Source organism: Diabrotica undecimpunctata, chromosome 7 (genome assembly GCF_040954645.1).
Source record: "Diabrotica undecimpunctata isolate CICGRU chromosome 7, icDiaUnde3, whole genome shotgun sequence".
In the NCBI taxonomy this organism is placed as follows: domain Eukaryota; kingdom Metazoa; phylum Arthropoda; class Insecta; order Coleoptera; family Chrysomelidae; genus Diabrotica; species Diabrotica undecimpunctata.
The window spans coordinates 41,783,142-41,886,583 of record NC_092809.1 but is presented as its reverse complement, the minus strand read 5'-3'; the positions used below and the strand labels follow the sequence as shown (position 1 = coordinate 41,886,583).

Below are 103,442 nucleotides of genomic sequence, written 5' to 3'. Positions count from 1 at the left end.
AAAATTCCATTTTTGCCCAAATATCGGCAAAAGATTCATTTTACAGGAATCTATATTCACACAAAATATGAAATAATTATGTTTGTCAATGCACCCAGAGATGGCACAACTAGTTTACCTAGTTAACGAAATGCTAATAGCATTGAAAGGCAGAGTGGTACATGTCCGTAGACACGTGACTTATACCACTGTGGCATTTAACAGATTTTAGTAGCACGTTTTAAATTAGTTTATTTTGAGATCTGAAACATGAGTTCCAGTGAATCTGAAATAGAATATTTTCCTGGTAGTGAATATGAACCGGACAGATTGGATAATTCGATATCATCATTATCTTCAGGTACAAATAGTTATTGTTTAAATTTAACAAAATAAATAACCTCTAAATTATTTTAGATGAGAATGAAAATGTTTTATCTAATGAGGCATCAGGTTCTCAAAGTAAGCATGAAAGGGGCAATCAAAGGAAACGAGTTGGAAAAAAACGCTTTAGAGAACCCGAAAAACATAACAAGGTAATACGTAAGAGAAATAGGAATACAGGAAATGAACATTACAGTACATCTGGCAAAAAGGTACCACAAAAAGCATTTTCTAATACTAATTGTAATTGTAGAAAAAAATGTTTTAACCGAATTGATGAACAGGAGAGAAAAATAGTGTTTGAAAACTTTTGGAAAATGGGCGATTTTTCTGCACAAAATGCATTTCTTTCTGGTTTAGTTAAACAAAGTGCCATTAAACGTCGACGTCCTCGTGATCAAAGTAGAACTAATATTAGAAGTAACACAAATATGTATTTTGTTAATACTTTAAATATTTCACAAAATGTTTGTAAACAGTACTTTTTGCAAACTTTTCAAATTTCGAATGGCCGACTTGAAAGAGCAGTTCAACGTTCACGTGTTTCATCGCCTGGAGAAGATTTGCGAGGTAGGCATAAACCAACAAATAAAATTCCTGAAGAACGTGTAGAATATGTACGTGAACACATTGGCAGTTTCCCCATGTACCAGTCCCATTACACCCGAAGTCATAATCCGAATAGAAAATACCTCGATACCAGTCTGAACATAAGAATTATGTACAATCTTTATAAAGAAAAATGCTCAACAGAGAATATAAGTCCAGTATCGGAAGCAATGTACCGAAATGTATTCCATCGTGATTTTAATCTACACTTTCATAGTCCATCTAAAGACACGTGTGTGAAGTGTGATACATTTAAGGCAAAACTAGCGTGTATCACCAATGAGCAGGAAAAGACTGATCTAAAAACACAGCATGCGTTGCATTTGTTGAAGGCTGAAAAGGCAAGAACAAGTCAAGCTAATGACAAGGAATTGTCTATTGTAAATACAGGAAAAATGTACTGTTTTACGTTCGACCTAGAAAAGGCTTTGCCTTTTCCGACATTAACCTGTTCCATTGCGTATTATAAAAGAAACATGTACGTATACAATTTAGGGATACACGAGTTGGCCGAAAAAGAAAAGTCTTTTATGTATGTTTGGGATGAAATCACTGCTTCCAGGGGATCACAAGAAATCGGATCATGCATACGAAAGCATATTATGACAAGTGCAAATGCAGCAAAGCATATTATTGCTTACAGCGACGCTTGCGGCGGCCAGAACCGCAACTTCAAACAGTGTTTGTTCTGGTTAAAATTAATGGCAGATACAGATATTGAAGTAATAGATCATAAGTTTATGGTGTCGGGCCATTCATTTTTACCAAATGATCGAGATTTCGGTCAGATTGAACAGTATGCCAAAAATCGTTTAAAATATACGCCTGAAGACTGGTATACAACAATAAGAAAATGTAGGACAAAAAATCCTTTTTCGGTGTACGAAATGAAAAAGGAAGACATTCTCTCCATAGCAGCAGTGGAAAACTCCGTAACTCGCCGCAAGAAAAATGAAAATGATTGTACAGTATCTTGGTTGAACATCCAGTGGCTGCATTTTGAGAAAGATCAACCATACAAAATATTTTATAAGACCACTTTGAATGAAGACTTCAGTTTTGAAACAATTAACATTTTTCCACAAAACAACAAAAAAGGTGCCCCTACACTAATGAAAAATATGAAACTTACACCACTGTACTCCGCTCCAATTAGAATTAGCGCCAATAAAAAAAAGGATATGGTGGATCTACTCCAGTTCATACCACCCTATCAACAGGAATATTTTAAGAATATTTTGGAAGACCCGTCCATTGAAGATATTGGACCCTTGGGAGAGGAAGAACTTACATGATTTTATGATTTTTTGCTAATAGAATATTAGTTTACCCTGTAATTATTTTTATTACTTTTATTAGTGTTGAGAAGCAAAGGGGTCTATCACAAATTATTAAAAAACCAAAAGTAAAATTAATATTATCATTCTAATTTTACACCAAAATTTAAGTTAACATGTTTGTAAACTATATTGAATAAAAAAATTATAATAACACGTCTCAGGATTTTTCAGTAGCATCTAAACTTTAAGGCTTTGTATCTCACAATATTCTTGGAGTGACTTGTACCACTCTGGCTTTCAACGGCTCATATATAGGTAGAACCAAACAAGCTGGCACATTTCAGAGAGTTTATGCGCAACTCTTCGTACACATTTTTATCAATGCAGCGGTAAAAGTTCAGCAAGTCTCCTTCGTTGAATTTGTTGCGTAAATCTTGGTCGTTTTGAATGTCGATAATTTCTAACTGCAAATCACACAACCAATCAGGTTTTAAGTTCCGGGACATCCCTTTGCTTTTCCGCCAGAAATATTCCAATTTCTTCTATTAAATTTAGAAATCGTTCCAGTGTCAATCCACGACTTAGCCACCTTACTTCTGTATAATACAGTAAATCTCCGTATTCGCTTTTGATGTCATCAAGGAATTGTTTGAATTGTGATTGAGTCCTCGTGATTTTATGAAATTTACAATCGAAACTACCACTTTCATGACATTTTGAAATTCAATTTTTTTAGAACAGAGGGCTTCTTGGTGTATAATGCAGTGAAACTGCATAAGATCTTCAGCGTTTATGTTTTTTTCTTGCAGATGCTTTTTCAGCAAAGTAACTAGCCCGGAATTGACACCAATTGTCGAAGGAGCACCGTCAGTCGCAACTCCCGATAATTTTGATAAGTCCAAATCAGTTTTTGAACACTCATCCAAAAGAACATTGAGTATATCAACTCCTTTGGTTTGACCTTTCAATGAACACATTCCTAATAACTCTTCTAAGACTTCAAAATCTTAAGTAACACCTCGTATGAATATGAGAAGTTGAACTGTGGAACTAATATCAGTGGATTCGTCGAGTGCTAATGAAAAAAATTCAATAATCATAGTTTTTTCAATTAATTGTTCCGCAATATTACCTCACAAAGATATTATTCGTCTTTGGATGGTCATACGATTCAGTAGAATTTTCTCAAACTTTTTTGATGCTTCTGGACACATTTTCTTAGCGGCAATTTCTACGCATTCTTTTACAAAATCGCCATCATTGAAGGGGCGACTTCGCTTTGCTATCATTCGAGAAATTTCATAACTAACTTCTGTAGCTGTTTCTGAATCTTGAATGGGTTTTGTAAACATAGCTTGCTGACCAATAAGCTCCCGTTTTAAAGACAACATTTTTTGCTTTCTTAATTCGCCTGTAAACTTTTTCGCCATTTTACATTATATTCCTTTGCAATCGAAACAGAATTCTTGCAAATTAAACAAACAACTTTATGTGACCATACAAAAAAGTATTTCTCAGCCCAAATTTCTTGAAACTGCCAATTTTCATCTTTAACCTTACGTTTTTTACTAGGTCCTGGCTTCTCCATGTTGCGTTCTAATCCTAGGCTAGGATTAACACAGCACCTGAAAACAATTAGAGGACCTACTTAAATTACCCATCCTTTTTTAAATTATCAAAAATAATTGATTCAATATTATTCCTAAGAAATTTTAAGATGTTTATACAGATTTTATATCTGAAATAATGACGTAATTATTACAATTAGAGAAATTCTGATAAAAATAGTAATTTATTTGTTTTATTTTAATATTTGGCCAACATTAGAGCTAAATTTGATTAAATAGGTAGGGAAACACTTATTAATAACAGAGTTTTACTTACGATTTCACAACACACTTATACACGGCACTTGACGGATTAACACTGCAATGCAATAGTAAATCGACGTGTAACTGTACTCTGTGCATACGACTGTGGAAGCTTCGTATTCCTACGCGAGCAATCGGGAATTCGGGTGGATTCGGGAAAGATCGGATGCTGGAAAACCTAAACAAATTAATATCGTGACTGCTAAATGTTTAAGGAATTTGGTTTACGAGAAATATAAAAAAATACAATACCAACAATTGATATTATATAAAGGTTATTCCACGAATATACGACTGTTTTGGATTACTTCGACAACGAATATTTTACTGTGCAAGTAGAAATATGAAGGTAAATTGGTCTAATCATTATTCCATTAAAAAGGATCTACTATTCTTTGCTATGACATCTAAACTAAAATTATTTCAGTTAATAGATGTTCAGATAGACGCAAAATTTATTGTGAAATTTAATCCGAAAGTAACAAAAATTTTTACACAAACGCTACTATAAATAAACATAATGACAGACATTTGGGTAAGCTTTCCGTGAAATGTAAACACCAAAGAAACGTGCCGGGTTTCTTTGACATTACACTATTTTATTACTTTATTAGGTACTACAACTGCAATAAAATATACTATTTTTAATATAAATGAAAAGAAATTGGCAGATCGATAGTTCAGAAACCAGAAAAAGAATCTAATATTTCACTTTGTCAGTTTTAAATATTTGTTTGCTTTGAGTGGGTGTACTCTTAACAGTTCCGAAAGTAACGGGTATAACCGGTATAACATACCGGCTATTGATATTTAAAGTAACAAGTTGTTACAGATATTAAAAAGTAACGAAAATTTATATACAGTTTCATATTATATCGCCGACTGATTATGGCTGTGAATCTGATCTTTAATGATAGTTTTAGGAGATTAGGAGAATAATAAGAGAATAAGTAAGTTTTTTGTTTTTTTTTTAATACTAATTGAATATTTGACTAAATAAATTACACTATTTGATCACTTAAGTATTGTTACACTTCGTTTAAATAACTTAATTCAAAAACCAACTTGTTTACAATACTAAATTCAATGATAGTAATTATATACTTCAAAATCTGAATTACTGTTCTATAAACTATTAACTCTATATTTATATCATACCTTCATATTTAAATCTAAGGTTTATATCTGTCATGGAAAGAAATGGGGAGAATTTACTATTGTACAATTCAGCACATTGGACCATTTAAATCGATACCTTAAAGCGAATTTAAAACAGTCGTATATTCGTGGAATGGAGTATACACCAAGCTTGTTGCGATGGGAAGAGTCTGCCCTAAAACCACTTTACGTAGACGGCTGAAAAAACTTGGGTTCAGATACAATATCGTTGATAAACGGGTGGTTATTATGGAAAGTAAGAGGATAGTACACTGGCGTTTAGATTATTTAAAAAAAATTCAAGAATATAGAGACCAACAGCGGACTATATATTATTTAGACGAGACATGGTATGACACGCATGATACCGCTAGCAAGGGTTGGACTGATGGTTCACTTAGGTGCCAGTTGAGAGGAGTACCTCCGAATAAAGGTTCTCGGATGATTATTGTGCACTGTGGATCTGCAAATGGTTGGGTGCCAAATGGGTGAATGTTTTGCGAAAAAAAAAAAATAGAAAAATGTACTGTAGATTATTATCAGAATATGAATTCTACTATATGCGAAGAGTGGTTTAAAAATACACTACTTCTCAATATAACACGGGGCAGTGTGATAGTGATGGATAATCCTCTCAAGGCTTCTCAAAAAAATTCCTAACAGTTCGTCTTCAAAACAGGAACTAAAAGATTTCCTCTCAGATAATGATTTGTATTTTGAAAACAACTATAATAAAAAACAGTTACTTGAAGTACTTGTACAGTCAAGTTACTTGAAGTGCTTCGTACTAAAACTTATAAGAAACAATATATACTGGACACTATTACAATACAACATGATCATTCTGTTTTCAGGTTACCACCCTATTTTTGCATATTCAATACTCTGGAACTTATTTGGGGACAAGTAAAAAAACAGATTCGGAGGAAAAATAGTTTTCCAAAATTTGACGCGAAAGTGGTCGATTTAATTCGATATGAACTATCAGAGATTAAAAATGCCGACTGGCAAAAAGCAGTAAACCATGTAACGAAAGTAGAAAATGAGAACAGAAGACTAGTCTAATTATTTTCAAACAGTGGACAACTTATTATTAATCTGGTGGATAGTGACGATGATGAGAGCTCGTCTGCAGGAGTAATATTTTAGACAAGGTACGCTAATATGATGATTACTTCAGTTAAAACAACTTAGTTTTTTAATTATAAATTGCTAACTTTGTATAAAACAATATTTTCTTAAGTACGTCATCGATAAACGCTAATAGGGGTTTCAACGCTTCTCATATATTTCAGGCACTTGTCATATGTCGTATAATTTTAATATATCTACGTCATACGTTATTGGTATATAGTATATACCAATAACTATACATACCAAAGACGTATGACGTAGATATATTAAAATTGTATGACATATAACAAGTGCCTGAAACAAATGAGAAGCGTTGAAAAGCCTTATAGAAGATGCCGTTGTATCACCTAGTATTTTTTCCGACAGGATGGTAGCGTGATAATTTTGACGTGACAACGTCTTAAATTAGGTTGTGGCTCGGAGTCACTCATGAAAAAGTGTAACGCCCGCTCACGTCTGTTACGATGAGTCACCGAACGAGAGAGAGGCCCGCATGATCGGTCCGCTGCGCGCGCAGCACTAGAGAATTAGGCGCGTTGAATCGGTGCGTGCTTGTGTCTCTGTCTTTCTCGAGCGTTCTTGGCGTTGGAAAACCGAGAAAGCGTCATAATACAAGTTCACACGTGTGGTTAAAGTATCGTCAGCTGTGTCTGTAGTGAAAATGTGGAGTGCTTAGATTCGTCATTTACAACAACTACAACAATAAAGGTAAATAATTGTACACTAATATTTCATTATCGTAAACTATGATTGATTGATTAATTGTTAGATTGACACAAAAGTTGAGAAACTGAGTTTATAGGTTATGTCATACTATTGACAAATGTTGATAGTGTTAAGTAAATTATTAGTTTAAATCACTCTGCAATCAATCGTAATTCAGTCGATTGAGAAGAAACAGCGCGTTTCAACTGCAAACAACTATTGTGCAATTTAATAATATTCATATCAATAAATATTTTACCGAGAAAAAGACGTTGTCACGTAAAATCTTCGCCCGTAAAACCGACTTTACAGGCAACCGATTTTTTTTTACATTTCACTTTTAACCATTTAAAAAACAAAGAAATATAACCTTATTATTTGTTTTTCCAAAATCAGCTTTTCTGCTCTTTGACTATAATATGCACATTACACATTGTTATTTTATGATTTAATACTTGTATCAAGAAATTTGTGTTGGTGAAACAACCAATATCGCGATACGTCTTTGGACATCAGTTACTCGTATTTCATAACATACAAATATTATCTGTTTGAATTTGCCGACGGACGAAATATCGATGGACCCGACTAGTTTTTATCCATACCTGTATATTGATATATTTAGATTAATTACTCACCATTTATCTTAATGAGTCTAAAAACAAGTAAACCCTGATTGCATAAAACTTTTAGATGGGCATTTCGTTGTTTTGATAAAAATTATTTAAAAGTGACCCATAGTTCAATCGTCAGAGACGAATACGCCATTGAAACTCTAAAAATCATACGAATAATTTGAATTTAGCTGACAATGTTAATTGCATCAAAAAGATGCAAAAAAGTTTGCCATCTTAATCCCGGACTTCGTCCCTAAAACCACTCGCAGAGACAAAAAACGGAAAACAGCGATTTACCAAGAATCTGTACATCGTAGAAAAAAATACTTCAAACAAGAAATACAGCTAAAATAATTTTAAACAAAAATGTTTATTAGCATTTTTTATTTAAAATGACCCGTTTTCTCTCGTCCAGTTAAATCTATGTCTCAGCTAATATGGTTTGTATGTAAAAACATAATATTTTTATTTACTCTAACCATCTTCTTTTCTTTGGAACACTATAAATGTGCTAACAGGTTAGCCGACCGAACAGATGAGTCTGATTGTTTTTTGTTATTTGTTTATATATGTATTTTGATTTTGAGTTTTCCTTGACTCTCACAGAAATGACAAGGTCCCTATTTTTCTTTTTATTTGGTTTAATTTTTGCCCATTTTCTTTCAGTTATTAGGATTCATTTTCTATATTCTTTCTGTCTTCTTTGAAATTCTAAAAGCCAAAAGGAATTCATGGAGAGAGTTTTGCGAGGAGATTACTGATATCCCGGCATGTTCTCGAATCCATAAAGTCCTGGCAAAGGATGGTGCTACAACCAAAGACGTAGGTTTCCTAAAGAAAGCTAATGACAAATTTACAGACACCAAAGAGGAAAGTTTTAGAGAACTGATGAACACGTACTTTCCGGGCTCAAAAATTCTGGATGATGCAGATAAGCAAACCAACATAGACCAAAGGCTCATTAGACCAAGGTCTACAGATTGGGAAATAGCTACAGCTATTACAAGACCAAACAGAATTAGATGGGCTATAAATAAGTTTCGGCCATATAAGTCTCCAGGAACAGATGGCATATATCCAATACTGTTGCATATGGGATTAGAGGTATTGATACCACACCTATGCAAGCTCCTCAAAGCCAGTTTAGCATGGGGGGTCGTACCGGAAATATGACAAAAGGTCAAAGTCATATACTTGCTTAAGGTAGGTAAAGGATCAGACCTAACATCAAAGTCATATAGACCGATAAGCCTATCTTCTTTTCTATTAAAAACGCTGGAAAGGCTTCTTGATAGGTACATCAGAGACGGAGTGTTAAAAGACAATCCTCTAAGCAATCGTCAATATGCGTACCAACCTGGTAAATCTACGGACTCTGCGTTGGATGATCTAAATAGCATTGATTTATCTCAAAGTCAATAGAAGACAAAGGGATAGCAATAGCCGCTTTTTTAAAAATAGAAGGGGCATTTAATAATTTTACCACCAGCTCTTTGAGAATAGGACAGTAATGTGCACTCTGGGTAAAGCAACCATCAAAGCAAAAGGAGGTCCACAAGGAGGAGTTCTGTCCCCTCTACTTTGGGCAACCTTGGTAGATGATCTCCTCAGAAGTCTGTCCACAGAAGGCTTTTATTGTCTAGGATATGCTGACGATATAGCAATCGTTGTCAGGGGCCTACTACATCGTTGGAAGTCCTGTTGAATCTACCACCACTTCATATCTTTATACAGGGCGAAGCCAGATCAGTGATGCATAGATTAATCCATAGTCAGCGACATATAAGCCAGATGCATGGTACTGAAAACAGAAAGCTAATCGAGGAGCTAAAGGCCGATATTATGATGGGGAACCCTATCGATGCAACAGTTACGAGATATAGCTTTAACAATAAGTTCACAATTAAGATAGCAGGCAGGGAAGACTGGAATAAAGGTATACCCATACAAGCTGCTGCTACCTGGCGCACGGATGGCTCAAAAACATCGGAGGGTGTGGGAGCCGGCATAGTAGGGATAAATCAAGGGATACATTTCCCGATAAGTCTATCTAAGGATATGACAGTTTTCCAGGCGGAAATAACTGCAATCCATCACTGCGTGGAAGAAATAGAAAGGCAGGAAAGAAAGTTTTGTTCAGTTGCCATCTTCACAGATAGTCAGGCAGCGCTTAAGGCACTCAATTCTGTAGAGGTCAATTCTAAGCTAGTATGGGATTGCGTGTGTGCCCTAAATAAACTAGGAGACCGTAGCAAGGTTACGGTAGCCTGGATACCGGGGTACGAGGGTCATAAGGGCAATGAAAAAGCAGATAAAATTGCCAAACAAGGCTCATCCTTGCCATTCATTGGACCCGAACCCTTCTGCGGAGTTGCAAAATCAGTAACAAGAACGGCTACAAGGAAGTGGGTAGCTCACAAATCTCTGGAATGGTGGAGGAATTCACCAGGACAAAGACAGGCGAAACAGTTCATTAGAGAACATTTGACAAAATTTACGGCAGACCTAATAAGCAAAGACAGGAAAATAGTTAAGGCCATAGTAGGTCTTCTAACAGGGCACTGTAAGCTGAATAGGCACTTGAAGCTGATGGGATTATCAGATGATGACCTGTGCAGATTCTGTCACCTCGAAGAAGAAACAGCAGAGCACATTTTATGTCAGTGTGACAGTCTGGCAAATGTGCGGTTCTTTGCATTAGGAGAAGAATCCACCGGTAAATAGCTGCATGGAAGGTACAGTCTCGAAGCTACTGGACTTTATAAAAAGGGTCAGGCTACAGAATGGTGTCTAGGACTAGAGGACCACAATAGATCTGAAAAGGTCGCAGTGGAATAGGCCGAAAGGCCACCTCTCTTAATCTAATCTAAATCTAATCTAGCTGACCGAACAGATAAGATGAGTTTGATTGTTTCTTGTTATTTATTTATATATGTATTTTGATTTTGAATTTTCCTTGGCTCTCAAAGAAATGACAAGGTCCCTTTTTTCCTTTTTATTTGGTTCAATTTTTGCCCATTTTCTTTCAGTTATTAGGATTCATTTTCTATATTCTTTCTGTCTTCAGTATACCTCATTTCTAATAAGCGATCTATAGACACACATCTCAAATCTCCTCGTTGTGTCCTTCAAACCAAAAAACACCCAAGTACCGGTTTGCGAAATGAAAGTATTTAGACCTGGAATTCTTTGCTTAACTTAAATTCAAAGACTAAACTTCCCCTTGTGTTAATTTCTATGTAACACATCATAATACCCAACTTCTGGGATTCCCCTCTTCCCTACCAGGCCATTGTAAACGTTACATTTTCCCTAAAGTTTCACTTCTGGATTAATTTTACACAACAGAAATGGAGCAAATATAAAATAGATACTTGAAATAACAATTTATTGTCAAATTTTTTATATTGTATAAATAAAAACTACACAGTAGGTAGGCATATGGTAAACCTTTCAGCTGGTAAGGTAAGGTAAGTGTGGCAAATGCGCTTTCTCAAGCCCACTGCTGTCGTCAAGGCCGCAGACGTTTTAACTTTTAAGACTCTATTGGGTGTGCATCAAGGGAGTTATTTCTGCTATGTAAATCTACATAAATAATTTAGAGTTATTGCAATGCAGTTAAAAACCTTTGAGAAATTTTAAATTAAAAAGCTTCAAATGTCCCACCTTCTTTTGTAAGACATAACCTAGTCTATTATAAAATGCTTGTTACGTTTACAACCTGTTGTCTTGTAATTGTACCACATGTATTTCTTATTTTATTTTCTAAATCAACTAGATTATTTACTCTCTCGAGATTATCCACCATCGAAAAAGAAATCCATGAAAGCCAAATCGGGAGATTTCACAAGCCATTTAATTTGGCTTGTTTCGCTTTTAATGCGATCTTGAAAAATTGTGTTTAAATAATTTCTCACGATACGTACATTCAGAACAGCCATCCTGTTGATACCAGACATTTTCTAAATGTACATCTGGAAGATTTTGAATAGCTGGAATAATGGTATCTTATAAAAGAGCAAGTTATTTAGCTGAATTCAGAACTGTCTTAATGAAAAATGGACCAATTGCATGGTCACCAAAATGTTTAATGAAAACACCTATTTATTGTAAATAATTATAATGGAACTGGATAAAATTCGTAACAAAATGGCGCAAACTGCATGTTGATAGTTTTTGTCGAACGAGATATGAATAAAAACGCATAAACATAAGTAAGTATAGTATTGACTCGCCCTTTATTATAACTTAAAATTAAATATGTGAAAGATCATACAAATATCTCGATCATTAAAACTTAATGTCCAATTAAATATTCAAATTGTTTTCCATCGTTGTCCACACAAATATGTAATCTTTCGCGCGTAGACATAACAGCTGCTTCAATCTCAACTGTTGATATACTATTTATTGCATTTATAATGCGCTGTTTCATGTCGTCTTGCGTGGTTGGTCGAGTTTGGTACACTAAGTCCTTCAATCTAGCTGGCCATGAAAATATACTTCCCATTTATTTGGATAACTTGCATACAAATAATCTCGAACTCGTCTGGAAAAGTGAACAGGACACCCGTCATGTTGTAATATCATATCTCTTCTTGTTTGTAAGGAAATATCTTCCACTAAAACAGGCAACTGATTTTACAGAAAATCCAAATATGTTTTGCCATTTAAAGTTCTATCAAAGAAATATGGACCTACGATCTTTCCATCAACTATACCACACCAAATATTAAGACTCCATCTACCTTGAACCTGCACCTCATATATCCAGTGCGGATTTTTTTCAGCCCAATAATGCATATTATGCAGACTAACACCACACGCACTATTAAACGTAGCCTCATCTGTCCACAAAATCTTTGACATGATATGGGGTTGTTCTTCTAGCAGACGTAACATCCAATTGCAGTAATCCAGCCTTGCATTAAAATCTCTCTCATGTAAAGTTTGGTGGAGAATTACATGATAAGGATGCAGTCTAAAAAACATAACAACAAATATTGGTGAAAAAGAAAACACTATATTTACTAAAACTCAAAAATCTTTAAAAAATCCACAAAAAGGATAAGAGCGCCGTGTTGCCGTTTTTATCGGAATATTAAAATAACAGTTGAATCTAAAGTTTAAAGAGAATTCCAAGTTTCTGACCTAAATGTTCACTTTATAATATGAAAAACCAACTTGTGATGTTTTAAAATCCTTAGAACAGTAGTTTTAGGTATGTTTAATTCTATAGAGATTTGCCGACTACTTATATGTGGATTCTGTTGAATTAAAGCAAGAACATTAATTGAATTATCTTCGGTCATACCTCTACTACGTCGTTTAAAACAAGGACGATGAAAAGTACCAGTTTTTCTTAATCTTCTTGCCTTTCTTTTAAATACTTCTTTGCCATAATGTCTCTTCTCTGGATATCTTACAAAATATATGCGTGAGGCAATAGCGACATTTTGGTAACATTCGAAATAAACTCCGATCATATCATACAATTCTGCATTTGATATACTCATCACGAATTATTAGTACTTATAATTAATTGCTAATATTACCAAAATTAATATCTATTGAAAAAAGTGCAATCTTCAATTCGAATTATAATATAACACTTCTTAACAATGTTTTGACTGCTGCCAATAAATAAACAATATGAACTCCCCGTCAAATTCATTGTCGTAGCCTACTTAGGTTCGAAAAAACTATTTTTAATCATATGAAATAACACTGGTCAAAATAGGTATCAACATTAAGATTCTTCTGCTATAAAAAAATTTGAAAGTACCTATTGGCTTATTTTTTAATTTAATTTATAATACAGGGTGAGTCAATACTATACTTACTTATGTTTATGCGTTTTTATTCATATCTCGAGTTTGACAAAAGCTATGCGTTTTCTTCATTTTGTTACGAATTTAATTCAGTTCCATCATAATTTACAATAAATAGGTGTTTCCATTAAACATTTTGAAGAAAAACAAATTTCAATTTTTTCTATTCGAAAGTACCCTCTACCTATGACAATTAAAACTAAATGCAATTATTTTATAGTAGATTTAAATTACTTCATCCACACTCTTTCTAATGACACTAATTTCGTTAAAATCGGTTGTTCCAAACCAAAGTTATAGGTATTTATCCACAAATACTTTCCTACTCTCCCCCACCCTTTATTTGAAAAAATAAAAGAAAAAGTACTTAAACAGCTTGGTGCAGAATTTAGGCCTCTTTCTAGTTTACTTATTTAACACTTGGTATAATTGGGCATATTTCCCAAAAAACGGGTTTTCAAAGTTTTCTTCACAGGTTACGCCCCCTAGCGGTTAACCTAGAAACTTGAAAGCTATTTCCAGCGATTTCTCTTAGCCACTTTTACTAAGGAATTTTTTCTCTTAAAGTTATAACATAAATAGTTTCTGATCTATAGCCGAGAGATCGGCTTATTGGACCACCCGGTACAATACTTGGGAACGATGTTCATCCGTTCTGGAAGGATTGTGATGACCCCGTACTGACAATGACGATTCATCGATAAAAAGGATATTTTTTTATAAAATTGTCATTTTCGCGAGATGCATTCAGTGCAGCTTCACAAAACTCCATTCTACGAAATTGATCTCCAGGAAAAAAAATTTTGAGTTTTCGAATATTTAAAATTCTTAAAGCCATCTTTTTTTTATTTCTATTAACTGTGGTATGCGAGACCTCCAACTCCTGGGCGACACTTCTAGTGGTTCTGGAGTTATCCACCTTAATGGTAGCACAAATACTTTCATCTTTCGATTTCGTGCTGTCTTTCCAGGGACATCTCTTTTCTTTTGTGACATTTTGTACAATTTTGTAAACAATAATGTGTTTTAAAACTATTTACAATACTTATTTGCAATTGTTTGTCTACAAGGTATGGGTTTATTTTTCAAAGTATTAGCAAATAAATCTACAACATTCTGATAACAAATTGTCTTGATAATACCATTTAATTATTTCGCTCAGTGTCGTTGTATGTTGACATAGACTCGAGAAAGCGCAGTTGCCACACTTACCTCAATGTATATGACCTATGTCCAGCTGAAAGATTTAGGTACTTTATATATTATATATATATATATATATATATATATATATATATATATATATATATATATAATCAAAAATAAGTTATAAACATATTTGAAGATTTTTTTTATTTAATACACGCTTTCTCGCAGTCATCTTTTGAATCATATTTGTTTTTGTTGCCTCCACATCCGCTATAAACGAAAGGTTGACAAGTGCCTTGCATTGGATCATAAAACCAAGATTGTTGGAAGTTGGTACACGTTCCCATTTCAGGTGGGGCTAAACACTTGTCTGGAAGAAAGAGAGATACATATTTGGATCATTATTTTAACAGAAACGTTATCAAAGTAGCATGCGTCACATCATTAACAATAACCAAAAACACATATTGTATAACATCCTCCCATAAAATCTTGCTTTTATTTTTGTAGTTGTACTTGTTAAAAAAAAGGTATTTTTTCGTGATAGAGGTTAGCGAAAATTTTTTCTTCGGCTTGTTGTTAAGTGGTAAGTTTTGATTTGTATACATTGGTATCTACTTGAAATGTATAGGTAAGATTATCTTGCATTTATCGTCCTTTGTCTTTTGTAGCTCTCGTAATGGATATTTTTAGTAATAGAGGAAGAAATCCTCCTTTAGCAGTAGACAAACTAACAAAAACACACACACGAGGGTGAACGGGGGATCGTGGCAGTGAAAAGACGAGACTTATACAGACCTTCTACCGTCAACACATGTAATTTTAAGCGTGTCATTTTGTAGTATTAAAATCAAATCGAGTTTACAGTTTTTCTGTGAATATAATTGCTAAATTAATAGGGCTTAAGTGACAATATATACACAGGCGATGGATCGAAAAAAATTTGATCAGATGAGAAACATGAATTCATCTCAACAAATCTAAAAAAATAAGGAAAGAAGAGTCTCGCAACCGACTAATCCAGCTAACGAGCAGAAAAACCAAAGGAAATAATGAAAACACTTTTCTACATTGCCGGCAAAGACAAGTGAAGTATTAATGGATATAGGTGAGCCAGCTACATCACAGGAAAACAAAACAAACAAGGAGAGAATAACGAATAAATCCAAACCAGAAAACGACTACTTAATTGCAATAGGAGAGGCACTCGTGCAGTTAAAAAGTACAAAAAATTAAATCTTCTTAAAAGTGGGGGGAACCTAATACAGACAAAAATTCAACCAACTGGTTGCATAAATAGCTCAAGAAGCAATGAATAAGTAAATAGGCCAACTAAATAAGTAAACCAAGAAAATATTTGAGGATAGGCTCTTAGAATTTAGGATTAGACTGGAAGTAGATATCGTAGCTTTCCAAGGTATCATGCCCTCACAGAATATAAGAGTAAAATTTCCTGGATACAAGACAATTGTTAACAAATATTTCGAAATTTTGTACTCTATATTCTTATGTCTAGAAATAAAATACCCACACAATTGTGTATCTTAGGTTTAATTTTAAGCAAACTGTATACATTACTAATACATTACAACACATATTATTTAGTATAAAATTTACAAAAACAGTTTAAGTCTTTGGTGAGAAATAGGTTAACATCACATTTAAGGCATCCAATACGTGTTCTGCTTTTACAACCCGACCTTCTGCAAAATCTTGCTGTAGTCAAGTAGTCAATATTTGGCGAATGTTCGTACCCATCTAACCTTTTATTTTTAGCTGGCTGTAGAGCTCGATAATTTTGTGGCCTGATTTTTGGTTCGTCTTGTGTTTCTTCTTTCTGTTCAACCTACTCTTTGACTTCTTGATTTGATCTGTTTCTTTTAGGTAACGCTAATAAACTTTCGCCGACTTTCATTCGAAATATCGAAGAAGATATCGTATTTTCGATTTCGGAATATTATTTTTCCTGCAATCTTTGCGGTATTCCATTCAAGCATTTACTACGGCTAAATCTAAAAAATGAAGAATGACTTTTAATGTCCACTTTCTGGGTTTTTTTATCCAGGTTCTATAATACTCAAGTTGCTGGTTGCATATATTTACTCCATATTACATATTAATATTGTAAGTTTTCACTAATTCGGGGCATTTGACGTATACGTATCGTTTTTCTGTCCTACACCACCTTCTGAAACTTTGTTCTGGTTTAATCTCTGATGCAATTGACAACATAGTAACCGATTTGGTATCCCGCCATTTAGCGGCAACCATGTTTTGTTTACTACAACAAAACTGCTCACTGTCTCCTTTTCTAAATTTCTTGTGTAGTGAGAAATTTAATTTGGAAATTCGGTTGTTTATGGCAGTATCAGTTTCATTGAACTTTTAATTTATTTAGACGAGAAATTAGATTGAGGTTTGTAAAATATCTATTAAAATGCAAAAAACTTCCCTGAGACAAAAATGAATACAGTCTTAAAACAACTGCTGATCCGAGTTCTTTACATATGGCAAAGGAGTCAATCACCCTTGATATATTTTAAAATCTAAGACTATTCCAGTATATGAAGCAAAAACAAAATTTTTCAAGCCTGTGGGACTTGGTTTTCCTTTTCCATATTGACGTTAATCACAACGGCTGGTAAAGGGAATCATTTGCTCATTAATACTGTAGTTATTAACTGATTTCCAATTTTAAGACTTTCTCACACATTCGATATTGAGTTGAACTTTCTATAACTTATTTTTAGCCTGATCATATGGGGGCTTCTCTGTCTCAATAAAGTGAAGACACATTCTAAGTAAAGTAAAACGATCTCTGGATAAAACATCAGCAACACTTTGTAATCTTAATCCCATTTTCCAGTACCAGTGCAAACGGTGATAAGGTATACAACCAAAAACAAGATGGCCGCCACAGAGTTTCTTTACTTCAGATGGTGTTCGAAAATACTTCTCAAAATAGTTCATTGGACTCCAAATAATTACATCTGTTTGATTACCCAAAAAATAAGAGCTTTAAAATTGAAAAACATATATTCAAAAATTATGTTAACGCATGTAAATACCTTTTAAATGTACTAAATCACTCAATACAACAGTTGTTAAAACAACTATGTTATTATATTACCACAGAAAGCATCGAATCGATCGTATTCCGGCATTTTAAATATCATTAATAGGCCCGATCGGAACTGGCCGACCTAGCTCACACAAGATCCTCGTACAAAAAGCGTTTGAAGTTAAGCTGCTTACCGGACAACGATTTATATTGTCGTGTTTATGTTTGGTGTTTAGGCACCAGACGATCGGGCCTACGCCGACCATCGTTGTCACTGGTAACGTAATTATCGCATTGTAATATTAATTTTCTTTTCAATTATGATAAGGAAATATGTAACATAATCTATAATTGTAACATATTTTTAAATAAACAACACAATTGCAAACAAGTGCACGGTTGCCCAAATAAATTTTAAAAAATTCGTAAAATTCGAAAAAAACACATTTTTTTTTGGCTACAGAAACTTTTTTGAGGAGGTCATATCTTGAGGGTGATTTTCTCTGATGCAAGGTCACTTTTAGTCTTACCTTCAATACGATAAGTGGGTTTTCAAATATTTTTAAGGGGGGAGGGGTCATGACTCCATGACCCCGTGATCCCACCCTCTGGATCCGCCACTGATTACACATAGCTATATGTAATTTGCTGGCTTGGCCTACCCAAAATTTTACCACACCAGCCGCCACTGGTTGATAGTAATGTATTTGGATATTTTAAGATTATTAATATTATTTTTTTTAAATAATATGTATGTATAGATGCTTTCTATAAACATGTGATAGTCAGCGCCGGTTTAACCAGATACTGTAGCACCGGGCGGTAGAAGGTTCCAGGGCTGTACGCGCGAAGCGCCTGCTTTTCCGAAATTATAAGGTTACGGTAACATAAAATTTGCATACATATCCACGTGATATAATAATAATAATAAAATTTTTCGTGTTTTATCATTAACTTTCAAACTTAACAATTTATAAATAAATTATTATTATTAACGTCGACGTATATGGTTTATGCACGGTGTTCAGTTTATGTTATCTAAATGTCAGATAATGCACAAACATGCCACCGTAAAATTTTATCATTTTACAGCGTTTAAGAAGAATGTGCGAACACCGCAATGTCATCAAGTGCCACCAATCACGCACTTCGATGTTCATCGCCCTTCCTTCTGGAACTTATAATTAAATTTAATTGGTTGAGAAATGAAAAAGTTTCATATAAAAGTTAATTTATCTTTAAATATGGGACATTTTCGGATCTCAAGTCAGTTGTGATAGTTGTGATAGTAGTGTCTAACTCATGGTTTTACCCGTGTAGGGTAGCTCCCTAGAGCACTTTGCTCGAAGGGCTCTGTTTCTTTCTAAGACTCTGAAGCTGAGTTTTTTTCTTCTTAGAAAGAATGTGTTTTATTTCAACCACCTAATAAAACCATAATGGCATTATCTCTTCAAGATAATGCCACAATAAGAGCGTACCGGCCAACTACGCAATATAACACCATATTGCGCAATAGTTGGACAGATTAATAAACATGGAAACTTGCACCAAGTTGCAATCAGTTTTTCATACGTTTATTAATTACACCGGAGACGACATGGCGCCCAACCTTCAACGAACTCTACCACGACTCCGAGATGTCAGAGTTCTCATGCTCCGCGATCGAAAATCGCAAACAGTTCCAACACGATGCCTGCATCAAAACCACTCAAGAAAACAGCGGGGAGAAGCATCGGATGTTAGTACACCAAACTAACATGCCGATATCCACCTTCTGCAGCCCTGAAACCGTCGATGTGCCGCATCTCCGACGAGCCAGCCTACTTGATGCTAAGTACCTGATGCAATGGATGTCTCCGCAGTAGCCAGTCACTGCCTGCCCTACCATTATGTGGTCCAGAGCACCACGGAGGCCCAGGCAAACTCGCCTACGACACACCGGCGACATGCAGATGGGAAACGTACAGCTAGAGAGGACGAAGCCGCCGTAGAACGAGAGCACGTCGTCGAGGATGGACCTGCAGATGCTGTCAACAACACCGATCATCGCCTGTGAGTGTTTTTGTGCAGTGTAAGTGCGCACTACGCGAGTGTACGCGAGTGTAGTGTGTGTTAGAGGACTTGTAAGTAATTTGACAATATAGACATATTCATTTTGATATATTTCATGTTATATTTGATATATTTTATGCATTTTTTTTTCTTTTCTCTATGTGATTTGTAAAAAAAATTGTTTTCTTAAGTTTTTTAATAAAATCATCTTTTTTTATCAGCCTCAGAGTCTCCAAAGCAGGGGGGATGTCATCAAGTGCCACCAATCACGCACTTCGATGTTCATCGCCCTTCCTTCTGGAACTTATAATTAAATTTAATTGGTTGAGAAATGAAAAAGTTTCATATAAAAGTTAATTTATCTTTAAATATGGGACATTTTCGGATCTCAAGTCAGTTGTGATAGTTGTGATAGTAGTGTCTAACTCATGGTTTTACCCGTGTAGGGTAGCTCCCTAGAGCACTTTGCTCGAAGGGCTCTGTATCTTTCTAAGACTAACCACCTAATAAAACCATAATGGCATTATCTCTTCAAGATAATGTCACAATAAGAGCGTACCGGCCAACTACGCAATATAACACCATATTGCGCAATAGTTGGACAGATTAATAAACATGGAAACTTGCACCAAGTTGCAATCAGTTTTTCATACGTTTATTAATTACACCGGAGACGACAGCAAAATAGCCCAAGTTTGGATTGGCGGGCGGCGGATTGAATTGCAGAAATATAAAAGTTTGTATATTTTATACATCCTGCCTGACGGGCGGGATGCATCAAAAGCGGCAAGAGTAAGTGGTTGTCTCCGAGAAACCATAAGGAGAAACAAATATCTGACCACGGAAAACAAAATGAAAGTATACAAGACAAGACAACAGTAAGACCTATCCTAACACATGCAGCGGAGACAAGGACCGATACAAGAAAGACGAAACAACAAATCAACAATATTGAAATGAAAGTATTAAGATCAATAGCGGGCATATCATTAAGAAACAAACAAACCAACAGAAGTATACGCGAACAATGCAAAATTCAAAATATTAACAGGTGGATAAAAACAAAAAAAACTGGAACGAACATGTATGGGAATGGGACCAGATAGATTAGCGAACATCTGTAAAAACAACAAGCCGTATAGCAGAAGACCCGTTGTAAAGCTGCCAAAAGGGTGGAGAGATAATGTACAGTCAACAACGACTGAAACAGAATAAAAGGCAGACAAACAGGAGTAATCCTAGTTGCAGAAAGAGGAAGAAGAAGAAGCTTATTAAAATAAGGAAGAGTTGATGTAGAACTCGAAAAGGAAATTAGCATTGCAAAAGAATATTGGGTTAAAGTACAAGAAAGAATCATAAGTGTAATAAAGTTCCTGTCTACCAGGGAATTGGCATTTAGAGGTACTCATGAAATAATTGGCGAAAAACGGAAAGGAAACTACTTTGGTTTACTGGAACTATTGTCAAAATATTATCCATTTTTAAAAGATCATTTCAATAAACGAGCAAATTTAGGTAAGGGCAAAACGCCGTATCTATTAAAAGATATATGTAACGAATTATTGAACATTTTGTCCAATCGAGTCATTAATGAAATAGTTAGGCAAATTAAGGCAAACAATAACTACTCTATAAGTGTAGATTCAACACCTGATAACACACCATGACCAACTTACAGTGATTTTGAGATATTGTAACAATAAAGGGAATCCTGTGGAAAGATTTGTGGGATTTTATAAAAATACTGGGCATAGCTCACAAGAACTTGAGGAAACAGTTATAGGGATGTTAGAGTCTTTGAAATTAGAGATTAAGAACTGTAGAGGCCAGTCTTACGACAATGCCAGTAATATGAGTGGCAAGTACTCTGGTTTGCAAGCACGTATTAAAGTTTACAATGATTTAGCTCTCTTTGTGCCGTCTGCTGTTCACTCTTTAAATTGGGTTGTCCAAAATGCAGCAGATTTTTGTTTGGAAGCAACATCTGTTTTATGTTAGTACAAGCTATCTACAATTTTTTCTCTGTGTCTACACATATCTGGGAGTTATTGTGTCGTGTAATAAAGGATTCGCCTGAGTCGGGGTAGACACTGTTACCTAAAAGAGTGAATACAACCCGTTGGTATTCTCGTTTTGATGCCGTAAAAGCGTTAAAAAGCAATTACGATTTAATTCAAATCTTTTTGATTAAGATGTCAACGGATATAAATGAGAAAAATGTAGTACGAGTTGAAGCTGCTTCTCTATCGGAAAAACTTGATTTGTTGGAAAACGGAATAATTTTATCGTTGTGGCTTGACGTTTTACAAAGAGTTAATGAGGTCATTAAAGCAGTACAAAAGGAAAATATGGATTTAAGCACAACCACTCATCTGTTATCATCTTTAACAGATTACTTACGTGATCGTGTTGACCACTACGAGGCCTTAGGAATGCTTTTAACAGGGAACGAAAATTATGCTGAGAAGAGGATTATAAATATGTTATGTTATGTTATGTTATGTTTTTATAATAGACGGAGATTATTCGCCGATCTGATAGTTATAAATATTGTTGAAGAGCATTTAAATTTTTGTTTAAACTAAAAACTACAGAAGATGAAGATATTTTCAGATCGGCAACCGAATTACAACAAAAATACAATGAGGATTTGGATGAGTATATTGCCCAAGAATGTGTTCATTGTTAACGTCTCTTCTAACGTCCCAATTAAAAATAGACACTCCTGTAGAATTGGTATAGGTTTTATACGAAAACAAATTAATATTTTCATTTCCAAACGTTAATTTATGCCTGCGTATTGTTTTCTCCATAATGGTCGCAAATGCGAGTGGCGAACGCTCTCTTTAGACATTAAAAAGGGTAAAGACCTACTTAAGAAATTCAATTTCCCAAGAAAATCTGAACTCCTTAGCAGTTTTATCCATTAACGAAGACCTACTAAATGAATTAAATATAAATGATATCAACGACAACTTTGCTTCAGTAAAAGCAAGAAAACAAGCTTTTCAATAGTAAAGGTATTTGATTACCTACCTCATGTTACCTGTTTGAATGTTATTATTAGGTACATTTTTATTTTACTTTTTGAAGTTCGCCCTTAATTTTTTTCTTGTATTTTGTTAGTATTTATTTAAGTTTAAAACCCAAAAAAGTTGTAATTTGTAATTGTTTTCCTTGTTTTATTAAAATTGTATTCAAAATATGTTTTATTGAATTAAAATAAAGTTAAGAAATATTTTTGAGCCCGGGCGCGGCATCCGTATTAGCACTGGGCGGCAGACTATGTTAAACCCGCCTTGGTGATAGTAAGCTACATGCATTTAAATTTTATTATTGACATTTTTAATAATAAAAATCTACTTACATTTCTTACGGAATTGACGACCCGCTATTTTTGCAAGACAAGCTGTGACTGTCGAAACTCGAAACAAAATAAATTTAATAATCGCGTCACCACAATCCTACACCACCATCGTTGTTCGTACTGAATGCTAGATATTACGATTTAACAGTTTTACATAAAGTCAAAACAAACACACACAATTGTGTGGGTATGTGATGAAAGGGATATGTAGAAACGACTATAGAACACGTTTGAGAGGAACAGTGATCTTAGTGCAAGGTAACTGAAGAAACGAGTTAAACACAATGCAACCAACAACAATTTTATCAGTCTAGATGAGGCTTATCAGATATAAGACATATGAGGATGATCAGGCTTAAGTAATACATATATCAAAGCTATAGCTAACATGTACATAAATACAAATAGTGTCGTTAAAATAGAGAATAAAAAGGTCTTGTGGCAATGATGTTGTTTATCTCCAACTCTATTCGAAATTTATATTCAGCAAGCACTGAAACAACTGGAGGGGAGAATGCACAGGGATGGAACTAGAACTTGAAAACAAGTACATAACAAATATTTTTTTGCAGACAATCAAGTGATTTTGGCAAACGATGAGGAAGACATGGATTATATGATTCAAAAGTTAACCGAGTAATACGAATTGGGTACTCACCATCAACATGAATAAAACGGAATGTCCAATAACAAAAGACGACATACAACTCTCGATTAAAGATATAAAAGAATGTGAAAAATTTAAACACCTAGGAACACTGATATCGAAGAAAGGAACATCGAACGGGACAATCAGCAGAAATACAATAGTGCCGAAATGCGGTACAAACACTATACTCATTAGTTTGGTTTCCTAAAATTAGTTTACGAACAAAAATGACAATCTACAAGTCGACTGTAAAACCAATTTTGACGTACGAATATGAATGTTGGAAAATATCGATGAAATATAAGAAACAACGCTAAAGTGGTAGAAATGGACTATCTAAGAAAAACGTGTCGGATATCCAGATTTGATCACTTTCCAAACGAAGAAACAAGAAGAAGAACAGGAAGAATTTACAACACAGTAGGTACAATAGAATTCAAACAACTTTTATGGTATTGGTGAATCCCGGCCTGCACCGCAGATCACAGAAGCGGTTGAGAGGACGGAGGGTTTTAGTGGGTAGGTTCTTGCCCCGGTGGGGATTGCGGTTGACCCTGTCACATATGGTAGGCTCTGCAGCCATCTCAACGGCAGTAAGGGAATCCCATATACCAGTCATAGACCTGGTATCTTACGAAGATTTCCCACCCACTTTTTAAAATATGAAGAAAAAAACATTTTTGGTAAAGGTATTTAATGCGAATGGAAGACGAACGATGCAAAACAGGCCTTAAACTATGTTGAATGGAATAGAAGAAGGAGAGGAAGACCAGCATTAGAAAGAAGAGAATGAACCAGAAGAATACAGAAATGGAATACCTAATACCTAATAAATACTAAGGCCACGAGTTTGGAATAGATTAAAATAACGAAACTTGTAAAATAAAAAGGCGAATAAAATTAACTGGTGGCCTTCGAGAAACTGAGATGGACAGTATTTAAAACCAATGAAATGTTTTGGAATAATGCTTGCCCACGATATTTGCTTAATGTGCATAAACTTTAACATTTTCAATTTATTCGATTTATTCAACAATCACTGGAGAAATCAGAGATTGATCAGCGAGATATAAAGCGGTCGATGTTGGGATTAACCTTAAGTATATTATATTATCTACATGTGTCAAAACGTAAAAATATTTTATAATACATGCACCAAAATATCTTACCTTCATGTTTAGAACGAATACATAAATTTGCACATAATTCTTTAGTCTTAAATCGATTATCGTTTCCTCCACATCCTGTGTACCAAAAAGTTTTACATAATCCACTGCTTACATCAAAATAATAATTTCCTTCGTATTTTTGGCAAAGTTTAGTACCTTTATCGTAGGGTATGAAACAGGCATCTAAAAAGAAATATTCATTGAGGAGTATACTGTAATGAAAAAGCTTATTTTCGACGTATCGACGGTTAAACTGCAAAACCTCGTAAGTCGATTTTTGGTTAATTATGACTTTTATACTTTTTTGGTTTATATTTTTTTAAACTACGAAATCTTGTAAGTCTATATTTAAATTTAATGGTACTAGTGACATCTACAAGAACCTCGTAAAACTAACCGTTAGCAGAAAACTCTTAAGTTCGACTTGCGTTGTTTTGGAGTTTAATTTTGTGGGACTTCCAGAAACTTTTTCATTACTTGAGTGATGGTTGTCAATTTTGTTGTTGTGTTAATGAGATTTTGAGAAAATAATAACTATTGGTATTACATAATTTGGATAATGAATTCGAGAGGAAAATATATCTTAAGCTTAATAAAAACAAACAGTGCAGATTGCCAAGAGGGTTAAGTTTACTGTTGTATAATTATTTTTAATGTAATATTAAGGTAATTTGTTCGTAATCAATAAAGCGAGGTTATCTTTTTAGTATACAAGATGGTCAGGCATCACTTAATGATAATAATTACGCAGATAAAAGCGATGAAGAAACGGAACCATTTGAAGACAGTGGATCTGAATATGTAGTGTCTACCGATGACACTGATGAAAGTGACCAATTTACCAATGAAGCTGAAACTGACAATAAAAATCAAACCAAAAAGAAAAGGGCAAAAAATGGAATGTACACAAAGAAAAATGGGGTCGCTCTAACGACAGAATAAAAAGAATGCGAGGTGAGAAATATGATTCCAAAATGTATGAAAAAACTACTAAAAAGTACGTAACCGTTAAAAGAAATCAAAGACAAGTGGGTCCAGCTTGTGAATGCAAATTGTCTTTAAAATCATCAAAACTCTTTTGCAAAACATTTAGTCAAGAAGATAGGTTACAGTTATTCAATAACTGTTGGCAGTTAAGCAGTAAGCTTGTTGATACAGCACCAATTAAACTACGCCAAGCAGGTAACTAATCTTACATACTAAAAGGCTAAGCCCTTTTCTTGTGCGCAATACTCCTCCTAAACGGTGATAGATGAGAGAATAATTTTTTCGAATAATTAAACAGATTGTTGAGTATATTCCCCCTAAGGTTTAAAATTTAAAAAATTCGAACCGGTTTAAAAATGGCGGCCATAAAATGAATTTTTCCTATAGTAAAGTATAGGAATTTTACATAAATATATTAAAATCCATTTCTCATTCAATATTATACACAATGCAACAACGCGTCAATTTTCGAATGCTGGAATGCACCAATAAGTGTTTCCACTTAAGGAATAACGATAATGATCACTCAAAATTCGGGATCCTCGTGTCTCCGATTTTAATTTATGGGGTCTGTTTTACACTATCTGATGAGTTGATATTTTTTTTATTTTTATGTTTAGTTAGAAAGTATTCTGTTTCCAACAAGTGCAGCGTGTGTTAGGTGTTGTGATTGATATTTAGAGATTTAGACTACGTTTTGAGTTTAATACTTGAAGAATTAAATAATGAGGTAAGCATTACTTTGTTTTTAATTTATTAGTTAGAAATAATTTATTAATTTCGTTGAGAATAAGCCACAATTTTACTTTAAATTAGGTTTATTTTAAATAAATAAATAAAAAATAAACTTATTTTAAAGTAAAATTGTGGCGTATTCTCAAAAAAGTGGAACAGTAGGCGGTAGTGTAGACTATTTATATTTAAATAATATTTAAATATAAATTTAGTTAGTTAGTTAGTTAGAGTTCTCAAACCGACTTCTTTTTCTTAAACGTGGCATTTTACAATCTAAAATATGCAAAAAAAAGTTACTTCCGGTTTTACTTCCGTTTTTTATTTAAGAGGGGCGGAGTCTAACAATCATATTGTTTCCGTTTTCTAATGTAAATCTTCCTGAAAATCCTAAAAAACTACTGTATTGATTTTCAATTTAAAAAAATTGGCGTCGATACAGTTTATTTTTAGGATTTTTGGAACATTTACACCAGGCGACGGAAACGATGGATCGTTAGACTCCGCCCCTCTTAAATATCAGCAAAACTTACATCAAAACTCGATGTCGAGTTGGTCCGCTAGTAATATTTTTAAACTGTATAATAGGTTTACTAAAATAAATTTGATTTTAGAAGCCATTGAGAAACAGCGGAAAGGCACCCTATGTTTTCATTTAAAAGAGAATGGTTTACGACTTCGGGTATGTAAAAAAATGTTTTTACAGACACTATGTGTAGGAGAGTGGAGTGTAGCAAGTTGGGTAAACGTAACCCAAACCCAAAATATTGAGCAATTGAATACTAATTTTAAATCCGAGCCAACGGAAAAGAAAAAGTTACTAATTAACTTTTTCCAAAAGTTGCCTAAACTTGAAAGTCACTATTGCCGTAAAGAAACATCTAAATTGTATTTAGAACCAATGTGGCAAAATATAAACGAATTATATAGATGTTACACTGATGAATGTCGATCAACCAACGAACATGCCCCAGTAAGTCACACGTATTTTAGAAGACAATTTTAGGATCAAAATTTGTCTCTGTTTAGGCCAAAGTAAGAGTTTACTTATTGTTATTTTTTTGCCTCCAATAAATCAATTTTTTTTAGGAAGGACCAGTGTGACATCTGCACTAGTAACACTGTTGGGACTGTAAGTAATGAAGATTATCAGTTACATATTATTAGAAAAAATGCTGCTCGCCAAGAAAAGGAAAAATTAAAACAGTCCACTAAAAACGATTCAACTAAATTGTTGTTCACTATGAATTTACAAACGGTTTTATGTGCGCCAAAATTGCAAGTATCTGTTTCGTACTATAAAAAGAAACTTAATGTCCACAACTTGTGCTTTTTTAATCTAGCATCAAATAAGGGTGACTGTTACATCTGGCATGAGGGAGCCGGAAATATAAAAGCTTCTGACTTCACATCAATTGTCATTCACCAGATTGAAAAGTATGTAACAAAAGAAACAAAAAAAGTTATTTTTTTTTCTGATGGCTGCAATTACCCAAACAGGAATTCAACTTTGAGTAGTGCTTTATCCAATTTTGCAGCAGCAAAGAATATTCAAATTTACCAAAACTATTTGGAAAAAGGACATACTCAAATGGAGTGCGACTCGATGCACGCCTGCATCGAGCGTCAACTAAAAAATAGGGACATTTATGTACCTGGCTGTTATGTTCAAATTTGTAAAAATGCAAAATTACAGCTATTAAGAAGAAAGGTGATCCTACAGTCACAAATTTAAGGTGTCTAGCATATCGTCCGAATGGTCTTATAGAGTACAAATTGTATTACGAAGATGACTGGAAACTACTACTGCAACGACCCAACAAAGAAAAAGCAAATAATGCTCCACCATTATCATATCCTACTGCACCAAAAATAACACTTTCTAAATTGAATGATTTATTCCTAAAGATTTTCGGCATTTTTATAAGTCTCTTCCTTATGAGTAAATAGAGGATATTAGCCAGTTATAAAGTATCACAATTTTTATTTTTTATTTTTTATTCTTTCTTATGGACAGAATTTACTTTAATAGTGAATATTAGCAAGTTTTATAAACTACGGCAATTTTGGTTTTGATTTTTTTACTTTTTAAGTATAAAGATTGGTTGTCACTACTCGTTTTTAAGAATATTTTATAAGTTTTATATCATAGGTGATGTAATGTAATAATTTAATTAAAAATAATTTAATTTATTGCTTTTTTTCAACCTCGAAAGTGGTTTTTTTATGAGTAAAAACCTGGCAAGTTTACTGATTTACGTTTACTTAGTTTAAGATTTTAAGTTGCAAAACCTCGTAAATGGCTTTTTGACAAAAAAAACAATGTTACTGAACTTTACTCAAGAGTAATATAATCGTTACCTAAAAATAACCCTACACACAAAAAACGAGAAAACTGAATGTTAAATCAAGAAGCCAAAACGTTTTTCGTCTCTCCTGTAAAGTTACATAAAACTGACTTAGGAGGTTTTGCAGTTTAACCGTTGGTATCCCGAATACATCTAGACAGCGAGGTGCCAAACACGTATATGGAATGTTACTTTGGTGCTAAATTCATATGCGGAATGTTAAATATTCGCAGACCATAAAAGAAGACATTTTATTAAAATAAATTAAGAGGAGACTGATTTTAAAATATTTGTAATGTATGATTAAAGACAACGAAAACAATGCAATAGGAAATAAAACAAAATATATTTAAATAAATTATAAAAATTTTGAAATGATTAAAATGTAATATTTATGCGAAATTCAATGTCCTTCAATCCAGCCAACAGTAAGTAATGGGAATTAATTAGTTTTTTATATTGTTAATTTTATACGTTGTAGGAATTTGAGTTGTTTTTTCGCAGAAAAAAAAAACAGTAAACTACAAATCCGTCAATTGCTGGCTGTACAATAGAGATAAATTCCCAACAGTACAGGATGATTCCTGTACTGTTGGGAAATAACAAATTCATGCTAGATGAAAGATTGTGACGCCTTTTTAACCTTTTTTAGAAGGTTTATCTTTAGGTAGTCGTCCAAATGGTAATCTGTTTTTAAGTAAATCAGAACTTTCTTCGGCTGATTGAAGTTGGTAGCACTTTTATATTGGCCTTGCGTCCAAATCACCTTGCCGAGGAACTTCCTGCATTGTTTAAAAAACTTTCCCCAGCCGTTTTTCTTTTAATATGGGATAATCTTTCGTGCAATATTTTTAACATTGATGAATCAGTTCCAAATGTAACATTTTTTCTTGTAGCATATTAATAAAATCTGCAACAGGAAATTCTTGTTGTTCAGCTGTTTTATTTTTGTTTAAAATAGTATATTCCCTAACATTATTTTCATCACTGTTATCAATGCTGTTATTAATATAATATTCTGTACTTTTACTGGATCCTGCAAGCTCGCTATAAAATAAGAAAAGTTTAACTTTTTTGCCAAAAGCTAATTTCGTCACGACGTATCCATCTTCAGGATTAGTAGCTGGAACGTTGCAAAAAGGTATATTAAAAAAGTGTGCAATCGAAGTGTGCAATGCTTGCAAAAAGCACACAATCTTTCAATTTCGCAGCTGCAAAATTCTGTTACTCTATCGACTTCGTAAAGCACACTATTATTTTGCTCACTAGGAACTTTGTATAAATTTTAGATAATTTAGTTATATCTTCCTGCTGTAAATATTTATTTTTTTCTAATTGCCTTTTAAAGAGTAATCTTGGAGCTGCATCTCTACTATTTGCAAAATTTCGAAGCCGTCTTCTATAATATTCTTCTAAGGAAGTATAGCTAAAGTCTATTAAAGCTTTGTTTTCTATGTAGAACTATGTCTTTAAAAAGACTTACTGGTATTTTACTGAAATTTTTGGTTTGGTGGCCATATGTTTATGCGTCCCTATAAGCGAGGCACCAATCTTCCTTTCTTTTCCAATATTCAGTAATATTTCTTCCACTGCGGAAATCGTTGGTTTTCAAGAATAATCTTAAATGACTCTGTGACATTCTCTTTAGTCGATGCTAATAATATAGCTTAAAATGTCTTGAATAAAAGTTGTCGTTCGTCTTGGGGTATTCCATTCCTTTTTTCACACAGCCAACGTCAAATTGATTGGCATATATGAAAACGGTATAAAAGTTTTTGTTGGCCAAACACGTTTTGAGCCTTTTCTTTCCACGACATTATTATCTATAATAAATATTTTAGGATAACTCATTCCACCAAAGGCAATTGGTATCGACCCTTTGAGCAATTGGTATGCTGTAGCATAATCTTGAATTATTTGACATTTGGTAATAATAAGTGCCAAACGCAGTGGTCCTATTCCACAAGGGATTAACATAAACGAAATCGAATGGTTTAATACATCGCAAGAAGCTGTAGTATCTCTAAAAACAATATCTTTTGCAAATGGAAGATTGTGTGCATGTTGCATAATAGGTGTTACAACAATGAAGGCAAACGGGTTTTTATTATATTTTACTAAAACTCCTTTTGCTTCATAAACCTCAACTTTTTGTTTCATTTAAAAAAAAATCCGAAAAGCTCAGTAATTTTACCCAAATGTTTAATTCTCCATATATTATGCCAATGCTACACTGTACGATATCTTGGATTAATTTCTGGATTTGCTATAAGTTTACTGTCATAATACCTGGCAAACCGTCCTTAAATAAATGCGATCTGAATATTTCCCATTACGTATGAAATATAGTATATATCTCGGTAAATAACGACTGTATACAAAAAAATTTATATATAAATGTTATTTAACAATTGTTTTTACTACAAAATACAAATTAGTAACGAAAAACAATTGAATGTTTTTAAATAGCAATGTATGCTTTTATTAGGTACTAAACATGGCAAAGGACATTGAATATCGCCTAATATTAAATTTTAAACATTTAGAAAATTTGATAATTTACTTAAATATATTTTGTTTTATTTTCTATTGCATTGTTTTAGTTTTCTTTAATCATATATTACAAATATTTTAAAATCAGTCCCTTTTTAACTGATTTTAATAAAAAGTCGTCTTTTTTGCTCTACGAATATTTAACATTCGGAATATGAATTTCGCACCAAAGTAACATTCCATATACGTGTTTGGCACATCTCCGCTTATTTTATGAAATTTTCAGGGCTTTTTCTCGGATTGAGTAATGTTCGGAGAAGGAGGCTTTGAGTTTCTATTAACTCTTAGAAACTCAACTCTTGTGCAGACTGCCCCCGATCCTATATAGGCTAAACAAATCGCAGAATCCAAAATAGGATTTATGAACATTCCATTTCTGTTCGCACTTTCAACTCAATTTTAGCTCATATGTCTACACCATCTTCATACAGGTCACAAAATTGATTTTGCGACTTGTTTTTTTTTGCGATTTTTGTGATTTTGAAAACTCCAGAACCATAGCCCCCATCCGCTTCTATAAACCAAGAATTATCCGAGAAGCCATAGAGATCGAAAAAAGGCCAAATTTTCTCAATAAAAGAGATCACGGCATACGGTTACCTTCGACTTGGAGACTTCTTATAAAGAAAACATCGTCCTCGCCAATACCCGCGTTAATCCCCACGCTAACCCCCACGCGAACCTCCACCCAAACCACGTTACCATCGACGGTATAAATGAACCGTCCTCTATTACCAGTACCAGTAATGCATTGGTTAGTGATCAGTGTAGTAGTGTCTGGGGGCTTGGGCGACTGAGACCTCGGAAGCCTTGAAAAAGACATCGAAGAGGATGTCGAAAGCTCGGCGCAATAATATTCGTCGCGGTTTAACCAGGAGGACTGTTATGTTTAATATTAATCCCTTTAATAGTATTAAACTTAGCTCTAGGTTTAATATATATATATATATATATATATATATATATATATATATATATATATATATATATATATATATATCAATTATGGTCTGGTTCATTTTGGTTCCGTTTTCAACATTTTGTTGTTTAGCGTAATAGGTGGTTATATAATAAGATATGAGATATAGTAGGATTCTAAAAAGTTTTTGTATTAGTCAACTTACCTTTTAACATTTTTATATACATGCCCACGTTGCACAATTTTAAACAATCTTCCTTAGTTTGAAACCTATTGTTATTGCCATAACAACCACCATACATGTGTTTTACACATGTTTGTTTGGTTTTATCGTAAAACCATTGAAGTATCATCTGATTACATCTACCTAAAGATATTGGAAGTTTGCATCGTTCTAGAATAAAAAAAATACAGAGGTAACTTTTATGACAGAGCATAGTGTAGCAATTTATGCAATAAGCACATAAAAACACGTTTTGTTCCACAAAATATGTTGATAGCACGAGACGTTAGGGATGCACAATTCCATGACAAAAAAGGCTGTATATGTTGCATACAATACTTTTTTACAGTGCTATCAAAATAATAAAAATTGTAATAGATATTTTTAATATTTTTGTTAAATAACAACCTTGAATTAAATTTTGGATCTTTCAGGTTCACCAAACTCCTTAATTATCTTACCTTATTACTTCTCGGATATTATTACCTCTAGGTTTACCTCTACTAGTATTTATTTTATATATTTCTTTTAATGCCTGGTTTTTGATCTTTACTTCTAGATGTCCGATCCAATCTTGATAAATCCAATGAGGTATTGGACTCTTTAGAAGTTTTCCTTATTTTTCGGTTTACCAATTTTATAAATTTACCATTACCTTAGTTTATTAGACCTATTCTTCAAATAATTTTTCTCTCTGTGATACCTAATTATATTGTTTCAGCACCTCAGGTGACAATTGTGGTCTAATTAATTCTCTATAAATATTCAGTTTTGTTGTTTTTGAAAGCAAGGGGAAGTGTCATTTACCTATTGTAATAAAACTCTAAAAAATACCCAACCGATTATAATGAATTAATTGAGACCTTTAGAAATAAAACCCACCTCTGCCAGCAAATTCTACTCTCACGTATATGAAGACACAATGTCTCAGGTAACCACTGGGTTTATGACATACAATGGGTATACGTTATGCAGCATACGAGAGAGGGTGGAACGCAAATTTTTGTAGCCATAAAATTGAAACACATCGGCTAAGAAAATAAACAGCGATTCCAAACCCTTGGCGGTTGGAAGCCAGAATGGATAAGCAATTCAGCCTCTACACTACATCTATAAACTATTAACTTTTGTCTTTTGTGAAATGTACAAGGAATAACAAATAAATATTGTGAAATAGAAGAGAAAATACCAAAATAGATGGTATATATTATAAAGTTATCAGAAACAAAATGAAGGGTCAACAAAATAAAATAGACTGTCATTACGACAATTTCGAAAGTTTGTTCCGACGTGGCCAAAGTTTTTGGTGATATTACATCTTTAGAAGACAAAGTTTCTGGTGATATCACATTGTTGAAAAGCAAAGGTTCTTGTGATATGTCCAAAGTCTCTACGAATATTGTTTCTTTAAAAAATAAAGTTTCTAACGAACTTTCTTCTCTGCAAAGTACAGTTTCTGCTAACATCTCTTTTGGAAACCTTCAATCAAAGTTGCTGCCGATATTTCGTATTATTAAGAAAAGATAAAAAAATTAAAACTACTTCCTTTTTTGAACAGAAACCAAAAGACAATGAAGAGAAGATAAAGGAAACATGGACAGCAGATAGAGAAATTCGATGAAATACAGTAGAGACAAAAGACGAGTCCAAACTTTCGACAAAAAATCGTTATGAATAACTACATAAAACAGTTCGAATCAGCTGCTAAAGCAAATGGATGATCCAAAAAACAAAAGTATGTTTGAGAAGATGTTTTGGATGTGATTTAGATCATAGCCGTAAAGAAGACAGACGATTTCGAGCAACTTAAGAAGAGACTAGACATGTGATATGGTTATGAACACTTGAAGCATGTCTACCAGTTACAGTTGAAAAATGGAAGACAAAAGCGAGTCGCGGCTTTTCAAGAATATAAGGTAGATATTGCTTGGTTAGTGCGATCTTCTTATCCAACAGATGTTGGAACACGATGATGGAAAAATTGGCTATTCATATATTTATTGTTGGTCTTTGTAATCATGAAATGCAGATAACACTGCGATTACTCGTCATAAGACGCTGGCCGATGTCTTTTTCGTCGCCGTCAAATATATAGATAGGACACGAATGCAGTTAGATAGCTAGATGGATTAAACGACTCAGTTAGCCACAGGAAAGCTGAGTCTCTCTTTAGAAGCCCGTACCCAGCAGAGCGAAATGTTCCCATTGCAATAAAACAGAATTCAAGAAAACAGCAAGAGCAACGGTTGTCAACGAGGGGTGGACGCCTACTAAGATCGGACAAGAACAAGAGAAAAATCCAGTTTTATATCAAATTCGCACATGGAAAGAGGAAATTGGTCGACCGTCATGGCAAGAAGTATCAAACTTATGCTCTGTAGTTAAAACGTGTTGAGTCCAGTGGGACTTTTTTATCATAAAAGATGGTTTTACTTTGTCAGTTAGACGACAGCCCATTAGGAGAGCATTTTGGTGTAAAGAAAACCCTTTAGTAAATTCGGGAACGGTTTTATTGAATGAATAGTTGCGACAATTTAAACGCTTGGTGTAGAAATGTGCTACATGTGCAAGGAGTAACCGACCCCTTACAAAAAAAAAGTTATAACCGATAGCCGTTTGATGACTCTTAGCTCATTAAAAATTAAAGTATTTGTCCTTTAGTCGGTCCACAGACTTATGGTTGCACTCTTCTCCAACAGAACATTTCAGTGGCGTCTATCTTTCTTCTTTCAGCTCTTTGTAGGGTTTAAGATTCACATCCGTATGTCAACATTTGGAATATTAAGTATTTGGTTAAACTCATCTTTAGAGTTCGTAAAATTTAAGAGTTCTTTCATATGATGGCCATCTTTCCTAGGGCGTCTTTTGCTAGATCACATCTACGTTTCATTTCTTCATGTAGTGACCTGTCTTTATGATCAATGATACCAGATAAAAATATAACCTCACAACCTCAAACCGGTCATTCATGGTTATTTGTAGATGATTGTTATGTAGTCTATCCATTATCATGATTTTTCTCTTTGATCCAAATATGTATGAGATCAAATAACTCTTTTTGACTATTTTCGAAAAGGGCTTTGTCGTTTGCAACACGTAGGTTGTTTATTTTTCGGCCATTTATTGAGATACCCTTTTCCCATTCTTTAAGCGTTCTTCTTATAATATACTCTTAACATCTTGTTCTGGATAGAATTCGTTTGAGAGTGTTTCAACTACTTTAACGGTTCCAGTAGTGTGTTCGTATAGTATATTCAGTTGTAAGCGAAATGAAGTGTTATGGTAGGCCTTCTTCTTTTAGTATCTACCGTAAGTGTTGCCATTCGACACTTTCGAACGCTTTGCTATAATCGATCAAACATTGAGATATTGAATTACTTAGATTTTTTTTATTATTTGCCTTATGTTGAGAAGATGTTTGCAGTCTCTCAATGATTGATTATGTGTAGCATTATTTTGTTGGCATGTGAGATAAGAGAGATGATAATATAGTTGTCGCATTTATGGAACCTGAATTGTTTATGTATTGTCGGTATTATAGATTTTGTGCAGTCGTTAGACCATTGCATTGCTTAGAATGCCATATTTTGTTACAGAGCAAGTGAAGCAATTTAATTCCGGTTTTTTTCTCTAGTTTTAAACATTTCTGCTGTTATCACATCTGGACCTGGTGCTTTGTTATACATGAGTTTACTGATCGCCAGTCTTATTTTATTCTCGAGTATACTATAATATATATACTATACTATACTAGTTTCTACAACTGCCTATTTACATATTTCTTACCTCCAGCTTTTGGATTCACGCAAGTTTCTTCGCATGATTGTTTACTTGCAAATCTGTTATCATTTCCACCACATCCGCTATATTTAAACGATCTGCACTGATGTCTACTAGTGCTATAATAATATTTAACGTCAAAGTGGCCACACTTTCCACTATCTTGGGGTAAAGGGCAATTTTCTAAAAAATAAGACTGTTTATATTAAAAAGTGTGTGTTTAAATATTAAAGCAAAACAAAAAAATACTTAAAAAACATATTATGTATAAAAAAGATGAATAAATTTAATGCTTGCTGTTAATAAACAATATTTTTGGTTTTTTTTACTGTACGTAAATATACAAATATGACTGTTTTCTTACGCGCGAACATGCAACGTATAATTGTCTATGTGCGAAACATCAAGTTGATTCAGCAAGCTTCCAAGGATTAACTTGCAATTTGTTTATTATTGTTTCAAAAGCCAAACGCACGTTGGTCGCTTAAAATCAAGTGGTAAGTATGTTGGAATCATCGGTATTCAAGGGATCAAGACTTCCTCTTCTTTCTATTTTTCCTTGATGATCGTTGCATAAATGACATTATTCACCAACTTTTTCAAGCCAATTATGGTTAGTAAACTGTTGCGCTATACTCGGACAACACGCTGAATTAGACTTTATGAAGTAAAAGAAATTTGTGTCCAGATGGTAATAAGTACTTTATCATTTTCAATGTCTTACAACTGGTTCGAAAACACATTGTATTTTAATCTTGTTACAAAAACACTAGCATGTTGGATCATGTTGGGCACGCGTTTGGTTCGTCCCTAGAAGTTAATCGGGGAACAATTGGAAGAGTCTAACAATAATCACCTGACAATAAAATCATGGCTTTACCAAAAATGTTTGGGTTGTTACTACTATCTTTTAAAATTCTGTCAAAATGTGCACTTCTTCCACTTTCTAATAAAGTTGCATATATTCAAATGCTAGAGTTACTTGATTTTCCAATCTGATTCTCACCCATAACAAGGAAATCAGGTTTGTTTTTCCGTCCCTCCTGGAGCATCGAGAAAGTATATTTTACCAGATCTAATGTTCACAGCTTCTATCAAAGTATCTTACGCAATCCTTTGCAGTTGATAGAATTATTGTGAAACATTTGTACGAACTACGACCAATACTTCAATGTCGAACAGTACCCTTTATCACTTGTGATTAAAGGCATTAAGCATACATTGATTAGGCGACATTATGCCCAAACATGACAATACTTTATTTACCAACAATAACACATGTCTTCTATCGTGATCAATGTGTAATTGTAAATTTCTACAGTCATTTGCACTGTAGCATTCAAAGTTTGATATTTCACAGGATGCAAAACATCCTCAGACATACATTTAACGTTGTTTGGGTCACCATCGGCATTAATAGCATCGTGGAGATTAATGTATCATTTAGATAAAAGTTGCCGTTGCATTGGTTCAAACGAATATTTGCCAATCATTCAGTCTTAATTTTGACATATACGTCAACTACAATCTATCGAAAAAAGCGCCAACACATTAGAATGAGATTTACTTTACCTTCACGGATCATGAGTCTATACGAATAAAAATTTATAGAACTAATCATGCACCAACGCCAATTTGGTTACTTAAGCTGAGTACCGATCATGCTCGAGACCCTGGTCAGGATCGATACTCAGGTTAAGTAACTCAGCTTAAGTAACCAAATTTACCAAGTAAATCAGGTCAGTCCTTTTGTCTTCTTTTTTCAGCAGGTGCCATGGTGTTGAGGTCAACCCAAACCTCTCTTATGTGCCCAAAACTTTACTGTACGATCTGTTTAGTCCACCTGGTATCATCTTGTGCGGCATATAGCCTACTCCAAATCACTACATTGAAGCAGCGCGTTGTATTACGTCTTTTACTTTTTTACTTTTACGATACTTCTGCAAAAAGATCTGCAAAAGAGAGCTTTTTAAGTTATTTCCACCATAAAATGTTCCACTGCACACTATGTTGCTCTGCTCAACTTTATTAGATGACCCAAATAAACATATTCTACCACCCATTCCTCCCCCGCGGTAATTGACACTTTCTCCAAAAGCTAGATACTCGTCTTTGCTAAATTCATTTTCAAGCCTATTCTTTCTAAAACATTTCTTAATTTTAAAAGATGTAGCTGGTTGAGTTCGCTACTAATTATGACATCTAACATTTTTGCTTCTAGTTAAGCTGTTTGAAAACAAACTCTAAAGCCGGTATACATAACTTTAGAGAAATCGGATCGCTTTGTCCCCCTTTTTGTATTTCTCTTTTTTTCGACAGCAATTCCTTGAAGTCCTTTATTTATATTTCGTCAGATACCAAACGTAATCTAAAGTTGTTTTTAGTAGTTATTTTAACAATCTGTATAGCTCTGCATGCTGCTGAAACCTTTGTGCCTCGAAGATGGTTGCCTAAGTGTTCCTACTTTTTTATCAGGTCTTTTTTTTTCTGATTACTTCTCGTTTTACCTTTCTATTAAACTTGTTATATTGTATTTTTGTTTGACCGCCTTCATTTTGCAATACTTTTTAAACTGTTTCTTTTTTTTTATCTTCTCTTCGATTTCCTGGTTTTACCAATTCATTTGTTCTTGGATCTTGTTTTTTCTGAAGGTTTTTACACAGCCTCGTTTACAGCCTTTTTATATGTTCATATTCAACCATCGTATATTCTGTTATTTCTTTAATTTTTGTGTTAGCCTCCAGGAATAGAGTACACGTATGTTAGTAGTACATATGGAAAACAATAACATTAATCGACCGCCTTCGTTGTTTTTATTTTATTGCATATTTTTTTGAAATAGTCAATACTCGATTACTGTATACTCTATAATAATATAAGCAGAAAAAAAGTAGAATGATACACCTCATGGTGAAAAATATTACCAGCTTTAGGAATAGGGTCACATCCATCAAAATTAGGTCCAAACGCAAACGTTACACCATCATGGCAGCAACCATATGTGGATTTCTGACAGGTAAGCTTTTGAGTAGTAGTTGAGGTGGTTACTGTAGTAGTAGTAGTAGGTTTTGTAGTAGTAGTAGATTTTGTAGTAGTAGTAGTACGTTTTGTAGTGGTAGTAGTAGGTTTTGTAGTGGTCGTAGTAGGTTTTGTAGTAGTAGTAGTAGTAGGTTTTGTAGTAGTCGTAGTAGGTTTTGTAGTAGTAGTAGGTTTTGTAGTAGTAGTAGTAGGTTTTGTAGTAGTCGTAGTAGGTTTTGTAGTAGTAGTAGGTTTTGTAGTAGTCGTAGTAGGTTTTGTAGTAGTAGTACGTTTTGTAGTAGTAGTAGTAGGTTTTGTAGTAGTCGTAGTAGGTTTTGTAGTAGTAGTAGGTTTTGTAGTAGTAGTAGGTTTTGTAGTAGTCGTAGTAGGTTTCGTAGTAGTAGTAGTAGGTTTTGTAGTAGTAGTAGTAGTAGTAGGTTTTGTAGTAGTCGTAGTAGGTTTTGTAGTAATAGTAGGTTTTGTAGTAGTCGTAGTAGGTTTTGTAGTAGTCGTGGTAGGTTTTGTACTAGTAGTAGGTTTTGTAGTAGTCGTAGTAGGTTTTGTAGTAGTAGTAGTAGGTTTCGTAGTAGTAGTAGTAGGTTTTGTAGTAGTAGTAGTAGTAGGTTTTGTAGTAGTCGTAGTAGGTTTTGTAGTAGTCGTCGTAGGTTTTGTAGTAGTCGTAGTAGGTTTTGTACTAGTAGTAGGTTTTGTAGTAGTCGTAGTAGGTTTTGTAGTAGTAGTAGTAGGTTTCGTAGTAGTAGTAGTAGGTTTTGTAGTAGTAGTAGTAGTAGGTTTTGTAGTAGTCGTAGTAGGTTTCGTAGTAGTAGTAGTAGGTTTTGTAGTAGTAGTAGTAGTAGGTTTTGTAGTAGTAGTAGTAGGTTTTGTAGTAGTCGTAGTACGTTTTGTAGTAGTCGTAGTAGGTTTTGTAGTAGTAGTAGTTGTTGTTGTTGTAGTAGTGGTAGTAGTAGTTGTAGGATTTGTTGAGCTAAATTGTGCAATGTAATCTGTAAATGAAAAATAAATTTTATATAAATAAATACAAACACAAACTATACAGAAATACATAAACTTATGCATTGCATCATTTTTAGCTTAAATCTTAAAGGGCTCTTAGTACCCATTGAATACATTGAAATGCTTTTTACTACTTTTTCTATTACCTGTACTAGTTTATACATTTAAAGCGGGATCAGATATGTGCCAGACGCAAACCTTGTGCTAAATTTTCTAGAATGCCAAGATCAGTTGCTTACATTTTTCGTTTTAAATACAATTGCTTAAATAAAGAAAATAAAAGACACGGACTTCTAGAGGTACAAGAACTTATGATTGCTTTAGAAACGTTGGTTAGACTGGGCCAAAATGATTAAAAATGAAATAGCTATTATAAGGATCAATAAAGTTGAAAACATAAGTAATTCATTAGTAGGTCTTGCTCTCTTCTTGGACACAAACAATATTCTTCGAGTTGGCGGCACGTTAAGACACTCTTAATTTAACAAAAAAATCCCATATTGCTACATTCAAGGCATCATTTTACTAAAATACTGTTTTCTTTAGAGCAGGAACGTCTCTTTCACGCAAGCTCTCAACCACTTTTGAATGCTATAAGGGAAGAGTAGTGGCTCGTAGCAGGCAGAAATCTTTAGCGAATAACTGTAAAAAATTGCCTCAAATGTTTTAAGTTAAACGCTAAGACTATTGAGCCCCTTATGTCTGATTAACCCTCAAAACGTGTAAATCCTTCGGACGCATTTACCATAGTGGGAGTGGATTATGCCGGCCCTGTTCAAATTAAAGATAGAAAAGGAAGGGGATGTCATATATCAAAATGTTATATCGGTTTGTTCATCTGTTTAGCCACGAAGGTGGTGCATTAGAGTTAATCTCTATCCTGTCTTCGGAATCCTTTATTCAAACTCTGCGTCGTTTCGTCTCGAGGCGAGGGAGACCTTTAAAAATATTTTCAGACAACGAATCAAATTTTATAGGCGCGCATCGCGAATTGAAACAATTCTTTGATCAGAATAGAGAGGCAATTATAAATGAAACTCGTTCACAATATATAGAGTTGAGTTTTATACCTCCCTATTTAGAATTATCGTCTTCTCTGCCCTCTACGTGTCGGTCTTAATGACCATTAACCCCTGCTAACTTTTTTATTGAAAGACCTATAGTATCTATTCCTGATCAAGATGTGACCGGCATTAATCTGAATATACTGAATAGATACCAGCTTCTACAACAAATGACCCAACATTTTTCTAACCGCTGGAAGATGGACTATATTACTGAGTTACAGCGTAGCACCAAGTGGAGGGCCAACAAGGGAGAACTATTGGACAATTCGCTAGTATTAATCAAAGACCACCGTACTTCACCGACACTATGGCCACTAGGTAGAATTCTGAAACTACACAAGGACACAGACGGAATATCCAGAGTGGCAACCATCAAAACTGCCACGGAAATTATTAAGAGGAGTTTCCAGAGTATCCTCTTCCTACGAGTGTTTGAAAGGTACCACTTTCAACGGGAGGAGGATGTTTACGTCACAACTCATACTTAACTTAATACGTGTGTGCTGTTTGTATGTTATGTGTTTGTAAAGCTATCAAAATGGCACGAGTACCACAGAGTGATATTTTCCGGTTCCGGCTAATGCGCAACCACAGGGACAAGACTTGTCGTATATACATAAAAAAGCATGTGCACATAATATACCATTTGTAAGGTTATTTTTACTTTTTATAATTAAATGCTATACAGTTTGAGTTTATAAGTTAGTTTACTATCCAACAATAAACACCGATCCTAACGAATTTTATTAAACGTTTCAGTTGTATTAAAAAGTTTTTTCTGGGCAAAATATTAAGGTTGTACGTTTTTTTTAATGAGTCGAAAAAATTTAAAGGGAAAACTCTATTTTTTAGTACTTTTTCCCAATTATTGCCATTTTTTAAACAATGAACAATCAAATTTCAATTTATAGCTAGTCAAATATTATGTAAAATTGAAAAACAAAAATATGGGCGCAAAAAGGAAAAATTTTTTTGAGTAAAATAGATTAGATAGACAGATTTTTGTTAAATAAAAAATTAAACGCACAGTTTGTGACTGGAGCATATCGCGATTATTGATACAAAGTACAGTCCACCAAATATAGCTGAAAGTGTAAAAACGCGTGACGATCATGATGCGCATTCGTCAAACGACGGACTTCGCACTCGCACTGACGGTCCAGACCGTTTGTATGTGCGTTCTCACTTCATGGTTAGCGCAGGCAATGGAAATTTCACACTTTCAGCTATATTTGGTGAACTGTACATCCTGAAGTGATTCCAGCAAAACAATAAACTCCTATGAAAATGTTCATTATGCTCTTCTTTTCGACAGATCCCGCGTGTACTACTATTCGTTGTAAACAAGTGACTTAACCATTTAGCCAGTAGATTATTGCTAGATCTAGCAATAACTGAACATGCCATCTTTAACTAAAAATTACAAATACATGTCCGCTACAAGTTGATGTCAGTTTTCCGACTTCAATCGTATATTTAATCTGAGAGGTGATTTACTAAGTATAAAAATATTTTTATTTTTAATGACTTATTTGGAGAATTAAACTATGAACAATTTGATACTGCAGTTGGTTTAGGCAAAATATGCGTAATGCCTAAAAAAGAGTTTTAAAATTAGTGATCCGATATGGCTATATTAATTTTTTGCGTTAGTAAATGATTTGATGTAACTGCCTATGTAAAAAATTTTTGATGAGCTTCTAAAATTGTTTGCTTTTGGCATATCTAAGTTTATTATTATGTTTATATACGGTTAAGCCACAATTATTGATTGTAATTAAAATTACATTTTTAAATAATGTTTGACGTTTCGATTCCTTTTCCGGAAATCACCTTCAAGAAAGATATTTGTAAATGTATTTTTCATCACAAACAATTATTGCTTAACTCCATATAAACATAATATTTAAAAAAAAAATGGGTGTGGCAGTCCAGTGGGACTGCCGGTAGAAGTTATACTTCTATACACGCGTTCGCCGTTAAAAATTTATATAGGAGTCAATCTGCACAATTATTACATATATAATGCTATAGGTAAGAGAGAGCAGAAAGAGAAAAAGAATTAGTTATATAGGTATATGGTGCATCGTTTGCTGTATATAAACATTTGACCTGTAATAGGAGTATAGTAAATGAAGGATTGTATCAATATTTTAATGAAAATATATATTTTTATTTTTATATATGTATAAAAGGAGTTGAACGCAAAAAAAATTTTACACATACTCTGCAGTAAAATTCATTGTTTATTTTGTTAATATAAAAATTATAATACAATAAATACACTGCAACATAATTCAATATAATAATACAATATAAATTAAAATGTAATATTCATAAGTATTTAAAACTGCCGATATACATAACTTACTTTGAATAGTGATATAGCGATTTGGCGTCAGTAAGATAATTTGGACAGACTTCGATACTTTTAACCATGATCACTGTGTCATTTTCATGTTGTTCGAGATTTATATTTGAAATCCTCAATGTCGTTCCAAAGCATTGTTATACATTATGTCTATGCTAAACAAAGTTGGAGACAACACACAAATAAAAATTTCATTGGTCTCATTGTTATCTACCAGAACAAAGACTTTTGTTTATAATATACTTAAATAATATTATACAACCCTGAAAACTTTTATCATGTACTTTTTGATCATAGATCGTGTTGTATCATATCATACCTTTTCAGAATCTACAAAGCAGCTTTAAAATGGTTTTTGTACTTAATGATTTTTAAAACAATATTATTATTGGAAATAAACCAATATTTCTGCTCATTTTTTTTTATAAAAAATAAATTACCAATGTAGTGTTAAATAGTAGTTTAAAACGAATTAGGTACCAGTGAACAAAATAACCTAATGCAGTATTACAAAAAAAAATGAACCCAAGGTTATTGCCCATTAAAATGTCAAGTAAGTATCAATCATATCTAATTTATATTCTTAGCGACTAAATGATTACTGTACCTGTTGAAATACATACTTTGGATGTTGCTGCACATTGGTAATTCACTAGGCATTGTGGGAAATATCCCATGGTAGGCATCCACAATTTTCACGGTTTGACCAGACATATCTGGTTTAACCACAACCAAAGAAGTAAAATCGGTTACTAAGGAATGATTCATAGCTATTTCCATGCCAATTTTGGCAAGAGTAGTATCTCCTGTTGTGCGATATTGATCGGCTAATTGTTTTACTGTTAAATAAGCCCAAACGCGTTCCAATTTCGCCAAAGGAACACCTGTCTTTGCTTCATAGTCTATGGGTCCTTTTTTGCTTTTTGCTGAAATTTTTACTGGCGCAGTACTGATACCAGAACCTAGAAAACATAAACTATGTGAAATAGTAAGTACTGTTAATTTATACTTAAGCTATTATAGATGTTAACTTTATGAACTTAGGATCTACTAAAAATGTAAATAAAACATAACACTGGTTAAACTACGATAGGTTTTATTTTAAACATTACCTTTAGACCAGAGAAATTAGCAAATAAAAAGCCTTTTGGTGACACTCTTTGATACAGGTAGCTAAGAACTACTTTTAATAAATTTTTATGATATCTCGTATGTCGCTATACGTTCATTAATAATGAATTTACTGTGTGCCCTTTTGGTAGCCGCCTTGTTTGTTTTTTTATCTTAATATATTTGTTATATACTCCCCTTTCATTTGCTATGTGGCATGTTAGGATTCGATCTGTTGTTTATTTTGTATTCAGCCAGAGGTCTTCTTTAAGTAAATAAATCAAAATTTGTCTTATAGTAAATCTATTTGTATTCATACTGCCCTATGACATCTCGTATAAACTATACGTTCAATAATATTGACACTGTGTAATGCCCTTTTTGTGGTCGCCCTGTTTATTTTTTCTATCTTAATATTTTCGATATATCCTTCCCTTTTATTTAACACATCACACGCTCCAATCGTACCAATAACAAAGGAGATATGATGTAATGGTCTTCTGGCAATGCCGCAATGTGTGTTTTGCTCTCTCAATATATTCACTACTCTCCTTCAATTATATACCTATTCATATTTATATAGTTTTGATTTTCAAATAAAAAATTAATTTTTTGTAAAAGGACCCCGCAACTATCCTTACGAAATACCGGTCTAGGTTAAATTAAACAAAAGTTCAGTCAATAATAGGTCTTAATGCGTAGATTAAAAAGTCAATGGGACCTAGGTCTGAAAAACTATTATTCTGAAGCTACAGCCTTCTGAAGTTATTGGATTCAGGTGCTCAGTGTACGTCAAGCACACTTATTCACAATCAAGTGAACGAAAATTTTGATCTATGAAAGAACAGAGACATATTTTCTTGATGCATATTTGGACGCTGAATATAAATCAGTGCTCAAAAATAGATGCACTGTATTTTTGTCTTCAGAAAACCGCCAAAAACTCTTTGATAACCTAAAGAACAACGATAGAAAATGTGCTGCTAGAGAGTGATAAAAATGATCATATTTTCAAAAATGCTGCACACTTATCCAATACCAGCATAGCTACATTTTCACCTTATCTTCAGAAAACTACTAAAGCGCTTTCAGAGAAGTGAGGAACAATTACACCGACAAGTTCTGAGGGAGCGGCACAATACATCTCACGTTTTCACGCAGAATAAATAAGTGACCTTAACAGGGCAATAGCACCATTTAATAAAACAAAAAATGCTGAATCATGATTAAATAAGTATCACCCACCAATCCACTTAAAATGTGCTACAGCTAAAGCTGCTCAACAATTATTAAAAATATTATTAAATTCTTATGTGGTACAAGCTAGTGTTGAGACTGACAATCTAATTAGAAGAAATGGTCAATGGAGAAGGCTTCATAATAATGATTTTGCCTACTTTCTTATTTTTGATTTAGAATACCTAAAAGACCTTACGATTGGGATATATCAGATTAAACGTGCACCGTCTTACATGCTAGATAAAATAATTGAATAGAATAAGAGACAATGACGAATAGGGTAAGCAAACAAACCGAAACATTGCGAACGGCCACTATTGTTTTGGTTGGGGAGCTGGGTCGTAAGTAAGTGAATAAAGGAGGGAATGGGAAGGATAACTACAAAGAAAGAAATCAAGAAATGCTTACATAGATTTCCTGGACAACAAAACACAAGAAGGTCCCTAAACTATTTAAATTTGGACGGCGTTTAAGAAATCCTCTTGCTGAAAAACTTACGATAGAGCTATTTGTAACGATTTACAAAAAGCTCGAGACGTTGGGGACACCTATAGGAATTTAAAGTAGAAACCCTCAATTCAGAAGAGTGATATCATAGTTTAAACGCGGAATATCCTCAAATTTAAATGTACACAGCGGCCCTCGAAAACTGCCTGTTTTCTCGATTGCAATTTGCGTTTCCTCATAAGAAATTACAGAATATATAAAGTAGTATATTTATTTGTGCTTCTCTATAGTAGACTTGACCAGAAGTTGTCGTACAGTGTAGCCAATTCTTGTTCACAAGTAGTAATTATGGTCATACAAAACCTGTATTCTTCCACGCAGCGATTATTACCGTCATAAAAATACCAAAAAACATGATTTTTTCAATAGTAAAAATTAAGCACAAAATTGTAATAAAATAAATTTTATTTATATGTTCCGTTTCGTTACGTATTTAAATTTATAAAATAAAAATCGATATTTTAAAACATTATTTTTCAATCGATTGGCAATGTTGGAATTAGCGAGGGAACTCGGTTTTACAATTCGGATCCAGACATGCAGTAAAACTAGTTTTTATTATTTTTTCCCGAAGAAATGAACGAAGAAAACATTGGTGTTTCTATGGGTAAATAGTGCATGTGTTTTTGTGAGTATATTTTATGTGATAAGTTTGTAAACTTATTGTTGTCAATACTGTTTTATCAATACTGTATTGTAGTATTGATAAAACGTGTTATTGATAATAAGAGTGTTATAGTTTGTCGTTTTATAGTAAATATTTAGTTATATTCTTTGAAATTATCGTATATATAGTATGTATCCAGATTATTGAAATACAATGGACGAAAAACCGAGTTGTTCCAAGAGAAGACAGCAAAATTCTGATGTTGATTCCAAGAATGAAAAGCCGCAAAAGAGACGGAAAATGTTAACGTCCGAAGAGAAGGTAATGATACGAAACGTTTATGAAGGAATTGTCGGCAGAAAAACGGCATTAAACGTTAGCCAAGCGGTCGACATTTGTAGCAGTTTAACAAAAGTATCCGTTAGCTGTATTTATCGTGTACTTAAAAATACATCGGAAAATAAAAAGCAAGAAAAAGGTAAAACTAGAGGTAGGAAAAGCATTGTTTTGGATGACGAGACAAGGAATATTATACGTCGAAAAATTCATTCATTTTATTTTCGGAGTGAAATTCCAACACTGAAAAAAATTTCTCAAGAGCTCGAAAATGATGACTCTTTACCCAAGATATCTCGTAGGGTCTTAATCAGGACCATGCACGAAATGAACTTTCGATACGTAAAACGTCAATAAATGTATTTTAACCTTTAATTGTGGCTTATTCCCATTTAAATATTAATTAATTTAAAATGCCACAAGAAAAATAGCTTCAGAACAATATTAAGAAAAAGTATGCTATTAGAAAAAAATGAAATTATTCTGTGGAGAAGAAAATATTTAGAAGAAATACGAAAAATTCGCAGCACTGGATGCAAAATATATTATTTGGATGAAACCTGGATTAACCAAGGTTGGAAAAGGTCATACAGTTGGAAAAAATTGGCAAGATTTAAATGTCAAAAGTAAACGCGAAGCATTTATAGAAGGCTGATATACAGGATTAAAAGCTCCATCAGGAAAGGGACGGCGTTTAATCGTCACCCATATAGGAAGTAATACAGGGTTTCTTGATGATGGTTTTCTTCAATTTGAGTCGAAAAAAACAGGTGATTATTAAAGAAATTGAAAGGGAGGATTCAACAATGGCTTACAGAAAAGGGGATTGCATACGAAGAATCAATGCTCAAAATTTAGCTCCTTGACATTGCACGGTTAAGGAAAATTGAATATCTTAAATATGCTGTAGATGAAACTGCAAAAGATTATGGTGTCAAAGTTCTGCGTCTACCACCTTATCATTGCGAACTTAATCCCATTGAACTTATCTGGGAGCAAATGAAAGGAGAAGTAGCACGCAATAACAAAACTTTCAAATTAAACAAAATTAAGAAACTTTTGATTCAAGCAATCCTCCATGTAACTCCAGAGAAACGGGCTAAATGTATAGGCCACATAATTAAAGAAGAACATCGTATGTGGGAACTTGAAACTTTTATAAAAGTTTTACTAGAGCCAATTATAATTACACCAGGTGGTGAAGATAATGACAGCGATAGCAGCACTGCATCTTCAGGTTTAGACAGCGAATAATATTTTCTAATAGTTTAATAAGAACATCAGCATAAAAAAAACCAAAAACAAAAAAAAACGAGAAGAACATAGTAAATGTGTATAGTGTTTGCGTTTAAACACATCAAACATTATTTTTATTTTGTTTTTATAGAATTTTATTTTGTTTTATAGGATTTTATTTTGTTTTGTTTTATACTGTTTAAGTATAAAAAACGAGAAGAACATAGTAAATGTGTATAGTGTTTGTGTTTAAACACATCAAACATTATTTTTATTTTGTTTTTATAGAATTTTATTTTGTTTTATAGGATTTTATTTTGTTTTGTTTTATACTGTTTAAGTGTTTTGTTCATTTTATTTAATAAGACAATATGGCTCTTGGCGAACACCCATTTAAAAAAAGTATCGCGCCACAAGACATACCTCTGGGGTGGTGTGGAAACTGTCTTAAAATTTGTTTTAAAAAAATTTCATTGGGTAACTCTTTAAGGACGGGTCACGTCAAAAGACGTTTTAGCGTAACTTCCGCGACAGCCAGTTGGTATCAGTAAACTTTCTGCAAAATTAGTTCTTTTTAATAGCTTTTTGTTTGTGGCATTCTGTATTTTTAGGGGAATGTAGGGAATGAGCCACAAAATATTTATTCATATGTTTATTTATTGACGTTTCGATCTCTATATCCAGAGACCGTTTTCAATTATACAAATGATAGTACTATTTATTTTCTATGGCTTTTCGCTTGTCGTTCTGTATTTTTAGGGAGAAGGTTGGACATAAGCCACAATATATCTATTTACATGTTTAATACATTGACGTTTCGATCTCTATTCCGTTTTTAAAGATAGAAAAAAAAATAAACAATATAAGATTATAAAAATATATAATAACAATATACAAATAAAATAAATATAACTATCATTTACATCTTTGAAAGCGGTCTTTGGATATAGAGATCGAAACGTCAGTAAAAACTTGTAAATAAATATATTGTGGCCTATTTCGAACATTAATATTTGAAAAATAAAATATAATTAACGTTAAAATAAAAGTAAGTGTACGTCACTGGATTTCCAAACAGCTTTCCGCATTTCTGAGCCTTTAAACGATGACTCACTCTCTCAAATAGTGAAATTATACCATAAATTATTATTACAAATGAAAATTATCTAAATTTTTCAACGGAGCTTACATTGAGGTTAAATTTTAAACAAAACAATTCAAAATTAAGGTGGTTATGTACCAAATGTCATAAAATAATAAAAGAATAATACTGACTGTAATATGTCGAAATAAAATATTAAACTTGTTTTGAAATATTAATTAATTATTGTTAATTTTATTTAACAGACGACTGATATCACAATTGATAGACTTGTAAAACTAGTATGGGAAGAGATTCCCACAGGCAAAAGACCACTCGGACGTCCCAGAATGCGATGGAGAGATAACATCCAAGATGATGTCTATTTTTACTTGGAAAAATTTTAACAAAATACCCTATATCACTCTTGCTGGTATTTCCTTTAAGAAGTTTTTGGGATTGGAATTGGATCAAAAACACTGTCTCACACAAACCGTAAACAGTCTGGATGACCATGACAAAAAAGGACAAATCTTGGGAAGTCAGGACACTAATTCGGGCTTCGGATTATCCTGGATCACAACAAACTGCACTTTTCAAAACTCGGTCTCTCAAACGCTCATGCTTAAAACCAGGACCTTTCAAATTATTGTAACGCTGCTTTACAAAATTCCGTCATAGGATACAGCACAACAAATCGGTGATAAACTCAACAAAGACTGCCATTTAGCATTTTGTGCTCAAATTAACCTCTCCACAAAAAAAAATGCCGGCTTTAAAGAACTACACGTCGCAAGCTATTTCTTCCGAATCAAAATCTTAACCGTTACTTAAACTTCACACTGTAACTACTATATACTTTACATTACTGAATTCTCGATAACAAAAAACGAATAAAGAAAAACAATAACGAATATGTAAATCACTTTACACTATATTTCCATGACAAAAACGAATAATAAACAAACAATAACGAATTTGAACAAAAATCCGGACTCAAACAATAACTAACTGCTTCCGCGGCCCATCGTCGAGTAATTTCTTTCTCCCAAAACCGGTCTCTTGCCCGCATCAGCGAAAAGATTGCTGTTTATTTGATGCGCAATATCCAATAGGCGAGATCAACATCAAAAGAAATACCCATCTGTGATATATAAACAAATTTAAAATGTTTATATTTAAGTAACGCAAAAAGATTGAAAACATTTTTTGATGATTTAATACATACAAAAGGAAATATAAATGGTACAAAATTAATTACGTTTTTACATCTTAAATTACGAATACTGACTACGATCTACTCATACAATCATCCAAAAATATAAAGGCGACAGGTTTTGATACTATATTTCTATGTGAAATATACAAGCTTACAAATTATAGTAATGTTTTAGAGACTATAACTTGTGTACTCTTTCAATATGTTCGGCTTCAATATTCAGGTCGATATGTTGAATGTTCTTTTTACTGATCACCATAAATTTAGTTTTCTTTCTATTTATCTTCAGTCCAAATTGGTTGCCAGTTGTATTTACTCTATTTAGCATCATATGCAAATTTTCGATGTTATCGACCAGTATAACAGTATCATCTGCATATCGAAAATTACTTATTGGTACGCCATTAATCTTGATGCCCTCGTTGTACTCTTCCAGTGCCTCTAGAAATATTTGTTCCATGTACAGGTTGAAAAGCAGTGGCGAAAGAATACAGCCCTGTCTAACCCCTCTCGAAATGGTTACGTTTTCACTCACCATATGTTCATTCTTCATGTGGGCTGTTTGATTCCAATATAAATTTTTTATAATCTGGCTGTCCTTAGTTTCAAGTCCTGTAAGATGTAATAGTTCTATGAGTTTGTCATGTTTTATAGTATCGAATGCTTTCTCATAGTCGATAAAACAGGGGTAAACATCTTTCCGTTGATCCAGACATTTTTGAATCAAGACTTGTATTGCAAAGAGCGGCTCTCGAGTTCCAAAACCGCATCTAAAACCGAACTGTGTTTTACTTATGCTGTGTTCTAATTTTGCTCGTATTCTGGAATGGATAATACGCAAGAATACTTTAAGGGTGTGACTCATTAAACTTATAAGGCGATATTCACTACAGGTCTTAGAATTCGATATCTTGGGAAGGGGCACAAATGTATATTTCAAGCAGTCCTATGGAATTTGACCAGTATCGTATATCTTTGGATATGGTTTGGAATCTATGGATATGGTATGGTATCTTTGGTTTGGAATCACAAGCTCTTAATATTAATAGAAAAGTACGGCATGGATTCCTCTTATCGTTCCTGCTTTTCAACGTTTACCCCAAAAGAATTTTCAGAAATGCACTTTCTGAAAAACAAGAAGCAATATTAATTTGTGAACAGTGAAATCTTCAATAATTTGCGATATACGGACGACACAATATTCGTAGCATCTACTCAAGATGATCTGCAAACATTACTTGACAGTATCATTGAGAACTGTAAGGAAGCAGATCGGAAATAGACGTAGTATCCAGACAGACGGAAAACCAAAATAAACGTATTTAGAACAACAAAATCTAAAACCGTCTATTTATGTAGATAGTACCAAACTTGAGCAAGTTGATCTAATGGTTTACTTTGGATATCGGTTAAACTGTAACGCAGAGAGTCAAGGTGAAATTAGATCTAGAATTGAGTACATCACAGCTACTTTTAGAAGAATGTTTAAGGTATTATGTAACAGAGACCTAAAATTGACGTTGTGGATCCACCTCTCTCGCTTCTACGTGTTCTCGGTCTTACTTTATGGTATCGAGTCTTGGACTGTGAATAAAAGTGATCTAAATCGCCTTGAGACTTTCCAAATGGAGTGCTATAGAAGATTTTTTAAAGTTTCTTGCGCTGAGAAGATTCAAAATTCCAGAATACTAGAACGTCTCCACAATACTGTTGAGATTATAAAAATCATCAAAAAGAGAAAGCTCGAGTAGTTCGGACATGTATTGAGAGGTTCCAAATACAGATTGCTACAAAATGTTAAACAAGGGAAAATAGTAGTTAAACGCCGCACAGAGTGGTATTTTACATAAAAAGCTGGTCAAAACCAAAATTTTAAAAACTAACATTTCGAACTGATTCTTGTTCCTAAATCAGGGAGTTATATGTGACGTCATCTGGCAATATCCCCTCCCTTAATAACCTAACTAAACAAATTTAACAGTAGTTGTCACTTCCTAACACGTTTTAGCTGCGTTTAGTTTTGAGATTTTATTTTACTTTTTTGTACTATTTGTGATTTCTTTATTTTTATAATTAAAGTGATTTTGTAATAGCGGCAGTTATGAATATGCCAGAAAAAAATAAATACTCAATATTGAACCATTTTTTAAAACATTACCCTTTTTGAACTTCAATCAATAATCAAATTTTTTGTATAATTTTCAATATAAACGAATGCACTCTCTACTCCTGATACTGCATAAGATTTATTCCATATTAAAAATTAAACTGTCTACTTTCATAAACAGTTTTCAATTATATTATATTATATTATATTATATATTATATAATATAATTATGATTATGATTTGCCTTTGCAGACGATATCGATCTAATAGAAAACACACGATTAAAAATGGAGACTTTCGTAAGGTTCGAGAAGGAAGCAGAGAAGATGGGGCTCAAAATCAACAATAACAAGACGAAATATATGTATATGAGCCGCAATAACCAAAGCAGAGACAGAATCGGTCAGAACATCACCATCGATGACTTAAACTTTGAGCGCGTTAGAGAATTCAAGTATCTTGGAACAACAATAACTGAAGATAATAACGGATCACAAGAAATAAACAACAGGATCCAGGCCGGCAACAGATGTCTTTTTGCCCTCCAAAGCCTTATAAAATCAAAACAACTAACAAGACGTACGAAGATATAGGTCTATAAAACAATCATACGACCCGTTGTGATGTATGGAAGTGAAACGTGGACGATAACAAAGGCAAACGAAGAGAGACTATATGTTTGGGAAAGAAAAGTCCTAAGGAAGATCTTTAGCCCTGCGCTGGATGAAGCATCAGGACAATATAGGATAAGAACTAACAAAGAGCTCGAAGAACTTTACCCAGACGCCAACATCATAAAAGAAATAAAGTCCAGAAGACTTCAATGTGCTGAACACCTCAGAAGACATTCTGACGAACGAACAGTAAGACTGGTGTGGGAGGAAGTCCCAACTGGAAGGGGACCACGCGAACCTCCTCGTCTCCGGTGGCGAGATAATATAGCAGGAGACCTAAGCACTATGGGCGTGGAGAATTGGACGGAGGTTGCTCAAGACAGAAAACAGTGGAGGCATGTTGTCGAGTCGGCTAAAACCCACGAAGGGTTGTAACGCCACGGGTAAGTAAGTAAGTATGATATACAACTTAATTTAAGCAATACATGAACATTACATTACGAAAACATTCTTTTCATATTCAAATTTCATCTTAACAGTAAATTCAAACATATCATTTACTATATCACTCCTCAACAATACCTACATTTTATAGAACCATCTTCCTACATATGTCTTTTTCACTATTTCCTAGGTCCCAAATGTTTTATAACATACAGGACCTGTTGCTATAATCTTTACTTAAGAACAATCAAATATAGACACATGTATAGTTGGTTGCCTATTGATAGCCTACAAAATTTCATGTATCCCATTTTATCTAAATTAATTTATAAAACAAATTTTTCAATGTTTTTCAACATAAATATAGGACAAATTCACATTACAGACTACAACATTGATGGTTGATACTGTTATATTATTATAATTATAATTTATTCAATTTTAAATAATGCTGGCTTCTGTTATTTTAGACAACTACCGTAAGTTGCACTGACATGTCAATATTGTCATGTTTATTAGTTGTTATCAACAGGTCCTCGAAGACACTTTGTCTCAGGACCAAGTAACCAATGTAGAGCCATACGTTGCCATGTTACCAATTCCAACGATAACTTAGACATCTTAATTTTTAATACTACATAATGTAACATATTTGTAAATTTATATCATTTAAAGGGTTTTTACCCATATATTTTAGTGGCTCACAGCATGTGCAGCTTGTAAGTATTAACCACATTTTGCATAACCTTAGTCAACATTTTAAACCTTACGTTCCTTTTAATTAAAGTGGTTAATTACTTTTAGGTTACACTAATGATGGAATTTACATTCTGAAAACGTTCTGTATTTGTGTTATATCCCGTTTGGGTGTTTTATTTATACCTTTTACTAAAAAAAAAAATTTTGAAATAAAATTTTTTTTGTGATACATGGTATACAGCCAGCTACAGGAACTTAGTTTCCTAGTGGATTAAAATTTTATTCTTATTAGAGAGTACCTAATACAGAACTTCAAAAACAGAAAACTTTGGAAAATACTTATTTTTTCATTAGGCTAAACAATCTGAAATTTTAACATACTATCTCGTCATTACACATCATTCTCTATTTATAGAATTGCTGTATGCTGTAAACGTTATATTTGTGTTTTTTAATTTAATTTGAAAGTTTCCTTGTGTTTATTTGTTTATATAAATATAAAAATATATTATGAAGTTCATATAAATTAAAATGAAGTAAGCTAAACTATTATCATGTGAATGCGTGTATATAGTAGTGCATTTGTTTATTTCATTAAATTCTCGAAATATGAAATGAAGATGGCACTAACTACTAAAGAGTTAATAGCTTTGTTAGAAGAAGACTCAAATTGTGAAAATGCTGACTCACTTAATGTGGTTTATTTGCCGCCGAGATTAGATTAGAAAGTTTCTGATGTAAAAGACATTAACGGTAATATTATTTGTGAAGAATCAATAAAATCGGATATTGCAGGTACATATGAAATACAAGTGATTGGGAATTCTGACGATTCTGATTATGATATTCCTCTGAATAACAGATAAAACGTCCAAAGAAAAAACCAGGCAAAAATAGTAAATCCAAATTAGCCTCGAGTTGTAACAACAGATACTTCTTCGTGCTCAGTAATAATTCAAGATCAGTCTGATTGATATTTAGACAATATAAAAGCCAACCATGGAAGCTAGTCATATATTGAAGTTTTCTCACTCTTTTTTGATAAAAAAGTAATTTAAAGCATTCTATATTTTACAAATATTTATGCATCGTAGAATAACCGTCACGATTTTGAAATGAATAACAGATTTAAAAAAAAATTATTAGCATATGTATATTATTCGGTTCGCACTCTGTTTCAAGTTGATATGCATTGGTCAAAGGATGGGGATAAAGAAGTGCACATTATAAGAGAAAGCATGAGCCGACATAGATTTATATTTATAATTATTATAATAGTGAAGAAATCGCTACATCAGTGTCAAACTTAGTACATGGACGTCAATCTTAATTTGCTTTACCAGATGAAACCAGATTCGACAATATTGGCCACATTACAAAAAGAGACGATAGTCCAAGAATGTACGATGTGCAACAGTAATACTATTTTGTAAATGGTGTAGAATGCATCTACACCCCGAATGTTTCAAAAATGTTCACCTTAAAATTTAATTTACATTTAAGATACAATATATTCCTTTATTAAAAATTGTACTGTTTTCCTTGATAATGAGAAGAAAAATCTTTTTGGTTGTAAATTAGTCCAAGTTGTAAATCCAATCTAATTAATAAATTGTCAAATTTCTCTTTGTATATTGAGCGGCCGTTAATGGGTTAATACTATATAAAGAATAACGTTGCCTCAAATTTACTTTACTTGCCTCAAAACTATTTTATAGTTAATAATAAAGTCTATTTAATAAATATATTCCCAAGAAATAGAACACACTTTACGCCTATGCACATATAAAATTTGGAACGAATCAACTAAAATATCATATTTCTCTCATTCACATTCTTTCTAAGAACGTATATAATATATATATATATATATATATATATATATATATATATATATATATATAGACCAGCAAACTATTAATACATTTACCGATCTTTCAAACTATTCAATGAACTTGTCTCACTATACACTAGTGAATCGCACCAGTTTATATTGTTACGGGGGCAAATTTTATGAAACTTATCTTACTTTTTCACTTATTTACATGGGCGAAGCATACACAATAAAAATGACCCCGGTAAGAATTTACTGCTGACATTTTACATGGTTCTACCGTTTAGTTCAATTTGCAGATTAGTCGCCTTTAATTGAAAATTGTTCGACTATAGAAGGTTTAAGGTATTTCAGATTCCAAGTGCACGCCAAAAAACATGTGCTATTTTTTTCAAATATTTTTGTATAGTTGGATTCATAAATCAGCTTGTACTAATGAGAGTATTTTCGTTTGTATTTAATTTTGTGAAAACTTTGAAAATTGCTTATGAAAGTTCATAGTCTAATCTTTACTACGAAATAACTCGTATGCAGTATCGTTGAGTAGAGACTAACTAAAAACATTGGTTTATATTGAAAATTATTCAAAAAATTGGATTAATTTTGATTGAAGTTCTAGAAGAGTAATCTTTTAAAAAATGGTTCAATTTTAACTACTTACTTTCCTCTGGCATATTCATAATTGCCGTATTTACAAAAATCACTTGAATTATAAAAACAAAAAAATCACAAATCGTACAGAAAAGTGTAATAAAATCACAAAACGTGTTAGGAAGTGACAGCTGTCAAATTTGTTTGGTTGGGTTATTGGGGGAGGGGATATTGCCATATGACGGCACATATAACTACCTGCTTTGGGGACAGAAAAAACTTCATAGTTGAAGAACTTGCGAAATTGGTATAGTATTAATACAAGCATTCTATTAAGGGTGGCAGTGAATCAAATTAAGATAGCTATGACGGCAACCAATGTTCTAAAAGGACATGGTACATGAAGAAGACTACGTATAATTTACGATTATTACGAAGTGACTCCGATTGCTTTCTCTTTACCTTACTTTACCTTTTTATAACATAATTCTATTACAAATCGACTCATTACTAGGCAAAGTATATTTATAAAAGTGCTGAATCTACAAGGTTAAACTTGTGTAGCGAAAGTATTTTGAAACAACACACGCATGTTATCCGATACCTGTGCTCTAGTGTTCTATTGAAATACTATTTATTTTTTGCAATAGAATATGTTTAATACTTATAATATTTTTGGATCACTGTATTTATCTCAATATTTTTAAGATATGTCTTTTATACTACTTTAATACTACACCTACCTTTTCCAACAATCATCAATTCTGATCCTTTAAAATATATTGGGAAATTAACTTGTGTAACTTGAGTTGATGGTGGTAAATTATTGACAGTGACGCTGCTTAACAAAATAACTGAAATAGTTTTGTAGAAATTTTGAATATATGTCGATGAATCCAAATCGATAGAAATTTTGTGTTCTTCACCATTGTTAAGTCCACTTAATTTTTGTAGAAACGTTCGGTCTATTTCTGGTTCTTCTCCAAAAGACAGCGAATATATTGGAGTATTGTAATTAGCTTTATTTACGTTTGTAATCTGTAAAATATATAGAAAATATAATTTTATAACGTGAGTAGTGAATTTCCAAACGCACCAAAAAAGCAACAGGAAAGTGTAAAATGTTCAATCATTTTCCCATAATCACTAAGTATTTATAAAATATTAAAATCTGTACCGTAAACAAGTGGTGACACCATTTTTCATTGCCAAATCAGTAAAATAATAAAATTACTATAACGATTGTACATATTTATAAGAGTGTAATAATGTTATCGAAGTTACAGTGTCACTTCATCTTTTGTGTTATCGGCAAACACTACTTTTGGTGATTCATCTCCCAATATTTGGACAGTTTCATTCCTTCTAAAGCCTTTCAGAATATTTCCAGAAATTTGTGTTATCACTCTCATTACCTGTTTCCAATTGCTTTTGTGATGTGTTTCTGTCAGCCTTAGTTTCTTCTGCAAATATCATCATTTCTCTTATACTGGCTTTATACAGGGTGTTTTACAGTCAACTATGGTACACACTCAACTACTGGGATTTTTCTTTTAATTTTCAATAAAAACATGTTTTCACTGACTTAATTTTTCCTCATAATTATTTCGATTGTGTTATGATTATTTTTTATTGTATGTTAAATCGAAACTAAATAAACATATTAAAATAATATGGTTTCTCTCATTTTATCTTTTATATATTGGTCCCAGAAAAAATGCCGATGCTGTATCCCTTTAACTTTGCGGAAATAATTACAGTTAAGTAATAATTTACAAAGCATAATACATAATAAGCATTAGAGGTATATCAATAAGCCAACGATGGCATCGCTTTTAAGCAAAAAAAAACCTTTAACAATTGCGACCTCCTCTGTCACGAAGTTTACTATTAAATGAGGAACGTGTCAATGTGTGTAAACAGTAGACAAAAGGCTCACACATTTTGCACTACACTTTTATTTCTTAAACTATGTTATGATTTTATAAACTTACTAGTAACTTTGCTCGTCAATCCAATCCAATCGAATCCAATCAATTGTCATCTACAGTCAGTCATTCAATTTTTAAAATAATAAACTTTTTGTATAATCCAAGTAAATGTAAAATTTAATCTCGTGCACTTCTGACCCGAGATCATCATTTTTTACCATACCCTGTATATATATATATATATATATATATATATATATATATATATATTATTATGATTGTTTATTTTGACTTTAATCTTAGTTTATTGAGCCAATAAAAAATATAACTTATTTGTTATCAAAAATAAAATAAACTCCTTATATTACCTGTGTTCGATGGATTCAAAGATTTTCTAGTTGTCTTTTATCGGGATAGAGAAGAAAGATAAGAATAAAAAAATATTATATTACAAAAATTTACGTTTCTTTATTTTATATGAACGAATAAAACAATTATCAAATTCTGTCGTTATCTTATCAATCAGCATACAAGAAAATAAATCAAATTTTTATAATAATAAGATTTTAAATCTACATACATTTATATTAAGTGAAAACCAATTTTACTTAAATTTTTCTTTACTTGAAACAAGAAACAACAAAACTTTAAACTTTTGATTAGCCTAACAAAACCTCAGTTCTTAAATTTGAATGCTAATGACCATGATGTCAAACCGATACTTCACATATATAAAATTCAATTGTACAAAACACTTACAGCTTATTTTCTTATTGAGTTGTATGTTGGAACATACCCAGAAAAATCCAGTCTCCTCAACGATGTAATCTCTCCTTTTTGGCACCTAGGCTCCTTCCTAACGTCTCTGCAAACCTGCTGCACTAACCAAAAACACCTGATGCACTTCTCCAAAAACTCAACTACTTATTAATGACACAAGGACCTCCTTTTGTCAACTTGATGCCGTAAAACTACTTTCACAAATCTTCACAAAATGCCAACGGTAGATACAAGGACCTCTTTCAATCTTCTTGCTATCTCCTCTGCGAAACTATTCAATTCTTTCACAATGCCGGTATCCAACTCACGAACCACACCCTATCTTGAGACAAACGACTGTTTCCTTCGATGACCAAATTATAACTGACGTCTCCGGTTCTCATGATCGGCTCACAAATTCCCATTTAAAAACGACCGTCCAATCAAAAGCTCAAATTGTGTTTACCATGATTTTGGAAAAGCCTAATTTCGGTTTCAGAGAAAAACTAAATAGCTTACTTTAAAATTGGTTTTGTCAATACACAATTTATACATATTTCAAAAGATTAGAATATGGTCATTTAATACTCGATTATACAAACAATGAAAAGATAAAGGTAAATTACAGGTAAAATGTCTTCTAATTCTAAACAAAGGTTTTTTGATAATTTTGTTTGAAACGGAAAAAGGTCGTTTGCCAAACAAATTTCTATTCTTATCTACACTAAATCTTATCTTAAATTACTATATACAATTTGTTTATATTGATATCTTAAAATTTTATTTCGATGGATTTTTTTATTTATTTTTCTTTTGTTGGGAAAGAAGAAACATAGCAAATCCCCGCCTTTGCATATGATAAAAATTACTGAATTATGCAGGGATTTTTCTCTATGCAAAAACAATACCAGTATTTTATTCATAATATTTGTAAACATCGTTGATATTATAAATTCCCTTAATCTTGTCTGATTCTATGTTCTTCAACTCATAACTATTTATCCCATTCTCATTGTTTACTATGTACGGACCTTCAAAAACAGGCATTAACTTTCCGCACACGTTGCTAGGTATGTTGGACACGCGCAATGCTCTCACCATAACCTTCTCACCTTTTTTGAAAGTAACTGGTCTTCTTTTCCTATTTTGGTCTTGCCTCTGGATATATTTTTCGTTTGCTCTCCGCAATCTCCTCTGCACATTTTCCATTATCTGTGTGTATTCCTTTTGTTCTCTATCTTCCCATGGTCTTAGTGGCATTATACCCTTCATTATATATTCTGGGGTCTCTTTCGTTACGGTGCTCGGGATGGTATTTAGATACGTTTCTACTTCGGCGACTTTCCTATCCCATCGTCGATGTTGACCCTCTGTTGTAATCCGTAGAAACTTCGTCACTTCCTGTATAAAACGTTCCGAAGGATTACTCTGTGGATGTCTGATGCTAACAAAATTTGTCTCTATTCCCCGTTCTCGAAGTTGTGCCTTGAAACGATCATTTCTAAAATATGTTGCATTGTCTAGAAGAATCCTTCTTGGTGTTCCTACGGTGGCTATAAAATTGTCGATTTTTCTCATTATTTCTTCCCCTTTCGTGGTACGGCAACTGTATAATTTTACATATTTGGAAAACACATCTACCATGACTAAAACATGTTTATTCCTCTTCGTCGTCATAATTAGATCGCTTAACATATCTATTGCTACAATATCTAATATTTTCCGGGATATAATATTTTTTATAACGTTTTCATTTTTGAAATTTCTAATTTTATATTTTTGACAGATCTGGTACTTTTGTGTAATTTCTTTTGCGATGCGGTAATCTTGTCGGTAAATATAATTTTCTCGAAAAACCAGCCAGACTCTTCTGCTACCGATATGTCCATAGTCTTCGTGTAAATTTTTTACAATCTTCTCTGCCAATGTTTGTGTCACCAAATATAGTTCCCTTCCGTCTATTCTCTTGAAACATATGTCGTTTTCTATTTCCGCTCTTCTTTTTTCTCTTTCTTCCAATTCTCCTTGGTCTCTTCTTATTTCATTTAATGAGAATACACCTTCTTCTTGTGTCAAGATATTTAGTCCCACATGTAACGTAATTGCTTTCTTTTTTCCTGTGTCTTCATCCCGTGTTAGCGCGTCGGCTATGATATTGTCTTTTCCTTTGATATACCGGAATTCAAAATCGTACTCCTGTAGTAATAGAATGCCTCTATGTATCCGATTATTCACCAATCGGTTCTTCATGATGTGAACCAAAGCGACATGATCCGTCTCGATTGTGAATTTCGCTCCCAATAAATAATATCTTAATTTGTTTACACAAAATAGTACACTGGCAAATTCCAATTCTGTCACACTATATTTTCTTTCGTGATTTTTGGTCACCCGAGATATAAAACATATTGGCACTTCTTGGTCGTTTTGTATCTGTGACAAAACTCCTGCAAACTTTTGTATTGACGCATCAGTTCGGAGTATGAATGGTAGATTATAATTGGGGTGGTATATTTTTGTTCCCTTTGCAAATTCTTGTTTTAATATTTGAAAAGCCTCCTCCTGTTCTTCTTTCTAATTCCATTTTATCCCTTTCTTCAGCAATTTTATTAGAGGAATTTCCTTTTGGCTTAAATCGGGAATTAGTTTTTTAAAATAATTGATCGTGCCAAGAAAACCTCTCAATGTTTTTAAATTCGTTGGTCTTGGATATTCATCAATGAGCTTGACTCGGTCTTCGGCTAAGCTAACTGTTGTAGTGTCCAATGAAGTTATACTTCTATACGCGCGCTCCACGTTGGAAATTTGTATGGGAGTGAATCTGTGAAATAATTACATATGTAAGATAATGAGTAAGAGGGAGACAGAAGATATATTTTCTCTCTCTTCCTCTCTCGAATATAAAAATGTTCCTTTTGTATATATATTTAATATTATGTATATTAGATATATATATATATATATATATATATATATATATATATATATATATATATATATATATATATATATATATATATATAGAAATGTAGCCATAAGCTCCCTTACTATTAAGAATCAGCAGATTCCGATATCCGACGTTATAAATAGGAAGAAATCAATATTTTTATTATTATTGTAATTATTATGTTTCAATAGTCAAGTTTAAATCATTAAATGTAGTAGTTTGTAGAATTTCTCAAAAATTGTAACTTTTTATTTCGAAATAAAGATTTTTTTTTGGGAATATCGACGTTGAAGAAACATTTCTGGCGCTGCGAACCACAGGATATTTCATACAGAAACATAGTCGTTTCCTGGTCTACATTAGTTTAATGAAATCCTGAAGAACCTGGTAAAAGAGAAAAATGTATTGGAAATCAAACACGATCATCCTTGCGTAAGTTTTTCCTTTCTTTACCATTGTTTATGAGCATTTATTATTTTAATTGAATTCTTAAACATTTACATTGAATTTATTATTTATTGTTTATTGAATTTATATTATTTATAACATTTTACTTCAACGAATTTTTATATATACTTGCATTTATATTTTTGCATATATTTTATGAGTACATTGAATGATATTTCCCAAAATAGTATCGAAAATTTAAGTTTACTATTCGACAGTTTAAATCTAAAAATAAAAAGAAATCTACAAACCCCTAAATCTAAGCCTGCATCTAAATCACGTTCCAAAATGCCGATGACCAATAGCGATATTGCTAGCCTTTGCTCAACTCTGCCCGAATTCTCTTCTGGAGACAACCTCTCCACCTTTATCAAAGCCGTAGATAATTTAATAGTTTTCTTAGGCACCCAAGATCTAAATCCGTCCCAAGAATTTATCTTAAATTCCCTAGAAGAAGCCCTTCAAAAGTGTATTGCCTACGATAACCACAAAAATCAACAACAATACATGAACTTCCTTAAGAGCCAACAAAACAAAAAGGCCCCACTCAAAAATAAACCCTATCAATCTTCGAATAAATATAAAATCCACAAACTTCCAACCCACACACTCAAACTTCCAACCCACATACTCAAACTTCCAACCCACGCATTCGAATTATGTGAGACCTTCAACTCACAACACAGAGCCCAATTTTAACTTTACTCCACAACAGAACTATAATTTTCCTCAGAGACAAAATTTCAGTTCTCACGAACAAAATCAATCCTTCCAACGAAACAATGTTCCGAAAAACAACCAACAAAGACTAAATAAATATAAAGCTCCTCGACCCCAACCAAATTTTGCTACTCCAATGAGCGGTGTTCAAACTACCACAACCAGAAACCATCAGCCCATGACAATTACAACTAATAGAAGCCACAATTTTCACATAGACTCAAATGATACCCAATATTTCGAAAACGATTTCGAAAATTACGAATCCGAACAAGAGCCCGATTTGCATGATGAAAATCATCAGGATTTTCAAGCCATCCCGTTAGACGATCATCCACCCCCTGTATAAACCTACATAATATCGAAAGTTCCCCTGGGTTACCCTGCTTCATTACGCCCAAAACACATCTACGCGTTTTAATCGATACCGGCGGTTCCCATTCAATTTTAAATCCGCGAGCTCTCAAACTATTTGATAAAAATCATATTTATCGAAAACCTTTTTCGCTAACGTCAATGAAAATTACTTCCAAGCACGACTTAAATATTAAGACGCCACTATTCCTAGAATATGGAATTCCACAAACATTCGACGTAAAAATTGCCGACTTTAGTCAATTCTTTGACCTCCTCCTTGGAACTTACGATCTGAAAAGATTCCACGCCACAATTAGCTACGCAACTCATACTTTAACCTTTGAGAATCCTCACGTTAGCATTCCATTTGAAACTTTATACCAAAAAATTCCAGTAAGCGTTCATAATGGCGAAGTCTTATTGCGCGAAAGACACTTTCAAGGTATCAAAATTCCCCATTCTATTCACGTTGCAAAAAACGGCTTTCTAGACACTTTCGACTTACCTATGCCTATGAAATTTAATAAGAGAATTGAAGTTGAGAACTTTTGTAATTATAATATAGCAAAAATTCCAACGACGCATTTTAACGAAAACAAAATCCGTACTTCGCACTTAAATAACGAAGAAAAATATAAAATTATAAGTCTTTGCAAAAAATTTAAAGACGTATTTTACGACGAAAATAAAAATTTAACTTTCACGTCAGCTGTTAGACACGAAATTAAAACTAAGGATGAAAATCCAATTTATGTAAAGGGATTTCGGCATCCCAAAGCAATGCAGGAAGAAATAAAAAAACAAATAAATAATTTATTAGATAATAAGATAATTCGACCGTCAATTTCACCGTACTCAGCTCCAGTTTGGATAGTACCAAAAAAAGCTGATGCCTCAGGTCAGAAAAAATTTAGATTAGTAATTGATTATAGGAAGCTCAATGATCATACTGAAAGTGATCGCTACCCACTTCCTCAGATAGATGAGATACTGGATAACTTAGGAAAAGCCAGTTATTTCACAACATTAGATTTAGCTCAAGGTTACCATCAGATTGAAGTTCATCCGGATTCTATTCGGAAAACAGCCTTTTCAGTTCCGCATGGTCACTTTGAATTTTTACGTATGCCCTTTGGTTTAAAGAATAGCCCAGCAACATTCGAAAGGTTAATGGACAATATTCTTAGGCCCTTTATTCATAAGTTTTGCTTCGTCTACATGGACGATGTCATTATTTTTTCCAAGTCACTGCAAGAACACTTAGTTCATATTGCGACTATTTTTGACACTTTCAGAAAAAATAATTTAAAAATTCAGTTAGACAAATCTGAATTTCTCACGAAAGAAGTTTCTTTCTTAGGTCACGTAGTGACAACCGAAGGAATCAAACCTAACCCAGCAAAAATCGAAGCTATACAAAAATATCCTCTACCAAAAACAGTAAAAGAAATTAAATCATTTCTTGGTTTAATCGGTTACTACCGAAGATTCATACCCAACTTTGCAAAAATAACGTCCCCATTTTCGAGATGTACTCGAAAAGGAGCAACTATCGACCCCACAAATCCAAATTATTTAGAATGTTTTGCAAAATGCAAACAATTGCTAACTAATTCTCCAGTCTTACAATATCCAGACTTCGAAAAGCCTTTTGTACTGACTACAGACGCCTCTAATATAGCTATAGGATCAGTATTATCTCAAAATAATCACCCTATTGCCTACTATTCCCGAACTCTAAATTCCGCAGAACGAAACTACTCCACTATTGAAAAAGAACTTTTAGCCATACTAGATTCTTGTAAACACTTCCGTATGTATTTATACAACCAAAAATTCACTGTAGAAACAGATCACAATCCTCTCGTATGGATCTACAAAATTAAAGACCCCACTTCTAGATTAGCCCGATGGAGACTTAAACTAGAAGAATATGATTTTGAAGTTAAATATAAAAAAGGCAAAGAGAATCAAGTTGCTGATGCTCTTAGCCGAGTCCAAATAAATGCCCTAAGCTCGAGTTCAGAATGTGCTGAACCCCCGAATTCAGAATGTGCTGAACCACCCGACAATTTCGACATAGACGATTTCCTTGCCGATTTTGACAACTTACAAAACAGTACTAACACACAACATACATCAGTTGAGAACCCTATCACTGGAATAGAGATTTCACCTGAACCAATTAATTTATCCTCAAACCAAATTATTTTTAAACCGGAGTCAAATAATTTTGAAATTAGATACAAAAGAATTTTTAACAAACACCGTTACACTGTCACTTTGACAAATAATTGGAAAACAGAAATAGCAAATACCTTCCAAAATATCCTTAGACCAAATCAAAAATTTGCAATAACAATCCCTCACGAATTTAGACCTTTTATCTGTAACTATTTTAAAGAAAAAATAAATTCCACAGTCAAAGCAATATTTTGCAATATACTACTTCAGGACATAGAAGAAGAAAACCAACAAATAGAATGCATAAAGAAATATCACGTAGAAAATCACAACGGAATAATTGAAACCTACAAACATTTAAAACAAAAATTTTATTGGCCCTCAATGCAGACAACTATTTCTAATTTTATCAATAAATGCGAAATTTGCCTAAAAAATAAGTACGAACGACGTCCTTATAAACTTCCCCAATTAGGACCGTTGTTAGGTCAAAAACCTTTTGATATATTACATATCGATCTATTCCACTGCAATAAAAACCTGTATCTCACAATAATAGATTCTTTTTCCAAATACGGTCAATGCTATAAGCTCACCGACAAAACTTCCATTTCCATACTAAATAAATTAAGACACTACTTTTCGCACCACAATTACCCAAAAAAGATTGTATGCGACAGCGGCACCGAATTTAATTCCGCAGTCATTAAAGAATTCCTAAATATCCACAAAATCGAAATACATTTTACAACAGTAAACAATTCTTCCTCAAACTCTCCTGTAGAGCGCTTTCATTCAACTCTTATTGAAAAACTTAGGACCTTACAAGCCCAAAATCCAAATGATTCGTTAGATGACATTCTAACACACGCCATTCTTATTTACAACCAATCAATCCACAGTTCCACAGATTATTCCCCGTTCTCAATTCTGTACGGACCCTATGCAGAAGAAATACATTTCGACTTTGATCTTCCGATATACGAAACATATAATCAAAGACATAAAGAAGAACTCCAACCCTTTATTGCAGAACTATATAATAAACAAAAACAAAAAAGACAACAACTTTTAGATAGACAAAACGAAAATGCCGAAGATATTCCGGAAATAGACCTTACAAAATCCCTATATGTTTCTAAGAAAAAACATAAGTCCAAATTACAAGCCCCTTTCTCCACTATTCATCCAGAAACGCAAGACAAAACAAAAATAATCGGTAAAACAGATAAACAAAATTTAACAAGCACTCACCTTAAATATGTAAAACGAATACGAAAACATGTAGATAAACCTACTCAAGACCCAAATTTTTCACAGGACAATCCTCGCCCTGGTCCATCCACTCAATATTCAGGAGATTCCGAATAATGGTTACTATGCTGAAGAGATAGGCAAATCAAGAGAAATCTCCCACTATCACAGACATTTTCTTCACATTCCACTAGACAAATTATCCGACAGTATTGACGCTAGTCCGACAAGCTATTTCAAAGATCATTTCAAAAATGCACCTCTCTCGCTACTGTACTCCCAATACACCCACATACAAGAACAAACAAAAGACGATCTACACAAGATTACGCGAAAACAGAAACGCGGACTTTTTAATTTTCTAGGTACAGCCATCAAATACGTGACTGGAAATCCAGACGACTCTGACTTAGACTTGTTAAAATCACACATAATCTCTTTAGAAAATAAACAAAACGAAATCATAAAAAAATTTAATAACCAAATATCTTATGGAAACTCTTTTAACACGAGATTCGATAAACTTTTAGAAAAACTAAATTCTGATAATTCAATTCTCATATCTGCACTCAACAAATTATCAGCTGATTTTGACAGCTATATCATTCTACACAACGAGATAATAAATCTCCAAAATATAAACGAATTTCTAATGAAACTTATTAGAACCATTACTTTATCTGAACTTAATATCTCCAATATAGAATTATTCACTTTAAAGGAAATAATAGACCTTAAAGAGAACCTTCTCAAAATTTATCCCAGAAATTCAATTCCCAATAGTAATGAACACCCTTATGAACTTATAGAATCAACAAAAACGTTAGTTTGTGTAACTTCAAATACAATGCTCATAATAATTAAAATCCCTATACTCCATGAAATTCCTTATACTACCTATAAAATCTATCCCATTCCAAACAAAGATCATGTTATGATTCTGCCACCTGCAAGCTACTATACAAATAATAAATGGTTCAACACTTGTATAGGACAAGGCGATAACATAGTTTGTTCCAACTATGTACAATCCAAATGTAACATACCCAATGTAGATAATTGCACAAAAACATTAATCACAGAGAACTTTTTCCAAGAAACCAGCAAAGTCATATTGCTAGGAATAGTTCACCCAATGAGAATCCAGCAGATAGAAATTAATTCAACCAGCCTCTTGACGACAGATGTACCAATAATGATTGAAGGTATCCAATTTAATAAAAAGACGTCTCAAGATATTTCCATTCCAAAAATTGTTCCAATAAAATTAATACCAAACCATGAGATGAAAATTGAAAAATTAACAATCCCAGAGACACATGGCCAAATTCAACCAATAGATACCATAGAAGTACTACCCCGATTATCCATAGGACTGAGCACCACTTCTGTTATAATATTTTTAACTATTTTAGCTTTCCTAATAATCTTCCTAATTAGGAAAAGAAAACGAATTTCCAAAATCCTATTTGGAGAAAAATTGCATCCTGCCCAGATCCAGATACTAGACGAGCTGATAGCCGAAGTAACCAAAACTTCGAGGACGAAGTCCCAACCAATGGAGGGAGGAGAAATGTAGCCATAAGCTCCCTTACTATTAAGAATCAGCAGATTCCGATATCCGACGTTATAAATAGGAAGAAATCAATATTTTTATTATTATTGTAATTATTATGTTTCAATAGTCAAGTTTAAATCATTAAATGTAGTAGTTTGTAGAATTTCTCAAAAATTGTAACTTTTTATTTCGAAATAAAGATTTTTTTTTGGGAATATCGACGTTGAAGAAACATTTCTATATATATATATATATATATATATATATATATATATATATATATATATATATATATATATATATATATATATATATATATATATATATATATATATATATATATATATATATATATATATATATATATATATATATATATATATTGTATGTATTATATTATGTATATTATTATTTATGTGATATGTTTTGTATTATTTATTAAATGTTTATTATATTAGTCTTTTGTATTTCAAAATAATAATCTCAATAAATCACTGTATGACCCAGAACTGTGAATTTTGAAATACGTTTTTGTCATGTCCTCGGTAGTATCGTAGTCAGTATCCCCGCCTGTCACGCGGGAGACCGGGGTTCTATTCCCAGTCGGGGAGGACTTTTTTATTAATATTATTACATGGTAAATTTAACATATGCGTTAGTAGAAAAGTTATGTATATTATTGTCATTTTTAAATACTCATGAATATTGCATTTTAATTTGTATTGTATTATTATATTGAATTATGTTGCACTGTATTGTAGTGTATTTTTTTATGTATATTATTGTCATTTTTAAATACTTAGGAATATTGCATTTTAATTTGTATTGTATTATTATATTGAATTATGTTGCAGTGTACTGTATTGTATTTTTATATTAATAACAAAATAAACAATGAATTTTACTGCAGAGTATGTGTAAAAAAATTTTTGCATTCAACTCCTTTCATACATATATGAAAATAAAAATATACATTTTCATCAAAATATTGATTCAATCCTTCATTTACTATACTCCTATTATAGGTGAAATGTTGTTTATTAATTGTTAGTAAGTTGTTATTAATTCTGTTTCTCTTTCTGCTATGTCTTACCTATAGCATTACATATGTAATGATTGTGCAGATTGACTCCCAAATAAATTTGTAACGGCGAATGCGTGTATAAAAGTGTAACTTCTACCGGCAGTCCCACTGGACTGCCACATCCCTTTTTTTATAATAATACAACACAAGTTCTTCAAAGTTTGAATAATCTTAATTTTTCCTTTGAAAATTTTGTTTAATGATTTTAGTAATTTTCAAAATTTGTTAAATATAAAATAGAATTTATTCATCATTTACATTTTTATTATTATTTTGTGATTAATTACTTCATTTTGATTATCAATATATTTTAAATGATTTTAAAAAATCAAAAAGTGATATTAGTTGTAATTCTGGGAGTGAAAGCTTTCTTATCGTCCACGTACGGAGACATGGTTTTAATTTAATTTATTTTATTTTATTCGATTCGATTTTACTTAATTTAATTTACTAAATTTTAATTTATTTTATTATATTTTATACAGATATTTATACAAATATTTTAAAATAAAAATTACCCAAGTCGATCTGATATTTCTCGAGTTGTTATAAAAAAGCTTTAAAAAAATTAAATGACGTCTTATGAAATCGATATACGTACAAAAACCAGCATGTACCTTCTTGCATAAAAACCAAATAAATATAAACTAACACAAATGCTTTAAATTATTTTGCAAAATAAATCTTACCATTAAATTACAGCAACCAAGATTTTTGTCAATTTGGCGAAAAAAAAAAAATAAATATTCGTTTTATTAATTATCAGTTAGTTAGTATTAAGTATCATATTAATAGCAGTTGGCCTCTAGTTTGAACTGACAAGAACCACGTCACGTGTTGCAGTCGAGCAAGGAACCATGTTGCTCTTTAAGTATTAACTTTTACAACCAATGTCATCGACCTATGGTCGCATTTTATTTTAAATTTATAATATGTAAACCACATATGTCTCCAATTCAATTTTTGTGTTAGCTACAAGTACCAACAGAATGCACTGAGGATGATCTGATTCAGATTGAAAACGTTATGCATTTTTAATTTTTGGACGACACTTTTAACAAGTTTATAAACAAATTTTATATTTATACCAATATAAAAATTTGAAGTTTTTACTTCTGTATTAGTTTTTTTATAATTAAACAGTGCAGAATTTTCTGTCATACCTTTGAGGAATCAAAACCTCGTATAAGTGAGATTTTAATTGTATTTTTTATATTTAGTTAAAATTGAAACTTAAATTAAAACTAATATGGATATAGTAAGAAATATAATTACCACTTGATTTATGTAATTTGTATCCCAAGATCCAACACTTGGCATTCCGTCTGTGAGGAAGACAATAATGGGTAAATATTTATTTGGGTAAAATTGTTGTGTCTTTGAGACAGCCATTAGTCCAACTTCTAAACCTCCTATACTGTTCGTACCACCTCCAGCAAACCAGTCATTTATGATATTCTTCATTGTTGCAATATTTTGTTTGGTGGCTTGAATTACTGAAGGAGAATACGACTACAAAATAAAAATGGGTAAGAGGTATTTCTTCGAAAGATGGAACGTTACTATTAAATGGTTACGAGCAAAATCTTTTTTTGCAGTGATAAAATTGATTTCAAAACTTTCCCTATGCGAAACAAACAATTTATTAAATACAATCATATTGTTTATGTTTATCTTTGCTTAAAATATCAGGATGTACTAGAATAACCAGCATGTCTTCTAAAACATTAATTCAAATTCTATTTGAAAATCATTTTAACAACTTACAATTTAACAGAAAAGAAGTTTTTATGCTTATAAGCCAGATTATTTTAAATGGTACCACATAAAAATTTAAAATATTAAATGCAAACCGGATTCTCTGCCAATAATTTTAATGCTTCCTTGTACTTCTAAAAATATTTCAAAATTAAAATTATTCAAATCGCACCAGTCATTCTTCAGCTGTTATAAAAAAAGTTGTAAAAAAATGACATTTGTTGGAAGGTGGAAGGCAACTACAAATACTGTCGTCATCAGTACAGTCCAGCCAAGTTAGAAAAGGAGCAAATTAACTTGAGAAAGGATCTACAGGATCCATGCTACTAATTGTGGCAGTACTGTCAGAAGTACCTGCATTCCAGCCTGGTGATTCTACAACACAGCCACGGAGAAAGCAACAGCTACCTGAGAAAAGGATCCCTTAGGAGCAATGTGACCAATTGTGGCAAGAATGTCAGAAGACCCTATGTTTTAGAGCTTAAACTAACACAGTAACGGAGGAATCCACTATCTGAGTAAAGGAACACCAAATGTTTTAAATATAAAAAAGGATTTGGCTGAAGCATAATGATAATGACCAAATAGTTAGAAATATGACGTATTAAGGTTGCCTTTCACCTTCATCTATTTTCTGTTGTATTTACGTTGCGAGTTTTGCCAATAATTTTTCCTTATCTGTATTATACTAAAATCAATGTTAGTTATAGCATTAATTAACTTCCTTTTTATGTTTAATTATGTTTAATAAGTCGCGTTCCTTTCCTAAAGTGGTGAAATCCTCTGTGGCTGTGATAGATGTAGTTCTAGAATGTAGAGTCTTCTGACATTATTGTCACATTACTGAGTGAATCTTTCCTCTTTACAGCTGTAGCTTCCTCCGTTGCTGTGTTGTAGTCACCAGACTGAAATGTAGGGACTTCCATAATACAGTACTGCCAACAATTGGTCACATGGCTCCTGTAGATCCTTTCCCAAGTTACCTTGCTCCTTTTCTATCTTAGCTACACCATGGCACTGATGACGCCCAAATAGTCAGAAATATGTATTTACGGTTGCCTTCCACATTCTATTCTATTTTCTTTTGTATTTATTTACGTTGCGAGTTTTGGCACTAATGTTTCGAAAGGTTTCCGCGGTTAGTACATTTAAACCTAGAGCTAAGATTAATACTATTACAGGAATTAATATTAAACTCAGCGGTCTTCCGAATTGAACCCTCGTCAATTATCATTGCGCCGAGCTTTCGACATCCTTTTCGATGTCTTCTTTAGGGCTTCTGAGGTCTCAGTCTTCCTATCCCCAAAATACTACTACACTGATCAATAATCAATGCATTACTAGTGCTGGGAATAGAGGACGGGTCATTTATACCCGGGAGGTTGGCGTGGGGACCAGCGTGGCAATTGGCGCGTAGATTGGCGCGAATATTTTTGACAGTAGGATTTTGATTGACGGGTGGAGTGAAAGATATTTTCTTTATGTCATCTCTTTCATTCATTGCTGAAAAATGTACCAGTCGCTTTGATGATTCCTGCTACAGAAACGCTATACTTGAAATCAAATCTTAACTGTCCTGTCTTTTATTTCGGTATACTCTTTATGAGTACAAGAAACCCATTCGTCAAAGATTTTTGCTTAAATAAGGAGATATGTTGTGGGATGCAACTTCTAGATCCTCCATATTTCTCATACATCTTTAGCAGCGTCTGTGTTGCCTTGCAAAATTATAGAAGCCACAGATTAAAACAAAAATCTAAATTTTGGTTTCGTCAATAGAAATCTGTGAATTTCCACTTTCGAGATTTATTATCAGATGTTGCTATAGCGTCCAAATTAAAGATATTTTATTGTTACTTTTTTTTGACGGAAAAGATTTGTTCTCACGTTTAGAGCTTCTGTACCAGTGGCCCTGATGATGATTCCTGCTTGGATGAAATAAGTTTAAGCGAATATCCAGAGGCACTATACGTGAAATCAAATCTCAACTCTTCTTTCTTTTCTTTTTTGTTTTCTTTACATTTTTGCTTTACTTCTGTACAAAACTATGGAGTTCTTCTTGGGAACAATTTATTTTTTTTATTTCTTTTACCAAAAAAATAAATATCAAGAAGACAAAAACAATGATTATAAATAGAAATGATTACCCCAACGCAAAGATATATGTCTCTGGAGAAGAAATCGAACAGGTCAGGCAATTTAAATATCAAATAGAGATCAAATAATTCCTTTTTATTCAAGCGCTCTTCTCATGAATAAAATGGTAAAATAAAATAGTATTTACTAAATACAGTTTATTCAAATTAACATAAGTTAGTATTTGCTTTACATTGCTATATTGATGGTGATCACTGTAGCGTTCGTTTGCTTTATCAGCAATAGCAATAGCTCCGGACTATATAAAAGTCATTACAGACGTTTATGAAGTATAGATATGCTATGAGGAATATCGACTTGACTATTGCTACAATACACCAAATACGATTTTATTTGATGTATTGCACTATAGAATTGTAATCAATTACATATCACATCAGTGAAGCAAATCTTTGACGGATCTGGAGAGCAAAATTTGAGCGTCTTGCTTCATATACGTACAAACTCACTCTTTTTCTTAGACAGTTGTGCTGGTTTGTATGGTATTTTTTAGGGATTTACTACTAGTGGTATAGGTACTTGTTTTTTGGATACGTAAACTAACACTCTAGTCTTCACTTATATACATATTTGCGCTGTTGATAACTTGCTTCAAAAGGGGAGCTAACTATCTATTTTGAACGAGGAAACATTTTAAATACTTTTAAATAATTAATATGGATTTATTGGAATACTACTGCTTACCGGGAACTGACTAGCCAAGCTTCCATAAGTCAGGTATTGCGGATTCATGGAATTAAAGACATCCTTTTTATTATTGTATGTATCCCAATCGTAAACGTACGATTCAAATTGAATAATAGTAAAAACATCCTCTTCATTTAACTGAGGTAAAATTTTTAACATTGCATCCTTAAGCTGCGCAATTTTAAAATCGTACATACTTCCACTGGTGTCAAGTACAAAAACCATATGTTTGGGAATGGGATCTAAGGCTTGTGGTGCGAAGGAAATAAAAAAGAAATTGTCTTGATAGAGTACCTGAAAATATAGCATGATTAGATACTTATACTTAAAGATTGATATATACGGGATGCTGTATGATAAAAATGTACAGTGCTTTAATTCATAATAAATTAGGCACATAGTATTACATAAATATGGGGTAAATGCGACAACATGACGTAACTTAATATAATAATATAGAAACTCAATCAGTAGATAAAGCAACTTAAACACAGCCACCGTACTAAAAAACTCGATAGATGTTTCTTCCTTTCTTTTATTCTGTATGTTGCGAATTCGCAGCATAGTCTATTCTATAAGCATTTTATTCTGTAGGCTACATTTTTTTCTTTTGTTTTTTATTATTGAATTCATCGTAAAACCAATGATTTTAACGGGCACAATTTTCTATTACTATTTCATATTTTACTACTGCTTCGACATATTTCTTTATTCTGGTCCAGTAGGAGTCTATAACTTTCTATATTTCTTTTATCATATTCTATTTCTTTCTATTCATTTTATTTATGGGTAGCGGGTGGATACTTCTCTGCGATTCTGGCAGGGGATAGATCTAATTCAGGAATAGCACACCTGCCCACGTCAGCTCATGGGCTTTTGGGTGTAAACATTCGAGTGTTAAAATCCCCCAATATTATCATCTTCCCTCTGACTTGATCTACTTCTTTTTGTTTTTGGTCATAAAACGCTTCCCTTATTGTTTGAAATATTAGAAAACGATAACATCGAGGAAAGCTGGGAAAAACTCTTTCTTTCTCCCCTTCCTTTTATCCTATCAGGGTATCGAATTTGGGCTAGCTATTTTAATTTCCATTTACCCACCTCTTCCATTCTTTTCTGTTTTCTGCCATTATTTTCAATTCCTCGAGTGATTTTTGTTTAAGTTTTCCCGCCTCTACTAATTGCTGTATCCATTTTTTTCTTGTTCTGCCTCTTTTTCTTTTTCCGATGTTTTTTGCTTCATAAACTTTTCTTGTCATTCTATTGGATTGCATCCTCATCAGATGCCCATACCAGTTCATTTGTCTCTTTGTTATTTTGTTCATTATCGGTTCCTGGTTGGCCATTCTCCTAATAGTCTCGTTGCTTAATCTATCCCATTTTGTCTTTCCAACTATCCTTCTTAGATGTCTCATCTCCATTGCGTTTATCCTGCTCTTATGTTTTTCCAGAATTGTCCAGTTTTCTCTTGCATAGAGGACAGTCGGTATCACTATTGTGTTATATATTTTTATTCTTGTTTCTCGTGCAAGTTCTCTTTTTCCCATTATTGGGGTTAACGCATAATATAACTTGTTTGATTTCTTTGCTCTATTTGTTATTTAACAGTCTATTTTTTCGTCATTAGTTATCATACTTCCCAGGTATTCGTAAGTTGTTACTATTTCCAATTCAGTTTTTACATTTTATCTTTATTTGATTATCTTCATTAAGTCCTTTGCCGCTGATTACATTATCTTACTTTTTTCATCGTTTATCTCCATTTTTAGTTCTTCTATTTGTTCTACCCATATATCGATTAGTTTCTGCATTTTATTCTCGGAATCTGCTATTAGTACTGTGTCGTCTGCATACATTAAGGACTCTATTGTTACCGGTTGTAATTTGCGGTAACCTATTATTGTCTGTAGTTGATTGGTTCTGACTCTAGTGTTTCTTATCAATTCATTCATTACTATTATGAATAGCAAAGGGCTGAGACTATCTCCTTGTTTAATACCTCTCTTCCAATTAAATGCTTTCGATCTTTCCCCTGTTATTTGTACCCTTCCTTTTACCTCTTTGTAAGTACTTTCTATAATTTTTATTAAAACATTAGGTACGTTTATTTTCCTCAAGCATTTCCCTCTAATATGTCCTTCTATCGTGTCAAATGCTGCTCTTAGGTCTATGAATGCTAATACTAGTTTTTCCCCCGTATCTATGCTTCTTTCTATTAGGTTTCTAATGATATATGTTATCATTTGTCTGTCTTCCCGGTCTAAATGCCGTTTGTTCTTCTCCCAATACCATTTCTACTTCTTGTCTCAGTCTCTTCTCTATTATTTTCGTATATATTTTAAAGCATACCGATGACAGACATATTGCTCTATAGTTGTCGCAGTTTACATGTTGTCCTTTTTTGTATATTGGTACGATGATATTGTTCTGCCAGTCTTTAGGGATTGTTTGTTTTTCCCACGCCTCTTTATATATTTTCCATAGCCAGTTTATTCCTTCTTCTCCCATGTATTTTACTATTTCCGGTTCAATTTCTTTATCTCCACCTGCCTTGCCTATTTTTATATTTGATAATCCTTCTATTACTTCTTCTCTACTTATTCGCTCTGGCTCTGTGCTTTCTTCGCCTTAATTGATTATATTGTCTTCCTTTATCACTTCGGTATCAAATTTTTTCTCATGAGAAAAACTCAAAAAAAAAACATAATTAACGCAGCAACATGGTTTAGAGAGGAAGTGAAGACAAACTATAAGGAAAACAAGAAAGCCTTTTTACATTACAGACCATAACAAACACAACAGGAATACAAACACTATAAACGAATTAGAAATGAAACGAATACTTTAGTTAAAAAATAAAAAGGGAACACTGGCAGAGCTTCTCAAAACAGATGGAGCACGACTTTTACGGAACACAAAAAGAAATATGGAGAATGATCAGAGGACAAAGAACAGAGATGAACGAACTAATAGAACGAAACACATTCAGAAGAAAACATGGGTAGACTACTTTCGATCCCTATTAGCTAAAGATTTCAAGATTCAAGATTCAAGATTTATTTAACTACGTTTACACATTTTACATTTGTTTGTAGCAAGTCAATTATATGTATAAGACGGTATAAGTAAAAAAGATAATATATAACATACACAAAATGTAGTAGGAGATGAAAATACATTAATACGCATAACATAAAATATAAAAAATAAGACATATACCAACATAGTGAGTACATGCATGTTCATGTTACTGCCTTGAAGTCATCAAAGTATCACTAACAGAGTAAAAAGCAAATCTCAAAAGATATCTTTTCAGACTTACTTTAAATTTATTCATCGAAAGTTGTTTTAAATCCTTAGGTAGAACATTGTATATATTATAGTGGCTATTAAAGGTGACGATAATGAATCACCAACACCAGAGTTAACGACAAACGAAGAAATAAATATTGAGGAGGAAGAGGTAAAGAGGTCATAAAGGAAATTAAAAAATAGACAATCACCAGGGGAGGACAGAACACCGAACGAACTCCTAGAGTACTGAGGACCAGATCTAACCAAATAACTATAAAAACTAGTCCAAAAAACAGAACAAAACAAAATTTCTCAAGAATGGAGATCAAGCATCCTAATACCTCTCTTCAAATAGAGAGACAAATCGGACCCGGAAAATTACAGAGGTATTATTGTATTAAACTCTCTTCTCTTTATGTGCCGTCTTCTACCGAAGGTTGGCGACCATCAAACGATAGGTTTCTCTGTTTTGTGCCGCATGTATTATGTTCGCAGCTTCTGGTATTTGAAACCATTCTCTCAAATTTCTCAGCCAGGATTTCTTCTTTCTGCCCAAACCTCTTCTACTTTTAATCTTGCCTTCCACGATAAGCTGTAGCAGACTGTACTTATAATTATGGAACACATGGCACAGGTATGATGCTTTCCTCCTTTTAACAGTTGTTAACAATTCCATCTCTTTACCCATTCGTCTTAATACCTCTGTGTTGGTCACTCTGTCCATCGGAGCGCGCCATCGGAGGTTATCGCTTAGGTGGCGGTTGCTTCAGAGGTTTCTCATTTTGATGAATTTGGATCTTGCTATTTCAACTCGGATCTGAATCTCTACGTCTGGGTCCCACTTATCATTTACTGTATATCCCAGATTTTTAAATCGGTGTACTCTTTCAATACGTTCGTCTTCAATATTCAGGTCGATATGTTGAATGTTCTTTTTACTGATCACCATAAATTTAGTTTTCTTTCTATTGATCTTCAGTCCAAATTGGTTGCCAGTTGTATTTACTCTATTTAGCATTATCTGTAAATCTTCGATGTTATCAGCCAGTATAACAGTGTCATCTGCATATCGAAAATTACTTATTGGTACGCCATTAATCTTGATGCCCTCGTTGTACTCTTCCAGTGCCTCTAGAAATATTTGTTCCGTGTACAGGTTGAAAAGCAGTGGCGAAAGAATACAGCCCTGTCTAACCCCTCTCGAAATGGTTACGTTTTCACTCACCATATGTCCATTCTTCATGTGGGCTGTTTGATTCCAATATAGATTTTTTATAATCTGGATGTCCTTAGTGTCAAGTCCTGTAAGATGTAATAGTTCTATGAGTTTGTCATGTTTGATAGTATCGAATGCTTTCTCACAGTCGATAAAACAGGCGTAAACATCTTTCTGTTGATCTAGACATTTTTTGAATCAACACTTGTATTGCAAAGAGCGGCTCTCGAGTTCCAAAACCGCATCTAAAACCGAACTATATTTTACTTATGCTGTGTTCTAATTTTGCTGAATGGATAATACGCAAGAATACTTTAAGGGCGTGACTCATTAAACTTATAAGGCGATATTCACTACACGTCTTAGAATTCGATTTCTTGAGAAGAGGCACAAATGTAGATTTCAACCAGTCCGATGGAATTTGACCAGTATCGTATATCTTATTAAACAGTTCCAATACTACATTCAGGTTGTTCTCGTTAAAAACTTTTAAAAATTCGACTGGTATTTCATCGCATCCTGTTGCTTTCCCATCTTTCGTTTGATCTATAGCTTTTATCACCTCACTTTTCAATATTTTTGGTCCATTCAGATCAAGCGTGTTCGTAGAAATATGACGATAATCCGTAAATAAATCTTTTATGTAATTTGCTTAAGTCTGCAACTATTCTTCTTTATCTACAATAAGTTTGTTGTTCTCATCTATTAACCTACCAAACTGTTTTTTCTTGTAAGTATAAGTAAACTCCTTGATTTTTTTTATGCATATTAAAACTATCGTGTCTTCGTTTTAGCTCTTCTATCTCTTGACATTTTTCTTGTAACCATTTCTCTTTGGATTCTTTTATCTTTCTGCTGACAGTTCTATTCAGTTCTTTATATTGTTCGGGATTATTCTTATTTTCCCTCCTTCTGTCCATAAGGTGTAATATTTCATCTGTCATCCATTCGTTCTTCTTCTTCCGCTGGTAGTCACCAATGACTTCTATCGCACCGTTGCATATAGCGTCCCTTAAGTTGATCCAGTCTCTTTCAATATCATTATTGTTATGTATTAAACACAACACTAAAATTAACAACTTAAGTGATAACAAATAAACTGAATGAAATTATAACACTAGCAGAAGAACAACAAGGTTTTAGGTCGGGAAGATCATGCACTGACGCTATATTTATAATGAGGCAAATGCAAGACAAATCATTAGAATATAACAAACCGGCATACCTATGTTTCGTGGACCTTAAGAAAGCATTTAACCGGGCCAAATTAAAAGACGTTATCCACTTACTGTATACAAGAGAAATACCTATAGGAATAATCAAAACGATCGAAAATATCTACCAAAACAACACAATAAAAGTAAAAGTAGAAGAAGAACTAGCCGAACCTATTGAAGCTGGCAATGGGGTAAGATAAGGAGATTCCCTGAGTCCTCGATTGTTTAACCTGATTATGGATGAAATAAAAAAAAAGCATACCAAATGGGAGAAAAACAACCTAAAATAATCTGCTATGCAGACAACGCAATACTACTCTCTCAAAGTGAAGATGATTTACAACGTATGCTGCACCAATTTAATATAACCGCCAAAAAATTTAACATGTTAATTTCCTCAAAAAAGACAAAATACATTATTACAACAGTAAATTTACTAAGATGTAAATTGGAGCTGGAAGGTCAAATAATACAACAAGTGATGGAGAAATCTAGGCATCACATTATATCTAGGCATCACATTATCTAGCTATGAAAAGCTCGAAACTGAAATGAACGATCAAGTGAATAGAGCAAACAGAACCGCAGGCTGCCTGAATGAAACAATATGGAGAAATAAAAATATCGACAGAGAAACGAAAGGCAGAATTTACAAAACAGTCATCAGACCAATATTGGCATATGCGACAAAAACAAGAGCTGACACAGAGAGGACAAAAAGGACGTTAGAAACAGCAGACACGAAAACAGTTAAAAAAATTGATGGTAAGACACTATGGGACAGAGCTAGAAGTACATATATACGACGTAGATGCAAGGTGGAGAACATCAAAAACTGGGTAAGAAAGACCACGAAAACGATGGAACGACAACTTGCTGGAGTCACATTGAAAAACAGACAGAGTCATGTCTATATAAAAAGAAGAAGAAGAAGCAGAACTGTCTGTGTCTTGTTAACTAGAGCTCAAGATATATCATAGAGAAGAGTACCTCCTATCCTGCAATAGTTCGGGTTTCAGAAAACCGTTGTTGCCGATCAATAACCATCATTTTGGTTTTGTTGTAGTTAACTTTGAGTCCAAATTCAGCACTTTCTGCTTCCAGTTTTTTTAATAAGTTAGTAATTTCTTCTGTAGCAAAGGCTAGAAGTGTAGTGTCGTCTGCTAAACGTAAGTTACATAGATATCTTGACACCGCCTTTTTTATTTCTCATTTTCTTCTTTGAACAAGTAATGGGACGTAATCTCCCTACCGGTGATTTAGTCACGGTGATTTATATAATAAATATTATAATATTCTCGGTGATATCAATATTTTGATTTGGGAAACGATGACTTACATCTGGGGATTTACCAACCGTGAATATTAGGAACTGAAATACGGGATAATTTATGTTATTATCTACTGATATTTTTATCTTTTTAAAATATTGAATCTAAAATAATGTAATAAACGTTTTTAATATATTTTTTCTTTCATAAAAACATTCTTAAAGGTTTATAACAAAAATTATGTGAAATTCTAGAGTTATTTTAAGCTTTATTTAAAGAGGTAGCGTTGTCAAGAATGTTTTATAGTGTTTTAAACGGATTACTTTATTGTTAGTATTGTAATTGTCAAGTCATAAGTCAAATCATCATATTATTATGATTTCAGTTAGTTAACGTTAGTTAAACATATTCATTATCAGCAATATGTTTTTATAGTACTACCTAATACAGAGTGATCGTAATCGTGTTGTTTAATTTACGATTACTGTGACTACCTGTTACTCTACTTAAAAGAACGGTGATCATGAAAGTCATGAAGATCATGAAAGAAACCACGGTCACTTATCACGGCGTGAGTTAAAAATCACTACGTTCACCATTACTACTCTAAATAGATGTTCAATAATAAAGGAGACAAAACGCATTCTTGGCGTACTCCCTTATCCAAAGTCCATTCATCAGATAGTTATCCGTTCATTCGAATATATGCCAGGTTATCTTGATACAGTTTGTCAATAAGGTGAGTCAAGTGTTTAGGTTCACCCATTGTCGTTAATATGTTTCATAGTTTGTTCCATATTACATTATCAAATGCTTTTGTATAATGAACAAAACATATAAATATGGGGATCTGATATCCTCTGGCTTTTTCTATGATATTTTTTGCATTAAGGATTTTTTGTCTAGAACCTCTGCCCTTCACAAATCCAGCCTGCTCAGGTGCTATTTGCCAACCTATGAAGTTTTCTAGACGACATGGCACGATGTAGAGGTTCACTTTATTGGCGTGTTATATTAGAGCTAGTGGTCTATAGTTGTTACAATTATTTGTTGGACCTTTCTTATGTAGAGGTATGATTATGGTCTTTCTCCAATTCTCAGGCCAGACGCCTATGTGCCAGATTTTATTACACAATCGATGTAATGTTCTCACATACCGGAAAATGCTTCAAGACATCAGCAGTAATAAAATCATAGCCTGCTGCTTTGTTGAATTTAAGTCTTTTCAGAACGATTTCCACTTTGGAAAAAAGTATGTCAGGTTCAATTTCAAAGCTAGTGTGGTGTGTCCCTGTTGAAGGGGAGTGGAAAGTGGAGGCCTGATATTCAGGTACATACGGGGTGTCTGCGGGCATCTAATTCGTATCGGCATATAGAGACTTACAACACGTCCTCTAAACATCTATAACCTGTATAACCTCCTATAACCAAATCCGCCTGTACATCGACTTAATATATTTAATATACCAACATTTCTGCTTGAATTTACGTGTGAATAGTATGACTTTACCCAAGAGTTCTTTGGTGTTATCTGTGTCGGCGTGTTGTTAAATCTCACTGCAGATTTTCTCTATATGCTTGTTCTTGTCTCGTCAACAAGCAGCCTAAATAGCTCTAGATAGCTATCGGTAGTGGAAATTCCTAAGAGGGTTCCAAAAATTTTGAGTTTTTTACGTTCTTCAACAAGTTCAAAGGTATCTGCAGACATCCACACTCTTTTTGGTCCGATTGAGTCGGCATTAGACTATGCCTCGCAGTGAGTCAAGATTATGTATCAAGGTGTTTTTAAAAGATAGACAAACGTTTTTGGAATCATGAGTACCGATGGTTGGTAAAATATTTTTTTAATATTGGCTTTCAAATCGTTGTGTATCTTCTGTTTGTGGTATCTACTTGTTTCAGACCCTAGCACATTCTTTGAATTTTTGCGTTGCAAATTTTAGTGTTGCAAAAAGGAATTGGTGATCAGAGCCGTAATCATCACAAGGTCGTGTTTTACATTGACCATACATGTTTTCCAGCGATGTTTAATAATTATTATGTAATCGATCTGATTTTGGCGTCCATTAGGTTAGATCTAAGTGTACAATCTTCTTATTTTATCAATGTCTTAAAGTCTACTGACTACTCTTAAGCGACCGCATAACTGACTATTAAAATAGTTACATATATATATATATATATATATATATATATATATATATATATATATATATATATATATATATATATATATATATATGTATATATACACGTATCATCCTCCTCATCTGTGATATACAGAGCTAGTCAAAGTAAGTCCGTTACCCTCGTATCTTTTGAACGGTTATTGTTATGTAACAATAAAACGCTGAAAACTTTGTTTTCAAAACTTCCACAAATTTTTATTTTAACTTCTTATCACTACAGCTGTTTCGGCTGATTGCCTTTCTCAAGTGATCTGTTTTTGGCATGGGTTAACACTTTATAGTCTCTAATGAAATAAGTTGAGGAGGGGAGAACTGTTTGTCTCAAGCTGGTCATTCAGAATTATATCTGTGTTTTTTAATTTGTTGATTTCCATAGATTCTAACAAAGATAGCTTAAGGCCTTTATTTTGAATGTGTAGAATTTTAAATTCGTCATCAAAAGAATGATTATGATCTAGAAGGTGAAGTGCGTATGTATCTTCTAGATCATAATCATTCTTTTGATGACGAATTTAAAATTCTACACATTCAAAATAAAGGCCTTAAGCTATCTTTGTTAGAATCTATGGAAATCAATAAATTAAAAAACACAGATATAATTCTGAATGACCAGCTTGAGACAAACAGTTCTCCCCTCCTCAACTTATTTCATTAGAGACTATAAAGTGTTAACCCATGCCAAAAACAGATCACTTGAGAAAGGCAATCAGCCGAAACAGCTGTAGTGATAAGAAGTTAAAATAAAAATTTGTGGAAGTTTTGAAAACAAAGTTTTCAGTGTTTTATTGTTACATAAAATGAATTTCCATCAAGTAACGGTCGAATCCATCAATTAATGGTTATTGTTATAATAGTGAAATTTGGAGGGAGGTAATAAACGAGGTAATAAACAGACGTAGGCTTCTCAACTAGTTATAACAGGTGACGTAATGGTGACAGATGACGTTACAGCACCACTATGACAAATAATTTTAAGTGGGATCTTATGGCAAGTGATACCTCGTTTGAAAGGTATTGAAAATGCCTATTTAGTCATAATAATTTTATTTGAGTTTAAGCTCATTTTGATGAATACATTAAATAAATACTAAAATTGTAGCTTTTCATTTAATTAATAAATATTTAACAACCAGTTCATACAGTAAGTGTTCAAAATGTGCTCCATCTACTTTCTGACAGTAATGCATCCTATTTCTAAACTCTTGCCGTACTCGTTCAAATGTGTCGGGAAAAATTGCCATAGAAAAAAATCTAATGGTGTAAGGTCCGGTGACCGAGCTGGCCATTCTATCGTACCTTGTCGTTAAATCCATCTACCACGTTATTCCTCATCTAGGTAACGCCTTACTTCACTATAATGGTGTGCAGGACCACCATATTGTCGAAACGTTATTTCCAAGTTGCCGAATTCATCTTGATTATCCTCCAGAATTTTAAGTATTAAAGGTTCAATTGCATTTTGTAACATCTCCAGGTACACTTCACCGGTTAAATTAGTACTGAGAAAAACAGGCCCAACTATGTGGTTTCCCAAAATACCTTCCCAAAGATTTTTTTTTAATTAAGTGTAAGTTTTACGAACGACGGAACGATTTGTGTCCCTTCAATACCTGACATTGTGTGTGTTAACATTTCCACTGAGAGACAAAGTACTTTAGTCACTAAAATAAATTATTTTTATATACTCGGGCTGTTGGTTAATTTTATTGGACATATTTTCACAGAATTCTAGTCTTCGGTCGGGGTCATCATCTGAAAGTTGGTGCACAATTTTGAATTTGTATGGATGAAATTTGTTTTCAGCCGACACTCGGTGTACTGTCTTTTGACTGATTCCATAGATAGATGCAACTTGGGTATTAGAAGAAGTAGGGTTCACTACCATTTCTGAAATTATGCAAATTTTTTTGTCATCACTAATTGTTGGTCGACCAACTTTCGAAGAAGCTTCCTCAAATAAGCTCTCGAATAATTTCCTCATTCCCCAATTATTAACACAGCAGCTACTTTGTCGGCTACAGTACGTAGCATTTGTACTGCCTTTGTAAAAATTTAAACGTCTCGTTAAACAATAATTAAACTAACCTCAAAACAACTTGACTAAACTTGAATTGACTAAACTAAGCAGAAACAGAAACTAAATATTGAGCTATAAACGCTTTTGCGAACTAAAAACAACTAGAAAATTGACAAACGTTAACTTTTTTGACAAATAACCAAAGGCGGACGTTAGAATTTTTATTTATTAAACGCCAAACTAGAATTTTAGTATTTATTTAATTTATGCGTCAAAATCATCTTAAATCCAAACAAAATAATTATTATGCTTGAATAGGTATATCAAATAATTGTAGTTTCGCATTTAATTAATAAATACTCTAACGTTCGCCTCTGGTTAATTGTCTAAAAAGTTAATGTTCACGTAAAAACAATTAGAGAATTAAAAAACGTCAACTTTTTGACAAGTAACCAGAGGCGGACGTATTAATATTTATTAATTAAATGCGAAACTATAATTTTAGTATTTATTTAATTTATTCATCAAAATGAGCTTAAACTCAAATAAAATTAGTATGGTTGAATAGGTATTTTCAATACCTTTCAAACGAAATATCACTTGCTATAAGGTCCTATTTAAAATTATCTGTCACAGTAGCGCTGTAACGGAATCTGTCACTATTACGTCAATTGTTATGACTAGTTAAGAAGCCTACGTCTGTTTATTACCTTCCTCCAAATTTCACTATTATAAGTATAACCGTTCAAAAGATACGAGGGGGGGGGACTTGTGACTAGCACTGAATAAAGGCTCTGGCGATGACAATGTTTTCTCGCCCTCACATATTTTATCTTAGTCAATATAAAACGTGTTTATCCCTAAAATGTTAAGTATTCATTTTAACACTTACTTCTCCGCCTTCATTCACCCTATTTACATCATAATTTACAATAAACTGTCCAGCAAAACCATTGAACTCTTTATTTCCAAATCCACTACATGCAAACTCCACTTGTCTTTGAATATCTGGTTCGAAGATTACCACAGCTGCAGTATCTTTCTTAAAAATTCTTGAGTGAGGATCTGTCGTTGATTGTGCGAGGTTTAAAGATGAACTACCCGATTGAAGATAAGGTGTATTCACGAAAACTAAGTGTTGATTTTCCTTTATTATTACCTAAAACGATAAAATCTAGACTTTAACAAAAGACGAATCAATTGAAACCTATTACTAGATGGTCGTAAGAAATATAATATTATGATTAATATTTTTTGTGATACCACTGGAGTGTAATAAGTTGTAATTGTAACATTAATACGATAATGACTAGTTTACGTTCTTTTTATCATCCGGTGTAAAAATCTTAAATCAACATTTATCACAATCCCAGAAGCCACTCCATAAGAGAACCCAGCGTTTAGTTGTTGTACAATTAAAACTTAGATTAGAGATTATTATGTATAATATTTAAAATCAACTGAAACCCAAATAACCATGCTTCATAAACACCTATGTTACATGAATATGAAAAAATCTGTAAATTTTTAAGAATTTTTTTTAGTTTCGTCTTGCACGTTACCAATAAATATTTGTCCCATTATTCCTTAAGTTATAAAAATGTCAACACTTACCATGACCTTTATTTTTTTAACAATTTGACCAGGCTGGATGTTGGTGATAATTTCGTAGTGTCCATTTTCTCTGTGTAATAGTTCTTCATAATCCAATTTAAAGAGAATCTTGCTTAAAGGTTCTATATTGACTGTAACAGTGAATCTGTTCGAATTTTTCATGCTCACAGCAACATACCCAGCAGACTGTCCTGCTGTTGCAGACTAAAAAAAGGACAATGAAGAAATAGTATATGAAATGATGAAAAGGTTGTCAATGTGAGTCCATAATACCAGTAGGTATGGGAAATGAGGAACTCACAATATTTGCTCCATCCTTAGTCACTATGTAGAGGATGTTTTTTTGTTTACTTTTTTTATATGTATTTATGACATAATAATATACATAAAAGAAAAAAGCTATACATTCTGGGATTGGAGTGAATGGATTACTTGACGGGGAAGGTGATTTTCAGGAGTATCTTAGTTTATAGAGCTTTCCTGTATCTGATATCTTGTAGTTTTTAAATATAAGACTAACGTACTGGGGCCTGATGATCGGGCAAATATTGTAAGCCTTGAAACCGGTAGCCCAAAATTTATTTTCATTAAATAATAAAATCTACTTAAGACTGTAAGTTTTGACGAATTTACCATATACCGAGGAAATATTATATTATTAAACCTCGTAATCCGACTGTTGACTAGTAACAACGTGCTATCATACGCTATAGTGACATCGGTATTTATAGGTTATTTGGTCCTCATTATAGTTATAAGTATATTAAGTTTGTGTTTAAAACGAAAACTACTGTTATTACATTTTGATTTTTTAAATATTTCTGGCCCAGGCCGATCTCTGGGGAGAACAGTCCATTCACCAACGGCAAGGGGCCGCCGAATGGTAATTTTAATAAAGATAATCGAGTCAATGTTCTTGTTGAGGATATCATTGTACATGAAGATAATAATATGAGTTCATGCATAAACAATAAAAATAATAATCAATTAAATGAATTATCTGGTACCGATACACTCAACAAAAACTTGGAATCCGACAAAAACTCGTATTATGATAAACAAGGTTTATTACATCAATTAACAAATAGATTTAAACCTAACGATTTGGGACCATTGCATGTTTTTGTTGAACATTTAGAATTAAATTTTGGGAGATTCATCGTCATCAATCAGCCAATCGCGTCCACTGCTGGACATAGGCCTTCCTCAGTTCTTTCCAGTGTTCTTTACACTGGGCCGCTTGTAGTCAGTTTCCCGCTACACGTTTTATATCATCGGTCCATCTAGTCGGTGGTCATCCTCGGCTTCTTTTATAGTTTTTGGGCCTCCATTCCATAATACGTCTTGTCCACCATCCATCTTGTGTTCTGGCTAAGTGCCCTGCCCAGTTCCACTTAAGCGTTGTGGTTCCTTCGATGACGTCTTGAAATCCTGATCTTTGCCTGATTTGTTGGTTTGTTGGGAGATTACATAAAATGAAATTGGGAAGTTAATAAATTTAAAAGAGTATGATAAAAATGTTAATTGGTACGGTTCGTCGCAATCGTATAAAAATCGAATTAAATTCGGGTAGTATTACCCATAAATTAGTTAATGATCCACTTTTTGAAAAGAATAACCAAAAAAATAACAACATGGAACGTGTTCCTCGTTAAATGATCATTGTTACGTTTGAAGAAAAACTCAGTACCCAATTTATTTGTATTAACAAAATTAGATGCCCTGTAGAAACTTACATTAATCCAGTTATGCAATGTTTTTGTTGTCTCCGATACGGCTATTCCGGCTCATAGTCTAGGGAAAAGAAAAGGTGTAGAAATTGTGGATCAGAAAATGAATGTGTGCGGAGCATGCAATATTTTTCGTGTTTATTGCAAAAACAATAGTCACAATTCTACTTATAAGAAGTGTCCAGAATTTAAAAAGCAAACTAGAATCAAGGAAGCTATGTCTTTTAAAGAAGCTGAAACAATTATTAACAATCCGGCTTATTCTAGCCTCATACAAACAAATAAATTTGCTCCATTAATTGATTCAGCTATAGAATTTCCTGCTATAAAAACTTCCACAGCACAACATCCTATCCGTAATACTTGTTCTAAACCGAACGTTAGGTCAACACATGATCAACCATCTTCTCCTGAACCCTTACAAAAAACAAAAGAAAAACTAGTGATTCTTCTCTCAATTTCTCGCCCATTAGACGAGAATATAATACTAGCTCTTGTGCAGGACCGGTCTTCCAGTTTGGAAAAGAGCCTCAAAATGATTTTTCAACACTTAAACATCAATTAGTTACCATGTTAATAAGTTTTTTTCACCAATTTTCACAGAATCCATTATCAAATAGTAGTTTAAATTTTGAAGACATACAGTTTGAAAATAAAATTAAAAACATTGTTAATAATATATTTAAAACCTAACAAAACAAAAAAAAAACTTCAACAGATGTCGTTTAAACAAAATCCTAAGATTATTCAGTGGAACGCTAGATCCCTTAAAGCTAACAAAAATTCTTTTTACCAAATTTTAATGGAGGAGAAGTTTGATATTGCGATAATTTCTGAAACATGATATAAGTCTACTGATAACATTAAGTTTATTGCAGTTAATAGAGGTAAAGGTTATGGGGGAGTAGCAATTCTCATTTTACATAAAATTATATATGAAGTCATTCAATTTAATTATAATTTTAATTCAAAAATTTAAGTTTGTGGAATCAATATCATTCTTGATAACCACAAACTGGCTATAGTATTTCTATATAAACCCTTCGATGTTAGAGCGAAATCTTAAGACTACATAAATATATTTAGTCAAATTAAACATAATTGCATAATAGGAGGCGACTTTAATATCCATCACGGCATGTGGGGATCATCTACATGCTCACATGATGGCAGAGTTTTGGTGGATGCTTTAGAGCATTTGTTATAAACGACGGATCTGCCACAAGGATTTCCCCTCCTGCCAGGCTAAATCTGTCGTAGATCTCACAATTGCTTCATCTAAGGTATGTCCTACACTGGGTTGGTCTGTTAGTCAGTATTACGCTTAATCACTATTATCACAATTATTCAATCACGTCCCCATTATATAGATAGTCTATGAATAAAGCAAATTGGACCTTAAATACAGCTGAAATAGAGAAATCATTTTCCACGCCACCAAACTGCATCGATACCAACGGTATGTGTATATTTTTAATGGAACAGATTACGAATGCTGCGAACAAAGCTTAAAAAATTCTAAGACCATCCTCAAATATATCATTCAACTCACATAAATGGTGAGACGAGGAGTGCCGTGAGATATCCAATAAGAGAAAAATTGCATTTAAAAGTACAAACAAAATATGTGTCTGGCAAACTTTGTTAAATATCAAAAAATAAATGCTGACTCTAAATGAACCTTTAAACAGAAATGCAGAAAAAGTTGGGCAAACTGCTGTCTTAATCTAAACAGACAAACTCATCCAACTGAAATATTGGATAGAATTAAGATAATTAAAAAAAAATCAAAATCTGTATTTGCACGACGAAAATATCGTTGAAAATTTGTTTCATAAAATAGCTTCTTGCTATTTTCTGTTGCTTATTCCAATAGATCACTGAAGATAAATTTAAATCACATTTTTTGTAATCTCCTAGTAGTAATAATGAACTAACTGCTAATATCAAGTATTCTAAGAGATCCTACCCTGGGATTGATGGTATCAATTATCTTATGATATATAACTTGCCTACAATAGCACTTCAATTTCTCCGTGATGTTTTTAACAATATTCTAATTAAAGGTGATAACTGTGATTCTTTGAAGCAGTGTCTCATAATACCTATCCCAAAAGCTAATGATCCCAATGTCCTAAGACCGATATCTCGTATGTCTCGTATGATATTTATATTGAAAATATTTGAACGAATCATGAAAAATCGATTAGAATGGTGGATGGAAAGTAACAACCTTTACCCAGACGGTCAGCTTGAGTTTTGTAGAGGGAAAGGTACTAAAGATTGCATTTCACACATACAGCGATCATGTTTGAATTTGATAAATAAAACGCTTGGACTCTTGATATAAGAGAAAACATGATAAAATAAACATCAAAAGAACAACAAAGATCAACAACAAAAATCTTGGTCATAATCCTGAGTTATCAATTCATAACAAGCTTATTCTACATAAGCAAGTACTTATATATATGAGTCTTGTGTGGAATTATTGTGTCCATTTATCAGGATGCGCCAGCAAATCTAACATCTACGTGATTTAATATTTTCAAAACAATTTCCTAAGTGCGGAACAATAATCTTCATGCAGACCGAAACATCGATTTATTCACAAACACAATCACTAAATTCGACATTTCTCATCACGAGAGACTTCAAAACCACAACATCGCCGAAGCGTCCAGACTTCTTAACGTGTGAATGTTTAATAAAATGATCTAATGGATAAAACCATTTGAACTTGTTAATGAATAAATGGAAAATAGCTTAGTCTTAACTATATTTATAAAAGTCTGGAAAATATTAAATAAAATTATAAATCACAAGTCACGCGTCGTAAGTGGTCAAAAGTAGCCGAAATTACGTTGCTATCATGTATTCTAGGAAATTTTAAATTGGATCATTAACGGCGCGTAAGAAAATATGTTTCGTTGTTGGTCAGTTTACATTGTAATAAAAGAATATTATATTTCTGCTTATAAAAAAATTAATACATTAGATCTAGTTTATAAAATAAGTTTTCATTCACATTAATAATGTATAGACTGAGCGGAAGTCGACTATATACTTAAAGATGTAAAATACTCAAATTAATATATTCTTTTTATCTCAGAGCCATATTCAATTATTTATTCTGTTAATAGGAAGAGTGCTAGCCAACCGCAGATGCTTGTTTGGTTTGTATGTACATAATGTATTTTAAAAACATGCCAAAACGTGTTTATTTATAATTTATAGTTAGTAAGTTATACATCGAGTTATGCATGATACGAAGCAAATACTTTCATTTTATAAACGTCAGTACTAAACTGGAATACAAAGTAAACGTTTAACTTGCATGGTATGGAACAGAAATTATCATTCACAGTCTAACAAAATGAAAAAATTTGGTGTTTGAGAAATACCGACGTTTAAATATTTTTGATGCTCTGATTTTAAAAGTGACTTCTTTCTCATAGTAGTTTTTTTTTGGAATTGATGGTATAATTTTAACCTCGCTCGAAAAGATATACACGAAGGCACCTGGAAATCACTGGACAGTAAATATGATAGATCATTATATTGTATACTCAAGACACCAATCCAATATAATAATAATAGCGTTTATTGTCCAACAGAATCCATTTATAGGACAAAATACAATACTAAAGTTAAATGAAATATTAATAATTCATAAGTACTAAATAAATAACACATTTTTCGAGTATTTTACCTTAACATAAAGAAACCACTCAATCACCTAGGTAGATCTCAGCCATCCTAGTAAGCTGCTTTACACTGCAGTGAAATATATCGTAGTAAGCACTTACGGAATTATAATAGTTGCACATGAGAAATAGAGGAGAATTTAACATAAGATTAGTTCTAGCTTGTGTATTTCTGAATGTAATCGAATTTCTCACTGGATAAGATGGAACGTTAAAATTTATTTGTCGAAGAATATCATTGCAGTCAATGAGATTATGTAGTAGCTTGTACAGGAATATTAGGGAGGCATTAATTCGTCTAGATTCTAATGATACTACGTCCAAACCGCTACACAACTCACTATTGCTGATGCCCCTCTTGGGATATATGCCGTTAATTTTGAAAGACAAAAATTTTAAAAATTTACGCTGCACCTGCTCTATAATTTGGATATGTACATCATAAAAAGGTGACCAAATGACAGAGGCATATTCCAGTTTACAGCGTACAAAAGTGTAATAAAGTAATTTAATTGCCTTAGTATTAGTGAGATTTCGACTATTTCTAATTATAAAAAAAAGAAAAAGAGGTTAGTCTTTGTATGTGGGTATATTTTATTTTATAAAAACCCTTAAAAGGGCAACATTAAAAACAAGAACGTTTTCGGAACAACCGTTCCATCATCAGGTTAAAATACCTAAAATAAGTATAAATCAGTTAATTACAGCAAATGTGGTTTAAAATTTTGACTAAGGTTAAAAAAACAAAATGGTTATACTTACAGGTTACCATGCCTGAGCCACCAAAATATTTGGGTAAAAACCCTTTAAAATGCAATGTGTTACCAAAGAGTGTACATGATGTTGATAATATTATATAATGTTTATTATTTTAATTAGATTTTACTTCAGGTAACATACACCCATGCTTAAGTGAGTTCCAGTGTCCGGAGAGTAAACCTCTTCAAACGGACTTCAGATCATTAAGATCGTTTATCAATGAATAAATATTTAAATCATCGGCATAACATAAACATGGTGCAGAAATTGATTCACACAGATCGTTAATAAATAACAAGAATAATAATGGACCTAGATTAGAACCTTGTGGAACCCCTGAAGAAGCTAGGTACCTTTCCGATTTGTAACCATTATAAGCAACACACTGCGTTCTATTTGACAAGTAAGACCTCATAAAAGTCACGGCATCCTCAGAAAGACCAAAGAGACATTATTTAGAAAGTAATACGCCGTGGTGAATTCTATCGAACGCCTTCGTAAAGTCAGTATATATGACGTCAATTTGATTTGTATTATCTAGGGCCGCTGAGATATATTGTGTGACAATTAATAAGTTTGTCACAGTGGACCGATTGGAGACAAAACCATGTTGATATTGAGACAGCTGATTACGAGTGCGTGAGTAAATACGATTATACAAAACTATTTCAAAGACTTTCGATGCGTTGCAGATAATGGAAATTGGTCTGTAGTTTTCTACCTGACCCTTTTCACCAGTTTTGAATATTGGGCACACTTTTGACTCCTTCCAGAGACTCGGATATTCCCTGTTAAGAAGACATAAATTAAAAATTTTTAATAGTGGCACAGTTAAGGCACCTTGCAATCCTTAACCAAAAAGGATGGAATATTATCAGGTCTACACGTCATTTTGTCTTTCAATTTCTTACTAGCCAAAATTATCTCAGACTCTAAAATAAGATAAAAATTTAAGTAATCTGCGTTATCTGAGGAAGATTTAGCCTTGAAATTAATATCTGATGACAGAAAAACACTCTTGAAAAATTCTGCAAACACATTCACAATATTTTGTGGGTCGGAGGTAGTAATGTCATTATATTTCATTACACCAGGAATTCTTAAACTATTCTTTTTCGAATTTACGTACGACCAAAACTTCTTGGGGTTGATGGATAAAGCAATTTGGATATTCACGATATATACATTGTAGGCCAAACTGATTTTTGATTTGACAAGGTGTCTTAACCGTTGAAACTCAAGCAAATCACACTAGTTTTTGATATGTTTAAACTTTTTTCTAAACTTTGCTTTTAATTTGATGTTGTGAATGATATCAGCATCGAACCAGGGTGGGTATTTATGGCCAAAGTTTTTTTAAACTATAATATACTTATTAAACGCAGAAAAAAATCTTATCATAAAAGTTATTCAAAATTTCATTAACGTCATTAGAAGTATCCAGAGAGTTCCAATCCGTTTCATACAGTTCTCGATATAGAGCAGGAAAATTTGCTTTTTTAAAGTTGTAAGTTAATTACTCCAAACCCTATCTAAATTTAGTCTCTTTTACAAATATATCCGTAAATGTTATTAGAAGAGCTGGGTGATGAGAGTCTTCATAGACCAAAGGTGAGTCATCATGCTTCACTTCACAACTGAAATGCGATAAGACCAAATCTAGATAATATAATAAACGTTCGTACTAGAAGAGGAGCAAAAGCGGGTTCTGATCACTACTGGATCGAAAGTTGGGTAAGGGCCAGAATTTTAAACGTTTAAAAAAGGAAATAGGTTCCAACATGAACGATACAATGTAAAAATACACAAAATAGAGAGTATACACAAAATATAAACATCACACCCCTCCTGTAAGGAACCCTCCTTATTTCTATTGACAGAACAGCAAAAAAACTAAGAAGATGGAATTCCCGGATGAGACCGAAAATGTTTTAGATTATATTGATATATTAGATGTTCGTTTGTAATACTCCATTTAAAGTTATTTTTTAATATTGCTTTTAATTATGGGTTCTTAATATGAAATATGCTAAACAAAAAATAATTTCTCCACTACAGATACGCTTCTTGGTAAAACTAATAAGGACAGCTAAATTATACGATAACTTCCATTAACATTTCATTATTTTTTTTGCTGGAGTTATAGTATATAGTGACAAAATAAAAAACTTATAATTCATTCAAGATAATAAAAGAGTAATTAAAAAACTAGCAAGAAACTTAAACTTCCCAGGATATCATACCTTATCAAAAATATTAGTAGCTATATTCTTTTCTTTCACGAAAGCCTTATATTCTTTTCCACCAATTTCCATAGAAAACCCTGAAATAAAAGCTTTGTCTGGTAGAACCACAGAAAAAGCTGTTTGCTTTGCATAAGTGTCTGGGTTTTCCACTTGGCTAGTAACACTAGTTTCTGCAAAATGGTTGGATACCCATGTGGTAACCAGAAATTCCCTTATTATCGGAAGATCCGATGGGACATTCTGAAAATAATATAAATAACATTATAAACAGATAATAAATTTAATATACTTATTACTAGAATACGGACAGAATAATAAGGAAACAAATTTAAACAATTTTTACGAGAAGAATAATGTCTTAAGCATTGTTTTCGGTACTCCGGTATCCAGTTATTTTTTAACTTTGGAAACAGCTACGATTGTTTGCAACACGTTTTATCCTCAGTTTATATTTTATTCATTCAAAAGTTTATCTGCTTTTGGAAAGTGTCAAAATCAACTACCGTTTTTAGATGCAATAAGTCAGCATTTTTCAGGAGGTGTAAAATAACAACTTTCAATATATTTGGGAAACAAGATTTAGGTAGTTCCGCGTGCTGAAGTTTTTAAAAATAAAAGTCTGCTCCAGAAGATATGATCAATAAGGAAATTCGCTATCATCTTCATTTGATGAATCTCATCTCAAAAAAATTTACTTACACACAACAGAAAGAATGACAACAAGAACGAGAAGAAAAAGGAGGAGAAAAAGTCAAAGTGTCATATGATTAGGAGCTCGAATAAGACATATAATTTTCAAATTTCCCAAATTGCTTAGAATCCATACTTTCGTAATATCTAATAGCATCGAAGTATAGGCGTCTTGAAAAATCTACGTTAAAAAGATGCGAAAACTACATAAATACAGTAGCTTACAGGTGGCGTGAAAACGTGAGCATATTATAGAGAATACAAATTTTTAAACTATTTGCATTAGTATATCTCAGAAACGATGACTCTGAGGAAAAAAAGTGTGTTGAAAAACCAACTACAATATAACCAATTATTTTAAATTAAATTACTGCTACCCCTGAAACTTGCCAGATTTCCAAATACCTTATGTAGTCAAAGGCCATACCGTTGGATTCAGAACAACTTAAAGAATAAAGTTGTTCCGAATAATTTCTCTCGTACACAAAAAGTTCAGTTTACCTCTTTGTTTCTCTATATTTCTTCCTCTAACGCCCTCTCTCTCTCTCTCTCTCTCAAACTACATGGTCACGTCGTCCATAGACATTACTAAAAATAATCAGGATAAGATGTACACCAAAAAGCGAACAGAAAAAAAAAACAAAAAATGAGAAAGCACCCGCCGAAAGAGAAAAGCAGAAATTATCATCTGTGGTTAGTAATAAAACCAAAATAGCATTGAATATCTAAAACAAGACAAACGTCTTAAATGCCTTATTATCAATGGTGTCGATGAGAAAGAGAAAGAAGACCTACCAGATGTTATTACAAATATAATCAACAATAAACTTAATATACCTATCTTGTCAACCAATTTAATTGATTGCTATCGACTAGGTAAAAAACGAAATTATGATAAGAGGCCAAGACCGATAGCCGTTGTGTTCGTAAACAAATGGTTGAAAACAAAAGTGTTTAATCAGACGAAAAATCTTAAAGGATGCAGTGTCGTGATTAGTGAAATGCTTTCTCCTAGTGAGGACATGTGGGTAGGTACTAAGAACTGCTGGACATATCACGGTAAAATATATGTATCGCAAAATGGGCCAAGGAAGCTTATATTATCTGAAAACGACCTTGCTTTATTATAATTTAAATTTATTTTTATATGTTGGTTTGTAATTAGAGTTAATACTATTATTAGTTATAATGGTATATCTCGAGGATAGATTTTGGCATATAAGTAGGTAGGTACTTACTTTATTTTCATTTTTCTTTGAACATTTTATTTTTGTTTCTTTTTTAATTATTACTTTAATTATCTCAACTTAGGCGAATTAAATTTATTTACTGTTAGATTATTTTCTTTACGCTTAAATTAAAATGTAACTGTACATCTTGAGTTATTTAGTAAAAAATCCTTAGTTTATAACGTGTTTTGAATTAATTTATTTTTTTTTACACTGTTCATACATCAGCATGTGAATTACTGTTTATGTAAATAATAGTCATCTACAAATTTTGCTTAAATTGTTTACATAATCGTTTGTACCAATTTAGTAAGGATCTAATCTAAGCATAACATGAGTAGTTTAAAGTGTGCTCATATAAACTCTAGATCGCTAGTTGCGCATTTTCTTGATGTAAAAGAATTTATTTTGAAGAATGATTTAGATATTTTGGGTATAAGTGAAACACGGTTAAAGGAATCAATATCCAGTAAGAACATTAATATACCTGGCTATAACTTTGAGCGAGTCGACAGGAATAAAAATGACACAGGTGGAGGTGTAGGTATTTACATTAAATGTAATATAAATTATGTGCTGACTGAGTCATCAAATGAAATTGAACAGATATGGTTAAAACTCTCTCTTCGATATGAAACACTAGCTATTGGTGTTTTATATAATCCTTATGGAGCGTTTTATAAAACTTTCTTTGGAGTTTTGAAAACAATTTTATCATCAGTACTGCCAAGTGTAGATCATTTACTCTGTTTGGGCGACTTTAATGTTGATCTTTGATATGATAACTTTGATGTTAATAATGTTGTTAAATACCAATAATTATTCCACACAGTTCATTACAGATGTATTAGATGGTCTTGGACTAAAGCAGATGGTAAATCAAGCAACTAGAATCACCCAGTTCACATCGACTCCGCTTGATTATGTAATTACATCTACTAAGGATAAAATCTTGTCTATTGAAGTAAAACATATACCAGAAATAAGGGATCATGAAATGGTTATTTTAAAATTTGGTTGTGATATCAAATCTAATACAAATAAATTTATTACTACTCGAAATTTCAAAAATTTAAATTACAGTCAATTTAAATCTGATCTGGAATCTATACCATGGAGAATAATATATAAATTGCCAGATATAGACAGTAAAGTGGATTTTCTCTCTAATAAGATCATTACTTTACTTGAGTACATGGTCCATCAGACTTTTAGAATCTCAAAGAAATATGCTCCATGGTTAACTAATACCATAAGGCAATTAATGTTAGATAGGGATAAAGCACTTACTGCTTACAACTTTACTAAAAATATAAATCAATGGAATGACTACAAAGTATTGCGTAACTTAGTAACAGCCATGACTATAAGGGAGAAAAAATCATATTTTAAAAACATGCATGATCAATCTTCTCAAGATATGTTGAATAATTTAAAATATTTAGTAAATAATTGCAAAACCAAAAATAACTTCGAAACTAAAAACATGTGGAGTGCAAATGAGATAAATAAACACTTTATTGAAGTTATACCAAACATGAAAGCAGACATTGATACACAAATATTCTATGGAAATAATTTTAAGTATTCCCTCAGTTCTTCTCTTACCTTTAAACCAGTTACTAAAATTAATATTTTACATATTATTAATAATATTAAAAGTAAAGCATTAACGCTGCAACTTTGTATTCCCTTTCTTCTACCGTATATCATAACATATCATTAACTTTTGCTTAACAAATTCATTTTTTCCCACTAAATGGAAACGGGCTCATATTATTCCTTTACGATCAGTAAGTGTACTGCCTACATTATCTAAAATTTTGGAAAAGGTGATTGATATTCATTTACAAACGCATTTAAAAAATATCAACATAATCCCTATGATGCAGTCCGGTATTTTAGGTTCAGATATAGCTGTCTTTCTGCTTTATTAAGTATTACAGATGATATTTTTAGAGCCTATGACCAAAGCAAAATAACAATTCTAATTCTTCTAGACTACTCAAAAGCTTTTGATATAATTAACCATAATTTGTTATTCTCTATTTTAAAATATATTGGTCTAGAAGCGAGAGCAGTTGATCTAATGAAATCTTATCTTTCTAATAGATGTTAAGCAGTAAAACTTATTCAAAATATAATATAATGACGGTATGAGATTTTTGTTTCGATACAGTGCAGCGACAAGCCGCTTATACGTATTTCGACCTCTTTAGGTCTCTTCAGAGCGGTATAGCCACTGCTCTGAATCCAAACAAAAATGTTTCCCGTCCTAGACTGGCGAGAAGTAATTTATCAAGCTGTTTGCTTTGCAGCAAACAGCTTGATTTGAGGTCGAAATACGTATAAGCGGCTTGTCGCTGTCCTGTATCGAAACAAAAATCTAATACCGTCATTATGTTTTATTACTTTACTCCGTTTGGAGTACCAGAAACTGAATTCACTACGAATTTTGACCATGATGAACGGCATGTGGAATGCAATTTTTAGATTCCCATACCGAGTAATTTATCAAGCTGTTTGCTTTGCAAGTTTTAGAAGGCACAGTGGTAAAAATTTGAATTCGGTTTCGCCAGGTAGAAATCGTTTGATTTCTCTTTTTGTTGATCAAAATATTTCTTCATTTCTAGATCTTAATACTGGTGTGACCCAAAGATCTATATTAGGTCCAATTTTATTCTCTATATTCACATCTAATTTTCTCTCCGTGTTTTTGTCCTGTTCACAACATTATTACGCCAACGATACCCAACTCTATATGTCATTTTTTCCAAATGAGTGTGATCAAGCGGTAAATGCAATAAATCATAACCTTCTTCAGCTGCAGATTTTTTCTCAAAATCATTGTTTAAAATTGAATACATTAAAAACTCAGGGTATCATTTTTGGAGGAATCTCCATAGGAAAATATTTTTAGAGAATTATGCCAATCGAATTATCTTAGGAAATGACAATTTAATTTTTAGCAAAAAGATTAAAAGCCTAGGGGTTTGGTTCGACGAAGATTTAAGGTTTACATATCATGTAAGTATTTGTTTACAACGAGCTTACGCCGTTTTAAAATTACTGTATCAAAGCCGTAATTTATTAAGTAGGGTCACAAAGTCGTTATTAAGTATGTAATGCTCTGGTATTATCAAAATTAAATTATTGTGACGTGCTTTACAATGCGTGTCTCACTGAATTTGATTCATGGAGAATACAGAAATTGCAAAATTCTTGTTTGCGTTTGATTTTTGACATCAGGAAATTTCAAAGGATAAGTCATATTTTCACCGTAGTCAAGTGGCTAAATATGAAAAATCGTCGGAAACTTCATGCTTTATGTTTTTACCATAAAATCATTCAAGAGGGAGTTCTACCATACCTGTACAATCGAATAACTTATAGGACTGACGTTCATAATCTTAATCTTAGACCCAAGAATACCCTCACTTTACCTAAACATACAACATGCTTTTTTAAACGTTCATTTTCGTATTCAATTGCTTGCAATATTAACAGTTTGTCCTACAATATTAAAGATCTGTCTAGTGTCAAGTTCAAGAGATTAATTTATGAGCAATTGTTAGCTGAACAGTAATTTATAAATTTAAGAATTAAAAAAAATAAATAGTTTATAATTTATAAATTTAATATGTAATATTTTTATGTTTCATTGTAAAATACAATTTCATTACATATTTAGATATAGTCTATCTATGCTATCTTCGGGGGGTTAGGTGGAAGAGCAGTTATATGCCGCTGTTACACAGTGGTATACAAACTGAATCTCGCCCTACTGATATTATATTTTATTGTAAAGAAAAATTTAATTTGTTTGTTAATAAAGACATTTATTATATTATTATTATATTATTATTATTAGCTAAGGGAGAAAGCAAAATTTGCTGAATAATCTGCAAGCTATAAATCCGGCCAACAGGAGAAACTTTTTGGAAGAATTGATGCAGCTGAAGAGGACGAAAATGAAGAATTTTATGCTTTTTTACAATATTAGAGGGCTATATTAAGTTTTTTTATATGTAAAACAATGCCTTGTTAGAAGTACAATAAAAGTTTATTGCTATAAAAAATCATATTAACCGTCCTATATATCAAAATTCATGTGAGCTTAAACTAATTGCTTCCGTGGATTATCCCATAAATTGTATATACACAAATCAAGTTCATTCAAAATTAAAGTTTGATATCATTAATATTACGGATGGCGCAATTGGTAGATAGCTCCTTTCACCTTAGCAGGGCAGTACATGGCTCCGGTGGTTTTTAAGAAATACATCATGGAAATACATTTTTACTAATACTTTATTGTTATTATACTTATTATATAAATTGAAATGAGATGAATGAACAAAAATTTTAAATAATAGAACTAACTTACCCTTTTAACAATTGAAAGTGTTTCATTTCTAAATATAACACACTCAACGAGTTTTCCTATAAATAATATTAAACAAACAATATAAAAATTATTTTTTTGGAGTCTTAACATTATAACTATATCGTTTTATCAACAGTTCTAAAGAATACGTAAATTCATGACAATGACCCCCAAAATAATTTTTATTTGCTTTCCAAAAATCGAATTATTTCGATTTATTTAATAAAAACCATCGGGGTCAAAGATTATCAGTGAATGTAATTAAAATTATTGCCTTTTATGTAAATATTTATATGATTGGTGGGAAATTCCATCAGTGATGTAGCCAGAACTTTATTACGGGGGGAGGGTCTAAGGGTCCACTCGTTTAGGTTCACCCCC

General features: G+C 32.8%; 2 protein-coding genes across 3 annotated transcripts; both read right to left on the bottom strand.

Annotated features, from left to right (window-relative positions):
• Positions 1-2,842: 2,842 nt before the first annotated feature.
• LOC140446344 (general transcription factor II-I repeat domain-containing protein 2-like) lies at positions 2,843-3,229 on the bottom strand. Its single transcript, XM_072538887.1, has one exon. The coding sequence runs from the start codon at positions 3,227-3,229 to the stop codon at positions 2,843-2,845; it is 387 nt and encodes a 128-aa protein (XP_072394988.1).
• A 7,896-nt stretch (positions 3,230-11,125) lies between these two features.
• LOC140445260 (uncharacterized) lies at positions 11,126-103,239 on the bottom strand. 2 transcript variants are annotated; one of them, XM_072537178.1, is made up of 13 exons: positions 103,062-103,239; positions 96,753-96,995; positions 88,314-88,517; positions 87,592-87,858; positions 75,493-75,789; positions 72,169-72,405; positions 58,396-58,690; positions 44,651-44,989; positions 39,482-40,579; positions 36,564-36,740; positions 32,760-32,948; positions 25,016-25,198; positions 11,126-15,087 (listed from the first exon to the last, which is right to left on the bottom strand). In XM_072537178.1, the coding sequence occupies exons 1-13, from the start codon at positions 103,170-103,172 to the stop codon at positions 14,921-14,923; spliced, it is 3,807 nt and encodes a 1,268-aa protein (XP_072393279.1). In that variant the 5' UTR covers positions 103,173-103,239; the 3' UTR covers positions 11,126-14,920. The 2 variants fall into 2 exon arrangements, with proteins under 2 accessions (XP_072393279.1, XP_072393280.1); XM_072537179.1 differs by lacking the exon at positions 87,592-87,858.
• Between the last annotated feature and the right edge of the window lie 203 nt (positions 103,240-103,442).

Bases quoted from the DNA above. Each gene is read 5' to 3' on its own strand.
- LOC140445260 (XM_072537178.1), bottom strand. From the start codon at position 103,172: ATGTTAAGACTCCAAAAAAATAATTTTTATATTGTTTGTTTAATATTA. The intron at 88,518-96,752 runs GTATGATATCCT...TCCTTTTTTTAG, and splicing joins CTACTAATATTTTTGATAAG to TCTGCAACAGCAGGACAGTC. The intron at 15,088-25,015 runs GTAAGATATTTT...TCTTTCTTCCAG, and splicing joins TATTCGTTCTAAACATGAAG to ACAAGTGTTTAGCCCCACCT.
- LOC140446344 (XM_072538887.1), bottom strand. From the start codon at position 3,229: ATGTGTTCATTGAAAGGTCAAACCAAAGGAGTTGATATACTCAATGTT.